The 144,179-nt window shown below is 32.5% G+C and overlaps 1 long non-coding RNA gene and 1 pseudogene across 1 annotated transcript; both read right to left on the bottom strand.

The window, feature by feature from the left end:
• Positions 1–61,553: 61,553 nt before the first annotated feature.
• Positions 61,554–63,962, bottom strand: LOC143062522 (uncharacterized; annotated as a pseudogene).
• Positions 63,963–70,003: 6,041 nt separating this feature from the next.
• On the bottom strand, positions 70,004–109,533 carry LOC143064109 (uncharacterized). Its single transcript, XR_012975185.1, has 3 exons — positions 109,310–109,533; positions 78,807–79,086; positions 70,004–71,442 (listed from the first exon to the last, which is right to left on the bottom strand). It is a non-coding gene; the product is annotated as an uncharacterized LOC143064109 (long non-coding RNA).
• Positions 109,534–144,179: the final 34,646 nt, after the last annotated feature.

The raw sequence follows: 144,179 nt of genomic DNA, 5'->3' as shown, positions 1-144,179 counted from the left end.
ACAATTATAAGAAACTATTAGTAAATTAATCATATACACCTGGAAAAAAGTATTGCACCACTTAGATATAGGAAGATGTGGTGTGAGTGCCAATGAGACAACTCTCCATCCAAATAACAATTTATAAAAGTAAACCAGTTTAGGTCAATGTACGGCCTTCAACACGGAGCCTTGGCTCACACCGAACAACAAGCTATAAAGGGCCCCTAGTGTAAAACCATTCAAACGGGAAAACCAACGGTCTAATCTATATAAAAAAACGAGAAACGAGAAACACGTATAAATTACATAAACAAACGACAACTAGTGCACATCAGATTCCTGACTTAGGACAGGTGCAAACATTTGCAGCGGGATTAAACGTTTTAATGGATCCAAACCTTCACCCTTTTTCTGAAACAATAGCATAACATCACAACATAGAAAAACACACGATAAAATATCAATTGGCAGGCCTAACTCAATCAAAACACGTAAATTAATACACTATGAACGAATAAATTTGATTGGCGATATCTGAATGCAAATGCACAGTTAATAAAATATTAGGGACAAACAAACAAGTCCAATCAAAGCCATGGCAAGACACCACTGCGAAATATTTAACCCTTCCATTGAAAACAATGTAGAGTGACAGGATTGTAGAATGTGTATAATTTGGATTTTATCAAATACTTTTAATCCGTTTATGTTTTAAAATTAAATGCATGGTATTAACTTAATTTTTATCAAATATTAATTCTACATGAATAGGACATAACAGCTGCACGGAAATAGTTTTTCGCGCTTTTCACAAACGAGAGGCTCGTAAGAGCCTGTGTCGCTCACCTTGGTCTATATGCATATTCAACAAAAGACACAGATGGATTAATGACAAAATTGTGTTTTGGTGATGGTGATGTGTTTGTAGATCTTACTTTACTGAAAATTCTTGCTACTTACAAATATCTTCATCTTTAACGAACTTGGCCCATTAGTTACAGAGGAAAATATTTTAAGACAGACAGCTAGATAACATAAACATACTATGTATACACATGCCAGAGTCTGAGCTTGATTTGCTATATGATATAAAAACTAAACTGACGAAAAAAGGTCATTTATTCAAAATCATAAAATGCAAAAAATACATTTTGCAAATAAAACATTTGACATAAAAGTTCATATTTAATATGAAATAATAATACATAATTAATACGAAATTACATCAACTAATATCATGTCAATTGAATAAATGACAAAGAATAGCAAAGGTGGGGAGAAAAATCTGCCACAAATCCACTCTTAGGCTGAAAGAGTGGATCTGAAATCCACTCTAAGGCTGAAAGAGCGGATCCCCCACACGAGGACTCTGGCGACGTGAATACAACTATGAATGACTTGAAAAAAATACATGCACATACATGTACACCAAACACATATCACTTTATTATGTAAAACGTTTCCACATTTAGCAGAAATATTAAAAGTTCATATTATCATATACCAAGATATTACTGGTAAAAATGATTAAAGGTGTTAATCTTATTCCGGATAGTGAAAATTCTAACAAAACTAAAGTACATTTTTACGAAGCCCTGGATCCTTCCTAAATACGAAGTTTTATATCTGACTATTTCTGTAAGGGATCATGAGCAAAGGATTCTCATACTACACTTGACATTTTTCAATCGAAAATGAATAAATATAAAAAAGAAGATGGTATGATTGTCAATGAGACAGTTCACCACAAGAGACCAAAATGACACGGAAATTAACGATTATAAGTCATCGCACGGCCTTCAACAATGAGCAAAGCCCATATTGCATAGTCAGCTATAAAAGGCCCCAAAATGACCATGTAAAACAATTCAAACGAGAAAACTAACAGCCTTATTTATAAAAAAAAACACAAAAAAACAAAACAAATATGAACTAAAAACTTAAATGTAACACATAAACAAACGACAACCACTGAACTACAGGCTCCTAACTTGGGACAGGCACATACATGCATAATGTGGCGGGGTGAATTCCATAGAGTAAAAGTTTTTAAATTGAAATTAGTAAATAAGTATTTAGTGTTAACCCTTTTTTAACTCTCAGTTAATTTTGTTGTGATCCGAATTGATATGAGACTATAGAAATATTTTTCGTAACTCATGATACGGTAAAAAGAAAAGTTTTAGTCACAATTTTTAATATACAGCTTTTTAGAAATTTAATGACTGGTGAAAATCACCATTCAATTTTAATAGTAATAATTTATATCGATAACATTACTATAAAAAAGGGGGAATACACCAAACTTACTTAAAACTTACATAAAATAAATTCATTTCTTCCTGGCATGCTACAGAACTTATTTTAACAAACTGTTATTCCAATGCAATACATTTAAAAGGTTTATATTGTATGGTAGTAAATAAAGTTGTTAAATGAAAAATATAATATTCCAGCTTTAAGTGATGTTTCATATATTTGTTTTTTTTTTTTGTTGTTGTTTTTTTGTACCTTACTTGCGATAAAAGTTAAAAGATGTAAGTTTTAAGCGAGTAAATATTTATAGCTTTTGACACATACTATAAACATTTAACCAAAAGAAAAATCCAATTTAGTTAATAACCAGTTTAGTTAAATATAAAAACTTTGGTTTGTGATCAATCTAATTAAAAACCGATCTCTCATCGCTCCTGTTTCTGATATGTCGCGTGGGAGATCTAACGAAACCGGCTTTGAGGTCACATGTGAGTGAACTAAAAGTTATGAATTTATAAAGATATGCAAATAAGTTGACGACCTATTAATAAGCCAATCAAAAAAGTTTATGAATTATTTTGACTGACGATTTCGTCGTAAATAAAATGAGTTACATCCCTTTGCCTTACGTTAAACTTCCAAGATCGTGGAAGACTCAATTTCATTGGTCGAAAAAGACACACCTACGAGGTCACTCACATGTGACCTCAAAGCGGGTTTCGTTAGATCTCCCACGCGACATATCAGAAACAGGAGCGATGAGAGATCGGTTTTTAATTAGATTGGTTTGTGATGGATTTACCTCTAAAGACCATAGCATTTAGACAACATTGGAATAAACCATCAAGTCTTTTTTTATATATAATTTGAATAATTAATATGAATTAGATAGACAACATTAAAAAACCATAACATGATTTAGGAACTATTCATGTATACATACAGGAAGTTAAACCGAGCCATGAAATTAAAAAAATAATTTAAAGGTAACCTATCGAATGATCCCATTGACACCCCAACAATGTGTAAAGACAGCATCGGCAGGAGGGCGGCAATAAAGACACAAATCGTATGAAATAAAGATCATAAACGTTTTAGCAGCCTATACTGACCCAAAACTAGATACGGTTGAAATTATGTGAAATAAAGATAAAAAACAAACGTTTTGGCAGCCAATACTGACCCAAAACAAGACAGTTGTAATTATATGAAATAAAAATCATAAAATGTTTTGGCAGGCAATGCTGACCCAAAACAAGACAGTTGTAATTATATGAAATAAAATCATAAAACGTTTTGACAGGCAATGCTGACCCAAAACAAGACAGTTGTAATTATATGAAATAAAAATCATAAAATGTTTTGGCAGGCAATGCTGACCCAAAACAAGACAGTTGTAATTATATGAAATAAAATCATAAAACGTTTTGGCAGTCAATGCTGACCCAAAACAAGACAGTTGTAATTATAAGAAATAAAATCATAAAATGTTTTGGCAGGCAATGCTGACCCAAAACAAGACAGTTGTAATTATATGAAATAAAATCATAAAACGTTTTGACAGGCAATGCTGACCCAAAACAAGACAGTTGTAATTATATGAAATAAAAATCATAAAATGTTTTGGCAGGCAATGCTGACCCAAAACAAGACAGTTGTAATTATATGAAATAAAATCATAAAACGTTTTGGCAGTCAATGCTGACCCAAAACAAGACAGTTGTAATTATAAGAAATAAAATCATAAAATGTTTTGGCAGGCAATGCTGACCCAAAACAAGACAGTTGTAATTATATGAAATAAAAATCATAAAATGTTTTGGCAGGCAATGCTGACCCAAAACAAGACAGTTGTAATTATATGAAATAAAATCATAAAACGTTTTGGCAGGCAATGCTGACCCAAAACAAGACAGTTGTAATTATAAGAAATAAAATCATAAAATGTTTTGGCAGGCAATGCTGACCCAAAACAAGACAGTTGTAATTATAAGAAATAAAGATAATAAAACGTTTTGGCAGGCAGTGCTGGCCCAAAACAAGACAGTTGTAATTATAAGAAATAAAAATCATAAAATGTTTTGGCAAGCAATGCTGACCCAAAACAAGACAGTTGTAATTATATGAAATAAAGATCATAAAACGTTTTGGCAGGCAATGCTGACCCAAAACAAGACAGTTGTAATTATATGAAATAAAGATCATAATGTTTTGTCAGGTAATACTGATCCGCAACAGCTGAAGTGTAAAGTTCTGTTACTAAATTTATTCTTTTTTGCTGTAAAATTCCATTAACGTATTTGACTTCAATCCTTGAATCACGGATACTAATAGGACCATTCCATCCGTGAACTGCGGCAGAAGTCTTTGTTTGTTTTATTTTTCTTCCTCTAAAACTAAGTGCTGTAATTAAGTAACGAGAGTCCTGGACAATTAACGACATAGTCAACTTTAAAGAGATGGTGGAATAACAATAGGTGCTTTGAGCTTTCATTGTAACTAGGGTCCAGTTGTGTATGAAAATGCTGATCGAAGTCGTATTTTGTAAATTTGTATTTATAAAACAGTAAAATTAGGCTTTGGTTAGTCAATGTTGATACGACTCGCACTTCTGGATCAAAATTCTAATCTAAATTAGGTATGTGTCATTAATGTCAGTGAAACAGCAACCCATCAATGTTCGTATGTTTGTATTATCGGACTAATGGCATACCGCTGACAAATGAAAGTATATGAAAGTTGTTGATATCACGCTTTATTGCACATGTCCTTCAATGGGGAAAGTTCTTTCGTAGGTGAATACCATTCTTAGCGCTCTTCGTCCATAGTTAAGGCATGAAATGAACAAAAAAAGAATATAAAATAATGGATGAAATTAAATTCCCATTAAAAAACAAACTTGGTCTTACTCAAGGACCTTTACATAACCGGAATGTTCAGGAATAATATTCTCTTCTTTAATAATCAACCATTAAACAGAAAAGATGTTTTTATCATGACCAGGCTCAAGCTAGCAGCCACTCGCTAGCAGCCACTTTGCTAGCAGCCAGTTTTCAGATATGTCTAAAAACCCAAAAGTTGCATAAGATTCAAACGTACTAAAAATGTTTTTATTAATATATAATCACAAAATAATCTGTTTTAATATATGATTGAGCAGCCAAAGACACTATTCAATGTTTTTTTTTTCAATTTACATGTTATTTCCTGTTCATTAATTCAGAGACAATAGTATTCACTTTCCGTATACCAAACAGCGTGCTACACGCATTAAATTTTTAACAGTGCTCGTAGAATCGTAAATAGCTATGAAATTATTTAAATGCATGCAAAATTGTTGCATATGGTATCGAATTTTCCCTAAGAAATTGATTTGTGATATTGTAAGAAATAGCTTTCCATAGTCTCGGCATTCTGTCAAGTAGTTCCTAAAAAGTATCAATAGTTTTGCATTACAAGAATAGAAAATTGCACTCGTGCTTTGCTATCTTTTAGTCAGACAAATTTGTTTTGACAAAAGATTCTACTTCTGAACAAGCGGAATTCGCTCACATTTGATTATACGAAAGGTTTATTTGTTGTACTTAATGTATGGTGTGCACGGAAAATATAAATTAGGAATTTATAAAAGAAACCTACCTTTGGACCTATGGTGAAGTTGTCCCACCTGGGCCATTTGGCCCATTGGATCTTAGACCATTACCTATCATTTGCACCTAGTGGGTAAAAAAGTATTGCCGTAGGGAATTTTTGACAGACCTTTGGAAATTTGGGGTAAGCATGTTAGACCCTTTAGACCTAAGTTCGGACCTATGATGAAGACAAACTATGAGTTGTCCCACCTGGACCTTTTTGGCGCATTGGACCCTTGCCCATTACCTACCATTTCCACCTAGTGGCTAAAAAAGTATTGCCATAGGGAATTTTTTACACTCTTTTAAAAATTGGGGTAAGGCATTTTTTTAAAATCTAACTTTGGACCCATGGTGAAGACAAACCATGAGTTGTTCCACCTAAGCCATTTGGCCCATTGGACCTTAGACCATTACTTATCATTTGCATCTAGTGGGTAAAAAAGTATTGCCGTAGGTAATTTTTCACAGACTTTTGAAAATTTGGGGTAGGCATGTTAGACCCTTTAGACCTAAGTTCGGACCTATGGTGAAGACCAACTATGAGTTGTTCCACCTGGACCTTTTGGCCCATTAAACCCTAGCCCATTACCTACCATTTCCACCTAGTCGCTAAAAAAATATTGCCGTAGGGAATTTTTTACACTCTTTTAAAAATTGGGGTAAGGCATTTTTTTTAAATCTAACTTTGGACCCATGGTGAAGACAAACCATGAGTTGTCCCACCTAAACCATTTGGCCCATTGGACCTTAGACCATTACCTATTATTTGCACCTAGTGGGTAAAAAAGTATTGCCGTAGGGAATTTTTGACAGACTTTTGAAAATTTGGGGTAGGCATGTTAGACCCTTTAGACCTAAGTTCGGACCTATGGTGAAGACAAACTATGAGTTGTCCCACCTAAACCATTTGGCCCATTGGACCTTAGACCATTACCTATCATTTGCACCTAGTGGGTAAAAAAGTATTGCCGTAGGGAATTTTTGACAGACTTTTGAAAATTTGGGGTAGGCATGTTAGACCCTTTAGACCTAAGTTCGGACCTATGGTGAAGACAAACTATGAGTTGTTCCTACTGGACCTTTTGGCCCATTGGACCCTTGCCCATTACCTACCATTTCCACCTAGTCGCTAAAAAAGTATTGCCGTAGGGAATTTTTTACACTCTTTTAAAAATTGGGGTAAGGCATTTTTTTTAAATCTAACTCTGGACCCATGGTGAAGACAAACCATGAGTTGTCCCACCTAAGCCATTTGGCCCATTGGACCTTCGACCATTACCTATCATCTGCACCTAGTGGGTAAAAAAGTATTGCCGTAGGGAATTTTTGACAGACTTTTGAAATTTGGGGTAGGCATGTTAGACCCTTTAGACCTAAGTTCGGACCTATGGTGAAGACCAACTATGAGTTGTTCCACCTGGACCTTTTGGCCCATTGAACCCTAGCCCATTACCTACCATTTCCACCTAGTCGCTAAAAAAGTATTGCCGTAGGGAATTTTTTACACTCTTTTAAAAATTGGGGTAAGGCATTTTTTTAAAATCTAACTTTGGACCCATGGTGAAGACAAACCATGAGTTGTTCCACCTAAGCCATTTGGCCCATTGGACCTTAGACCATTACCTATTATTTGCACCTAGTGGGTAAAAAAGTATTGCCGTAGGGAATTTTTCACAGACTTTTGAAAATTTGGGGTAGGCATGTTAGACCCTTTAGACCTAAGTTCGGACCTATGGTGAAGACAAACTATGAGTTGTCCCACCTGGACCTTTTTGGTGCATTGGACCCTAGCCCATTACCTACCATTTCCATCTAGTGGCTAAACAGTATTGCCATAGGGAATTTTTTACACTCTTTTAAAAATTGGGGTAAGGCATTTTTTTTAAATCTAACTTTGGACCCATGGTGAAGACAAACCATGAGTTGTCCCACCTAAACCATTTGGCCCATTGGACCTTAGACCATTACCTATCATTTGCACCTAGTGGGTAAAAAAGTATTGCCGTAGGGAATTTTTGACAGACTTTTGAAAATTTGGGGTAGGCATGTTAGACCCTTTAGACCTAAGTTCGGACCTATGGTGAAGACAAACTATGAGTTGTTCCACCTGGACCTTTTCGCCCATTGGACCCTTGCCCATTACCTACCATTTCCATCTAGTCGCTAAAAAAGTATTGCCGTAGGGAATTTTTTACACTCTTTTAAAAATTGGGGTAAGGCATTTTTTTAAATCTAACTTTGGACTCATGGTGAAGACAAACCATGAGTTGTCCCACCTAAGCCATTTGGCCCATTGGACCTTCGACCATTACCTATCATCTGCACCTAGTGGGTAAAAAAGTATTGCCGTAGGGAATTTTTGACAGACTTTTGAAATTTGGGGTAGGCATGTTAGACCCTTTAGACCTAAGTTCGGACCTATGGTGAAGACAATCTATGAGTTGTTCCACCTGGACCTTTTGGCCCATTGAACCCTAGCCCATTACCTACCATTTCCACCTAGTCGCTAAAAAAGTATTGCCGTAGGGAATTTTTTACACTCTTTTAAAAATTGGGGTAAGGCATTTTTTTTTAAATCTAACTTTGGACCCATGGTGAAGACAAACCATGAGTTGTCCCACCTAAGCCATTTGGCCCATTGGACCTTAGACCATTGCATATTATTTGCACGTAGTGGGTAAAAAAGTATTGCCGTAGGGAATTTTTCACAGACTTTTGAAAATTTGGGGTAGGCATGTTAGACCCTTTAGACCTAAGTTCGGACCTATGGTGAAGACCAACTATGAGTTGTTCCACCTGGACCTTTTGGCCCATTGGACCCTAGCCCATTACCTACCATTTCCACCTAGTCGCTAAAAAAGTATTGCCGTAGGGAATTTTTTACACTCTTTTAAAAATTGGGGTAAGGCATTTTTTTTAAATCTAACTTTGGACCCATGGTGAAGACAAACCATGAGTTGTCCCACCTAAGCCATTTGGCCCATTGGACCTTAGACTATTATCTATTATTTGCACCTAGTGGGTAAAAAAGTATTGCCGTAGGGAATTTTTGACAGACTTTTGAAAATTTGGGGTAGGCATGTTAGACCCTTTAGACCTAAGTTCGGACCTATGGTGAAGACAAACTATGAGTTGTTCCACCTGGACCTTTTGGCCCATTGGACCCTTGCCCATTACCTACCATTTCCACCTAGTCGCTAAAAAAGTATTGCCGTAGGGAATTTTTTACACTCTTTTAAAAATTGGCGTAAGGCATTTTTTTTTAAATCTAACTTTGGACCAATTGTGAAGACAAACCATGAGTTGTCCCACCTAAGCCATTTGGCCCATTGGACCTTAGACCATTGCATATTATTTGCACCTAGTGGGTAAAAAAGTATTGCCGTAGGGAATTTTTGACAGACTTTTGAAAATTTGGGGTAGGCATGTTAGACCCTTTAGACCTAAGTTCGGACCTATGGTGAAGACAAACTATGAGTTGTCCCACCTGGACCTTTTTGGCGCATTGGACCCTTGCCCATTACCTACCATTTTCATCTAGTGGCTAAAAAGTATTGCCATAGGGAATTTTTTACACTCTTTTAAAAATTGGGGTAAGGCATTTTTTTTAAATCTAACTTTGGACCCATGGTGAAGACAAACCATGAGTTGTCCCACCTAAGCCATTTGGCCCATTAGACCTTAGACCATTACCTATCATTTGCATCTAGTGGGTAAAAAAGTATTGCCGTAGGGAATTTTTGACAGACTTTTGAAAATTTGGGGTAGGCATATTAGACCCTTTAAACCTAAGTTCGGACCTATGGTGAAGACAAACTATGAGTTGTTCCACCTGGACCTTTTGGCCCATTGGACCCTTGTCCATTACCTACCATTTCCACCTAGTCGCTAAAAAAGTATTGCCGTAGGGAATTTTTTACACTCTTTTAAAAATTGGGGTAAGGCATTTTTTTAAATCTAACTTTGGACCCATGGTGAAGACAAACCATGAGTTGTCCCACCTAAGCCATTTGGCCCATTGGACCTTCGACCATTACCTATCATCTGCACCTTGTGGGTTAAAAAGTATTGCCGTAGGGAATTTTTGACAGACTTGAAAATTTGGGGTAGGCATGTTAGACCCTTTAGACCTAAGTTCGGACCTATGGTGAAGACCAACTATGAGTTGTTCCACCTGGACCTTTTGGCCCATTGAACCCTAGCCCATTACCTACCATTTCCACCTAGTCGCTAAAAAAGTATTGCCGTAGGGAATTTTTAACACTCTTTTAAAAATTGGGATAAGGCATTTTTTTTAAATCTAACTTTGGACCCATGGTGAAGACAAACCATGAGTTGTCCCACCTAAGCCATTTGGCCCATTGGACCTTAGACCATTGCCTATTATTTGCACCTAGTGGGTAAAAAAGTATTGCCGTAGGGAATTTTTCACAGACTTTTGAAAATTTGGGGTAGGCATGTTAGACCCTTTAGACCTAAGTTCGGACCTATGATGAAGACAAACTATGAGTTGTCCCACCTGGACCTTTTTGGCGCATTGGACCCTTGCCCATTACCTACCATTTTCATCTAGTGGCTAAAAAGTATTGCCATAGGGAATTTTTTACACTCTTTTAAAAATTGTGGTAAGGCATTTTTTTTAAATCTAACTTTGGACCCATGGTGAAGACAAACCATGAGTTGTGTCACCTAAACCATTTGGCCCATTGGACCTTAGACCATTACCTATCATTTGCACCTAGTGGGTAAAAAAGTATTGCCGTAGGGAATTTTTGACAGACTTTTGAAAATTTGGGGTAGGCATGTTAGACCCTTTAGACCTAAGTTCGGACCAATGGTGAAGACAAACTATGAGTTGTTCCACCTGGACCTTTTGGCCCATTGGACCCTTGCCCATTACCTACCATTTCCACCTAGTCGCTAAAAAAGTATTGCCGTAGGGAATTTTTTACACTCTTTTAAAAATTGGCGTAAGGCATTTTTTTTTAAATCTAACTTTGGACCAATTGTGAAGACAAACCATGAGTTGTCCCACCTAAGCCATTTGGCCCATTGGACCTTAGACCATTGCATATTATTTGCACCTAGTGGGTAAAAAAGTATTGCCGTAGGGAATTTTTGACAGACTTTTGAAAATTTGGGGTAGGCATGTTAGACCCTTTAGACCTAAGTTCGGACCTATGGTGAAGACAAACTATGAGTTGTCCCACCTGGACCTTTTTGGCGCATTGGACCCTTGCCCATTACCTACCATTTTCATCTAGTGGCTAAAAAGTATTGCCATAGGGAATTTTTTACACTCTTTTAAAAATTGGGGTAAGGCATTTTTTTTAAATCTAACTTTGGACCCATGGTGAAGACAAACCATGAGTTGTCCCACCTAAGCCATTTGGCCCATTAGACCTTAGACCATTACCTATCATTTGCATCTAGTGGGTAAAAAAGTATTGCCGTAGGGAATTTTTGACAGACTTTTGAAAATTTGGGGTAGGCATATTAGACCCTTTAAACCTAAGTTCGGACCTATGGTGAAGACAAACTATGAGTTGTTCCACCTGGACCTTTTGGCCCATTGGACCCTTGTCCATTACCTACCATTTCCACCTAGTCGCTAAAAAAGTATTGCCGTAGGGAATTTTTTACACTCTTTTAAAAATTGGGGTAAGGCATTTTTTTAAATCTAACTTTGGACCCATGGTGAAGACAAACCATGAGTTGTCCCACCTAAGCCATTTGGCCCATTGGACCTTCGACCATTACCTATCATCTGCACCTTGTGGGTTAAAAAGTATTGCCGTAGGGAATTTTTGACAGACTTGAAAATTTGGGGTAGGCATGTTAGACCCTTTAGACCTAAGTTCGGACCTATGGTGAAGACCAACTATGAGTTGTTCCACCTGGACCTTTTGGCCCATTGAACCCTAGCCCATTACCTACCATTTCCACCTAGTCGCTAAAAAAGTATTGCCGTAGGGAATTTTTAACACTCTTTTAAAAATTGGGATAAGGCATTTTTTTTAAATCTAACTTTGGACCCATGGTGAAGACAAACCATGAGTTGTCCCACCTAAGCCATTTGGCCCATTGGACCTTAGACCATTGCCTATTATTTGCACCTAGTGGGTAAAAAAGTATTGCCGTAGGGAATTTTTCACAGACTTTTGAAAATTTGGGGTAGGCATGTTAGACCCTTTAGACCTAAGTTCGGACCTATGATGAAGACAAACTATGAGTTGTCCCACCTGGACCTTTTTGGCGCATTGGACCCTTGCCCATTACCTACCATTTTCATCTAGTGGCTAAAAAGTATTGCCATAGGGAATTTTTTACACTCTTTTAAAAATTGTGGTAAGGCATTTTTTTTAAATCTAACTTTGGACCCATGGTGAAGACAAACCATGAGTTGTGTCACCTAAACCATTTGGCCCATTGGACCTTAGACCATTACCTATCATTTGCACCTAGTGGGTAAAAAAGTATTGCCGTAGGGAATTTTTGACAGACTTTTGAAAATTTGGGGTAGGCATGTTAGACCCTTTAGACCTAAGTTCGGACCAATGGTGAAGACAAACTATGAGTTGTTCCACCTGGACCTTTTGGCCCATTGGACCCTTGCCCATTACCTACCATTTCCACCTAGTTGCTAAAAAATTATTGCCGTAGGGAATTTTTTACACTCTTTTAAAAATTGGGGTAAGGCATTTTTTTAAATCTAACTTTGGACCCATGGTGAAGACAAACCATGAGTTGTCCCACCTAAACCATTTGGCCCATTGGACCTTAGACTATTACCTATCATCTGTACCTAGTGGGTAAAAAAGTATTGCCGTAGGGAATTTTTCACAGACTTTTGAAAATTTGGGGTAGGCATGTTAGACCCTTTAGACCTAAGTTCGGACTTATGATGAAGACAAACTATGAGTTGTCCCACCTGGACCTTTTTGGTGCATTGGACCCTTGCCCATTACCTACCATTTCCATCTAGTGGCTAAAAAGTATTGCCATAGGGAATTTTTTACACTCTTTTAAAAATTGTGGTAAGGCATTTTTTTTAAATCTAACTTTGGACCCATGGTGAAGACAAACCATGAGTTGTCCCACCTAAACCATTTGGCCCATTGGACCTTAGACCATTACCTATCATTTGCATCTAGTGGGTAAAAAAGTATTGCCGTAGGGAATTTTTGACAGACTTTTGAAAATTTGGGGTAGGCATGTTAGACCCTTTAGACCTAAGTTCGGACCTATGGTGAAGACAATCTATGAGTTGTTCCACCTGGACATTTTGGCCCATTGGACCCTTGCCCATTACCTACCATTTCCACCTAGTTGCTAAAAAATTATTGCCGTAGGGAATTTTTTACACTCTTTTAAAAATTGGGGTAAGGCATTTTTTTAAATCTAACTTTGGACCCATGGTGAAGACAAACCATGAGTTGTCCCACCTAAACCATTTGGCCCATTGGACCTTAGACTATTACCTATCATCTGCACCTAGTGGGTAAAAAAGTATTGCCGTAGGGAATTTTTGACAGACTTTTGAAAATTTGGGGTAGGCATGATAGACCCTTTAGACCTAAGTTCGGACCTATGGTGAAGACAAACTATGAGTTGTCCCACCTGGACCTTTTGGCCCATTGGACCCCAGCCCATTACCTACCATTTCCACCTAGTGGCTAAAAAAGTGTTGCCGTAGGGAATTTTTTACACTCTTTTAAAAATTGGGGTAAAGCATTTTTTTTTAATCTAACTTTGGACCCATGGTGAAGACAAACCATGAGTTGTCCCACCTAAGCCATTTGGCCCATTGGACCTTAGACCATTACCTATTATTTGCACCTAGTGGGTAAAAAAGTATTGCCGTAGGGAATTTTTGACAGACTTTTGAAAATTTGGGGTAGGCATGTTAGACCCTTTAGACCTAAGTTCGGACCTATGGTGAAGACCAACTATGAGTTGTTCCACCTGGACCTTTTGGCCCATTGAACCCTAGCCCATTACCTACCATTTCCACCTAGTCGCTAAAAAAGTATTGCCGTAGGGAATTTTTTACACTCTTTTAAAAATTGGGGTAAGGCATTTTTTTAAAATCTATTTTTGGACCCATGGTGAAGACAAACCATGAGTTGTCCCACCTAAGCCATTTGACCCATTGGACCTTAGACCATTACCTATCATTTGCACCTAGTGGGTAAAAAAGTATTGCCGTAGGGAATTTTTGACAGACTTTTGAAAATTTGGGGTAGGCATGTTAGACCCTTTAGACCTAAATTCGGACCTATGGTAAGACAAACTATGAGTTGTCCCACCTGGACCTTTTGGCCATTGAACCCTAGCCCATTAACTACCATTTCCACCTAGTCGCTAAAAAAGTATTGCCGTAGGGAATTTTTTACACTCTTTTAAAAATTGGGGTAAGACATTTTTTTTTAAATCTAACTTTGGACCCATGGTGAAGACACACCATGAGGTGTCCAACCTGAGCCTATTGGCTTATTGTACCTTAGATCATTACCTATCATTTGATTCTCGTGGGTAAAAAAGTATTGCCGTAGGGAATTTTTGACAGCTTTTAAAACATTAAGGGTAGGCATTTTAGTCCACCGTCTTTGAAAAGAGACCAATGGAACTGTGCAAATTGAAAGCTATGGTATGAAAAAATCCAGGCGCACTGGGTATGATTACCACGACTTTCACGGACGGTAGGATTGCAAGTGTTAGGATATGATTTTTTAGGACCGAAAAAATTGTGTCTAAAAAAACATTGAATTGGGGATGGTGGTTGGGGTGACCTAAATTGATATTTTTTATTGTTAGGATGAAGACATGGATCCAACAGCGGACATGGAGTTAGTTGTTGAAAATGTCAAAGCCCTGAGAGGTATTGCCAAAATGAACCACCTTTGAGGGTACTCCCGGTTTGGGAAAGATCAGTTGGTTGAGTTGATTGAAACAGAAGAAACCAACCTTAAATGTCAGCGTCGTCCGAAACCCCAGACAAGGAAGGCGATTATCACCCAGGCAAAACAACTTGGGTTGAAAGGTGTTAGCAGGCTGTCCAACTATCCGCCAACGAACGCCTTGAAAGAGGTATTTACTACCTGGAAGATGACCCCCATTATTGATATGGATGTGCAGACCTTCCTTGACGTCTCTCAGATGTCACTGGAGGAACTTTAAAAAAATTGACATTGAAAGGAGCAAAAATCAATGTGGTGCTACACTGTACCTTTGTGAAGATTCATCCAACAGGTAATGCAGATGATGAGAACGAGGGATACTTTCACTCGGGAAACCAGATTTTTACCGAGGCCACGATCTTTGCTGAAACCCTTGATTAGATGGACGAAAAGATCGGAGTAAAGATTGCCCAGTGGACCTTTGAAAATGAGGCAGGACATTGAAGGCAATTGTAAAGCTTCAAATCAATATCAACAAACACCGGCCGCTGGGAGGGTCACAGTACATTGATTTGCCGGCGTGGACCAAAGCCAAGAAGGCTGTAAACAATATAAAAAAAAAGACGATGAGGATTGTTTTAAGTGGGCCATGCTTTCGGCCTTGCACCATGACGAGGTAGTCCCAAAACATACAGACATGGTAACACAGTACCACCGTGGCAGGAAGAGCTCAATCTGGAAAAAGATGTAGTTCCCGCTCAGCCTTAAGGGTATTGGTTAGTTTGAGAAGGTCAATTCCACCCTGACAGTCAATGTATTTGGTATTAACGACAATGAAGTATACCCGATGCGCATATCAGACGTTAGCGAACAGCGGGAGAGAGTTCACAGCAAGGAAGTCATGGAGACCCACAGGGAGTGTTGCGTCAACCACAAGGCGGTTAAGATCGAGCTAATTAAGGAAGGGACCTACCAGACAGTTGACAACACCCATTCGATGAGAGTCTCTTTCGTGGTGTACGCGGACTTTTAGTGTTTAACCGAGAGGGTTGAAACCAGAAATGATAAACCACATACGGAAGCCTACCAAAAGCACATGCCTCCGTGATTCTGCTACCACATCAAGTGCTTTGACGAAAGCGTGTATACCAAGGCACCGGTTCTGTATTTCATGCAAAAGCCGGGAGAAGATACGGCACAGGTCTTTGTTGAAAGCCTTGAGAAAGAAATCAAGGCCGTTTACACCGAAAACATTCTTATGAAGCATATGGTCTTGACGGACAAGAAAACCACCAGGAGGCCACGCAGTGCTGGTTGTGTGATTGTTTGCTTTGTGAGGACAAGGTTAGGGATTACTGCCACTTTACCGGAAAATACAGGGGCGCAGCACATAACCAGTGTAACCTGAAGAACAAAGTGCCAAAGAATATACCTGTGTTTTTTCACAATCTGGCCGGGTATGATAGTCATCTGTTCACTAAGAACCTGGGATCGACACCGGGGCAGCTCACATGCATTCCCAATTCGGAGGAAAAGTACATCTCGTTTAGCAAGACATTCCAGGTGAGCGAGTACAAGATCAAAGACGGGGAAATGAAAACCCCTCCACCAGAGTTTGAGGTTTGGACAGTCTCAAATTTATAAGTGCGAGCCTGAATAGCTTGGTGAACTCAAGTCCAACAACAGCCTTCAAGAATACTCGAAAGGTATTTGGTAGAGGAGCGTTGGATCCCGAAATGTACCGGGTGATACCCGCAGAGTCCGAAAACGGTCGGAAAATCACACTGCGCGAGGTCATAGACAGGCGTAAGCTAGAATACATTGTGTCACACCCGGAAGATTTTGAGCTGGGAAGCAGGTTTATCAAAGGGGAGAAGCTGGACAAGAACGCACAGCTGGCACTCATACATGGCTACCTTGACCAGGTTAAGAGACGAGGAGTGCCCAACCTACATAGCTATCCTGGTACTGTCACGACAATGGTATCAACTGAGCCGGGCTCGACGGCTACATTGCGAAGAGTACCTGGCAGATAAGATTGTATACACGGGAAATGTCCGGGACGAAGCCAAGGCACATCTTTTGGCCATCATTAATGGGAGGCAAGCCAAGCTTACACTGAAGGATATGAAATGGTATCAGTAGTTTTACAACAGATTGAGACATATCACAGACTCCATTGTTTAACTGCAACCGGACCTTTATTAGCAGGCGAAAAATTCAAAGGAACGTAGGGGCACCGACTACAACATCGATGGAAGTACGGTGAAATATGTAATTTGCATTTTGAAGAACAAGGCACTTATGGTGGCGTTTGATTACTTGACAGAACAGGACATTGCAGTTGGATCACTTGTAATTGACGGTATTGTGATTTACAAGGACAACGTGCCACCAGAACGACTTTCCTGGAAACTCGCCGTTTGTTCACAGAGAGTCAAGGAGGTCAAGTGATGTGAAATCACCTTAACCAGACATGGATGAAGGCTTTGATATACCAGTTGAAGTGCCGGATATGGACGAAAGTTTACTCTTGCGACAGAGTGTGTACCCTGTTGATTATATGGATGGGTTCAAGCAACTTGAGGCAACCGAGCAACAAGAAGAAGCATTGATGACTGCGTTCGATTACCCGACAAGACAAGGTATTGAATTTGGATCGCTGGAGTTCAATGGCCGCACGATCAACAAGGACAATGAACTCGCCGGGTGCTCACAGAGAGTCGAGGAAGTCATGGATGAAGGTAATGATAAACCTGTTGACAAGCCGTGGAGTCTCTTGATGAGTGTTTACTCTTGCGAAAGGGTGTGTATCCTTATGACTATGTGGATGGGTTTGAAAAACTTCAGGAGACCGAGTTGCCACCCAGGGAAGCATTCTACAATATCCTCACCGATGAGGGAGTAAGCCATGCAGCAGACTATGAATACGTGCAGCAAGTGTGGAAAAAGATGGATATCACCAGCATGAGAGAGTATCATGACTTGTATCTGAAAACGGATGTACGGATTAACACCGAAGAAATGCCAACCTTGGAGACCCTTGTAGTGAAAACGACCAAGGAATTGTATTGGAGGTAGACTTCGAATGTCTCAAGGAACTTCATGACTACCACAATGACTACCCGCTGGCCCCGGAAACTGTACAGCTGAACAAAAAAGAGAAACTGGTGACAAACCTCGGAGACAAACTGAGGTATGTAGTACACTACGTCAACCTAAAACAGTACATTGCGCTCAGACTCAAGCTCAGAAAACCACACGGTTATAAGTTTTAACCAGAGCCTATGGCTGAAGATTTATATTGATCTAATCACCGCGCTCAAAGCCGCTGCCACCACTGACTTTGAAAAAGAGTTTTTCAAGCTCATGAACAATGCGGTGTCGGAAAGACAATAGAAAATATCCGCAAGAGGGTTGACGTGCGACTGGTTACCAACGAGAAAAAAGTGATGAAGCTCGTAACGAAACACAACTTTGATCGCCAGGTTAATATCTTCAGTGAGTATCTTGCAGCCATGCACATGTGTAAGACCAAATAGAATTTGACAAGCCAATTTACCTACACATATCTAAGACCTTAATGACGGACTATGTTTACAAGTACCTAAAGCCAACCTACCGTGACAAGGCAACCATCTGTTACACGGACACCGACATTATCGTTTACAATGTCGAAACTCCAGATGTCTACAAAGACATTAACGAACACGGGCGGCAGAAGTTCGGCACATCCAACTATCCGAGTGACCACACTTCCGGTATCGAAGCTGGTCTGAACAGGAAAATTCTTGGAATGTTCAAGGATGAATGAGCCGGAGTCCCCATGACTGAGTCTTGGATTGCGATCAACGATATACGCGTTCAATGTTGGCATGCGCGAAGCGAAGAGGACTAAAGGAGTGAAGAAGTGCATCGTCAAAAATGAAATGACCTTTGACGACTACAAGAGATGTCTTGATAAGTACACAGTGAGCTACCGGACTATGAATACACAATCAAAAGTCATAGGCATCAGATATATACACTTGAGTGTCGCAAGAAAGCCCTATCAGCTAACGATGACAAGCGTCATATCATGCATGATGGAATTAGCACCCTTGCTCTTGGCCACTATAAAATCGTCAATCATAAATAAATGAGCGGCATATGGGTGAATAATTTATTTCTCCCCTACAAACCCCTTTCAAACACTCAGCTCGATCAGGCTGTAACCACCACGAAGATTCAACACAGTCGGGGTGCGGTCATGCCTGATACACTACTACCCAAGGTGTGACACACTGAATGTGGAACCTTAACCACGACAGCTGGAAGGATCGTGCAACGCGCTAGCGTGTTGGTAAAAGCGCAGACCGACAAAGTATTACTTTGACTCTTATGGATTGCCACCGCCCGACGAGATGGTAGACTATTTGTAGCCTGAGATCCGTTTCAACACTGATGAACTTCAGACGCGAGGGGATGTGGTGTGTGGTCACTTTTGTCTGTACGTGTTGAAGATGCTGACAATGGGAAAATCGTGGAAAATGCAATCTTTTCGCTCTATAAATAAATGGATAAGTTTGGATCCCATGCAAGACAGCGTATATCCGTCTGGCGGATCGTGCAGCATTTCGATATGAACGACAATCGCATTACTAGCCTATGATATACCAAGGACAGCTCGGATGCTGTGACAAAACGGTGGATGACCAAGCAGTTGAAAGATGGTATAAAAGACAACAATGAGCTAGAGGCTGCGCTAAAAGTGATTTTGAAATAGCTCTAGAGGCGATGAAAAACACCTTGTCGGTATCAAAAAAAAGTGTCAAAGTGTTTACCTTGCGGCACAGGAACTAGTGACCAAAGGATGGTATATGCAAAGAACTATGTGGATCTAAGCATGGCGGTTCTAGAGATAATCAATACCATCGAATTGATTGTGAAGTCTTATCACACGACGGACATGTACAGAAGCCGGCGCGAATCGAATCCCATATCTGAGGAGGAACTGCGCAACTATAAGATAACACAGAAGTTTTTCCAGTCCTTTGAACTAGTCTATTGCAGATTATCGGCTTTGTCCCAAGAGTTGAATTCCTTTTGTTTCTGATTTGGTAATTTTCCTACATTAAGATACATGCGAATGCAAAATAATTAGTTTTGTCTATTCAGTTCAATTACTTAATAGATCTTGCTTTATTTGTGTTTTTTTTTTAAATAAGAACTATGCATGCAAACTTCAATGAATAAAACCGTATTGAACTAGGTTTCATTGTCCCGATCAAAACGTGTTGGGTGAGATATATTCGCAAGTTCAATATATTATATGAAAGCAAACACTTTAATTTAGTCGTCCGTTATTTCCTTTTCGTGTCTAAATGAAGCAAAAACACCTGAAAAAACTTTTATCTTTGTTAGTTTTATCCTTGCCTGACAAAAAAAAACCATATGTCATAAATCGTATTTAAACATTAGATAAGAACAATAGTAAAAAAAATATCTAAAACTTTTGAATATAAAGCAGTCATTCATGTGATAAACTGAAGAGACCCCCCCCCCAAAAAAAAAAACAAAAACAAAAACAAAACAAAACAAAACAAAACAACATAAAAATTTAAATGAAAATTGTAAATTATAGCATTTTACAAGATCTTGTCTTTGTGTGCCAAGTACTAGTACTGTAACAGAGATATTAATCAAATTGATTGATTGTTGTTTGCTTTAAGTCCAATAGCAAATATTTCATGCCTATTAATGACTATAAAACATAAATTTTAAATACAATAGGTAGGTCGTACAATAGGTGCAAGAGTTTTTAATTTGATTCATAAAATCTACCCTGAAGTCGATCATCCATGTTTACGTGTAGTTTACAATATCATTTTACGCATCCAATTTAGGTTAGACACTTTTAGCTCGCTTTAGTAACTGTGAGAATTCTGTGAAACTGTATTGTGTATTGTACTTTAGTTTTTGGTATGATATTCTGTACTACCGATCACTATACCGCTCTCCTGGTCGATCTCGTGTGGGGGCGTTCGGGTCAAACAAAGACGTTAATTAAATTGGTATTCTATTTTAACGCTTAACACGTGGCATAATAAAGTAAGAGCACAGACTGGCCGTCTCAGCGTCGGAAATGTGTCCTGGTCGGGTGACTTTTCTTCCTGCGAACTAATATCTTGTGAACTTACACGATAAAAAAAGACTCAGCTTTTCAGTCTAGTAAAAAAACGGGGTTAATGCTCTTATTATATTTCACGTAATCGTTCTGAATATTAATTTTATTCGCCGCTGGTCGTCGTCCATTATCATTATTTATTTTACCGTTTTATTATACAGTGAAGTGTTTTTCTTTTGCTAGTATATATTAAAACTTCTTAAATTTTCACCAATCAAAATTAAAAAATGGCAGGTGAATTTTTAAAACACTTGTGATTGTTGGGATTATTATCTTTCACGGTAAATATTATAATAGTAAATCAAATGTGCCTTTTCGGATATATAATATTTGACGGAAAATATTGAATTAACTCCGTATAACTATTATTTAGTCATGTGTCAGTTTTGAGCTTATTATTCTGTATACGGAATGTTCTATAAAAAAAGACCGAATGTTGAATATTTTTATTTATCTGTGTCTTTGGGTTGATGTCGCATTAATGTATACCTTTATCTCCTTTTCTTCAAAACCAAGATTTGCTTGGTTATAGAAATATTTACATCTCTAGACCTCTCCAGTTCCACAGTATACCCTTGCTAAATGGGTGCGTTCGTTTGGCTTATTGGTTATATAAATACGCAGCTTTGTCCGATCAAAATATAATAGGAATGTATATCAGATGCCTGGTGCAGTGCAGTGAGAATTCCACGCTATCTTTACCTTAAAAAAACATTAGAGGGAAAGACGATCTACAAACGAGTTGAATGATTGAAATATGTAAACAACAAGAAAAGTCAACTTAATCTTTTTAAATAATCATAAGTCGCATGGCTGATTTTAACAACATTTTTGTGACTTTTGCTAGAACAATAGTTACTGTAGATGAAAAAAATATAACAAAACCGATCAGCAAGACAATATAATAAAAAAAATGAAACGCTCAAAATAAGTTGAATCTTTTTTATAAATTGTTGTCAACCTTTTTTTTTTTTTTTTTATCATTTTCCCCTTTTATGACAACTACTATACCAGTCTGAGATATAAATAAACTTCAAACAGCAAATGTTGTCACCTAGACGAGGGATCCGTCATTGTATGCTTCAATATATGAGTTATTGCCACTCAATGAAGATTGTTTTTCTGATGTAGTCCCTCTCCTGTTAGTTTTGCTGGAAATTATATACAATATAACCCCTGATGTGTACTACGACAACGTTTTTTTAATATTAAAAAAAAAAAAAAGATTAAATGCAAAGAGAAAAATGATGGAAGAAATGCTAAGATTTACGCATAAAAATTCAAATGTAAATAAAAATGAAATATATAAAAATTGGAAAACTGTTTGACACTATAATCAACTGAGGACAAATTATTATAAATCACTAAATGAAGCTGATAATTTATTGCTCCTTTGTGTCCAGTGGCAAATATGTCATGCATATTCACGACTGGATTCAAAGTGGATCAATTTGAAGCAAATGTTTACAAATTTAGAGTTGCACTTTTTACAATAAGGCAGAGCGTTCGCTAGAGGTAAAACGTATGCCGTAATAGAATACATTTGAACCACAATGATCGATCTCGTAAAGTTATAAAGCCCTCCTCCCTTTTTTTCTCCACGATAGACGAATGTCATATACAAAACGTCATGAATTTACAAACAATAACGGCCATTATAAGTAAATGAGATATGGACTTTTTTTTATAAATTAATTCCCTATTGCAGCCAACATCTCCCGGTTCGGGACAGGTTATTTATTTCCACAAAATACCACCTGATAATTGATCGAAGATATTTAAGCAACCAAAAGCACTTTCAATCAAACAAATTCTTGAAATGGTAAATTAAGGTATTTTGCTGGGTGTTTTTCCCAATCCTATTTCGGACCCCCTGATTTTAAGAGGGCGTATCTAATTAGTCATGCCCGATTAACTTTTATTGAATTGAACCTCAACTTAAAGACCTACATCGGGTAAATAAGTTCGAGGTACAATAAGTAGACAATAGAAATCTTTTGTGAAATAAGATCGTCCCAGGTATCTTAGAAAATAAATTTGCGTTGAATAACAATGAAAAATGCACGAGCAGGTTTGTAATGCATGTTAATGCAGCAGAATAACGTAACGAATAAGTACCATTAATTGTTTAAATCCATTTATTTTCCGACCATCAGAAACGAGTATTTTTACTTTCTGATTTGAACAATTATAAGAAACTATTAGTAAACTAATTTTTACACCTGGAAAAAAGTATTGCAACACTTCCATTGAAAACAATGTAAAATGACAGGATTGTAGAATGTGTATAATTTGGATTTAATCAAATACTTTTAATCCGTTTAAGTTTTCAAATTAATGCAAGGTATTAACTTACTTTTTATCAAATATTAGTTCTCCATGGATAGGACATAACAGCTGCACGGAAATAGTTTTTCGCGCTTTTCACAAAAAAATGCACATTTTGCAGACCTTATTTTCCAAAACATTAGTTCTGCAATAAATACAGATATTGTTATGCATTAACTCATTCAAAACTGTTTAACATGACTAGATGAACACATATTTTCTGTGTCAAATGTTCAGTTAGCTGTAAAATGTCTTTTATAAAATGTCGGTATAGAAGACTAGACAAAGCTTGAATAACTTTTTTCAGTACAGCTCTAATGATGTGTTTCTCTGGCCTCAGTTTTGTCTGAAATGTAGATTAATAAAACAAATAAAATTTTAAATCATATACGGATTAAAAGTATTTGGTAAAACCCAAATTATAACCATTTTACAATCATGTGAATGTACAGTGTTTTCAATGGAAGTGTTGCAATACTTTTTTCCAGGTGTATAGATGTAAATTTAATACTGTGGATTAATTTATTTTCGTGGATTGTGGAAAAATGTGCATTTTTGCGGATATTTGATTTCGTGGTGTTGCCAATCCGTGCATAGAAAGGTCCTAGAAAATTTGTATTTCGTTGAACATTTAAATTCGTTGTTCATTTGTAACCACGAAACCAACGAAAATTAGTATACAACAAATTGTAATGAATCCACAGTATTATATGAGCTAGGATAGACATGGTATTGTTTCTTGAAAATTACTAGATTGTGTCAGAAGTACACGGGCCTATATAAAGTCTCAGAATGTGATTGTATTTCAAGATCCTCGAAGCTCCGATCTATGATAAACCCCTTAGATCAAGTTTGAATAAACAAAGAAGCAACTCTACCAAGACAGTCATAGATATAAAAGATTTTAAAATTCACATATGGAGCAGTGTCTGCTTACCGTTTTGGAGCACCTGAGATCACGGTTTTTGTTGTGGTTTGTTTTGCTCCTTCTTTGGTTGTCGAGGTTGTGTTTTTGTATACTAGTGTTTCTGTCTTAAATGTTTCTGTTTTCTTGTGACATTATCAGTGTTTTCGACTTGAGTTTGAATGATTCTTTTGGTGCTGTCCTTGAATTAGTAATTTTAAGGAAATTTTGTAATTTCCGTTCCATTCCTTGGTACTTTGTGTCGCGGAACGGAACGAAATAACTAATTTAAACAGTTAAAATCAGAATCAATGTTTCTTAGATATCACAATGACTTTGTTCTCTGACCTGCCAATGCGTCAAATTCATGATATTAATTTATCAGGAAGGAATGTACATCTCCAGGATATTTCCCGACGTCATGTTTTATAGTCTATATGAGGAAATTGTATGCGACCGTCATACAAATGAGAGGTTTAGCTAGCAATAAAACCAGGTGTATCCACCATTTACTACATACAAAAAGGCCTATAACAATCCGGAATATGACAGTTGTTATACATTCGTTTGATGCTTTTTTAAAGCTTTTAATTTTGCCTTTTAATTACAGACTTTCTGTTTTGAATTTTCCTCGGAGTTCGGTATTTTTGTAATTTACTTTCTTCACGTTTTACGTGTGAAAATGGGATTTAGCACACGATTGTGTTAACTATAGATTGAAAACCCTAAACGGAGAAATTAAGAGCAGATTTTTCAAAATTCTGCATCACCCCTATCAATACCTTACATTCCGTTCCGTTCCGTTAAGTACCAATAGCCTTTATTTATATCTTTCGTGTATTCTGTACAGAAAGTAAACTAATTATAGATGTAAATTGATTATAATATGAGCTAGCATAGACATGTAGACCAGTCGATTTTTGAAACAATTGTTCAAATTGTGGTAAAAGCATCAAATTTTGCAGAGTGTTAGTCAAGATCATAACTAACATTTCTAGCTATAGATCCAATTCAGAAAATGAGAGTGTTCCTTTAAAAAGACTAGAGTGTGTCAGATAAACGGGCCTGCATAGAGTCGTAGAATGTGATTGTAGTTCAAGATCCTCAAAGCTGCGATCTATGATAAACCCTTTAGATCAAATTTGAGTGAACAATGAAGCAACTATACTTAGTCAGCCATAGATTTAAAGTTTTTTAAAATTCGCATATGGAGCAGTGTCTGCTTACCGTTTCGGAGCACCTGAGATCAAGGTGTTTTTGGTGGTTTGTGTTGCTCCTTCTTTGGTTGCCGATGTTGTGTTTTTGTAAACTAGTGTTTCTGTTTTGAATGTTTTTCGTTTTCTTGTGACATTGTCAGTATTTTCAACTTCAGTTTGAATTACTCTCTTGGTGCTGTTTTTGAATTAGTAATTTTAATGAAATTTTGTAATTTCCGTTCCATTTCGTTAATTACCAATTCCTTGGTACTTTGTGGAGCGGAACAGAACAAAATAACTAATTTAAAATGTTAAAATCAGAATCAATGTTTTTTAGATATCACAATGAATGAAAGGAGTAAGACTTTGTTCTCTGACCTGCCAATGCGTCAAATTCATGATATTAATTTATCAGGACATCAATGTACATCTACAAGATATTTCCCGACGTTATATATATTATTGTTTTCATGAGAGAATTGTATGCGACTGTCATAAATGAGAGGTTTAGCTAGCTATAAAAACCAGTTGTATCCACCATTTACTAAATAAGAAAATGCATGTACAACTCAGGAATATGAAAGTTGTTATTAATTTGTTTGATATTTTTGAGCTTTTGATTTTGCCTTTTGATTACGGACTTTCTATTTTGAATTTTATTAGTTAGGAATTTTATTTAAAGTTCTTGACCTTTTTTTGTAATATACACAGAAAAAAACATTTTACCTCTTTTTACATTTTGTCCTAGACTAGTATTTGAAATGGAGTAGGCATATACTAACTAAGAAGAAAAGATATCAAAACATTAAATAAGTTATTCTTATCGACTATATTCGTCAATTCTCCATGATTAAGCATTTCTGTAATGGGAAGTACCCAAATTGCATCAATGCATAAATTCACACCCGTAAAAATCGGATACCAGATGCTTTGTTTTATTTTTTGAAATACTTGGAACAATTTGACATGCTAACCATTCCCTTTTTAAGAAATGAATGCGTGTAACATTTTTTTTCTCATTTTTAAAAGATGACTCTTTGTGAGCCGTTTACGTCGCATAGCGACATTTCCGTAGATTTTACTTTAACGATTTGTTCATATCTAAATATATTTACTTATGCTGTTAACCACAGTGTAGATACTATTCTGTACGCTATCCGGAAGTCGCGATTTTCGAAGCGATGATTTCCAACTGGCTAACAGGACGGTTTTGCCTACGGTAACTTTTCTCATCATTTGTTTACTCCTATATCTACAAAGTACTTTGAACATCTTCTAGGTATATATAGCATCATAAATATGAGTAACTATAACAAAAACATGCATTAGAATATAAAATATACGTGTGCATCACATCAACTTGGTAGAAAAAAGTGAAATTGATGGACAATTTTGTTCTCGTAGTACAAAGCAAATAATCTTTTATTGCAAATATTTATATCAGTTCACAGTTAAATATATACTGTTTCAATATTCTTTTCGTATTAAAGTAGAATATTTGTATTTCCCATAAAAAATATGTTTTCCTTGAGGATCCCAAAATAAATTACTGTACGATCAGTCTAGAACCGACTGTATTCTAGAAGCGATTTCAGATTTTTTCACTGTATGACCAGTCGTGATTTTGAAGAAAAAACAACAGCAATTTGAAGGTATATACGTGTATATGTGATATTATGAACTATTCAGGGAACTATAACAAGTAATTACTTTCATCAGACAATACAAATATATTTCTGATGAATTTTTTAGACGGCAAAATAATTGTATTTTTGTTCCATCAGTCTAATTTAAAATCAAATGCCTAAAAAGTAATGCATGATTCGCTTGTGGACTTTGTTATAGTGTATTGTTACAGTTAACTGTTTAGCTATTACATTTTTAAAGATTATTTACACCGTCCGCCGTTGACCAATTGATGATAACATAAATCAAGCTTGTCTCTTTTAAAATAACAAAAAATGGATAAAGACAGCTTTGCGCAGGGGGATAATTCATGTGATATAATTTTGGTAAGTTTACAGAAATAGAAGGTCCATAATGCATTAGTCGAGTAAAAATGGAGCAATTTCAGAAAACTTTAATGATTGGTTTAGGAGGTGTTGGAAATACCTGATGGGTGCCCCCATATAATGCAATGTTCAAGTCCGTATCTTATATAAAGTAACCCCATAAAAGGTTTTTGCTAAAATTTGAAATAGACGGTGCACAATACAGTCATTATCATTTATGATAAGGAAACCGAATAAGATTAATTTATAGTTATATCAGTGACGGATTCAAAAAAGGTGATCCGGCAGTTTGAAAGCCTTTTTTTAGCTATCAATGCATTTGTATGGGAACATATATTTGGAATCCCCTTTTCTCCTGGATTGGACCCCTTCTCCATTTAAAAATGGCCGGAACCCCCATTGTATATTAACTGGTTTATGAGAAGATGCGCTTACAAAACCGGCGAAACATATTGTACCGGTCCAACGGACGAATGGAAAGACGGACTTCTTTATCACTATAACCCCTCGCTTGACAAAGTGGTGTACAATTGAGTGTCAAAGAGACAGCTCTACATCTTAAACAAAGTGAAGGAACTGTGATATATCCAGTACGGCCTCGAATGTGTGTAAAACATGCATTTTTATATATAACAACTAAATCTGTGTTTTTGTACAATTTTAAGAATAACGGAGGACATTTCTGAAACTTATATACTAGTATACATCAAACCTTCCTCTTATGTTAGCAACATTTAAACATCCTTATACTTAATGTAGTAAGTCGAGTACACCCTATCAAGCTAAAACATGTTTCATAAGTTTTCAGGATGTGAATGTATTGAAATATATTTGTGTTATTTAGAAAAATGCCACCTTCTAATGTATCGTAAATAACTCTGAAATCACCACTAGAATACAGTGACATAAAGACTGATCATACAGTTTTAAAATATACAAGCGAGACTGATCGTACAGTGAGAAATTCAAACAAGTGTAATTTTCTTATATCTGGCTTTAAAGATCTTGTTGAAACTTTTACCACCACTTGAAATATACTTCATTTAGTGAATTAAGTCAGGTTTTTACGTTAATTTGTACACTAAGAGGGTGAAAAGATTGTTTTTAGGTTCGCCGACTGATTTTTCTTAGAGATGCATTTGAAAATCTCTTGATTAAGGCAAAGATACGAATAATGAATGTGCGGAATTTAATTCTAAACCATTTGGGAATATCGATGTCGGCTGAATTAATCATTAAGCAATGTACAGATGATCAACTTACCGTTTAATTCAGTATACCCATCAAATTTAAAATGTGATCCAAAAAGTTCTCGCTTCGAAAATCCCGACTTCCGGATAGCGTACAGAATAGTACCTACACTGTGTTAACGATTTGTTCATATCTAAATATATACTTATGCAAATACAAATACAAATTGTTTAGTCTCAAATAAAACTTGCAAGATTTCCGCAGCTTTTTTTTTCAATGTTCTTCAATATCGTGCTTTTATTATTTTTAAATATTCGAGCGTCACCTGTGAGTCTTGAGTGGTAGACAAAACGCGCGTCTGGCACCTTGTATTTATGATGAGTTTATTTATAGCATTATCTAATTATGTACACAATTTTGCACAACGAGGAAGTTAATAATAGATCATAATAATAAGCTTGCGAAAATATTCTTATTACAACAATTCACACTTGCGTTATTTTGCAGTTATATGATACTTGTATTCTTACTATTATATCAATTTGAAAGGATTGTTTGTTGAACCTCACGTTTTAAATGAACAAATAAGTTTAACTGTATTTCACAATCAATATCAATAAGGTACTTATATATATGTAGTAGGTTAAATGCTATGGCTGGCTTAGTCACGTGGATACTTCGTTGAAAAACCTTTTCGTCACATGAGAATCTAGCGGTTCAAGCCGCAGTCTTCCACCGACGCAAACCAGTCTTTTTTATTTCATTTTTGCAAGTGTTAATCAATATAATATTTATAGATGATTATATTTAGCTTATTTCCAAATGAAAATGTAAGAAACTAATAATTTCACAAGATAAAAAAATTCAGAGAAATCACATGGGTCATTGTGAATTATACATCACATTGAGAATGGAAATTGTGAAATGTGTCATAGAGACAACAACCCTACTAAAGAACAGAAAATGCATAACTGTTGATTGAAAGCTTTTTAAAGAATTTCCCACTTGGCATATTCATATTAATTTATAATGTACACTTTGGTTATTAATTTCGTCAATTTGTACAGAATTGTAAATGATATACAAATATTCGAATTCTTATATCGTGGAATTCTTGTGAAATTAGTAGCTATATTAAACTAATTATAAATATTTGAGTTTGAATGTTTCTGGTCAATTCGAATCGCATCAGAAGCACAACATTTATAAAGTGTTATTTTCAATTTTAATACTGGGTCAATCATATTGAGAAAAAGAAAAAAAAGATAAAATCTGATAAAAGATGTGTTTACTTATGCTGAACAACGTGTAAGTAAAGATTATAGGTACTGACGTTGTGTAACATCTTACTGAAATGTTATAGAGTTGTTTTATTTCTTTTTATAAGTTTATGACGTTTACATTTTAGTCCATATTTGGTAATATTCCTTTGACATGGTTCGTTATTTCTATATCCCAGTATTGTGTTATTGTGCTATGGTCATTTCTTGTATTTTTCTCATTCATTTTTTGGCGTATGCGCTTTGTCTAAATGCCATTTCATTTTTTATAATTATAATACAATGTTGACTGCTGTGCCTCATTTTGACATGTTTACCAATTGTTGTACTATGTCTATTTGTTTTAATCATGCTTTGTTGTCAATATAATAGAATTTATTTAACCGTCATACAAGTGAGAGGTTTAGCTAGCCATAAAACCAGGTATAACTTACCATTTACTACATAAGAAATTGTCTGTATCAAGTCAGGAATATGTTTTATCTTTTGCTTTTTGATAAGGGATTTGCCGTTTTGAATTAAAAAGATGCAAAGAAAAACATAAATAGTAATGACATGACTTGATATACATGTAACGACTGAAATATTCAGGTTACAATTGCATATGTTTTATCGTTATACATTTTGTAGCTGCTTTGCATGTTTAAAACCATACATATATTGTAACTTTTTTATGGTTTATGTTTACTTAGAACTATAACAACTCTATATAATTGATGTATTGCGTTTTACTTGAAGGGACTTTCCTTTCTATAATTTAAAAACAAATTGTTTGACATTCATGGTTTTATTAGCTGTATGCGGTATAAAGTATAAAAAATATATAAAAAGGGAGTCGGACAGCGTCAGTGGAAACAGCAGGCTCGAAACTCTAGTTTTCAGGGGTTGTGAAAGTTTTTCATTTAAGGAAGTATCTACATTACTACGTCAACCATTCATTGCAGAGATATAATTAGGTAAATAAACTTGTACAGGACTTAAAATATAACATGAGGGAAGGGGTTCAACCTAGGGAGCTTCATTAAAATTGTCTGTTTTTTTTCGAGGTTGTGTTCAATGCTGTTTGTAATCTATGCGAATTTCTAAGATAATGCCCGAAGAAAAAATATATAAATCACAGGTGAAGTATGTTTAAAGATAAAATCTACAATTATATTGATATGCCAAAATTTCATGACTTTTTTTTTATTGATGAGAAACCTCGTGAGAAAATCTTGATCAGTCATCCTGTGTTTTCTAAATGTATTAGACACCACGCATGTACATGTACGAATGGACCGCTTCTGAATAACTGATGTTTATTTTTTATACTTCAACTAAAAGTATGCATTGGGAGTTAGAAAATTGAAAGATGCTTTACTACTGTAACTTAGTCTAAATGATTCTACCATCAACTAAATCTGTGTACTATATAGTGTTTTGTCTATGAAGGCCTCTAACCAAACAGGAAGTAAAATATTTAGCTATATATATAAAGGTATATATACTTAAAAATATCAAATAGGTAAGTGGCTGGCTTAGTCATGTGGATACTTCGAAACTTTAACATTTTCAGAGACTCATAAAGTTAACAGCTTTAACAGACCTCGGAAATTTAAGCGGTGAATTCCGCAGTTTCCATCGACGCAGTCCAGTCTTTTTGTCATCTTTTTAAGACTTTTTGGATTTTTCCTAGACAGGTTATGAGGTTGAATCTCGTTTGAATATCACTATAATATCTTTCGCCTCTCTTTAAATTTGTCTCATACTAGATAATTAAATGATTATAGAAATAGTGTAAGCGTTTGTCATACTATAATTCTTATTTTTTCCATGTTTCCAGAATAACGTAACGTATAAGTACCATTATTGTTTTAAATCCATTTATTTTCCGACCATCAGAAACGAGTATTTTTACTTTCTGATTTGAACAATTATAAGAAACTATTGTCTCAATTTGCTGATGATACTGCTATTATTTTAGATGGATCTGAAGAATCTCTAATAGAAAGCATAAAAGACCTTAATTATTTTTGGGAAATCTCAGGTTTAAAAATTAACTACAGTAAAACCCAGGTTGTATGGATTGGCAGTATGACATACAGTCAGAATGAACTTTGTACTAGCTTAAACTTATCATGGGGTAAACATAATTTTTCGTACCTTGGAATAGACTTTGATGTAGATTTATCAAAGGACGACGTTATTCGGAGGACGTGTTTTTCAACAGACTGTCGGCATCCCAATGGGAACAAACTGTGCCCCTTTACTTGCCGACTTGTTTCTTTATAATTATGAGGCTGACTTCATGCAGGAACTTCTTAGGAAGAGAGATAAGAAGTTAGCAATATCCTTTAACTCTACTTTCCGCTATATAGATGACTTTCTTTCACTAAACAATTCAAAATTTGGTGACTATGTGGAACGCATCTATTCCATCGAATTGGAGATAAAGGATACTACAGATATAGTTAAGTCGACTTCATATCTTGACTTACATCTAGAAATTGACAATGAGGGTCGGTTGAAAACAAAACTTTACGACAAAAGAGATGATTTCAGCTTTCCTATTGTGAACTTTCCATTTCTAAGTAGCAACATTCCAGCAGCACCTGCATACGGGGTACATATCTCCCAATTGATACGATATTCCCGTGCTTGCATTTCCTTTCATGATTTTCTTGATAGAGCGTTACTGCTCACAAGAAAGCTATTAAACCAAGAGTTCCAAATGGTGAAGTTGAAATCATCCCTTCGTAAATTTTACAGACGCCATCACGAGTTGGTTGACTGTTATGGAATAACCGTTTCACAAATGATATCGGATGTGTTCCTTACGTCGTAACTACAATGCCCTTCCCTTTAATGAATGTGACCTACCGAATTAGACTATTTACCGGATTTGTAATCACATAAGCAACACGACGGGTGCCACATGTGTAGCAGGATCTGCTTACCCTTCCGGAGCACCTGAGATCACCCCTAGTTTTTGGTGGGGTTCGTGTTGTTTATTCTTTAGTTTTCTATGTTGTGTCATGTGTACTATTGTTTTTCTGTTTGTCTTTTTCATTTTTAGCCATGGCGTTGTCAGTTTGTTTTAGATTTATGAGTTTGACTGTCCCTTTGGTATCTTTCGTCCCTCTTTTATCAAAGATGATACGATTAAATATGATAAAAAAATATTGGAGATTGAATCTCTTTTAAAGCAATGGAGCAAGAGAAACTTAACTCATATTGGGCGTATTACAGTGGTTAAAACATTGGCATTACCAAAGCTTATCCATCTGTTTTCATCATTGCCAAATCCAGACTCCAGATTTATTCAAACACTTGATACCTTGTTTTATAGTTTTGTTTGGCAAAAACCAGTTGGTAAAGTAAAGAGAGAAACATTAGTGAAAGATTATTTTGAAGGGGTTCTAAAAATTATTTGTTTGAAACCTTCCATAAAATCACAGAAATGTACATGGGTTAGAAGGTTGATCAATAATAAAAAATTACAGGAAACTCTTGCTTTCTATGGGATTGATTTTGACTTATTAGAAAATACAGGTGTCAAAAACATAGAAAATAGTATGAATGTATGCACAAATCCATTTTGGAAAGATGTTTTGAGTGCCTGGAAAGAAATTGTTGCATTAAATATTGAATATACATGGGAATATTTTTTGAAATGCCTTTATGGTTTAATGAGAAAATTAAAATAGAAAATGATGTTGTTTTCTACAAAGACTGGTATGACAAAGGTGTACACATTGTAAATGATTTATTAGATGAAGCCGGAGATTTTTTTTCTCTTACTGAATTCCAGAAGGTGTATCAAATAGATACAGATTTTCTGAAATATTATGGCTTAATAAATTGTGTTAAACAGTATTCACAACATTTTGTTAAAAATGCTACATCTCCAATTAAGAATTGTTACCCAAACATTCCTAATAATATCAAGATTTTTTTTAAACATAAAAAAGGTTCTAAAGATATGTACCTCATATTGAGAAAAAATCTTACGGAACCAACAAATAAAATGAAAATTATGGAAAAGTTTGGTGTCACTAATGATATACACTTCCATTTAAAACTACTACAAATAGTAGAGCACAGTGGTTCCAATACAGGATAAACCACTTAGTTTTGACTACTAATTATTTCCTGGAAAAGATAAAACTTGTACAAAGCCCACTTTGTACTTTTTGTAATATACAACCAGAAACCATTATACACTTATTGTGGGAATGTGAAGAAGTACAAATTTTGTTAGAAAATTTTGATACATGGACTTCATCTACAGCACATGTAACACTTAACTATAACTGTAAGACATTTGTATTCGGTATTTTTGATGTTAGGAACTGTATTGTACAAAATAAGATATTGCTCTGTATTAAATATTATATTTATTCAAGTCGATGTTTGAAAAAAGTTCTATTACTTCAGGCACTCAAACATAAGTTAAATGATCTGTACTGTACTGAAAAAAACTGTAGCTATTTACAAACAAAAACAAGAACAGTTTGAGAGAGAATGGAATAGCTGGCACTTTCTGTGTTTATACTGAGAACAATCACACAAATACATGATACTTTTGTTTTTAAATTTGCTAATGAAACCTATAAATCTGGCTCTTTAATCTCCATCTTTCTTGAATCAGAAACCATATAATGGCAGTAATATATAGAGCAAACTACAGATGACCAATTCTTCTTTTTTTTTTCCTAAAAATTTCAAACTTGTATTTGTTTTTTTGTTAGATTTTTTTTGTTATTCTTTTGACAAAATTTTGATTTTTTTTCTTTTATTTTTCTCTATCAATTTTTTTTTCTTCTTCAAAATTTTACTATAGAAATAAAACAAAACATAGACAAATAAGTTTGCAGCAGAAAACTCAAACTGTTCTTAAGAATAAGTAATTATAAGAAGTATTACAATTAACTTAATTATGATTATCTGTAATTGTATTACCTGCATTGTAAAGAATAATTTATATACCTATGTATATTATCATGATTATGTATTGTGTTTTGATAAAATAAAATAAATATAAAAAAAAATTATAAGAAGCTATAAATAAACTAATTTTTACACCTGGAAAAAAGTATTGCAACACTTCCATTGAAAACAATGTAAAATGACAGGATTGTAGAATGTGTATAATTTGGATTTTATCAAATACTTTTAATCCGTTTAAGTTTTCAAATTAAATGCATGGTATTAACTTACTTTTTATCAAATATTAATTCTACATGGATAGGACATAACAGCTGCACGGAAACAGTTTTTCGCGCTTTTCACAAAAAAATGCACATTTTGCAGACCTTATTTTCCAAAACATTAGTTCTGCAATAAATACAGATATTGTTATGCATTAACTCGACATTCAAAACTGTTTAACATGACTAGATGAACACATATTTTCTGTGTCAGATGTTCAGTTAGCTGTAAAATGTCTTTTATAAAATGTCGGTATAGAAGACTAGACAAAGCTTGAATAACTTTTTTCAGTACAGCTCTAATGATGCGTTTCTCTGGCCTCAGTTTTGTCTGAAATGTAGATTAATAAAACAAATAAAATTTTAAACCATATACGGATTAAAAGTATTTGGTAAAACCCAAATTAAAACCATTTTACAATCATGTGAATGTACAGTGTTTTCAATGGAAGTGTTGCAATACTTTTTTCCAGGTGTATAGATGTAAATTTAATACTGTGGATTAATTTATTTTCGTGGATTGTGGAAAAATGTGCATTTTTGCGGATATTTGATTTCGTGGTGTTGCCAATCCGTGCATAGAAAGGTCCTAGAAAATTTGTATTTCGTTGAACATTTAAATTCGTTGTTCATTTGTAACCACGAAACCAACGAAAATTAGTATACAACAAATTGTAATGAATCCACAGTATTATATGAGCTAGGATAGACATGGTATTGTTTCTTGAAAATTACTAGATTGTGTCAGAAGTACACGGGCCTATATAAAGTCTCAGAATGTGATTGTATTTCAAGATCCTCAAAGCTCCGATCTATGATAAACCCCTTAGATCAAGTTTGAATAAAGAAAGAAGCAACTCTACCAAGACAGTCATAGATATAAAAGATTTTAAAATTCACATATGGAGCAGTGTCTGCTTACCGTTTTGGAGCACCTGAGATCACGGTTTTTGTTGTGGTTTGTTTTGCTCCTTCTTTGGTTGTCGAGGTTGTGTTTTTGTATACTAGTGTTTCTGTCTTAAATGTTTTTGTTTTCTTGTGACATTATCAGTGTTTTCGACTTGAGTTTGAATGATTCTTTTGGTGCTGTCCTTGAATTAGTAATTTTAAGGAAATTTTGTAATTTCCGTTCCATTCCTTGGTACTTTGTGTCGCGGAACGGAACGAAATAACTAATTTAAACAGTTAAAATCAGAATCAATGTTTCTTAGATATCACAATGACTTTGTTCTCTGACCTGCCAATGCGTCAAATTCATGATATTAATTTATCAGGAAGGAATGTACATCTCCAGGATATTTCCCGACGTCATGTTTTATAGTCTATATGAGGAAATTGTATGCGACCGTCATACAAATGAGAGGTTTAGCTAGCTATAAAACCAGGTGTATCCACCATTTACTACATACAAAAAGGCCTGTAACAATCCGGAATATGACAGTTGTTATACATTCGTTTGATGCTTTTTTAAAGCTTTTAATTTTGCCTTTTAATTACGGACTTTCTGTTTTGAATTTTCCTCGGAGTTCGGTATTTTTGTAATTTACTTTCTTCACGTTTTACGTGTGAAAATGGGATTTAGCACACGATTGTGTTAACTATAGATTGAAAACCCTAAACGGAGAAATTAAGAGCAGATTTTTCAAAATTCTGCATCACCCCTATCAATACCTTACATTCCGTTCCGTTCCGTTAAGTACCAATAGCCTTTATTTATATCTTTCGTGTATCCTGTACAGAAAGTAAACTAATTATAGATGTAAATTGATTATAATATGAGCTAGCATAGACATGTAGACCAGTCGATTTTTGAAACAATTGTTCAAATTGTGGTAAAAGCATCAAATTTTGCAGAGTATTAGTCAAGATCATAACTAACATTTCTAGCTATAGATCCAATTCAGAAAATGAGAGTGTTTCTTTAAAAAGACTAGAGTGTGTCAGATAAACGGGCCTGCATAGAGTCGTAGAATGTGATTGTAGTTCAAGATCCTCAAAGCTGCGATCTATGATAAACCCTTTAGATCAAATTTGAGTGAACAATGAAGCAACTATACTTAGTCAGCCATAGATTTAAAGTTTTTTAAAATTCGCATATGGAGCAGTGTCTGCTTACCGTTTCGGAGCACCTGAGATCAAGGTGTTTTTGGTGGTTTGTGTTGCTCCTTCTTTGGTTGCAGATGTTGTGTTTTTGTAAACTAGTGTTTCTGTTTTGAATGTTTTTCGTTTTCTTGTGACATTGTCAGTGTTTTCAACTTCAGTTTGAATTACTCTCTTGGTGCTGTTCTTGAATTAGTAATTTTAATGAAATTTTGTAATTTCCGTTCCATTTCGTTAATTACCAATTCCTTGGTACTTTGTGGAGCGGAACAGAACGAAATAACTAATTTAAAATGTTAAAATCAGAATCAATGTTTTTTAGATATCACAATGAATGAAAGGAGTAAGACTTTGTTCTCTGACCTGCCAATGCGTCAAATTCATGATATTAATTTATCAGGACATCAATGTACATCTACAAGATATTTCCCGACGTTATATATATTATTGTTTTCATGAGAGAATTGTATGCGACTGTCATAAATGAGAGGTTTAGCTAGCTATAAAAACCAGTTGTATCCACCATTTACTAAATAAGAAAATGCATGTACAACTCAGGAATATGAAAGTTGTTATTAATTTGTTTGATGTTTTTGAGCTTTTGATTTTGCCTTTTGATTACGGACTTTCTATTTTGAATTTTATTAGTTAGGAATTTTATTTAAAGTTCTTGACCTTTTTTTGTAATATACACAGAAAAAAACATTTTACCTCTTTTTACATTTTGTCCTAGACTAGTATTTGAAATGGAGTAGGCATATACTAACTAAGAAGAAAAGATATCAAAACATTAAATAAGTTATTCTTATCGACTATATTCGTCAATTCTCCATGATTAAGCATTTCTGTAATGGGGAGTACCCAAATTGCATCAATGCTTAAATTCACACCCGTAAAAATCGGATACCAGATGTTTTGTTCTATTTTTTGAAATACTTGGAACAATTTGACATGCTAACCATTCCCTTTTTAAGAAATGAATGCGTGTAACATTTTTTTTCTCATTTTTAAAAGATGACTCTTTGTGAGCCGTTTACGTCGCAAAGCGACGTTTCCGTAGATTTTACTTTAACGATTTGTTCATATCTAAATATATTTACTTATGCTGTTAACCACAGTGTAGATACTATTCTGTACGCTATCCGGAAGTCGCGATTTTCGAAGCGATGATTTCCAACTGGCTAACAGGACGGTTTTGCCTACGGTAACTTTTCTCATCATTTGTTTACTCCAATATCTACAAAGTACTTTGAACATCTTCTAGGTATATATAGCATCATAAATATGAGTAACTATAACAAAAACATGCATTAGAATATAAAATATACGTGTGCATCACATCAACTTGGTAGAAAAAAGTGAAATTGATGGACAATTTTGTTCTCGTAGTACAAAGCAAATAATCTTTTATTGCAAATATTTATATCAGTTTACAGTTAAATATATACTGTTTCAATATTCTTTTCGTATTAAAGTAGAATATTTGTATTTCCCATAAAAAATATGTTTTCCTTGAGGATCCCAAAATAAATTACTGTACGATCAGTCTAGAACCGACTGTATTCTAGAAGCGATTTCAGATTTTTTCACTGTATGACCAGTCGTGATTTTGAAGAAAAAACAACAGCAATTTGAAGGTATATACGTGTATATGTGATATTATGAACTATTCAGGGAACTGTAACATGTAATTACTTTCATCAGACAATACAAATATATTTCTGATGAATTTTTTAGACGGCAAAATAATTGTATTTTTGTTCCATCAGTCTAATTTAAAATCAAATGCCTAAAAAGTAATGCATGATTCGCTTGTGGACTTTGTTATAGTGTATTGTTACAGTTAACTGTTTAGCTATTACATTTTTAAAGATTATTTACACCGTCCGCCGTTGACCAATTGATGATAACATAAATCAAGCTTGTCTCTTTTAAAATAACAAAAAATGGATAAAGACAGCTTTGCGCAGGGGGATAATTCATGTGATATAATTTTGGTAAGTTTACAGAAATAGAAGGTCCATAATGCATTAGTCGAGGAAAAATGGAGCAATTTCAGAAAACTTTAATGATTGGTTTAGGAGGTGTTGGAAATACCTGATGGGTGCCCCCATATAATGCAATGTTCAAGTCCGTATCTTATATAAAGTAACCCCATAAAAGGTTTTTGCGAAAATTTGAAATAGACGGTGCACAATACAGTCATTATCATTTATGATAAGGAAACTGAATAAGATTAATTTATAGTTATATCAGTGACGGATTCAAAAAAGGGGATCCGGCAGTTTGAAAGCCTTTTTTAGCTATCAATGCATTTGTATGGGAACATATATTTGGAATCCCCTTTTCTCCTGGATTGGACCCCCTCTCCATTTAAAAATGGCCGGAACCCCCATTGTATATTAACTGGTTTATGAGAAGATGCGCTTACAAAACCGGCGAAACATATTGTACCGGTCCAACGGACGAATGGAAAGACGGACTTCTTTATCACTATAACCCCTCGCTTGACAAAGTGGTGTACAATTGAGTGTCAAAGAGACAGCTCTACATCTTAAACAAAGTGAAGGAACTGTGATATATCCAGTACGGCCTCGAATGTGTGTAAATACATGCATTTTTATATATAACAACTAAATCTGTGTTTTTGTACAATTTTAAGAATAACGGAGGACATTTCTGAAACTTATATACTAGTATAACTAAGTTTTCAGGATGTGAATGTATTGAAATATATTTGTGTTATTTAGAAAAATGCCACCTTCTAATGTATCGTAAATAACTCTGAAATCACCACTAGAATACAGTGACATAAAGACTGATCATACAGTTTTAAAATATACAAGCGAGACTGATCGTACAGTGAGAAATTCAAACAAGTGTAATTTTCTTATTTCTGGCTTCAAAGATCTGGTTGAAACTTTTACCACCACTTGAAATATACTTCATTTAGTGAATTAAGTCAGGTTTTTACGTTAATTTGTACACTAAGAGGGTAAAAAGATTGTTTTTAGGTTCGCCGACTGATTTTTCTTAGAGATGCATTTGAAAATCTCTTGATTAAGGCAAAGATACGAATAATGAATGTGCGGAATTTAATTCTAAACCATTTGGGAATATCGATGTCGGCTGAATTAATCATTAAGCAATGTACAGATGATCAACTTACCGTTTAATTCAGTATACCCATCAAATTTAAAATGTGATCCAAAAAGTTCTCGCTTCGAAAATCGCGACTTCCGGATAGCGTACAGAATAGTATCTACACTGTGTTAACGATTTGTTCATATCTAAATATATACTTATGCAATTACAAATACAAATTGTTTAGTCTCAAATAAAACTTGCAAGATTTCCGCAGCTTTTTTTTTCAATGTTCTTCAATATCGTGCTTTTATTATTTTTAAATATTCGAGCGTCACCTGTGAGTCTTGAGTGGTAGACAAAACGCGCGTCTGGCACCTTGTATTTATGATGAGTTTATTTATAGCATTATCTAATTATGTACACAATTTTGCACAACGAGGAAGTTAATAATAGATCATAATAATAAGCTTGCGAAAATAATCTTATTACAACAATTCACACTTGCGTTATTTTGCAGTTATATGATACTTGTATTCTTACTATTATATCAATTTGAAAGGATTGTTTGTTGAACCTCACGTTTTAAATGAACAAATAAGTTTAACTGTATTTCACAATCAATATCAATAAGGTACTTATATATATGTAGTAGGTTAAATGCTATGGCTGGCTTAGTCACGTGGATACTTCGTTGAAAAACCTTTTCGTCACATGAGAATCTAGCGGTTCAAGCCGCAGTCTTCCACCGACGCAAACCAGTCTTTTTTATTTCATTTTTGCAAGTGTTAATCAATATAATATTTATAGATGATTATATTTAGCTTATTTCCAAATGAAAATGTAAGAAACTAATAATTTCACAAGATAAAAAAATTCAGAGAAATCACATGGGTCATTGTGAATTATACATCACATTGAGAATGGAAATTGTGAAATGTGTCATAGAGACAACAAACCTACTAAAGAACAGAAAATGCATAACTGTTGATTGAAAGCTTTTTAAAGAATTTCCCACTTGGCATATTCATATTAATTTATAATGTACAGTTTGGTTATTAATTTCGTCAATTTGTACAGAATTGTAAATGATATACAAATATTCGAATTCTTATATCGGGGGATTCTTGTGAAATTAGTAGCTATATTAAACTAATTATAAATATTTGAGTTTGAATGTTTCTGGTCAACATGAATCGAGAAAAGCGCATCAGAAGCACAACAATTTTCAATTTTAATACTGGGTCAATCATATTGAGAAAAAGAAAAAAAAGTTAAAATCTGATAAAAGATATGTTTACTTATGCTGAACAATGTGTAAGTAAAGATTATAGGTACTGACGTTGTGTAACATCTTACTGAAATGTTATAGAGTTGTTTTATTTCTTTTTATAAGTTTATGACGTTTACATTTTAGTCCATAATTAGTAATATTTCTTTGACATGGCTCGGTATTTCTATATCCCGGTATTGTGTTATTGTGCTATGGTCATTTCTTGTAATCTTGTCATTCATATTTTTGCGTATGCGCTTTGTCTATACGCCATTTGATTTTTTTTTAGGATTATAATACAATGTTGACTGCTGTGCCTCATTTTGACATGTTTACCAATTACACGTACTATGTCTATTTGTTTTAATCATGCTTTGTTGTCAATATAATGAAATTTATTCAACCGCCATACAAGTGAGAGGTTTAGCTTGCCATAGAACCAGGTATAACTTACCATTTACTACATAACAAATTGTATGTATCAAGTCAGAGATATGTTTTATCTTTGGTATTTGATAAGGGATTTGCCGTTTTGAATTAAAAAGATGCAAAGAAAAACATAAATAGTAATGAAATGACTTGATATACATGTTACGACTGAAATATTCAGGTAACAATTGCATATGTTTTATCGTTATACATTTTGTAGCTGCTTTGCATGATTAAAACCATACATATATTGTCACTTTTTTTATGGTTTATGTTTACTTAGAACTATAACAACTCTATATAATTGATGTATTACGTTTTACTTGAAGGGACTTTCTTTTCTATAATTTAAAAACAAATTGTTTGACATTCATGGTTTTATTAGCTGTATGCGGTGTATTAAGTATAAAAAATATATAAAAAGGGAGTCGGACAGCGTCAGTGGAAACAGCAGGCTCGAAACCCTAGTTTTCAGGGGTTGTGAAAGGTTTTCATTTAAGAAAGTATCTACATTACTACGCCAACCATTCATTGCAGAGATATAATTAGGTATTTAAACTTGTACAGGACTTAAAATATAACAGGAGGGAAGGGGTTCAACCTAGGGAGCTTCATTAAAATTGTCTGTTTTTTTTCGAGGTTGTGTTCAATGCTGTTTGTAATCTATGCGAATTTCTAAGAAGATAATGCCCGAAGAAAAAATATATAAATCACAGGTGAAGTATGTTTAAAGATAAAATCTACAATTATATTGATATGCCAAAATTTCATGACCTTTTTTTTTTTATTTATGAGAAACTTCGTGAGAAAATCTTGATCAGTCATCCTGTGTTTTCTAAATGTATTAGAAACCACGCATGTACATGTACGAATGGACCGCTTCTGAATAACTGATGTTTATTTTTTATACTTCAACTAAAAGTATGGGAGTTAGAAAATTGAAAGATGCTTTACTACTGTAACTTAGTCTAAATGATTCTACCATCAACTAAATCTGTGTACTATATAGTGTTTTGTTTATGAAGGCCTCTAACCAAACAGGAAGTTAAATATTTAGCTATATATATAAAGGTATATATACTTAAAAATATCAAATAGGTAAGTGACTGGCTTAGTCATGTGGATACTTCGAAACTTTAACATTTTCAGATTCATAAAGTTAACAGCTTTAACAGACCTCGGAAATTTAAGCGGTGAATTCCGCAGTTTCCATCGACGCAGTCCAGTCCAGTCTTTTTAAGACTTTTTGGATTTTTTCTAGACAGTTTATGAGGTTGAATCTCGTTTGAATATCACTTTAATATCTTTTGCCTCTCTTTAAATTTGTCTCATAATAGAAAATTGAATGATTATAGAAATAGTGTAAGCGTTTGTCATACTATAATTCTTATTTTTTCCATGTTGTTATGAATGTTAATGCAGCAGAATAACGTAACGAATAAGTACCATTATTGTTTTAAATCCATTTATTTTCCGACCATCAGAAACGAGTATTTTTACTTTCTGATTTGAACAATTATAAGAAACTATTAGTAAACTAATTTTTACACCTGGAAAAAAGTATTGCAACACTTCCATTGAAAACAATGTAAAATGACAGGATTGTAGAATGTGTATAATTTGGATTTTATCAAATAGTTTTAATCCGTTTAAGTTTTCAAATTAATGCAAGGTATTAACTTACTTTTTATCAAATTTTAATTCTCCATGGATAGGACATAACAGCTGCACGGAAATAGTTTTTCGCGCTTTTCATAAAAAAAATGCAAATTTTGCAGACCTTATATTCCAATATATTAATTCTGTACAGATTTTGTTATGCATTAACTCATTCAAAACTATTTAAAATGATTAGTTTAACACATATTTTCTGTGTCAGATGTTTAGTTAGCTGTAAAATGTCTTTTATAAAATGTCGGCATAGAAGACTAGACAAAGCTTAGATGACTTTTTCAGTACAGCTCTAATGATGCGTTTCTCTGGCCTCAATTTTGTCTGAAATGTAAGTTCATCAAACAAATTAAATTTTAAACCATATACGGATTAAAAGTATTTGGTAAAACCCAAATTATAACCATTTTACAATCATGTGAATGTACACTGTTTTCAATGGAAGTGTTGCAATACTTTTATCCAGGTGTATAGATGTAAATTTAATACTGTGGATTAATTTATTTTCGTGGATTGTGGAAAATTTGCATTTTCGCGGATATTTGATTTCGTGGTTTTGCCAATCCGTGCACAGAAAGGTCCTAGAAAATTTGTATTTCGTTGAACATTTAAATTCGTTGTTCATTTGTAACCACGAAACCAACGAAAATTAGTATACAACAAATTGTAATGAATCCACAGTATAATATGAGCTAGGATAGACATGGTATTTTTTCTTGAAAATGATTAGATTGTGTCAGAAGTACACGAGCCTATATCAAGTCTCAGAATGTGATTGTATTTCAAGATCCTCAAAGCTCCGATCTATATTAAACCCCTTAGATCAAGTTTAAAAAAAAAACAAAGAAGCAACTTTACCAAGACAGTCATAGATATAAAGATTTTAAAATTCACATATTGAGCAGTGTCTGCTTACCGTTTCGGAGCACCTGAGATCACGGTTTTTGTTGTGGTTTGTTTTGCTCCTTCTTTGGTTGTCGATGTTGTGTTTTTGTGAACTAGTGTTTCTGTCTTAAATGTTTTTGTTTTCTTGTGACATTATCAGTGTTTTCGACTTGAGTTTGAATGATTCTTTTGGTGCTGTCCTTGAATTAGTAATTTTAAGGAAATTTTATAATTTCCGTTCCATTCCTTGGTACTTTGTGTCGCGGAACGGAACGAAATAACTTATTTAAAAAGTTAAAATCAGAATCAATGTTTATCAGATATCACAATGACTTTGTTCTCTGACCTGCCAATGCGTCAAATTCATGATATTAATTTATCAGGAAGGAATGTACATCTACAGGATATTTCCCGACGTCATATTTTATTGTCTATATGAGGAAATTGTATGCGACCGTCATACAAATGAGAGGTTTAGCTAGCTATAAAACCAGGTGTATCCACCATTTACTACATAAAAAAGGCCTGTAACAATCCGGAATATGACAGTTGTTATCCATTCGTTTGATGCTTTTTTAAAACTTTTAATTTTGCCTTTTGATTACGGACTTTCTGTTTTGAATTTTTCTCGAAGTTCGGTATTTTTGTAATTTACTTTCTTCGCGTTTTACGTGTGAAAATGGGATTTAGTACATGATTGTGTTAACTGTATATTGAAAACCCTAAACGGAGAAATTAAGAGCTAATTGTTTTAAAGATTTCTCAAAATTCTGCATCACCCCTATCAAAAACTTACATTCCGTTCCGTTCCGTTAAGTACCAATAGCCTTTATTTATATCTTTCGTGTATCCTGTACAGATACTAGTACACTGAATGTTTTTGTGAAATAACTTAAAACGTTACCGTGTTGAGCTTTGATTTCATAAAACACGCTCATGTCGACTGAATAAAATTAGATCAAAATTATGTTTAAAGTTCTTGACGTTTTGTTTTAATTTGATTATACACAGAAAACAACATTTTACCTCTTTTTATTTTTTTTGATAGTATTTGAAACGGAGTAAGCATATACTAACTAAAAAGAAAATATATCAGAACATTGAATAGTTTTTTTAGACTATATTCGTCAATTTTCCATGATTCTGTAATAAAGAGTACCCAAATTACATCCATGCTTAAATTCTTATCCTTGAAAATTTGATATCAGATGTTTTGTTCTATTTCTTGAAATATTTAGAACAATTTGACATGCTAACCATTCTTTTTTTAAGAAATGGATGCTTGTAACATTTTTTTCTCATTTTCAAAAGATGACTCTTCGTGAACCGTTTACGTCGCATAGCGACGTTTCCGTAGATTTTATGTTTACATTAAATAATTTATCTGTTGAGATGTATACTGTAAACGATTTGTTCATATTGAAATATATTTACTTATGCAAATTGTTTAGTCTCAAATAAAATTTGGAAGATTTCGGCAGCTTTTTTTGTTCAGTAGGTGCAATTTGGGTCCCGTGACATTAGATTTTGAGAATTGTTTAGAGATATCTCTTAACCTTTTATCATTATATAAATGTACGTGTAATATGCTATAATATACATATTTAGATATTACGTCTCGAGACTGCATGCCCATTGGTTAAAATTATTGATTTTTTTGTTGAGTAACCATGTAACTGCGGCAACGTTTTAGAAATTGATATTTTTGTTTGCATGTGAACTTTCCTAGATGTTTTTGAGTTTGTATTTGATATACAAAAGCTCATTTCAAATCCTTTTATTTTGTAAATTCATCACAATTGTACGTATTTATGTCAATTATAGGCTAAAACAATATATGTAAATATTCCTTTGTTCAATAAAACTTTATACGCTCAACCAAGCATATGCAAAGTGGACATGGCATGTTTGTTCTTTTTAGCGTTCTTCAATATAGTGCTTTATTCATCCTTTTTTATAATTGATTCGAGCGTCACCAGTGAGTGTAGGTAAAACGTGCGTCTGGCGTACATATTTTTAAGCCTAGTATCTATGATGAATTTATTTATAGTATATTTAATAATAATTATGTACAAAACATTGCACAACGAGGAAGTTAATAATATAAAGCTTGCGAAAATAACCTTAATACAAAAAATGAATATTCATACATATGTCACTGACACATATTACTTGTATTCTATTAGAATATCAATTTGAAAGGATTGTGTGTTAAACCAACAATAACGTTTAACTGTATTTCACAATTAATATCGATCAGGTACTTATATATAAATAGTGATCAGAAATACATGGCTGGCTTGGTCACGTGGATACTTCGTTGAAAAAACCTTTTCGTCACATGAGAAATTTAGCGGTTCAAGCCGCAGTCTTCCACCGACGCTATCCAGTCTTTTTTTTAATTTCATTTTTGCAAGTGTTAATCAACATAATAGCCTATAGTTGATTATATTTAGCATGTCTCCAAATGAAAATGTAACAAACTAATATTTTCACAGGATAAAACAAATCATGGAAATCGCATGGGTCATTGTGAATTAAACATCACATTGAGTATGGGAATTGTGAAATTTGTAAAAGACACAACAACCCTACTAAAGAACAGAAAATGCATAACTTTCGTTGGTTAAAAACTTTTCAAAGAATTTTCCCCTTGACATATTCATATTAATTCCAAACAAAATAGATATGATACCATTCTTTTACTGAATAATGTACAGTTTGGTTATTTATTTCGTCAAGTTGTACAGAATTGTTTATGATATACGAATATTCAAATTCTTATGTCGTGGAATTCTTGTGAAATTAGTAGCTATATTTAACTTATCATAAATATTGTTTTATACAAACTTCGTCGGTTTGATGCTTTGATGTTTTAACTAGAAAGTATAAACTCATATTATTTTCCTTGCTGTAAGATCGATGTTTATCAACATTCAATAAAGTTACACGATCAACATAATTTGGGAGAAATATAACGTGTAATTCATCCACCCTATGCTGTAGTAAAACTATATATAGGGATGAAATGCTAAATTTATATAATGCCATAACCAAGGCAAAATTATTTATTGTTAAGTAAAGGTCCCAGCGCACTCTAACAAAGTTAACATGACACTAGGTGGATTTATATCCTGTTTGGCCATATGGCTCTTCAAGTCAAACATAATTTATCCTTACTTTTTTAAGTTATGAGTGTGAGTGTTTCTGGTGAATCGAAAAAAGCGCATCAGAAGCAAAACATTTATAATTAGTTATCAAAAGTACCAGGCTTATAATTTTATACGCCAGACGCGCGTTTCGTCTACATAAGACTCATCAGTGACGCTCAGATCAAAATAGTTAAAAAGCCAAATCAATACAAAGTTGAAGAGCATTGAGGATCCAAATTTCAAAAAGTTGTGCCAAATACGGCTAAGGTAATCTACTCCTGGGGTAAGAAAATCCTTAGTTTTTCGAAAAATTCAAGGTTTTGTAAACAGAAAATTTATAAAAATGACCATATAATTGATATTCATGTCAACATCGAAGTGCTGACTACTGGGCTAGTGATACCCTCGGGGACGAAACGTCCACCAGCAGTGGCATCGACCCAGTGGTGTAAATAGTTATCAAAAGTACCAGGATTATAATTTTATACGCCAGACGCGCGTTTCGTCTACATAAGACTCATCAGTGACGCTCAGATCAAAATAGTTAAAAAGCCAAATCAATACAAAGTTGAAGAGCATTGAGGATCCAAAATTCCAAAAAGTTGTGCCAAATACGGCTAAGGTAATCTACTCCTGGGGTAAGAAAATCCTTAGTTTTTCGAAAAATTCAAGGTTTTGTAAACAGAAAATTTATAAAAATGACCATATAATTGATATTATAAAGTGTTATGTTCAATTTTAGTACTGGGTCGATTGTAACAGCTGCTGATGGACAGATTACATGTTCCCGATAATATCTCCAGCACACAGTACAGTGCTTCGGTACTGAAATAATTTAAAACACACTTTTCCTTTGATAAAATTATGAGATTGTTAAAAAAAGGGTTACCAATGAGTATTCGACTTAAGAAAATTTAAAAGTAGGTCCAATGGGTCCAGTTGGAGTGTAAATTTACTGGCCCTATATTCAAAAAAAGTGTGCTTTAATAAAACAAAATGTCTCCCTAATAAAACTATCTAAGTGAAAACATAGTAAAATGTACTGACCAATGGGACTAGAAGTCCACTCTTTATGTTCAACTGGCCCTTTCGAAATTATCAGTACTGCAGCATGTGCGTTTACGATATCAATTTGAAAACACCTGGAAATATTTTCTTGAAAATTCTTCAAGAATGCTTTCAAATTTACAAAACTTTGATGTATGATGACTTTGCAGACTATTACACAAGCTCCGTTTGAATAGAGTCATGCCATCCTTATTTCTAAATCAAAATAATTAAGATCTACTACGCATGACAGCTGTTTATCCTGGTTTTTAACTATTAATAGTGACCATAATTTTGAAAAATGATGGTATTGTCGCCTATATGCATATACGTTTATAAAGGGGGATACTATCACTTTCTCCTAGATTATATGCACATATACACACGTAGTCATGTTGAAAGAATGGCTTTAAATCCGATACTCTCTGTATATTTTTCATTTCACGAATTCATTTGAGCGCTTATATCTTCTTTTTATCCTTTTCTATATATACAATGTATGCGCTATATCTGCTATACTTTCACATGTAAAAGGGGATATAAAGTACAGCAAGTTAGAAGACTGATACGAAAGATGGTGATGGCTTATTGATTTTCACTGTACGATCTATCATAATGTCTGTAATTCAAAAGATGTTAAAATGGGGGACATTTTTTTTAAATATTTTCAATCAATTTAAAAAAAACCCAATCCTTGTAGTAATAATATGCAAAAGACGAATTTGACGCTGTCATTAAAAAAGGAAGGGTCGAAACCCCGCAAAATTTTCCCAGTGATTGAACAGAAGTTCGTTTTCATAGTGATAAAGATACTAACACAATGTTAACTGTTGTACCTATATTTTTGACATTTTTACCTATAATGCCTGTTTATTGTGTGTCAATATAATGGAATTTGATGCGACTGTCATACAAGTGAGAGGTTTAGCTAATTATAAAACCAGGTACAATGCACCATTTTTTACATAAGAAAATACCTGTACCAAATCAGGAATATGACAGTTGTTATCCATTCGTATGATGTGTTTGAGCCTTTAATTTTGCCATTTGATATAGCCTAAGGGACTTTCCATTTTGAATTTTCCACGGATTTCAGTATTTTTGTGATTTTACACTTTAAATATATGAAGTCTCTACTCGACTGACAATCTCTATGATACTAAAGAACTTTTTTTCAGCAATATTATTTCAAATATTAATAAAACGAATTTATTTCTTTAAAAAAGGTTGGACAGCGTCAGTGGTACAATATATTAAGTGGTGGTGGTATTTCAAGATCGCCATAGCTCCCACCTATCCTACACCCTCTTATTTATTAACGAAGTATCCACTAGACTACGCCAGCCATCGATTTGATGTTCAAAATCTACTACAAATACTACACTGAACGTTATTGTGAAATACCTTTACATATTAATATATTTAAAGAACTCCGATTAATCGTATGCATGTATTTAGGAAATAGTAGTAGATTTGATAGAAACCTATGTTTTGTCGAGATCAATCATGTATATATTTTTGTTTGTGTTGTATTAAGAAAATGAAAGGAAATAGAAAAAAAATGATTAAATATAAATAAAATATGAAAATTGAGACTAGAACAGCCGTTCAGTACTTCGTTATACAAATGTAAGTAGACACTGTTATATCAGTCTAGTCCACGCCTTGTACTATGGATTACGCCCGTGGTATAACAGGTTAATGACCTAATCATATTTTTCTTTTTTTTATTTTCTATTCGCTTGATTTTTATCATGATTTTCTACTGTTTTTAACGATTTAATCCAACAATTATAGCCAGTCAATCATTTATCCTGTAATTATATATAGAACTTTCATGAAAATCACTCCCGAATCTGATATTGCAACCGAGTTCGAAGTATTTGCTTTGTTTGGAAGAATGTTGGAGAAAATACTGGTTCGGTACACAGAAAAAAATAATAATAATGAAAATAATAACTACACAATGAAAGTTATACATTTGATTCTATAAAATCGTCAAAAGATCATACATTGATCACGTAGTGTCTACAGTATTAAAATAATGGTGAAAACATGCTTATGTTGTAGTATGTTTGTCAATTTGCCGAATTTGATATTTTAAAAAGCCTGGACTGCGTCAGTGGTACAATTGGAGGTATTCTACACCCTCTTTGTTAATAACGAAGTACCCACTTGACTACGCCAGCCATCGAATGAATGTTTAAAATCTACTATATATACTTCACTGAACGGTATTATGAAATACCTTGACAAATTGATATATTTAAAGGTCTTCGATCGACCACTGCATATACTTAGTAAATAATATTAGATTTAAACAAAACCTGCACGTTTTGTCGAGACAGGAAACGTTTTAAATCATGTATATGTTACAGTAAATAGGTGAAATTAGGAATTACAAGTAATTACTAAACATTTCAGTAAATACCTGTAATTACTAGCCAATTTAGTAATTACATGTATTTACTAGTTGATTCGGTGATTACTGGTATTCACTGATTTTTTTGGTAATTTTTACAGCTATTTACTGACTTGACTTTTTGTTTTAAAATTAAAGACATATTTCAAGATACTAAAATAGAAAGTAAAGGGGTAGGGATTTTTAGGGTTTACTTAAGGATTAAGGAATATAAGGTACATCAAAAGTGCATACCTTTTGAATCGAAACTGGAAAATGGTGGTTTTATAAGTTTTAAAACTCCCTAAAAATCAGCATGCAAGACATTGATATCAATCAAAAATTGAGACATACATTTGTGGGAAGTTCATAGGCAACTCGCCAGCTCTCTTTGATGATAGACATTCCATTATGCCAAATTTGGTTAAATGATCTTGATAATTTATTTATTCTCATAATTTTATTAAATTAAAATCTCCATCAGGCATAAGTTCTTATGTTGTATTGTTATACCACTGTCCCAGCTTAAGGGGAGCGTTGGGGTCCTGCTAAAATGTTTAACCCCACAATATTCTTTATGTATGTGCCTGTACAAAGTTAGGAGCCTGTAATTCAGTGGATGTTGTATTTTTATGTGTTACATGTTTGTTTTTCGTTCATTTTTATACGACTTCAAAATTTTTATCGCAAAACCGCGAGACACGGCGAACCAAATTACATTCTGTCATCAGCGGCGTCCGCACATATTCACTTTGTGGTTAAATTTTGTTGAATTTTAATAACTTTCTTAAATTATCCTGGATTTCTACCATTGTAACCAAACTTGAAAAGAAGCTTGTTTATGATCATAAGACACATTTCAAGAAGTAAATAAATTATGTAAAAATAAATTCCTTTTTTTCCGTATTTTATTTTTAAATGGACTTATATATATTTTTTATGCCATTTAAAATTAAATTCACACTATGACTGGATTTCTACCAAACTTGGACAGAATCTTGTTAATGATCATAACCATACCTGCCAACTGTCACTATTTGCGAGGGATTTCCACACATTACCAAATTGTAATTTTGAAAGAGCAATTTTGTCCACAATTTAAACAAAACAATTAATTTTACAATGACTTTGTGCTGACAAAAGTATGAAGAAACCAAAAACAATATTAAAATGTATTGTCAGGCACCCTTGAAGTTTTTTTAGGACTATCACTGCCATCTTGCACGCAAAACCCCCATGGGCATTTTGAAAAGTTGGCAGGTATGCATAATATAATATCTTGAAGTAAAATTTGTAAAATAATTCTTTTATCGTATATTACTTATAGCTGAACTTAGTTTTTTCCATGTTAACATTAATAAATTTACACTCAAAGAGGTCCAATTATTAACTTGCAAGTGCACAACACATTCCCCATTTCCATTATCAATTTTATTTCTAAGCTTATTTAACAGAATAGAATCAGTGAGATTTCCTGCTAAAAGTTAATTCTAATTTCACTCTATCATTTTCATTAATCAACACAAAAATCATATCGAATTTGCTTTATATCTCGTAACTAATGCACCAATAACAAAAATGAACATTTAGGTTTATCACTTTCTAAGAGTATTCACTGATCTTCTAGTAGGTACATTTGTTGTATTGCCATAACTTTTGATCAGCCGACCATGTTACAACATTGTTTTACCAGTTAGTAAAAAGGTGTAAAAATTCATTTTTAAAATTAGTAATTACTGGTAATAACTGGGCTGTTTGAGGAATTACTTGTATTTACTAAGTGCATCGGGAATTACCTGTAATTCCTAAATTTTAGTAATTACATGTAATTCCTAATTTCACCTATTTACTGTAACATATATATTTGTTGTTGTATTATTAAAATCAACGGAAATAAATTATATGTAAATAAGAAATGAAAATATTCACAGATTATTTATGAACATTGAGACTTATGGAAGCGTATTTAAATTGTCGACTTTAATCTTAGATTTATCAATTCTAAAATTGGAATTTCAAACTTTAATCTTAGAATTTTTAACTTCAATCTAGAAATTATCAGTATTGATCTTGGAATTATCAATTTTAATCTTGGAATTATCAACATTTGTCTTTTAATTAACAAGTTCAATCTTTGAATTATCAACATTAATTTTGGAATTATAAAGATTTATCTTAAAATAATCAAGTTTAATCTTGGATGTATTAACATTAATCTTGAAATTTCCAACTTTAATCTAAGAGTTTCCAACTTTAATCTCAACATTTATCTTGGAATAATCAACATTAAACTTGGAACTTCCAACTTCAATCTTCCGACCTTCTTTACTTCGACACTGATTTTTCGACTTTCATTAACCTAGTGATTTTCTGAACTAAGAACATCGTGACTTTTGTCTCAGGGGACTCTCGCCACTGCAAAACAGTGCTCTTCAGTTGTACTTACTTTACTTTTTGTTGTTGATTGCTATTATCACTAATATTTGGTACCTAAGTTTACATGTAGATATATAAAAAAAGGAAATGTCCTTAACTTGTCAACATTAAATGATAGATTCAGGGACTTTATATTTATGTTAGTATAAAGTCCTTGATTGATTCAAATACCACAATTGGCCATTTATATACGATTTCCTATAACTTATTTGTGTAACATATTAGTGGAAGATATTAGCAAGCAAAATCGAGGGAATTGTGCAAATGATGATACAAGCATGAAAATTACCACAAAGCATCATTATTATATACTTTGTAAGAAATAACTGCTGGCCATTAAAAAAAAATTTTTTTTCAAGATGGCAACGGCCATTTTCTAAAATGGCTGTTTTCTTTAGTTTGAAAATACTGATTTTTCTGGAAAACTTTTCTTTGAACTTCTTTTAGTAAAAACCAATTACCAGATTTGGTGGCTACCTTCCTTACATCACATTTTTTTATTAAAAATGAATATTTGACATATCCAGTATTTGCACATGCGCAAAAATGTAACAAAATTCTTTCAAAAACATTTGAACTATTTACTATATATTTAGTATTTTTGGATTTCGAATGATATTATGAATTGGTTTAATAACATTTTCAAGGTTATGATACACATGTGTTTCACACTTTTGCGCATGTGCAAACTATTCATAGACATCAAGAGCGATTTGTATACACTACCAGGCAATTCTCAGGTATTCGATGGTTAAGGCGAAAATGTAGTTAATTTGGAGAAACATCAAATGTAACTGCAGATCAGCCACTTTTAGAAATGCCTAAGCAAATTCAGTGGGGATGGGCTGATTTGTAAGGAAAATATAAGTGTATCGTCATGTTTGGTGGATTGCACATTGCAATGACTTGTTATAAAGCTCTGGGTGATATATTGGATGATAGGGGATAGACATGTTGTCTTACTGAAGCCAATATTGCAACACCAAGAACGGCAGATTCTTTTTATGTATGTTCAAATGTACTTAGGACTAGACAGGCGCATCAGACAACTGAAAGTATTTTGCTTAAAACTTGTTAATTTCAGATTATGAAAGCTAAACTCAGAATATATAATTATGTCATGACTCTGTGACGTTCAATGATTTAAAAGACTGGTGTAAGGAAATAGAGTCATCTCGTCCATAGTTTACTTCCTGTCGTTCAATTATAAATTAAGAACTTCTTCTGATTTTGGTATTATGCTCATTTCATGAGTGAGATTTCATACTGTTCAAACAGTTCATATAAAGCATGATACCGTATTATTTTAGGTCTTGATCGTGTAAATTATGCTCGATCGTTACCGACTCATCTCCGAGATATGACTTCCCTTACCGAACATCACCCACGGGTGGCAATGGAATTTGAAAATGATAATTTCACTGTACGTAAGACCAGTAAATTTCTTTCTTGTAACACAATTGATCAGGCACAAAAACAGAATAATGCAATTGTGAAGGGCGATATTGGTGCCAAAGGATTAACCGAAGATCCCATTTAGACAAATGAATGGTAGCTAGACCAGGAGTCAATATACTAGAACATTAATTTGAAAGATCTAGTGGTTTGGGTCATTCCAGACGAACGACATAATGAAGACTCTACGAAAACACAAAAAGATTTCTTTAAACAGCTTTAAAGGCTTTGTAAAGTGAAAAACGAGTTTGGAAATTCATTTCTAGAAGAGTCGTCAGATTTATAAAAAAAACACTCCATTTAGGAAATTGTTGATTCAGAAACAGGTAAGATATGTTGATAAACTCGAATTGGTCCAAACAATACGAAGATCTTTTGAAGCAAACGAAAAACAAAGGAGAACCTGCTTTTTATAACCAAATAAAAAAGAACAACTTCCTGCCGCAAAATGAAACTGGAAACGTCTTTGTCAAAAACAAAGCTAGAGAACCTTAACAGTGATTGCGATATCTTTCCTAGACTTTTCATTTCACAGTAGACATATTTACTTGGAAGGGTTTTCTTGTCCAAGGAATAGATTACCTTAGCCGTATTTGGCACAACTTTTTGGAATTTTGGATCATCTATGCTCTTCAACTTTGTATTGTTTGGCTTTATAACTATTTTGATATGAGCGTCACTGATGAGTCTTATGTAGATGAAACGCGCGTCTGGCGTACTAAATCATAATCCTGGTACTTTTGATAACTATTGGAATATTTCTTTATCCATAGAAACAAAACTGTTCTTCCGTCTTTATCTCAGGATGTCACTTGAAATAGTGGTATTAAATCGCTACAAATGGGTTTACTTGAAACATTCTGCGATTTGCTGATCCAAATTCGGACGCATTTATCGTTGGTGGGGCAGCAATGGTTATTCCAGGTCACAAGGTTGGGCAAAAATATTTGATGATTATGCTAATGATGTCATACTGCCTTATATAAAATCTTGCATCGATAAGTTTTCAAAAGTAGACATTGTATTTGATGTTTTCTAAATGAATAATTTAAAGGCTGTGACAAGACAAAGGCAAGGTTCTTGTGCCAGATGGTGTTGGTTCTGGTAGAACACCAATGGTATGGAGTAGTTTTCTCTGTGAAGATGACAACAAAACGACGTTGTTCAAGTTTCTTGCTGACAAAATTGTTCCTTAAGAGACTAATAAAAATGTGTATGTTTCTCATGGTGAAAATATTCTTTGCAATTTCAATAAAGATATTTGCTATCTATGCCCTTGTTATCATGAAGAAGGAGATACACGAATGTTTGTCCATGTTCGGCATGATTATGAAAAGTGTTGTAAAATGTAATTTTAGGTAGTACTGACACAGATGTAATAGTATCAAGAATTGCAGCAATCGCAAAATTAGGTAGAACAAATTGCGGATAGGTTATGGAAGGAATAACGACTTTTGATGGCTTCCTGCACGTGACATATCAAATGCGTTTGGTCCTTGTGTAGCTGCTCTTCCTTTCCTCCATGCATTTAGTGGATGTGGCACTTTGTCGAATTGTCATGAGAAAGACAAAAGATCAGCTTGGCTAACAATGGAAGGTTTTCCAAATGTAAAGGATGTTTTTTTTAGGCTTAAGTATGAAGCGAGGCACGATGTGAATTGTTTGCCAGGAAGCAGCGGCATTGTGATGCAATTCCGCCTACAAGAGGTTCTTTTCCAGAGCACATCAAAAGAGAAGTATATCAAGGAGGATTGGGCTCAGCCTGATTCATGTATTCGACAGGTACGTGTTCCAAGTCATGAAGACTGGGGTTGGATGAAAGAAAGAATCAATGACAATTGGAAACCAAAATGGACTTCTTTGACTGCCGTTGCATTCTCGTGTCAGAAAATTTTGAAATGCGGAGGCGAAAATCGAGCTGTGTTGGTAACTGTAGATGCTACCGTTCTGGCCTTCCTTGTACGGGTTGTTGTATAGGCAACTATCAGATAATTATAAAATAAGCAACCTGTCTTTCTAACCAAAACTAGGAATTTAAACTTAACAAAGAGTGTTAGCACTTGTTAAGTTCATGGAAATTATAAAAATATTTTCTACGTATTTGCCGCCATTTTGGAACCGGAAGTCACTATTTTTCTTCATTTATGTGTTGTTTTGTCGTACTTAGGACCTTTTTTTAACGTTTTATCATAGCTTACATTGGATTATACATCCCCTTGTGAAGTTGCTTGAAAGTATAAAAATTAAAATTTTTGACTTTGTTGCCGGCATTTTGAAACCGGAAGTCACCTTTAGTTTCATTAATGTATTGTATAGTCGTAATTTAGGAACTGTCATTTACTTTTTATCAAATCTAACATTGGATTTTACATATAACACACCTTTTAAAGGATTAACGAATAATTGTCAATTTGTAATGACGCCATTTCCGAAATGTGTGGTGGCCATCTTGAAAAAATGATTTTTTTTCTGGCCAGCAGCGGATTTTTTTTTAGTATCATTTAGTCAACCTTTATACCAAATTTCATGCTTGTATCACGATTTGCACAATTATGTCCATAATATCTCCCACTATATGTAGAACATACCCCAAATCTATATAAAATTATGTAAGAAAAATGGATATAAATATAGAATGTCATTAACAAATTGAAAAGTATTGTCATATATGTATGAAATCGCGCAAAATTATGACCCATATTTTTCAATATCCATATATACCCATAAATCGGCAGTTACACCCCTCATGAATATTAGGCTACGTGAAGCTATATACAAGCTTTACATAGAAATATATAAGAAGATGCGGTATGCGTGCCAATGAGACAACTCTTCATCCAAGAAAAACTCAAGAAAACTTTATAAGAAACAATCATGGGGAAATCATTTTAGATTTTACCAACAGTGCCATGGATTTATGAAAATTTAACTGTACCTCCAAAAATTTCAAATTTTATGATGAAGTTTCAGTTAAGATTAAGTTGTTGTTCATAGTCTGAATGATAGAATAGCTGCTGAATAATTTGGTATCACCACCAAACATTGGAAATATGCTTACTAATCTTAAATACCTATTTTAGCAGCATTGCTTCTATTCCTGACTCATTTAAATCTTGAATCATACACCAAGAACACTTGTATCAAAGCTTTGTAAAGATGTTTTTCTATTTGAAAGATTAAGAGGAATAACTATTTCATGAACTGTCAAATTGATTCAGTGGTGACTACTATGGAAACGGATCATTTGTTGAAATAAAGATTCAGAACAACCAACACAAGTAATAATAGTAAATGCAAGGGTCTTGTGAGGAAAAAAACTACTTCCAAAATGTCCAAACCGGTTTTAAAACATAGAAATCAACACAAGGACATTCTGTTTGAGCTTGCTTTGTAGCAGAAAAAATTTGAGATGAGTATAAACAACACATGTACAGACATCTTCTTCGAAGGAAAGCGTCGAAGGCGAGATAACTGTAACAGTTATATGTGTTGTTTAACCATTTTAGGACTTATTCATTTTTGGTTTTCTGAAGTTGTATTGACAATATTCAACATTTTAGGTAAAAAATTGGACTTCCATTCAAAATTACTTCTTTTTCCACTGAATATGATGTGGCTTTTTAATGTACTTATAAGATTTAAAACATATAGATTTATTGTTTATAAACGAATAGAAAGTTAAACATGAAATATTGCTTTTTAGGTATTCTGGTGGTTAATGATCGTTAATAATTCTTGACCTCCTATTTTTTTGTTTTTTTTTTTTTGGGGGGGGGGGTACTTTTTCTGGTGCAGTCTTCAGTTTATAAAGTGTTGAAAACTGATCAAATATTTCAAATTATATGCGGAAAAATGCGTTAACCATTTGACAATTTTGCGAAGCTAAACGTTTTATCATCAGTAAACGGTGATTCGGTTCTGACATGATTTATATAACTTTTATTTCTATTTCTTCGTTTTCGTTTTTTTGCCATGGTGTTGTCCTTTTGTTTTCTACCATTTTCAGCCTCTTTTTTTGAGTTTTTATCAAATTATAGATTTCATAAAGGATTTAGACGTTCTGATAAATTTGAACTAGTATACGAAGAATCATCAAACTATAAAACATATACATTGCACTTTTAAGCCATCATTGGACATTTATACTTTCAACCTCTTAGTTACATAAATGTGTGATACATAAGAAATATCTTCTTTCGAATTAAATGTAAATATCCTGGTTTCTTTATGTTTTATTATTCGAACTGTTATTATGCTAGACTATGTCATTATATCAAATAAGTGTAATTCTGTCTAAAAAATGAATGGAGAAATGTTGTATCACGCTGTAGACATAAACTAACCCATTATTACAGTCTCAAAACAGAAAAAAAATCGTTGTAAAGTCATAGTGATGAATTCAAACTTCAATTTAAATGAGCGTATATTCATTAAATTGCTTACTTGTCCTATTCGTGAAAGATGTTATTAAGATATTTCCTTTCAAGCTCTGAAATGTTTGCTCATTATCGAGATTTCCTAGAAAACTTTTTAGTAACAAAGAGTATAAATCGCTGTTGTATACAGCATTTTCCTTAATAATCTTCAAATTTTATGAAACTAATGTCTTTTTATAGAAATAACGATGACATGATATAGGATGACGTTCAAAATTTATTACCTTCATTTCACTTCCCTGAACTTAAACTGAACAAAATCGAATTATTAACTAACCGAATTTATTGTAAACTGTGGCTCTTTTTAGCAGTTTCGACAACAATCTTCACCGAAAGTACCCAGTTCTTTTGGACAGTTTAGAATTTATAATCAAATAAATATAAGTTAAGTTGAACTGTACTTTTAACAGTGAAACAATGTGTCTTACTGATATTTGGCCACTCTCCCAGGTTTAACAGGAATAGTGAACATGCCAGATTTAGATAAACATGTCAAAAAACTGTACAATGACGAAGAGATACAATGAAAAGTGTTGCAAGAGAGCATGAGTATTGTGCAAGAGATGTCTTTTTTAATAAACAAATGATGTAACTCTGTTTTCTCTTACTTCACTTGACCCTATTGTACGTATGTTAAAAAAACTACAAATATCACAAACATCAAGTAAGTAAGGACAAATAGTAGGTTCAAACTATGAAAAAACATGTAAGTATTTAATATGAATGTACAACACCAATTTAATTGCACTCTCGGCTTATTTAATGAATATCCATGATCAGATGCGCCTGAAACCAAACATTTGGGTAAAAAGTTCATTATACTCATGTATAAAAGCTTATTATCCAAACATTACATGGTCTAAGATATCGGTCTCATAGTTTTGTACTTCACACGTGTGTTTTAGCATGGTAACAATGATTCTATGGCCCTCACATTAAAAAAAGATGAAATGTCAAATTAAAAAACTAAGTTAAAGAACATTGAACATCAAAAGTTCCATAAAGTACCAAAAATTGAATACCAAAAATACCGAACTCCGAGGAAAATTCAAAACGGAAAGTCCAAATGAAATTGCAAAGTTAACACACCAACGAATGGATAACAACTGTCATATTCCTGAATTCATACAGGCGTTTTTTTTTTAAATGTAGAACATGGTGAACTTAACCTGGTTTTATAGCTATCTTAAACTCTCACTTGTATGACAGTTTCATACAATTCCATTATATTGACAACGATGTGAGAACAAAACAAACATTATAAGTAAAATGTCAAAAATAGGCAATTACGTTTATGAGTTATTGAACTCAATAAAGCTTGTTTGAAAAACGTAAAATCACAAAAATACTGAACTCCACAAGAGCCATCTAAATTGAAAGCCAGTTTTTTCTTAACCTAACATCGATTTACAAAATTTAAAGAATACCCCTAAAGATAATGGTTTTATCCAAAACAAGTATTCTGACATTATGGTTCTTCAACAGTAATACTTATAAAATGTTCGTCATGTACATGCGTAGTAAAACAAAGTTGCCGAATTAAATAATCCAATATTTGCATGCTCCTTTGCTAAATTTGTCATTGTTTTGTTATTGTAAGTATTGCTCATGAGTGTTTCAAAGTAACAAATATCAAATATTCTGTTTCAACCAGCCCCAAATGAAACCGAAACGTCTTCTGTAAATAAAGACAACAGTAGCATATCAGTATTCAAAAGTCAAAAATAGATGGAAAGAAAACTGAATCCGTTTTGAAAACTCAAACCGAGCTTAACACATCACCTATATCAGTACAACAAAGGAACAACAGATACACCGAAGTGCAACAAAAACAAACGCCAACATTGAAACGAACAATTTGATAACAACTTCCATATTCCTGACTTGGTACATGACACTTTAAGAAAAAAATGGTAGGTTGAACCTGTTTTTTATGGCCAGTCAAAACTCCCGCTTATATGACAATTAGAACACCGGAATACTGCTGTTGCCTTGATTTACCAACATAAGTTACGAGCAAAATAGTTTGGAATGCAAAATATTAATTCCAGTCTTTGGAGGGTCACCTTTTTTCAGATCGAGGTGCAATCGTGGTTTTAGGGATATAAACTTATTAATAACATGACAATTACAAAGGGTTTGACATTATAAAAACCAAATTTGGCAACACTGAATGACATTTTCATTTATACAAATCAAATAACAAAAGTGCAAAACATCAACTTGGAAGAAGTCATTCTAAAAAATTTACATGAGTCGGAGTAAAGTTCCTGCAAAAATTGTGTAATTTGGATAAACATATTCCAGCCTATTCCTATTGTGCCAAACCCATACTTTATCCCCTATGTTTAATTGAATTGTTTCTGCAATAATTGCCGATGCGTCCGCCGCCCATGCGATACTAGTTATTTCGCCATTCTGTACCAGTGCAATATGCATATAATTACCAGGTGTTGTCGTTACTCGTGTAGTCATAACATACAATCCTTTGTAGGGAGCAGTGAATTTACCAGTTTGGCCATTGTAGCCGCCACCTATATTTTTTTCAACGCTATCAAATACGATGACTGCTTTATTTCCTAGGTGTATAGCTGATGTTCTGACTGCATGGAACATGACATTTATCTGCGAGTTTGCTGAAATTATTGAAAAGAACGTAAAAACATGTTTACGCATGATATAGTGCATGCAATGGTAAATTAATGATTTCAACATTTAAAACCTAAATAAATATATACACGAAAAAGGCACCACAAAAAGACAATAGCACTAGTTAAGAACGCACTTTAGGCCAGGTTATAACTCGTTATAAACGAAGGGAAATGGACGGTTTTAAATGAAGTATACTTAATTGTTTAAATATAAACTGATTTGAAAGATTTGTATCATCAATATAACTGATTCTATGAACCGTAATTTTTTTTAGATTCTTAAAAAAAATGAAATAAAAAATGGTCGTTTGATTTCAAAAATTGTTTCATGACTCAGTGAAAAAGTGAAAAGATGCTGTTACATTCTAATGTAGTTTTGTCTTACTTTATTAACATCCTGTGCTTTGTCGGTTTCTGAAACATACAATCTACTATGTTGGAAAATTTGAACCAATTAAAACATTTATTATCAAAAGCTTTCAATGGTAATTTGAAAATATCCATTTGGTTGATATCCTAAAGCTGATAAGTTTAGAATGACGTTCATTTTCTCTGAACCGGTATACATTTTTGTTTAAGGGCCAGGTGAAGTTCGCCTCCGTGTGTGGAATTTTCTTGCAGAGTTGAAGACCCATTTGGTAGCCTTCGGCTGTAGTTTTTACTTTTGGACGTGTTGTTGTCTCTTGGACGTGTTTTTGTCTCTTGGACACATTTCCCAGTTTCATTCTCAATTTATTCATTATAGGTTTGTGATTGATATTTTACTAAGACATATAGATTTTGTTTTGAGAAAAAAACATATACGATCCTTACCTTGAATGTTTTGCATGACATCTGATGTTATAGCCTGTACTGCCCCTTGACAACTGGCATTGACTGTATTTGCTACTAGAGTTTGGTTTCAACCACATTTTCTATATAAGTCTGAATATTTGCACCTATAGCGTCTAAAGTAATGAACGCAGCAACAAGAGCATTGACGGAACCCAGGTGCAGATTGTCTCTAACTACATTGCTATACATTCCAAAATAAAAGAAGAACACGCTAGCTTTACAAGAAAGTATTTTTTCTGGTAGATTTTAAATTTGAAATGGTAAAGTAGATAGAGTCAATTCAAAAATATGTTTATATACCAATACAGATACACAATATACTGAATACGCGTATTTTGTTCGTGCGTAGTTAAATCGGATTTGACCGTTAGGTCTATAGGATCTACAGGAAGCCACAACTTAAGGTCAAGGAACATGAGGAAACTTGTAACATAAATTATATGAAATATAAATTTTTTAGATGACATGAATAAGAATATAAGTCATCAATGTTTAAAATTTTATCGTAGACTATACATCAGTACTTGTAAAACAAATCTCATTCTGCATTTATCATATAAGAAAAATTATACTTATGATATGTCCTGAATTTTCATATTGTTGCTCTCTGGATTGCATTTGTTAAGAAAATCTCAGTGTGCTAATGTTCTGTCAATTTGGACGGTTCTTAGTTCTTTCGATTTGTGTCAAAAACACATGTATAGACATAAAATTGTGGGGGTAATTATAAAACTTGATGAATCAACAATTCTATTACTTACTGTAATCTAATCAAATAGGGTCATTGGTCTTTTGGTCACATATAATGTTACGATTAATTCTAGGTCTGTTTTGTATGACATATTGCCCTAATTTTAACGACAATCTTTGATATATCTTATCAAAGCTCAAGCTAAGTGTTTTTAAGCATTATATCTAGTAAAATGTGGTTAGTACAATTCATCTGAATTTGATTTCATGAAAATTTTAGATAAATCTTTGGGTTAACACAACCAGGAAGAAAGGTTTTCTAACTTTTACCTTTAACATCAAGATAGTTTTAATAATACTTACCTTTCACCAAACACATATTATCATTTTCTTAAACGGGCACTAGCTGTCAAATTCGTGGTCACCGATTTGACTCAAATTCTCATATTTGATTTATAATAATGTAAAAAATTTATCCAAACTACCAAAAGTCTAAAAAAAACAGTTTACAGAACATGGGGTAGATAATATGTAGATTCGTTTCGTGTGTATATTAGTCCAGATGCCATCTAATTAAGTATCGATTTGACCTCAGATGACCATATAAGCGATGTAAACATGAATAAAGATATGAATAAATTAACCCAACACGTGCAATTGGATTTTTTTTTATGTCTGTTTGCGTTTATTTTATAGATTAAAAATATGTTTCTCATTGTTTTTTATCGTGTAAGAATGATTTTGTATGGATCGAATCAGTAATCAAATGATTTCCCGTAGTTTCACTTTCATTGTTGACATTCTTTTTCTTTAAATAAACAGTACACGTACAATGCATGCGTTGTCAATCTCTAACAAGGGGTTAAATTGAAGTTCAGATGAATAAAAACTCGACTTATTTACTTGCAAGTGAATGAGTTATTATCAATGTTTCGTCTCTTAATTTGACAAAATTGAACCATTTTGGCTGCTAAAAGCGAATTATTATTTCAATATTTCACTTTCATTATTGATTGAACAAAAAAAAAATCTTACTTTAGTTTTTTTATATATCTTGTAGCTAGTGCCCCTTATACATGTTTAAAGTGAAAAATGTGAACAAGTAAAAACGTATTTTATAAGATACATGTCATTTTAACTGTGTAAAATGGCTGATAGAAAGACTAAGACTTTAGTATTTGATAAAAATAGATTTTCTTCTGATGTACCTCCAGGTTTTACTTTACTTATTTAAGATTAAAAGTAATACATATATTTCATTATCCTATCTAATCTATTTCATCAAGTGCTACTAGTGGTCATTAATCTGGGAAAGATGTGTAACATGGTTTACAAAATAAGTTACTCATACTTTGATGTTTGATAAAAAAATTAGAACTTTCAAATATTGTCCTGATTTCTAAAACTGAATACCAAACGCCAACTAAAAGAATTGCAATAACATAGACACAAAAATCACTGAATGGGGAAGCATATACATCTTCAAGATACCATTTAACATTACGCAGTTTAAAAGATAACGATGAATTAGTAAAACAGATGTGGATAAACCTAATTTAGAAAATTCTAAAAGAGATAATGAAAATCTGGTTTTTGAATTGAAATGTTAAAAGAAAGAAAAAACAATTACATAAAGAAAACAACAAACTTTTATATACTTAATATAATGTCTTTGGAATTAAAACGAAGGCATTAACTATAAGGAATGATTAACATTTTTAAACTTTTGTATACAAGGTATGATTGTCTTGCGGAGTTGTGCCCACCTTGAATGAGTGAGGTCGCGGGTTAAATCCCCGTTAGGGAAAATTAAGGATACAAAATGAGTATTTTCTTCATGCGGAACTTTTCAAAATCACGTTGAAAATCGGACTCAGCTTGTTGGTATAACATGAAATAGAATAAAAATTCATATTGCATAAACTTGTTCTCGTTCTTAATGTGTCACTGGACTTAAACAGACATCCATCATCATCACTAAAAAGGTTTAATAAATCAGGACAAGTGATTCAGTTTTCTTTTGAATTATGGAAGATTGATATTTGTTACAATTCATGTAATCCAAATAATTTTGAATTATTCTACACAGTAAGGGAAACATTTTTGTCGATATAGTGTTTTTGTTTTGTTTAATTCCAAAGTGCAGCGAAAGGAAACCTAGATATTTGTAAAAACATCACTACCTTTTCAGACATCCTACAGGAAAGTGGAAGGACATCACGATTATCTGATGTGGTGCAGTATGATTAGACAGAAACAATTGCAGTTTTTCACTTTTATATCTTCATTGCTTTTCTTGGCATGAAATTTAATCATAATATGACATTACTAAAATGTAAAATACAAAAATACTACCGAACTCCAAGGAAAATTCAAATCGAAAAGTCCCATATCAAATGTCATCAAATGCCTAAACACATCAAACGAATGGAAAAACATACAACTGTCATATTCCTGACTTGGTACGGGCATTAATTTTCCTGGTGTAGAAAATGGTGTATTCCACCTTGTTTTATTGCTAGGTTAACCTTTCAATTATCCTAATACAATGTATGTACAGGAACACTGTGTACATAATCATTCAAACCATTACTACGGTTTACTACCATAAGACGTAAATGGTCTTCGTCATATTTGGAATGACTGTTTGTAATGTTAAATTTTTTGTCATTGATTTAACTTTCCAACTCTTTCCAAACGAGCGACACTGATGAGTCATATATAGACAAATTTGCGTTTTGCTTTCACAATTATAAGCCTGATATCTTATATGAGTCTTTACAACAAAGAGGTTCACTGGTTGTGAACGCTTCGTATCGAGTGTATCACTAACCATGTTATCAGTGTCACTGTGCTGACATGACATCTTTGATATGGTTAATTTTTACAATCTGTAAATAAAATTTTCTGAATCATATAGTTCTGACCACTAATGTTTTTCTCCCCCGGATCGGCATAGAAGGTCGTAGCATGAGTTGTCCTACATTTTGGATTTATTTTGTTTCAATGCTCGTAAATGCATTATTTAATATGTCTTCAATTTTTTTTTATTAGAACGCCACTAATAATTTGTATGTGACGAAACGTGTGTCTGGTGTTTATTTTCAGCCTAGTATCTTTTGATGATTTTTGAACGTAACTGACTAGGGCTGTCAATAATCAGACTGCAACCTTGAGACGAGATTTTGTTCCTTTTTCTATGCACTTTTTGTTATTTCACTTGTCTATATAAAAGGGGAATGAGTATAGAAAACAATCACCTTTGAAGATGTCAATCTGTCTGATCCAAGACCGGAGATTCTTCAATGCTATCTCAGTTTGTTTTATCCTTAACATAATTTGGTATTGATTGCAGATCTCAGATATGTTTGCCATCTCATGTCTTTACTTATAGTCGTTATTTAAATCTTGTCATAGGTTATAGGCACTTGTCTGTTGTTCGAGACCATATGTTGACCTATTCATTATTAGGATAAAAATAAATGTCTGCTAAATGTTTGATATCCTCAATAAAAGTTGTATCTGTACTTGAGTATTTTGATTAAAATTGGAGTTACAAAATGAAAACACGTCGTGATTTTATTTTCTGCATTGATGAATTGTTTTGCGTATGAATGCTCATGTATGAAATCTAATCGGAAAGTCCATAATCACATGACAAAATCAAATGACAAAACACATCAAAAACGTATGGACAAGAACTGTCATATTCCTGACTTGATACAGGCAATTTCAAATGTAGAAAATGGTGGATTAAACCTAGTTTTATAGCGTTAAACCTCTCACTTTGTTGACAGTCTCATCAAATTCTGTTATATTTACAATGATGCGTGAACTAAACAGACATAATAAATAAAAAAGTCAAAATATGGGTACAGCAGTCACCATAGTGTAATAATTTTATAAGGAACAATTTAACAGAACACAAAAAAATCTATCTACAAACACATTCATTGATTCGCGTGTCTGACGTCAGAAAATTTTATACGTCACATATTTTTGTCTTTCAATGTTCATACAAAAAAATTTTAAATTTCACATGGGCAATGTTAGTCAATGAAGTCTGCTTCATGAGAATGAATGAACAACTCGACAAGAAGGAGGCTACATTTGGTTCATGTATGGATGAAGATGAAAAACATGTACCTCAAATGTAAGAAATATTTTTCAATAATACAAAATCTAGCATATTGATGATATCCGTTCTCGGATTTATGTTTGTATCAGAGTTTTTTTACGGATGGTTATCCCTTTCTGAATCTGTGTTGACCAATCTATTCTAATGAAACATAGTTGAACTTAGTATAGTTTTTTAATTTGTGTTTATAGTTTTGTACCTAAGAATATGTCTGACGATGGTAGAGAGATCAAAAATGTATATACACTACACGGGAAGGGGAGCTTTTAAGTATCCACATCCAATCCACATCGTCACTGGAGTAGCTAGTTTCACAGTATAACACTAAAACCTGATTTTGATCGCTGATAGAATAGATGTTGAAATTTGAAAAGTTGTTTTGTGGAGCATTGGACAGACCCAATAATATAATGTTGTTTGTAAAGAAAAATATGTAATTTTTATCCAAAAGGAGTGAAGGAAGAGCATGTTGTTCATGTCTGGTGGACATTCCAAATGAACTTACATTTTGCCTATTGTATGGCATTTAATTTTTTTTAAGGAGTTTAATTCGCTCGATTTTCGAACAGCATCATTTAAGGAACACCTAGACAAATTGATAAGGAACTTTTAGTTTTGAATTTTCCTTGGAGTTCGGTATCTTTGTTATCTGACTTTTTTAAAACTAAACTTCTAAAATTGATGCGACTGTCATACAAGTGAGATGTTAAGCTAGCAACAAAACGAGGTTCCACCCTCTATTTTCTACATAAGAAAATAAGAGTACCAAGTCAGGAATATGACCGATGTTATTCATTCGTTGGATGTGTTTGGGCTTTTGATTTTGCCATTTGATTTGTATACTTACGACCAATCTTAGTCGTAAATGTTTTTGTGAAATCGGCTGTAGTTTTTTTGTGATTGTACTTTCTACTTAGGTTACTTTGATGGTCTCATGGACCATTATACATCTGTGATTCGTAATATTTTTGTAAATACGTGTACAGGGGAGTAGTTTATGTATGCGTTGGTTCAAAAATTTCCTTGTCATTATTATAATCATCAGACTCTCGACCGATTCACATAAAAAATATCTTTACATTTTAAACCACATTATTTTGAGAGTTGCCCTATACTCTTACATAAACCAAACTTCGTAGTTTTTCAGAATTTAAAAGACTTGAATTATCTGAACATACTGACATTCAACTGCTGAATGCAGGATCTGATTACCCTTCCTGTATAAAACCCAAAGATTTTATGAATAATGATATAAACGGTTTGATGGAATTTATAACATATAGAATTTCGCATGGACATATTTTCTTGCAAGATTCAGATTAATTAAGCATCAATCATCAAAGACAATTAAAAAGTTGACTCATTCGTTTTATCTATTAGATATCTGTTAAAGTTTAAGAGGAAAATTTAGAATTTCATGATTGTTAAAACACATTTTAAATTTATACTGAAATTAACCAAATAGGACCTATTTCTGATTATGAAGATCCCTAACTTCGGAACAACAGTTCAAGATGTATAGAAGCCGTTCAATAATTTCAATGAAAAAGAAACAATCTACAATAATTTCTGTGGAGAGATCCCATTTACGATGTTGGTGTTGAGAGGCAGCAGTTTGTACGATATATATTTTTTTTCTACTTTCAGTTGTCTTGTTAATTTTTTATTCGGTGTTGTCTAATGAATATCCATACCCTCCCTTTTGATGTTGTATTTACGTGTATAGTCATACCGATTATCTTGAAGGCGTTTGCTGATATGTGTACTCATCCTATTCATTCATGTTCTACCGAAAATTAAAAAAATAATAACTAGCTATTAGTATGTATTTTTATACAATTATAAGCCATTGTGATGCTACATCAGGGCGTTATAGTCATTATATGTTGGAATTACATAAGGTCATACTTTTCTCGACTGTTTACTACAATCCCCTTCCCTTTCATAAATGTGAACTACCGAATTAGACTATTTACCGGATTTGTTATTACATAAGCAACACGACGGTTGCCACATGTGGAGCAGGATCTGATTACCCTTCCGGAGAACCTGAGATCACCCCTAGTTTTTGGTGGGGTTCGTGTTGTTTATTCTTAAGTTTTTTATGTTGTGTCGTGTGTACTATTGTTTGTCTGTTTGTCTTTTTCCTTTTTAGTCATGGCGTTGTCAGCTTTTTTATTCGATTTGTGAGTTTGACTGTCCCTCTGGTATCTTTCGTCCCTCTTTTATGAAGTCATAACACTAAACCTGCTGGATGCACATATATAAGAATAACGAGAAGACACAGATAAATAGTTTTATTGAAAACAGAAACCTGACAATAAAGAAAACTTAAATATTCTTTGTCAAATATTTCAAAGACAACCCATATGATATGTAAAGCATGTCCATCTGAATGAATAATGTAAACAATGATTAAAGATGACAATTTTGTGCGCAATACGATGGACGAAAAGAACATTTAAGTTGACTTAATTTTGAAGATTAAATCCCTATTATTTAAATATGAGATTTGAATAAATTAAGTTGAAACGATACATCAGTGTATGATATATTTCCTATAAGCATTTGACTATTTTCCAGAAAAAAAAGTATTATTTCAAAGTTGTAGGCCAAACTAGTCGTAATTGAAAGACGAGTAATTATAATTCATCATTCTCGACTTTAAATTCTGTTTCAGGAGCGGTAAGCATAAAAGTATTTTCCACTTATTCATCCAATATGCATTGATTCAATTAACTGTTAATGCATTCCATTTCCAAACAAAAGCAATTTCTTTACTTGTTGTGATGTGAAATTTAAGTTAAATAATGATAAGTTTGAATCTCAAAACCTCAAATGAATGCTTCAGAGAAAAGGTAACTTCTCTTTACAAGTAAGTCTAAATTTGCTTTACATTGTATGTGCTTCAGAGACTTATATTTTCTATTTTTACTGAATGCATACAGACAATCATTTACCCCCCCTTTTTTTCCCGTTTAAACAGCAAGAAAACCGTGATTTAGTTAAATGTTGTAGTGAAAAAGTTGTTAAAAAGTATAGGTTTGCTGTGGAGTGGTAAATTCGGCTTTTGTTGCTGTTGATTTTTAAATTATTATCTATCATATATTATTTGACGAATAACATCTTCATTGTACTATTCACCTTCATGTTTAATTCAAATAAAACCTACAGTGTACATGCAATACATAATGCACTGACAATCGTGACAAATAGCTTAACAACTGAACAGAAAACATCTTCTTTTTGATATCTCTTACAAATTAAGCATAATCCAATGTATCTCTATGAGAGATAACTTAACCGAACACAAATATAATTCACAATATCAGTTTCTGGTCTGTTTATTTTATCAATGAGGGATAAATCATGCAAATGTGTTGTTTGTGTAAGAAGAAGGTCCAGCTTTACAAGAATAATTTATATCCTTAAACATGTATAGGACGGAAAAATAAATCAGAGGGTATACAATCAAATAAAACACGAGAATAAGTCAATAGTAAAACGTAATTAAAAGATCGAAATATTCTAGCGCACTGAACTAACTTCTATTAAAATTATATGTTTCAGGCACTTAATGTTCGTTTTAAACGATTTTAAATTTAAATCGTGTCACAAATTGGCTTCACAACCACGTGACTAGAGGTCAGCAGAAGTGACCAATCAGTAGTCTCCGTATGCTTCTTTTGACAGGAATGGATTGGAATCATAAGACTTTACCCTGAAAGAAAAAGAAAATATACTTCCATCAAATGCATTAAAACACAATAAATAATACAAAGACAACTAGCGTCAGCATCTGGTCTTCAACAATGGATACGTGTATCTATACAATATACTGAGCTCTAAATATCCTCAAGTCGAGACGAGTAACAAAATGTATGATATCATGTAACAGATTCTACCAACTAGTGTCTTAGATTCACGTATTACAAGAAATTATTACACTTAACAAATATATAAACTTTACCTGTCACTTCCCGTGTTAAATATATATCTTCTCGCAGTAGTATGCGTAAATTAATTAGAAGATACCAAAAGGACAACAACAAAAAAGACAAAACCTTGAACAAAGAGAACCACGAGAAAAAGATTAAAGACAATCTACAAACCATTTTAACTCGAATTAACAGAAATATGGAGTACCCAACTGTTTCGTGTACATTCTATATATTTTCAAATTGATACAGATGTTAATTTCAATTAATTTGTGAATTTCGTGACAAACACGTTTATGTCATGCTTCATGCCGACTCATCGATAAAAACAACTTTTGTTTACAACTTTACGAAATGATTAATATGATAACTAGTCTAATTATATATCGTAAATTACACTGAATTTTACAAATTTCAGATAGTATCATCCTGGATCAAAGTCGTATCAATCACAGACTCTTATAAACACACCAATCAAAAGAAAAGCATACTTTTATAAACGAGGAAATGGAAACCTGATGTTCAGGAAGCTGTACTTAACTCGTTTGCCTTTAGAACCTAGATTCCATCTGTTCAAATAATCAGAATGAATTAAAAAATATAATGGATTAATTCACCATTGGAATATCAATTACTCTCGAGAGTTTCCCAATGTACAGGTTTGGAGATTGTCATTTCGAATTAAAACTGGACAAATCATGAACAATTTATACCAATTTCAGACCTTGAGTTCCCGAGAGTTTACTTAAATACGGGTGAAGGTTTTGAGATTATTATAGGAATATATCATTCCAAACTCAAACTGGACAAATCATAAACCAATTTCAGTCCTAAAGCTCCCGAGAGTTTACTTAGGTGAAGGTTTAGATATTACTATAGGGATATATCATTTCAAACGTTAATTCACAAATAAAGAACAATTTATACCAATTTCATTCCTGAAGTTCCGGAGAGTTTACATATAGGGTGAAGGTTTATTTAGAGATTAGTATAGGGATATATCATTTCAAACGTTTACTTCACAATTCAAGAACGATTAATACTAATTTCAGTGCTGACGTCATTGAAGATTCAGATTCGATATTTTATTATAGTCTTATTACTTGCATTACATAAATATACACCACTCGCCAGGTACACTCAATAAATAAACCACTTATATAGAAACAACCGAACAAACAAATTTGTCATGCTTTGCCCGAGTCTTTTGCTACTTATTTCAGTACAATTTCACTTTGATAGTTGTATATAAACAAAGATCTGTTTAGTTTCTTTGAATGTATAGTTTAAGATTCATAATAAGTTGAATCTTTAGTATTGAAAATTATCAAGATCTTTCTTTTTTATCCAAAAAAAAAAAAAGTTTCTTGTTCCTGCAGAAGTGTGCGACTTGATACATGTAATATGTTATACAGTGATATTCTAGCTTTTTTTTCTTCACCACTCATATTTTTGCATCATCTTTCCAAATGTTAACATTTGCTTTTCGCTACGCTCCTCCGTGACCTATTCATTTTGCAAGTTTAACACAGAGATGGATACCTTGTTTTCTGACAGCCCTCTCACAATATGTCTTTATTAGCTTTTCTAATTAGTAAAGTACTGATTGTGCCATTAAACGCCCATTTGATTTGATATATTTATTTCCACACGTGAACAATTATTTGAAATGAAGACAATTACCGTTTGGTGCAAACAAGCAATAATTGACAATAAATATATTTTACTATCCACATTTTTCCTTCTGATTGTAATTTCGAATTGTCATTAAATATAAAATACAAAAGTTGTCTAGATAGCGGGTTCTAAATTGATTTTAAGGACTTTGCTATAACCATTCAGTGCTCACTAAGCGGACAAAAATAAAGTGAAAAAAACTAATATAAATCTCTATGAAGATACTTTTACCGACTATAAAACCTACTCTATAACATGAAAGTACAACATTTAGATATAAACTTTTGCGTTTTTCAACAATAAAAGAAAACTTTGACCTTATATTTAACTCAGTTCAAAACAATTACATATGGATATGGTATTTCGAGATTTTAAAAAGGTTAAACAATTAATAACCGAGTAAATATGTAAACAAAGCTTTGATAAAATGCTGACGTACAAAGTGTAATTAATGGTTATAGACCGAATCACTCGAGCAATATATTTGCATGTAATATTCAATTGCTATATTGCTATTTTAAGAAGACTTATTAAAAACAATTTACAGGCTTTTAATAACATCTTGAATCCAATTAACTGATAAAAAAGAAGAATCACGGACTTATCGTTCTTTTCATTTAAGTAAACATCGATTTTACACCGTGTGCTAATCATATATCTATATTACTAAATTTAGAAAATTTAGAGACTTTTTTCATGAGCTGCAACTGGTTTAAAACTAAAAAATATCATTACGTATTGTGGTATTCCATATGTTTGTTTCGTTAAATTGTACATAAAAATATCAATTCGCTATTTTATAGATTCGTAACTTTTAAAAAAAATCTAGAGTAAAATACATGTTTACCTTTTTTCATTCTGAAATTCAAGTGAGAGATTTTAGCACTATAATACCTGGTTCAATCAACCATTTTCTACATTTTAAAATGCCTGTAACAAGTCAGAAATAGGAAAATTGTTGGCCATTCGTTTGATGTGTTCTATCGTTTGATTTTGCCATTTGATTAGGGACTTTCCGTTTTGAATTTTCCTCGGAGTTCAGTATTTTTGTGATTTTTCTTTTGTTCGCTTTATTTCGTCCTTTCATAATCCGTTTTAAAGTTAAACAAAGACCTACACATTTAAGCACCTCAGCGTATCTAAATGAAACGATTGAAGCAACAACAAAAATAAATATTGAGTGACATACAGTGATCCTTTGTATATCAGTTTAAAAAGGACAAAATGAAGATTCAATTTAAAGTGTTGATACATTGTATGTCTTTTTGTATCGTCTAGTTAACTGTCTCATTTGTTTTCGAATACGCTACATTTCTTTTATTCATTAGGCTACATCTTAGTATCCTTGGCTTACTTTTGTGTGTAAGCTTAGTCCTTGATATTGTTTAACATTGTCTTCAAGTGGGAGGTTTGACTAGCATTTAAACCATTTTTTCTAAAAATGTCCTGTACCAATTAAGGATTATGACGGTTGTTAAGATATATAGTTCGTATTTTGGATTAGTTAGCGTATTTTTTGTTTCATTTCTGTGTTCCCGTTGTTCGATTTTATCCTCTAATAGTTCTGTGTTTCCCGCTGTTTTACTTGCAACCTGAATTTGTTTTCTCTGAATTGATTTATGACCAGTGACCACTGGTATACTACTGTTGCCTTTATTGACCCATATTCGTGTGATTTAACACACACACTTATTTTATCTTATCGGTCAAACCGTTAAAGAGTTTTTGAATTTCACAAAACAAATTACAGTTACCGCATACATTTTATAAGTATGCCTGTAAATCCTTTTCTGTTCATATGGAACTGACATTACTCCGATGTTGAAAATAATTCAAGCAGACCAATTGGCAACACTTTCACCTTACTAAAAAGAAACGGGTGTTGTTTTATTCATAGAAGTGTATATGGTCGTTATCGAAACATGCCCCGCCTTTAGGCTGAATTAAAACATGGTTACATTTTTTAAAAAAATCGACCGATCGCAGTTAAAACCATGACAAAGTGTGGTGTCCGCTTAGTTTTGAGGGATATACTGTTAGCAGCAATGGGAACGTTAACTATAATACTTATTGTAGAAAGTTTCCACGCCAACTACACGTTAAAATTCTTTGCAAGAACTCTCAGTTAAGGGGTTCGTATGTGGCCTTGTTGTAGACAAAATATATGTCCCCATCCAATAGACTCTCATTTTGCAGTGGCATTTTCATTTCCACCGACCGTCATATCGGTCGACATATAGTAATAGGAGGACATACTTATTGTTTTTATATCTAATTCGTGCAAGTTCTAAATATGCGGGAAATATTTGCCACTCGAAGTTAAGCAACCAACAATCAATCAATAGAACCATGTTTGTCATATAAAGATATGCGGCAATTGAGACAGGTATCCACCTTATACCTTTCAATTATATATATATACGAATGTCATTTAAACGACAATAAGGGTTGGCACTGAAGAAACGACTTAAACTCGATGAATAGTACATTTACTAAACTCACACAAGTCAGAAAAAACGTAATAAGCTGTATATCTTAATGTATGTGTCCTTTAAATAATTTAGTAGTGATGAAAGATCTGTCCTTGGTAGTTGATGTTAAATGATTCGAACAGTTTTTTGGGGACAATTAGGAGTTTAATGTATGGCACAGACAACTAACTGTTCTTGATTAGTCTTTGCCTGTTGTCTTTTTGTCGTTTGTCTTTTGTCTTTTGTGTTTTGAATTTTCCTTTGACGCAATCAGTAATTTTCCTATAAGTCATATGTATTTTTTTTAGAGTGAAGAAAAACCATCTTATGGTATATTTGATGATAGATATATTATCACTCATTTACTAAGTGATTTAAAGGATATGATAAATGTCAAATATTGACAGAAATATCAATAATTTAAAAGCAAAATTTGTTAATGGCGGGTATCCCATTCTACAATTAATATCCGGAATATCACTTAAACACGTGATACAACGGAAACAATAGATAATATGACATCAAAATGACCTACTATGATGCCTCAATGATGATAATCTATCAACAGAATTATTGTTTTACCGGAAGTTAAGGGGTCGCCCATTATTTACGATAATGTAACTTGTATTTTGCATCAAAGTTATTACCACTAGCAAATAAAACATCGTAAACATGACTTTTGTGGTATCAAAAAGGTTGTTTTCTTCATCATGAAGTTAGACGAAACTGTCACCAATCAGTAAAAACATTTAACGTAATATTTAAAATTATAGGGCAAGATGACATACACACATATTAATATATTTTAATTGACATGTGTGGAGCATGATCTGCTTAGCTATTCAGACACATGAGACCGCCTTTTTTGGTTGAGATCGTGTTGTCGACCTTTAGTTTTCTATGTTGTTTATTGTATACTGTAGTTTGACTTCTTGGTGTTTTCTTTTATGTTTTTTTTTTGCCATCACGTTGTCCTAAACTTACAAATGCGTAAGAGTTTGAATATCCCTGTACTATGCAGTGTCTTCAGCATCTCTTATTTTACGTATATGATTAAATGAAAACATAGAGATTGTAATTCGTTCAATTTATATATATTATAATACTTTAAGTCAGGAAAATGGCCATACAAATATGTTATATCGTGGTTCGTTTCTGTGTTTGTTACATTTCAATGTTATGTTACTGTTGTGTCGTATCTCTGCTCTTATATTTGATATGTTTCCCTCAGTTTTAGTTTGTAACCCGGATTTGTTTTTTTCTCAATCGATTTATGAATTTCGAACACGGTATGCTACTGTTGCCTTTATTGACATTAAAATGCCAAATATTAATTAGTAGCATTAAATACGAGGGGAACATTTTACTCAATCCAATGACTCTCCGGGAGACATTTTTGCAATGTCAGCCGAACACTGGACATTTTTAATTTGCAAAACACTCATTTGCAAATCCGCAAACGGCTGTCCTTAGAGCTACACTGCCGAATTAAATGGGATTCAATAAATCTATAGCTTTTTTGCTATTATTGTTGAATATGTTTTGAAATTTGAATAAGACAAACATGGGATTTACATAATCCCATGGAACAGAGCAAAATTAGTTAAATCCCATGGGAATTTTGTTTGGTTCCATGGGATAATTGTAGTTCACTCTTGCAGGCCAATCAAAATCGACATCGACAATTTAAAAGTTCTACATTTCGCCCTCGTACCCTTTTCACACACCATCAACACAAAAACATACATCTTGCTCCACGTATTTATGTTTGTTGTAATGACTTGTACGTTTGTGTATACATAAAGTCATATTTTAATACTTTCAATTCACATTCAGTTTGATGAATTAGATAACATATTAAATAGAGAATGGAATATCTGAGTATTACCTTGCAACAAATAACCATGTCAACCGTTTATGTATTTGTGCTAACGCGTGGTGAAACTCCAGCGTGTAAAGTATATTACTAATTGAATTAAAACTGGCACGTATCATGCTTTGTGTTTATATTTCATCTTTATGTCTTTCGTTATTATTTTCAATGTATGCTGCTAATGTATCAGTTATTGATGAAGTCGAATGTTCGGGCGCCATTAATTTCGATTAGAAAAAAGTATCTGAAGGGACTCATATGGTATCAAACACCTTGACAAAAATTAGTTTGGTTCGTTAAGTTTTTATAATATTTTAGCAAAACATTAACTTTGACCATTTGACAAAAATATGAAAAATTCTACAACCTTTGAACCACACACTATGTAGAAAATATTTCAATGAATATATAGCAGTTTGACAAGCACTCATTTTTGATGATATGCCCTGTAATGAGATATCCAGACTGAAATATCAACGTCATGGTAATTAAAAAAAAAAGAAAAAATGACAAAAGACAAGCATCGTTCTATAAACAAAGATTCGAAAACTATAGGATAACAACTGGTGGCAATTACGTGTGCTCCTGAATTTAAGTAGATCGTACCCTTAAATGTGATACCCTTCGCAAAGCAGTCATGATAGTAATGTCCAATTCGGTGATAAGTTTCATTCAGTGATTACGCATTTATTTAAAAAAAAAGACTGGATTAAGGTTGATACGACAATTGTAGAACATCCGTCGTCATCTGTGAAACAGATATTTCATAAATTTCAACCTACTACGTGATACCGTATCCGTATTTTGAAATGATGACACTTGGAAATATTGGTTAAGCAACGTCCTGATAAACAACAATTATATATCAAAGATATCGCGATAGGAAGCCCAAGCTCTGGAATATTGTATCAAAAATATTATCTAAAAGCAGTCGCTACTGGATAGTTGTTGTATAGAAATTGAAAGTTCACAGTAATTTGTTTTTTAATGGTTTTTTTTTTTACTCGGTCTAAACATATATTTTCCAAGAATATAAAATGAAACAATATCCCGTAGATAAAAGTGCGACCTGCAAGCATGATAAGTCTATATCATAATATGGTATTATTACAAACTATGAACATACCCGTATCCGTTTCTGAAATATTGCTGTAATCCTGAAGGATATCCCATAAAACTTCGTTTACCATATCTGAATGGAAGTTTAACTGTGCGTTTAACGAATTGGAATGGGCTAGAATTAAAACAGTCACAGTCCATGTTATATTTCAATGGATTTATCCCTTCAGCACATAATTCTAGACAGTCTAGCTGTATATTTCTGCCTTGACTTATATGAACTAATAATGCTAAGAAGACTGTTACAATTCCAACGTTCTTTACTGTATTCATTGTTTAAAGAGTATCTGAAAAAAAAGAATAAAACATCAAATTTAACTTTTATACCCTTTTTCTTTTCGTTCCATTTAATAATCAAAGAAATCTGAAGACGCAAGACAGATGTTGTCTTTATTAAAATGAATTAATAATTATTTTATTAAATTTTTATTACTGATAAATATATAATTTTTACCTTGCTCACTCAACCAAATCATCTTTAAAAGAAAGAAACAACAGAAATGTATGAATTATCAATATGGTAGTGATATCTGAAAATTTTCATATATTACAAGGATTTTTGTGACTTAATTTACATCTCTTGCATCTGTTTTTTTCGCTGTTTATATGATTTAGCAATTTGGATAAAAAAAAAATCTCTAAAAATGGCAAAACAAAATTTATACCTTAATAAGTATTTTCTGGAAACTCTTAAAACACGAATATAATTCGACCCAAAGTGATTTACATTAGATGAAAATTTTGTTTTCTAATCTTTTATATTAATTGTTTAACATGGGTATGTTGTACATGATAAACTAAACATCAATAAACAGAAAATTATAAACTTATTTTATTGTATTGAATGCTTTTCATCTTTAGTTTTTCATGTACCACTGTTCTACGTTCTATATATAAAGAATCTATTTTGTAAACTGTAATAGGAGTTTATCTCTAAATTAGGAAAAGTAAAATTACAAATATACTGAACTCCGAGGGAAATTCAAAACGGAAAGCACCTTTTCAAATGACAAAATCAAATGATCAAACAAACCAAACGAATGGACAGCAACTGTCATATTCCTGACTTGGGACAGGCATTTTCAAATGTAGAAAATGGTGGACTGAACCTGGTTTTAAAGCGCCAAACCTCTCACTTGTATGACAGTGTATCAAATTCCATTATATTTACAACGATGCGTGGACAAAAAACATTATATGTAAAATTGTCAAAATAGGGGTAAAGCATTTATCATCGTGTCACAATCTCAATCTGAACAAAAAACAATAAATTTAAAAAAGAATCACAAAAAGCATAAATCAAATTTAATTACCAACTCCATTCATTGCGTACTTATTTTTGTATTCTAAATACCCATAAATGATGAAATATTTGCAGTCCTGCGACTGAATGGCTAGGTTCACATTAACTCTGGTGTAAAATCGCGTGTTTGACGTCAGAATGTAAATGCTACACAGGTAGATATATAAAATAGTTTTGTCGTTCAAAGTATTTTCAAAATTATAATAGAGCAATAAATTTTCATAAATTTTTCTAAGTTTCAAATTTTAGCAAAACAAGAATTTCGTGCAATATTAGATAAAACCAAACATTTCAACTCAATGCATATTTTTGATCTAAATGCAGAACTGTACAACAAAATATACAGTTCCGACCGTGCACTCTCTGAAGTTGATAAGATACTTACATATCACATACTGTAATATGTGACATTTTGTCCAAAACAAATGACGGAAATCTATATCCTGTCCACCTGCTTACCTTTAATATATATACAATTGATTGGCACAACAAAAGGGCTTTACTTTTAGATTGCAATGGAAGCTCAACAGCCAAACCATATAAAATCTTTATATAGACGACGGACTGACATAGATAATTACTGCACCTGTCGCCTTTTTGTCGCGGGATCATGAAATCCAAAATAATAAATCTTATATGTCAACGGCTACTATAATAAAAAAATTTCTGCTATTGGTTCACAATCTTTAAAACGACAAATGAAGTCTAAATTATAGTTTCCGTAAAATATGTTCGTTATTAACCACAGACGAAAACATTCAAATAGCTTCATACTTAAAATATTTAATTCTAACGCATTTGCGTTCGGGGAATACCATATCACATAAACACGTAAAACTTATACATTTAAAAGTTTATTTTAATGAAAATCTGACTATATATTTAGATATGTGACTAAGGTTCCATTTAAACATTTCATTTAGCATTATAGATATTTCCCGTGATAAAATAGAGGAATTAAGGTTGGAACTAGTAACATGAGGAATTTAGATCTATAAATCCAGGCTATTGATTTTCGAAAACAGATTATTTGTTTGAATTTATTTACAATAAACTCCTCATAGATATCAGGATTAAAAATTTGAACGGCAGACGGTCGTTACCATGTGCTTGAAAATAGATTGATAAATAATTTAGTTCATGAGACGTAATTACATTTACTTCCGGAACCTCAAAATAAAACACTCCATTAAAGTACAAAACAATATCCTTATCATTTTTTTCATATTAGTTGAACTTTATCCTGATGTTCTGTAGCTAAGTGGTTTTCCTTGGTCCATGTCCGTCATTTAGGATTTTCGTAAATTGCTTTGTTATAAATTAGGCCGTTAGTAAATTCCCTATTAAATTGTTTGATATTTTCATGTAGGGGCCTTTTAAAGCCGACTATGCGGTATGGGTTTTTTCTCATTGCTGAAGGCCCTATGGTTGCCTATTATTACTAAAATCCACTCCATTTGAAATTTGGTGGATCATTGTCTTATTGTTAATCATACTACATCTCCTTATTTTTATATTCTTAGATATTAAACACATAAATCAATGTAAAGCCTTGGTCACACCATACCGGATAGCACGAACGGACGCCTAACGGATGAAAATAAAAGTTGTCCGTTGAAAAAAGTGTTATCCGTTGGGAGTCCGTTGATGTACTGACCGAATAAAACGGACGTGTAACAGATGCATAACGGACACACACCGGATACGCAACGTACGAGAAACGGACACGTACCGGACAGAACGGATGTCGAACGTACATCCAACGGACGAGTACCGCATAAAACGGACATCTAACGGAAGCGTACCGGATAAAACGGATGAACAAGATATACGGAAAAATCAAATGCGACAATAATAAAACATGTAAATCGCATAAATATCCAAACTGTTTCTGTGTTACTGGTTTTGGTTTGTTCTTCAAAATTCCGCCAAAGGGCAGTGTCTGCCCTGAATCAGAACTGTTTGATTGTTATGACGTGCCTATACTCTAAGATCGATTATGAATAATAAGAATTCATGAACCTTAAGAAATCTGACATACCAATAATTGGCATTTCTGACGCAAAATTTTCAATTGGCATTTATCCGTTTCAGATCCGTTCATCATCCGTTTTATCCGTTATACGTCCGGTAGAAGTCCGTTTCTCATCCGTTCAACATCCGTTTTATCCGTTAAACGTCCGGTAGAAGTCCATTGGTGAATTTATCTTCCAGACCTCCAACGGATGTATAACGGACACGTAACGGATACAAAACGGAAACGAAACGGACGAGTATCGTACAAAACGGACGCCTAACGGACGTTCAACGGACATTTTATCCGTTGGACGTCCGTTCAAAGTTTTGAACATGCTCAAAATTTTCCACCGGACAGAACGGACGTCGACGGATAAAACGTACGCTTAACGGACATGCAACGGATATGGACGGACTTCTAACGAATAAGAACGGACGTCTAACGGACATGAACGGATTGAAAAAAAGTTATCCGTTAGGCGTCCGTTCGAGCTATCCGGTAAGGTGTGACCGAGGCTTAACATTTGCTATAGAGAGAAAACTATTGCATGTTGACAAATAATCCAATTATTTAATATCTGTTATATGATAACTTAAACGCAGCGTCTGTTTCAAAATGATTAGTAAAACTTACAGATTTATGACAATGGAGTGTCAATTATATAATAATATTCGCTAGCATTACATTCAATTGTGCTAATAAACAAGATGCATCATTAAGAATCTATCTTTCCGTTATATTTATAGATGAACATTAAAGACAGGATTTCACTATTTTGTAATTGATTGTCTTTTGCTAAAAGAGCTACATGATAGATCATTTTCAATATTCAGATTCAGTTCAATGAGTTCTAAATGTTTTAAACCATCTCGGTGGTCCCGTGGTCGCCCAGCTGAGGTAGGTCATTGTGGTCGATCCAACGACTTATTTCGCCGCCAACTACTCAACATTCAGGAGTAAGAAAAAAAGACTTGGCTCCTTATAGTCGGAATATATGTCCGAGTAGGGTGTCTACGGGCTGTTATCTTCAGAAATAGCACGTTATAAATTATACTCAGCGGGATGGTCTAATACAGAGCAGGGTTCAAATTACAATTGTATTTAAAACATGTTCTCGTCCTACATATGCATTTAAATTTACAAGTAGCCATCCATCATCATCTAAATAGATGAAGGAAATACAAAGCCGTGTTGGAAAATTCTTAATTAATAAAACAAATTTAAACCAAATTTAAAAATGTCACATAATGTTTTCCTGTTGTATTAATGTTACGATTAAAGTTGTATAACTTCCTCTATGCTTTTGCAGGTTCTTGATTCGAGGGTTCATTTATTAAAGTCATTTGAAACGAATTTCTTTCAGTGATTGTTGATCGCAAGCTAATTAATTTTCGAGTTTATCGGATCGTAAAATTGTTAAACAATCTAAAAAAGCACCTGGCGAACATAAGAAATTTAATAGTGATCTGATAGAGTCGTGCTACTTCCCTCCCCCTTCACCCACCCTTACTGTCACATTTATTGATTAAACTTTTTATTGACAGTTGTTACGGAATTTTTTGTGTTAAATTTGTCTTTACGATTCAGTTTTACTATTCATCATTTGGTTCATGTTTGTTAACCGTCTTTCATCCCGGCTTTTCCTCGCACTTGTAATGTGTTGTGGTCGAAGTTCTAATTAGAAGTCTCGTAGTAAAGGTCACTGCGTATGAGAAATTATCGGCGAATTTGTGTACGAAAAAACAATCATTCAATTGCAGTTTATTTAGGTAGAGTTTGATAAAATAAAGAATTTTCGATTCTAGAAAGTTCACGAACACTTGTTTCATAAACTAAGCCGAGAAGTATATAATATATTTTTTTCTCAATTTGAAATTTCATATGACTTATGTAAAATCATAAAACGCTACTACAGAATACTAATAGTAACTATTTTTTAAAGCTTTTTTTTATCCGGAAGCGGCCTTTGAAATTCCTGTTTTTATTAGTGCTACTTATAAAACTTATATGTGTTGAAATATTAATAAAATGGGGTTGAAGTGAACTTAAGCACACTGATATATTACTTATCATACTCCTTTCTGTATTATCAAAGTTCAGTCGTAACATTGAAGGGCATTGCCATTTGTGAAAATGTTACAGGTAAAACGTATACAATTTTAAAATTCCCATAAACCTTTTATAATTCCCATTACTCTAGGTCTTTTAGAGCACTTAATAGGTTAGGTTACAACTTCTACGAACAATTGAAGAAGCAAAAGAAGTATCAAATGCCATTAGTCGAAGAAATAACAGACTATTGTAGCCTTAAAAGGAATAAATTGTTTTGGCAGCAGCATTTAACGAAATTCTATGAAGACAACCTAGAGGTTGAGAAACTAAACACCATCATCAATAAAAACCAAACGATTTAAAAGAGGGACGAAAGATACCAGAGGGACAGTCAAACTCATAAATCGAAAATAAACTGACAACGACTAGAAAAAATGAAAAAAAAACCAGACAAACAATAGAACACATGACACAACATAGAAAACTAAAGAAAAACAAAACGAACCCCACCAAAAACTAGGGGTGATCTCAGGTGCTCCAGAAGGGTAAGCAGATCCTGCTCAACATGTGGCACCCGTCGTGTTGCTTATGTTATAACAAATCCGGTAATCAGTCTAATTCGGTAGGTAACATTCATGAAAGGGAAGGGGATTGTAATTACGACGTAAGGAACATATTCGATATCATTTGTGAAACGGTTATTTCATAACGGTCAACCAACGCGTGATGGCGTCCGTTAAATTTTCGAAGGGGTGATTTTAACTTCACCATTTGGAACTATTGGTTTAATAGCTTCCTTGTGAGCAGCAAAAAACATTAAAGTGTGCTCCAAGTATTTAATGTTTCCTAAATGGGAACCATCGAGATACTCATTTGATGCGACTGTCATACAAGTGAGAGGTTTAGCTAGCTATAAAACCAGGTTCAATCCACCGTTTTCTACATTTGAAAATGCCTGTACCAAGTCAGGAATATGACAGTTCTTGTCCATTCGTTTTTGATGCGTTTTGTTATTTAATTTTGCCATGTGATTAAGGACTTTCCGAATTGATTTTCCTCTGAGTTCAGTATTTTTGTGATTTTACTTTTTTTGGTATATAAATATTCAGTAATCAGTCCATTTACCTCGTTATTTTTAATAAACTGTATTAATTGTCTACAACATAGCATGTACAAAATAAAACTTCTTATTTAGATGTAACACTAAATTGACCAAGACAACATATTGTGCTCTCATTTAGACAATTCTATCTGTAGCAAATAAAACATTGAATATGCTTTCTTTTTGTTGAATTTGATTGTGTAAACGGATTTAAAGCAATTTCATCAATGTTTCTTCCAACAAACAATTGAAGGGATAAGTATTTACAAAAAAATTAATGTAACATGCTTATGTAACTTTGTTGTTTTCACTTATTATATAACATAGTATTTATCATTAAATCAGTCGTTTTTACCCCTCTTAAATGTCTTAATATAACTGTATATGCATACACAAGAGAATGAAAGGTAATTGCATATATTACACATTATCGTTCGATTGATTGATAGTTTAAAAGTTAGTAAGATTTTCTTCTCATCCGTATGTGATATTGGTTGCATTTAAAAAAAAACATTTTTAATTTGCTTCTAATCAGGTCGACCATGTAGGTGATTGTTACAACCCCACTGAGATTCCTCTGTTTAAACCAGCGTAAAATCATCTAGAACTATTCACAAGCTTAAGTATACTTATTCTGTGTATGCGTTTCAACCTTTATATCTGACTGTAATAAGAATGTACTAAACATATATGTTGCATTAACATATTCTTATTTGAATCAATATGAACATTTATGGCACAAAACGTTACATTTATTTAAAGATCGCGGAATCATATGCCAATGAATTTATAGACGCATAGAAATTCTTGAAGTAAAATACTTAAACAATTACCCGCATAGCTAAATTGACAAGAAATGTTTGTATGCAACAAAAATTAAATCAGACAGAAATTATGCAATAGGAAAATAATACAACCAATCGACAAAGTTTAATATTGTACGCAAAAATGTGTTACAATTTAAGGTCTTTTCATTAATAATGGAATCACAGTACTGTACCATTCCTAACTATCTACACACGATACTAAATTTCTCAATTATTCCCTTTTTAATCCTTCATTTATTTGCGACAATAGCCACGTGCGTTTCAGATTTAGGCAACAGTACTTTACCACGGTTCATGTTTCATAAATTGATTAGGATGACATAAATCAAGGTAATAAATATGCAATCTCATAAACCCTTAAAAGAAGCGAGAGCGAGTTTAGTCTTAATATATTTTATTTGCTTAAATATTTAAAAGGGATAAGACACAAGTTAATCAAATTTTAACTAGTCTTTTCCCAGCGTGACTTGGTTCAGGTACGTCGACTAAGGATAAACATCTCCTAATAGGAGAAACGTCATAGGGGTTTGGATTTGAAATGACACCAAACCACGAAAAGTTTTGGGTTAACGACAACTGGAAATTATGATTTATTCCTGCTACATTCTTGCAAAAAAGCGTAAGTATCTATGAGAAATAGCGACTGCAGTGACAATCTCAACTCAATAATCATAACGGTTAGCACCCTGCTGTGTCCTTAAAGTGAAATAAGTGTTTGGGCAAAGTCAAACTAAAATATTACCGTGTATACCAAATCAAACAGTTGTTATGTATATAGTGAAAATAACTGCACGAAAGAAAACTATTGAGAAAAAAAATGCCTTCTTCTACAAAGTTGAATAGCAATTATATTGGTGGTTACAGCTAAAGAAAAGAACCGACAGAACATGAAATATAATACTTCACGAATGAAAGATATTTAAATGGAGCACATGAGATTGCGGTATTAGGTCGGTTCGTGTTGCTCAGTTTTTAGTTTTCTATGTTATTGTACAGTTATTTGTGTTTTAGTCTTTCTTCTTTTGCCATCACACATGACATTGTCAGTTAATTTTCGACTTATGAGTTTGAATGTCCCTTTTTTAATTATCGCATCTCTTTGATGATATGAAGGGGTCACCAATACATAAATTTTAAAAATCATTTAAAAATGACGATCGATGTTCAAAAAATGTATCATTCTTAAAAAATGCATGTACCTTTGAGTAGTCAGTCTTTGTCAACATGTATTATCATTGATATTGTCTGAATTGTAAATTAACTGTTTATAAAACTCTAAAAATAAATTCTTATATTTTTTACTTCAGGAATAGTTAAAAACAATGTTGGTCCTTAATGCTCTTCAACTTGGTAATTTATTTAGACATTAAACATTTTTTTGATTCGAGTGTAACTGATGAGTCTTCTGTAGACGAAACGCGCGTCTGATGCAAATATAAAATTTAATTCCTGGTATCTATGATACGTTTGTTTACCTTGTTTTAGTTTTTCTGTTTGGTTTTCCAATATATATTGGAATTGCTGATTTTGAAATATATAAGAGATTTATCAAAACATAATCGACTAAATCATTACACTAAGATTAAAAAAAACCATTTGTATTAACAAGATATTAAAAAATATAAGGGTCAAATTTCATCTTAAAAACAACGACAGATTGAATCTATTAGATTAGTCAGACAACAATGTATGAGTGTCCATAAAACTAGTTATAATATGTGTATGGGTGCTTATATTTGTAGAGATTATCGCCCACAATTCAGTTATTGGTTATAAATGGATTCAAAAGTATACTTGACAGTAGAATGATAGCCTATTGACATTATTAATTTTATAAAACGCATGATACGAAAGGTCATTGTATTTTGTGAAGACATACAACAAACGTATGTATATACTGTCCTTTAATCGATTTAAAGAAACATTTGTCAAATAAGACACGTGATTATTATTAAACAGAACAAGATTGTTTTAGTACTATACTGCACATCTCTGAATGGCATGTTGTGTCCACATGGACAATTAGGAAAATGCTAGCTTTTTTGCACACAATTTGTGAAATTTCAATTTTCTGCTTTTCAGTTCATATGTGATGATTTTTTTAATTTCTTGCTGTAGAATACTATAAAGTAAAACAAACATACCAAAGACATCAGGATTAACATTTAGTTTCGTCTTCAAAAAATCACCAAATATATCTACCAAACTACATAATTCCAATGTTTATAAGTAATAAGTTTGTCTGACGGGTAGTTAAATTTTTGAAGGTTTTTACACGTTGGCATACGATGTCAAGGCTCAGACTTCCTTACATAAGTAAACAATGGACAAAAATTGTCAAGTAGGAAAAGTCTTCCCAACAAGACATTTTTTTATTTACCTTTAACATTGTCATAGACACTATGCTGATAATATGACAGATATAACATACGGTCGTTTTGCCTACAAATTGATAAACATCGGCACTAGAATAAAAAAAGACACTTGATAACCAAATCAAATACGCAGTTGAAGAACATTGAAAACCAAAAGGTACCAAAATATTGTGCCAAATACGGAAAAGATTCGAATAATATCATACAGAAGTGCAAAATATAAGGCTGGTGATACCCACACTAACAAATTGCTAACAACAGTGGCATCGATCCAGTAGCTGTTTGTAAAATCTCACCAAAGATACTCAAATTACAATTTGATACACCACACGCACGTTTCGTTAACATATACTCACAAGTGGCTATCAAACAAAGACAACTTGAAACCTAAGTAAAAAGCATCGAAAACCTAAAGTATAAAAATATAGTACAAAATGTGGTCATCTAGGTTATAATAATTCAAAATTCTGTTAATCTCGGTTTACGGGACGCTAACCCTATCTCCTGAACTATGGTGTAACTGTTGCCAACGAGCCATTGTTGTGTTTTTCAATACAATAATTCAGCAAACGCCTTTATGACCGAATTTATTGTAGCACATGTAGACCTACAACGAACAGGTTGTAAAAATGTAGTAGATATATCAAGGTCCATTAAAATTAGATGTTCCACAGCGGCTCTGCTTGGAAAAACCTTTATTGACTTTCAACGACATCCCTGGTGGTGCACCATCTAACTAACAGACTGTTCTTGGGTGGCAGTGTCGACCCATAAGTCTAATGACAACATATCGTACTTCGAACAAAACTTATATAATGGTGAGAATGTAAAATGGAGTTTTAATTAATTTAAAATATTGTGCCACATTCTGTTTACAAAATAAACTAAGACGAGACTGTACCAGAACACTTAATAAAGGCAACAGTAGTATATCAGTGTTCAAAAGTCATACATCGATCGAAAAAAAATCCGGGCTACAAAATAAAACCGAGGAAAACACATCAACCATAAAAGGAAAACAAGATGAGCCACTACCTATGGTTATATTGAAGAAAAAAGTTGAATTAAAGAAAACAAATTATATTGAGAAAAAAACCAGTCGTAATAATAAGATAAAATACATAATTTACTTTCTTTAAATGGACAGTCTTACAAAATTGCATTTTCTCTGAAAAAATTTGCTAAATTCATGAAAAAGTCTAAGCCGATTATTTTCTAGTATTTTTCAAACCAAAATTGCGAAAACCCCTGATCTACCTTAAATGTAATCAACGACCTTACACCTTCGTAGTAAAATAAAAGTAGTAGTATATACCGTAAACATAAAAGATGCTTATTGGGCCATTCCAGTTAATATCTGCTAAAGGGGGATGGATGGTCCTTTCTGAGGGGTGTAAAATTTATACATCTTAGGGGTGACATTTTGGGTGTTTTCATCTGACACGTACACTTATACGCAAAAATTTCTGAGGGTCTTGCAGCAGTAAATAATTAAAAATAATTACATCTTAGGGGTAACAAAAAATACCTATTTCAGATCTTAGGGGTGCTTTGGAATGAAGACAGTTTCGTATCATGCATTATATGGTATTGTATTTAAAATTCTGATGGGTACAATCCTTTCAGTAAAAATTCTGAAAAAAGGTCAGTTTTTCCCATGAAAGCCCATCCACCCAATATGAACAGAAACTCTACATCTGATAGGTCTTAATTTATAGATCTGATAGGTAGTTTTTCATGATATTTTTTTCTGATAGGTATGAAAAAAAATCTCCCCATCCATCCTCACCTGTCAGAAATTAACTGGAATGACCCATTACAATTATAGTAAATCATTCGTCAGAATCTAACAGTACTATTTATGAGAAAAATAAATCAAAACTATAAGATATGAAAGTGAAAATAGAACAAAAAGATAAAGACTTGAAGTATCGACACTATAGTGATCCAATCGTCTGTTCTGGTCATTTATTTTTTACAAGATTGTTAAAGATTTTCCCGATGATGCAGACCTTTATGATGGAATGATTTGGCTGGAGGAAGTTTTTTAGTAAACAAACTGATTGTTTTGCAATCTTTAAGGACTACAATTAAAATACATCGATTAGGTTATTTACTCGATGCACGCCAAAGGCAAACCGTTTTTAGAATCAAAGACAAAATTTTTGTCCTTTCGAACATGAAAAGCTCTGAACAGAACAACAACCTTGCAGTCTGTAAACTTTCACGTATAGGATATTAATAAAACTGTAAACATGATGATGACGATACTGTCCGTAAACATATTAATATATAGCGCCAAAATGTTATTTGCCAGGATTATGGATCAAAGACCTGTCGAAACTCTTTACTTTTAGAATACGTAAAAACTTATTCTCTACTTGAAAAAAAACACTGCTAAATTGGTATCAGGTAGTTCTCAGCTAAGAATGCGGTGTTCAGGAGTAGGAACACCGATGGGATGGCTCGGAGTCAGAATAATGTGATGAGTTGACATGTCTGCTTTCGGATTGTTATCCTATGAACTTTCCCGTAAAACGATCCGGCTCAGTGTGTTGCTCTAGTAAGATATAAAATTAATGACAATATCGCGCTCGTCCTGGATATGCATTCAATTTGCCATTGGACAGATATCTAACCATCTAAGAATATACTACAGTGTTAAAAAAACAGCAACGGGTATTCATAAAAAAATATCATAATGAATTATGGTTAAGTTTCATTTATCTGTCGCATTTGTTACGACTTCTGTTTCAAAAAGACAGATATATATGTTTTTAAATGTAGAATCCGAAGTATTCATCATGTAATTTAACATGACATATTACTTTTACATTCATTAAAGACTGACATGCTGAAAGTAGTTGCTGTTATTTTAATCACACATGTAATGGATCTTTTCAACATTTTATAAAAAAGATGACAGTTTAAATATTTTTCCATATCACAGAACTTATTAACGGATTCTCGAATTTCTTTCAGCTTCGCTGATGCCCATTATAATGAAGAAACTGATGAGAATTTATAACATACACAAATCGTTAAGATATGATGACTAATGAGTTTGATAAACGATGCTCTAGTTTGACACTCATCGTAGTAATACTTCATACGGCATGCTCTAACAAAAGTTGAATGCGTACGACGTCATCTCGTTTGATATTCGTGTGATTTAAATAGTTCGCTGTTCAAACTCGGATATACAATTCTTAATTAACATATATATTCTTTTATATTTAATAATGATAACACGTCTACTATAGGCTTGCAATTTCCAAACATTTCTATTGCAAAACATACTGTTCAAACAATTTGCTTGGACTTTTATAGATCTGTTAATTCACTTCGAGTGTGTTAAATTCCTTGACCTAGCCAAACATAAATGATCTTGGGAGCAGTTGCCTTATCATACCGATGGAAAATTATCGGGTTTTATAAAGGTAGTTTATTCTCACAACATCTTTTATTGTCAAATACCCCATCTAGACATGATATAACTACTTCGTTGTAACGAATATCAATAGAGATGATTATGTTAATTATTCTGAATACTCATATCCCTTCCAAATGAAGTTTACTCGATTGATAATTGATAATATTAGGATATTATATTTTATTAAAATTATTTCAAAAATAGCTAACACCCTTTAAGTAGAAACTTGAGGATGAACGCAGTTAACTGATATTTTGTTATAAGAATGACGTATTTTTGCAAAATAACTGATAATAAAATGTTCTACTCCGTGACGCAAAGTAAAGAAGTGTCCGTTATTCTATTAACATTATCTAAATTTAAAAACTAATGCACGGATATCTTGAATGTTTTCTTCTCAAAATGGTATGTTTCCGTGAATATATGATTAAGTAAAATATACGTAGGAAAGAAAATCTAATTCTGGGATGTCGTTCAAAATTCCTATTTGAACGAAGCATTAAAACCAATTAAACGACTTTTTGCAATAACATTAACGGTCCAAATTGCATTGCCCCAGAAACTCGACTATATTAGACCCTTCAAAACGATAAATTGTCGAGTATTATAGAAAAAAGTCATGGAATACACCAAACTCATAATTTTGTGAAAATATAAATAACACCAATTTTCTTTTTGAGTCGCTTGTCAGTTGTGTGCAGCGAATGAGCTAAAACAAAAGGGTTAGTTGTATGTCAAGCATTTAATGTACAATAGTTATATAACTCAAATTCATTTGCATTTGCCTGATGTGTCTTTGAAGGAGATTATGACCGAGCAAACACCAAACTCCAAATAAAATGAATTTTCCACAAAATTCAGTCATTCGTTGTTAGACAAAACTTTATATTCATAACAACTGCAATACCAACTGCAATACCAACGGCATCGGCATGTCCTGTTTGTGGATATTTGACAACGAAATGCCAAGGCAAGAAATTGATTGATTTCATGGTACGTATACAAGAAGACAGTATAGATAAATTAAAGTTTAAATAACCAAAAAAAAATTTCACTGCATAAATAACTTGGTAAAACTCCCATTTGGTGAAGTAGAAAACTCATGAGATATTAATTCATAATCAAATACGACATAAATGAAAAATAAATTAGACCACTCAAACGATCTTATTCTATTTTCGTTATTTCCTCGACGATATTTTGTGTAATACACCAGTATCAGTCGTAACTTGTGCTAAAAAGAATAATAACTAAAATATCGAACTCCAAGCAGAATTCATAACGGAAAGACTTTAAACAAATGGCAAATCAGTAGCTCAAACATATCAAACGTCAAACGAATGTAAAACAACTGCATTATACCTGACTTGGCACAGGCATTTTAAAAAAGACATTTCTTGCATTTACATGAGTACTCGAAGTAACGCAGTAGTTATTTAGTATATATTGTAGGTGTTAGTTAATTTGCGCAGCTGCTTAAACAAATATAATATAAGTTAAGAAAACCTGTTCAACGCCTCGGTAAACATAAAAGTTGAAGACATATCTAACGATAAACGAGATCAAGGACGTTGTTTTTACTATTAACGTTATTTTGTTTTTTTTTTTTTTTGTTTTGCTGTTTGTGTTTTTAAAAGTCAACACCTTGATTAGAATTAATTTGGCTCGTTTAATTTTCATAAAATGTTGACAAAATATTTACTTTGACCCTTTGACAAATATATCAAAATTTCAAAAAACTTAAACCAAACACTCTCTCGGATATTTTTCTTGGATATGTAGCAGTTTGACAAACACTAATTTTGATGATTAAGAGCTTAATATTTAACTATACAACGTGATTAAAACGGTCATCTGATTTAACAGAGTTATCTCCCTGTAGTGTTAGGTATCACCTTTTTATGATAAAAAAACCACTTTGTATATCAGTTGACTGTCACGTTTTCAATTGCACATCATACTTTAATACATTCAGATACAGTACAGTACTAATACAATGTACGATAATACTGTTGATCATTTGGCTCTTTATTTTACACATAGTAAAACAGTTGTTGTCATACGTTTTATGTGTTTTAGCTTTTGATTTTTTCATTTAATTAGGGAATTTTCTATATGAATTTTCCTCGGATTTAAATATTTTTGTGATTTTACTTTTTATAACTACTTAGTGTTACTTCCAAGAGTGATGTTGTTTGAACAAAAAAAAAAACGTATTAATCATGATTCAGAAAATTATACTGATATTTACATAACTGTGATAATATAAAATATTGGTAAATAAGTTCATATTTATAATCATATGTCGTGTTAAGTAATCTTCAATATAACAAAAGATACCAACAGAGATCTTTTACTGCATCATTCATATTATACAGCAGTGAATTCTTAGACTGTTAGTGCATACATTTATTATTGTCAAGAAAATGTTTCAGATCATTGCTGACCAGATTTCCTAACATAATGGAATCTGTATTTACAAAAACAAGATATTTTTTTAAAGAAAAGAAATTTTGGTCATATTAAAGTACTTTCGATTTGACATTTAGAATTATTTTTAAGGAAATTGATATTCTGCACGAAAGATTTAAAAAAGATATTATTGTGTTCCATTATACATTTTAATGCTTTGCGAAAAGCTGTCATGTTTAAGATGTTTATAAGTGTGTAACTTTCATTTTGTTTAGACGAGCAAGGTCTGATGATAACCCGGTTTACCAGATGGATAATGCATTCGGACAATCAAGCATATATATTAATGTGTTTGATCACCTTTGTTAATGCATTTATATTGTTCAATAATATTCTGGTAATTCCTAGATAGGTATTTGAAGTAGTTTATCTTTTAGAACTTAAATGGTTTACAAATCTTACTTTTTTAAATATTTTCACATATGTATACTTTATAGCAGTAGACACTAAGGAACTAGTATTATATTAAGTGATCACATAACCTTTGACAACTGTCCCCTGATTTATTACAGTGTTTTTATTTGATTGCCAAAAAAGTTAAACCAATTCAAGGTCTGTTTGCTTCTGGTTGCTTTTATATATAATTTGAATGTTTCGCAAAACATAATAAAATCCAAGGGCTGATAATCGGAATTTATAATGCTCTTCAACTTTTGACTTGTTTGGCTTTCCAACTATTTTGATCTGAGCGAAACGCGCGTCTGGCGTATTAAATCATTATCCTGGTATCTTTGATAACTATTTATAATGAGGCATTAAAAATAATATAACAATGCAAAGCCATCTTTGCCTTAGTGGCTTGGAATCTTAGCTTTTAAAATATTTCTTAATTTGTTAAAAGAGATTTAATTGCAAATTATTTAAAATCCGTTATAAATCATGCCAGTCAGATTCTCTCTTTTAGCCGATTACAACACAAATCCATGCTTAGTAGGTTAAACATCAAAGTATTGTCAAATAAGAAATAACCACAGGATGGATCTGAAAATCGCTTATATAGTACAACTCAGAATACAATTCTAGACCAATTATCAAATAATTAAAAAAGAAAAAAAATCCAATGCTCAATTGTATTCAAAGAAAAAGTGAAGTGGCTGGCTATTAGATTTGAATATCACTTACACATTACAAAATATGATAAAGTATCATACATTTGTACCAAAAAGCAAATCATTATTCCTTAATACATCATCTGACAAAAATGTGAAAAAAAAAATTAATGCCTTATAAGTATAATGAAAAATTAAAAAGTCAATTACAAGGTCTTTTCTTTTTTTCTTTTATTGATAGCCTTCTTAGTTAAAAAATATATGGTTGCTAAGGATTTTTATGTTCATAACAAATGGCTGTTATGGACAAAAATCATTCCTAAGGATAAAAATATTACTTCCAGTATTAAAAATGTCATATGTACTATTCATAGTCTTTCAAGTTAAAAAAAATAACTGATTGCTATGGACTTATATGTCGTTGTTAGGGACAAAAATGTCATTTCCAGTATTAAAAATTTCCTATTTATATTATTCATAGCCTTCTAAGTTCAAAAATATATGGTTGCTAAGGTGTTTTATGTCATTGCTAGGGACCTTGATCTCTGATCTTGACCTAATTTTATAGATTGTATCATGCTGAACATTTTTGCATTTCAAAGTTGTTTTCTATCTCTAACCTCTTTTGAGTTATAAGCGAAAAATCATCATTTCGGACCATAAAAACAGTTTTCGTGCCCTAGGTCCATAATAGTTGGTCAAATAATTTTGAACCCACATAACAAATGTAGATCTGGACAAGACACACATGTTCTTCGTTATATTTCATCAGCCATCTTTTACGGTTATTGAGTAAATCCGATAACAAGCTAAGGTCAAAATCTAAGTCATGAACTTCACCCTTAGGTCAGTTTTCTTAGTGACGTAAATTGATGATAATTGGTGAAGATTTTAGGTGGCTACAACTTACGGTTTCTGAGTTTTAGTGGCCAACCGACATCGGTTAATTTTTGAAGGGGCATAATCCAACCAATGAGTCGTTGAATCTTTTCGATCTATATATATATAACGAAGGACCAGGGTCTGTTCTTGAACAAATTCCACCCTTTGTTTTTTTTTCTACCTATAATGGTTACGGAGTTAGAATGATAACAAGGTTTTTGGTATTAGGGGAGATAACCCCTATAAAGGAAATGTTACGGGGTCGTGCCCTCACCACAAGATAGCTTTTGGTCAACCGATACTAGATACCTAATATCATTTTAACATGTCGCGTACTTTTTTGGGAAATATCGTTAAACTTTGGCGGAAAGAATAAAAATAATCAGAAGAAATACAGTAAGGTCTTTCCTTATAAAAAAGGAAAGACCTTAATTAAAAATTTCATCAAACGTAAAGTGACTGTATGGTAGATCTGAAAAATGAAATGGGTCAGCATATCATTGACGTTCCAGCCAAATATCAGATCAATCAAGGAAATAGACGCGATGTACTGCAGTGAAGGTTTATGACAGACGGATAGACACATATAAAAAAAGTAAACCCCTCACTCGTTACGTTAGTAGAATTATATTTAAAAAATGCAGTAAATACATTTTGTATGATACAAACGTTTAATTGAACACATTAAAATGCATATGCCAAATTCAATTAACATTATTTTACAATAAGAGCTGATTTATGTTCGGATGTTTTACTTTGAAATGTATTACCAATTGTCCAAGGGATGTACATAATTACAAAATACATTGTGCTACTAATAATCTCAAACGCAAGAAATGGCCATAATTTTGTGGAATTAAACCATTGCATATGAATAGTTTTAAATATACCATTGGGAGCTGTTTTGCATATTGCCACAATGCAGTTATTAAAGTGTGACAAATTTAATTTGATCTCTTTTTTCTTCTAAAACAGTACAAATTGAATTCAATTGAATAAATGATGTTTTTTTTTCAAGGAACATACCGGAAGTGTAATTAGATTTATCAGACAATCATTGACTAGGTAATATTTGTATCATTGTCATGGTAATATTAGTATTATTGTCATGGAAATCAGATGGTGAACTTTTATTTCTATTCATTTGTAAAAGAAGTGTCTACACGAAATATTTGAATGATATCGTAGTATGAATTGAAAGAAAAATTATGAGAAATGCTGTTCTCTTTAATAAGGCGTATATTCATGGTAGTATTGACAGAAGAATTATAAAAATGCTGTTCTCTTTAGTGTCAGACATATATTCACGGTTCACGGTAGTATTGAAAGAAAATTCAAGCCACCAACAAAGAGAGAAGACGAAACAAATTAAGACATAGCGATTGCGACAACCAATGTATTCATACCATGTTAAACAGTTCGAGAGACAAATACATAAACGAAAACAATACTAGCCATTCTGCTAAAAGAAATGACAATTAGTCTACTTTATTCTTTATAAGGCCGATGCTCTGTTCGATTGCTATATTCAAATTGGTTTAATTGTGTATTTTCATGAGAAACATAGAAACAAAGTGGACGCATGGGGATCTTTTATGGTTGAACGAGACGATTAATGTTTAAAAACTGTTCGATACCTCTTCTTTTGGGCGCTGTAATTCCAATTCAGTAGGTCTGTCGTCTTACATGAAGATAAAGGTAGTATTTGATTATAATTTGCGTTTGGGATGTACGTCTGCTAGGATATCACTATCCAAGTAAATCAATCTTACCGTATGATTTGATAAGAGTTTGCTTTGATAAAACTTTGAAATTCATTATTCGTGCTTTCCGTTAATGTTAGTTTTTCAAAATTTGCATTAGATTTCAGATTTTTTAATTCTTACGACATCAGGCATCATTGAAGAGAACATAATTGTCAAAATGCTTATTTTGGTAAAAAAAACCAAATAACAAAAAAACCAAATTTCGAGTTAAATTTTAAACGGAGGTCCCTATCCAAAATGGCAAAATCATAAGCTTTAACACATCAGAGAAACAAAAAAAAAAAAAAAAAAAAAAAAACTGTGCTATTGATGACTTGGTACAGACATTTCTTTATGTAGAAAATGGAAAATTAAGCCTGTTTTTATGGCTAACTTAACCTCTAACTTGTAAAATTGCATTATATGTAACTTGTAACTAAATTTTATATTGACCAACAAACTATTGTCGCTTAACATTTGATCGATTCGTTTGCATGAATTCTGATGACTACATCTTCATAAAAATTAAAACTCTTTTGCCTAAAACATAATGTCGTAGTAGAACCTTAAGAATTGACTGATATGGTATTTCTTTCTAAAAGAGGGGCGAAAGATACCAGAGAAACAGTCAAAACTCATAGATTGAAAATAAACTGACAACGCCAGCTGCGATCTGTTGAAAATTTGTTATTTTGAAGAAAACAAATAAAATCTCGAATTTTCTATTAATACCATGATTATTAAACGACAAGCTTTCTGTGTGACATTTTAACAGTACGAAGAATTTTCTAAATTTTGTTTTTATTTCCCATTACAAAGTTGATCGTCATAGAAATATTGAAACTTAGCTTATTGTTTAAAGCAAATCAGAAAGGACGGCACTTTTGGTGTTTGCAGTATCATAAGCATAGGTCTAAGTCCAACCAACATATCCATCTTCTACAAATATTAAACAGGTTTTTACTGATCAATATAGTGTCCTTATTCGAACATCACAAGTTCAACCATGTGATTTACAAAAAAGAACTGGATATTTAGGTCTATTAAATGACGACTTGAGGCAAAAAATTGTACACGTCGACAAATTGAAATTATTGAAAATTTCAAAATAATATAGTCTATCCTTCTACTGGTCATAATAATAGTTTCAGTTCTTCGTTGCTGAACAACTTCATTCCACCCTTTTGAACATTACCTACATGGCAACCTTTTCAGTTTCAATAATGAAATTTCTTTTCATAAAACTAGAAAGAGCAAATGCCAAAGATAGTAATTATTTTATTATTTTCTAAAATAAAATTATGTGTGATATTACGAGCGCTCAAAGTACAGATTAGTGTTTAAGTAAGCATACAACTCAAATGTCAAATGAATGGAAGACATTTAGAGCTTTTCGTCTTAATGAGAAAGAAAAAGTATAATTACAAATATTTTTTTCAAATCTTCGTAAATTTTCTCAACATTGGATTAAGATGCCAGAACATCATATTGAAATTTAACAATAACTTTATCTATAAGAGTTGACATAGGAAGGGGATTTTGAATGCGATCATTTTATGAAAGACATTATATGTGTAAAATTGATCATGATTATTGTTAATGAAATGACATCGAACTGACCTGAACCAGGAAGAAAAGCATTAGAATGATAGTTTAAGAGCGGGTTCCGTTTCTCTTTGACTGTTTGTTCAAGCGATTCTTTGCGTGCATGCTACCAATACGTTTTACTATATTTGTGAAATGAGTTGGTGTGACATTAATGTTACGAAAAAACATTTTATTGATCACATTTTGATTAAAGATAAAATGCATGATGCTTTGAAATATACTATACCGAAGTAAGTATACGAGTACTAGAGTTAATCACAAGAGTAGTGTCTTCATACAATAATTCCACTAGGCGATAATCTCGTTACTCATTTTTTAGAGGCGACGGCGTACGTAACAACGTCATTGTATATACCATGTGTTTGTCCATGGTGGATTGTAAGTATGCGAATGCATACGTTGAAATACTACGAAAAGGCCTGCAGTACTAACTTTTTTTTTCAAAAATTGTATGTTTGTATTTTGTATTTTTTTATCTACTTTATCATTTTTCGGACAAAACAAAGACAGGTGTAACATTTGAACAGCGGTATACTACTGTGGCCTTTATTTGATATTTTTTTAATATGTATATGTGAATACATATAACAATGCTTTCAAATGGGGTAACAAATCAAAAGCTCCTTCAACATGTATAAATATGAAATTTAGAATTTGACATGATTTCTTTAGAAAATTATATCTAACAAAAATTATTGTTTTTTAAATGTCATTTCATATCGTTTTCTAGTGCTCAAAGTGATAATTGGGTGTTATAGACAAAATTGGAAGCAAATGTAGTATTCCAAGAGGATTATTAACCTTCAAAGCTGAAATTTGAATGTGAAATTCAATTATTCTGAACTGAAATTCAATCAGTTTTCGCATTGACTCTCAAAGGACATGTGGAATTTTCTATTTTAGAGCAGTTTGAAGACTACAACATACGCTTAGTTTAACACATTAGTTGTACAGTATCAATACCTTATACCACAAAGTGTTCATGTCTGAGTTGGTGTTATAATGTGTGTAAAGTAAGAATCGGGAACACAACTGAACCAAACTCAAATGAAGTATACTTATACAAAACAGGAAAAAGTAAGGGGTTTTTATATTTAATATAAGGGAAATGTCTTTACGAAATCATGAATATGACAGTTGTTTTTTTTTTTTTTTTTGTGTGTTCGAACTTTTAATTTAGCCACGTGATAAGGGATTTTTCTTGGAATTCGGTAATTTTTTTGTCCCATTTAAAATACTGAATAACGATAAATGCACCAGATGCACATTTCGACATACAATATCTCTAGGCCAATTATTTTGAAATCTAAAACTTAATTCAAACGATTAAGAGCTGAAAAAAAAACAAGAGGGATAAAAAAGATAAAATCTGTCAAGAAATCAGAGCTGAGAAAAACGAAGATTTTATCCATCATTTAAATGAATTTCATAATTTCATAAAAGCACATTTTAATAAAACAATAATCATATGTGCATGTCAGTACCGCAATACTGACTGTTGGTAGCCGCGCGCTATCCATTCGTTTGGTATGTTTGATATTTTGATTTGCCATTTAAGTACGGACTTTACGTTTTGAACTTTCCTCGAAGTTCGGTTTTTTTTGTTACTCTCCTTTAACAGTTCATACGAATGCCTTAAGCCTCGGTTGCCTTAAGCCTCGGTCACACCTTACCGGATTGCTCAAACGGAAGCCTAACGGATAACTTTTTTTCAATCAGTTCATGTCCGTTAGACGTCCGTTCTTATCCGTTAGACGTCCGTCCATATCCGTTAAGCGTACGTTTTATCCGTCGACGTCCGTTCTGTCCGGTGGAAAATTTTGAGCATGTTCAAAACTTTGAACGGACGTCCAACGGATAAAATGTCCGTTGAACGTCCGTTAGGCGTCCGTTTTGTACGGTACTCGTCCGTTTCGTTTCCGTTTTGTATCCGTTACGTATCCGTTATACATCCGTTGGAGGTCTGGAAGATAAATTCACCAACGGACTTCTACCGGACGTTTAACGGATAAAACGGATTTTGAACGGATGAGAAACGGACTTCTACCGGACGTATAACGGATAAAATGGATGAGGAACGGATCTGAAACGGATAAATGCCAATTGAAAATTTCGCGTCATAAATGCTAATTATTGGTATGTCAGATTTCTTAAGGTTCATGAATTCTTATTATTCATAATCGATCTTAGAGTATAGGCACGTCTTCACAATCAAGCAGTTCTTATTCAGGCCAGACACTGCTCTTTGGCGGAATTTTGAAAAACAAACAAAAACCTACACAGAAACATTTTGAATATTTATGCGATACACATGTATTATTATTGTCGCCTTTGATTTTTCAGTACATCTTGTTCACCCGTTTTATCCGGTACGCTTCCGTTGGGTGTCCGTTTTATGCGTTACTCGTCCGTTGGATGTACGTTCGACATCCGTTCTGTCCGGTACGTGTCCGTTTCTCGTACATTGCATATCCGGTGTGTGTCCGTTATGCATCCGTTACACGTCCGTTTTATTCGGTCAGTACATCAACGGACTCCCTACGGATAACAATTTTGTCAACAGACAACTTTTATTTTCATCCGTTAGTCGTCCGTTCGTGCTATCCGGTAAGGTGTGACCGAGGCTTTATTGTTTGTCTGTTCCCATCGTTGAGGAGGGCAATAGGGGTCCGTTAACATGTTAACAACACCTTGATTTTGGCAAAAACAGTTAACAACAAATGCAAAAATGCTAATAACAGTTAACACAGTGGGTTGAAAACAGTTAACAGTTTAAATTTATCTCAGATAACAGTTAACAACACCTTGAAAAAGGCAAAAACGGGTTAACATAAAAAGGTATCCCCCCCCCCCTCAGCGTTGGTAGCTTCTTATTGGATGTTCGAGGTTTGAACATCGGTAAACTACTGTTACCTTAATATATAACACAATTCAATGAAAAAAACTTTAAATTGTGTGTCGCCTTGATGTTTCAAAACTATGGTAAGAAGATCTTAACAGGTATTATTCTTCTAACTACCTTGGTGTATGACGGTAAGAAAAAACGGATTGAATAGAAAGCGTACATCAAAATAAATTCATTGAAAACGTTCATCTAAATCAACACGGAAAGCAAACTATCAAGGGTCGTACAAACAAATTCATGCACATCATCCAGTTGAATACAATATGTATTCAATCCAATTTTAAGCTTTTTTAATTTTTTTTTTTTAATATTTATGGAGAACGGATGAATATTGTAATCAGAGAGTTTAAGTGGTAAATTCTGAGATATGCTGCAGATTTAACTTAATCCTTATTATCCATTAGACCTAGTTCGATGGGTGAAATAAGTTCAAGATATAATGCTACTATGACAAGAATCATATTTTCATTATCCATTACATAACACATGGAAAAAACATGTATCTCATATAGAAAACTAATATTCGAGATTAGTAAGTTGTTTAGGGTTATCGCTGATTGTTTGGAGATATTCGAGAGTAGAGAATAAATGCAAGATAAAAGTACTTGTCAGTTGACTATCCCATTAAACCATTCTTTTACTCCTTAATTCAAATTAATTTTGGCGATTTTCTTAAATAAATAAGTCGCTCCATCCTACCTGATTTAGTTTGATTTTCATTTAAAGTTCTAAAATGATAGCCTGGAACTCGACGTTGTCGCTACTGTGATTTTTTTGTAATGGAATTACCAAGAACCCTTCGCAAAATCAAGTACTGTAGAATGTAATAAAACATGCACTATTATGCCATTACACGGATGGTGTTATGCTTAATATCAAAGATGTTTACATATCTACAATAAATGTCAAATTTTTTTAATTTGCGAAATGTCATTCATTCATTTTTTAATGAAGGGAATTATAAAGCTAGCCTTCGCGATTAAATATATATATATAGGGGTTTATTGAACTGTGTGTGTTGGGTTTACAACAAACCATGTAGTAGTTAGCTCATCAATTCTAAATGATGGATTCATCGGAATCATTCAAATTTCACAACAAACAGTCTTGTTATTTAGATCTTACATGTGTAGAATGAAAAATACATATGCCGTTTTTCTCTAGCAATATATTCATAAAAAGTGTTACATTAAGTCATGTCGTTTAATACCCTTAGTCCTTGGTATTAATGAATGAGCTATACTATAAACATTGCGATTGGATTTCATTATTAATTGTTCGAAATCTCTAAATTTTATTGGAGAACTAAGTAGTTTGTTTTGGCACGATCTGTTCAGATATCTGAGCGAATGTATGAAGAATTTCATTCCATGCGCATTACTATATATCCTAATAGATTTATTCTCTGTTTTCACAAATCGTAGTTCATTAATAGTTTTTATCTTTTATTTTTTTACTCACACCTTGCTGTCAATATAATGAAATTTCATTCAAATGTCATACAATTGAGAGGTTAAGTTAGCTTTCAACCCTAGTTTAATCCATTTTTTTTTTTACCTAGGGAATTGCTGTACAATGACAGGAATATGACAGTTGTTTTTTCGTTCGTTTTAGATGTTGGTTTTGCCATTTGTTAAAAGATTTCAATGTGAAAAGGAGATGTGGCAACTGATACAACTTATACCCAACATTGGACTATATAACAACTTATTTTATTGACAGGTTTCACAAATTGTGGATGTTACGCCATTTTCAGATAATAAAATCTAAGCATAAGCTTATATTAAACTGGGGTTGTTAGCATTAAAATGTACATTCATATAAAGTTATATTGAATGTATCTCGAGATAAATCATTAAAATATCTTAATAAATAAGCTTTTAGTATTAGTAATAAATTAGACGTAACAGGTAACAGGAAGTAATGATTCCATGTAGTCTGAATATGACCAATTAAACTGATTTGATGACAATTTTATCACAAACAATCATGATGCTGCGCAATAAATATTCAATATATGCCTTTTGATGTTTATCTTCATATTATATCTTTGACAATTCGTTTAAAACTTTAAAACAAAGCTAATTTCATTTAAGCCTGAGACTTTTACTACATTGTAATAAGTACTATTTGGGACGTGATAAAAATTTCTACTTAGAATTACTGGTAAACTATTTTAAAACTTTTCTTACTCTTTGTTTTGTTTTCCCAACTTTTGCGACACGTTTTGACCAAATCTCTCCTTTAGACCATTGATTTCATTGAAATAGAGGCTACATTGATATAGAAGAATTTATTTTGTATGTCAATTTGGCTGAGTAGGATGTATAATTAATATGCAGTCACTTCCGGTCGGAATGGGGACATTAAATCCTATGCTTCTTGTAGGAAGAGAGTATTATTATATCGAACAGAAAGGTTGACAAATGAGGTGTTTCCTTCAGAAACTGAAGAATTCACCATTAACCTTACAACAACCCCTTTTTTTCTTCCGTCATCTGATTTTCGGAAGTCATCCACATCTAATTGTAAATTAATTGTCTCTCAAAATGTTGTTGTTGCTTTTATATGTTTAATATTGCGAAAATGAAGCAGTTATAGCATTTTTTTCTTAAATTCTGCTTCATTTTTTTGTTGTTGTTAATTTGGGAAGTCGTATATACAATTATAAAAATCATTGTAATAAATTACTTTGCTCTTCATGGGCCATATAATTGGAATAAAAATATCTTATCTTATCTTATCTTCAAGTACTCTCTTTGATAAGTTTGTGGTCGATTGACATCACGAAAATACTTTTTTAGAAAGTTGTTTTCTCTTGATCTTAAGCCATGAAATATGGACCAAAAAATTGGAAAATTCTAGATTTTTTTTTAAAAAGTCCTATCCATTCTACGTTATAATTTCAATTTTGCCTTTAAAAGACGTGCTATTCTAACACCTGGTTTGCAGGGAAATAAATACCGAGTACCGGTATACTTATTATATAGGACTTGTGTTGAGCAGAGCTTAGTCTTGATGGGTCGTCAACGTATTTTTAAACACTATTTGATTTTTTAATAAAATGCATTGATATCAACTACTTCACGAACCCTTCAACACGTCTTATTAATGTCCTCAATTGTCTTATTGATAGACAAAATTACTATTCAAATTGATGCTACATTTTACCTACTATTCATTAAGTCACTAATTTTTCAGAAACTATTTGATTTATTAGAATAGGTCATTCTCATTCAGAATTAGCATAAAATGCTTGCCACATGGAAGTAGTTAATCACGAATTTTAGCAAATAATGATATTTAGTTAATCACTAATTTTAGCAAATAATGATATTTGATCACGTTAACCAATTAATTTTGACTCAATAAAGTGTGCCTTTCCCAGGCAAATATTCAGGCTTTCAGTTGTTGTCGTTGTTGTGTTCGGTAATAGATAGCTTACCCGCACCTTGTGAATAGAACTTTAACAAAAGCTTTATAACTTTTATTAATATGATCATGATGAACTTTGCCTCCACAATGTCAACGTGGTTTTATATCTTCACCAATCAACTTTTTATGACCTATGTCATTAAAGTGTTTAGAACAAACTCGGTGAATAATCAGCCCTTCACATAATTTAATAATTAAACACTTTTATTGTCTTGTTTTATCAATATTCTATTAGGACCTCTAATGACAGTGTACATATCAAAGTAATCGGAAAATATAAGTGCTTAATTTCATCTACAGTAGGCCATATTTTATAAGTTGTTTTAATAAAATCGCAGACAGTGTCAGTTATAATTTTCCAGAACACCTGCATTGCTCAGGATTGTCAAAACCATAATTGTTATTCTGTCATAAATGAAACAAAGCAATTCCAGCTGTATTGTATCAATGTTCTTCTGACCATTAACAAAGCAAATCATATTCCTTTGTTTTATGCAAGTGATGACTTTTTTCTTCTAAATACAGAACTATAATAAATCAATGATTTATATATTAAAAAAAAGTATGCTATCATCATGATCATAAGAGATGATTTGAACATTTATATCACTTTGATCCAGATTTTCACATTGTATGTCGTAACACGTGGCATATTGACTATATTTGAATTGTGGATGATGTTCTATGATCTCAATTTAGACATCATGGAGAACAAAAACAACGTACTTATTTGTCATAAGTGTTCTACCTGTATTGCATCATAGATACATAATTATGTCGTCAATATCTTCAAAATACTCAGACTATCAAAACCACGCACATTTGATTGCAGATTGCAAGAGCATGTCACATATGTATGGAAAACTCGTCAAAGATGACACACTCTTAATTTTACACATGTTCCATACATTTATGTAGAGACAAGAGATGGGAACAGAAAGAACACAATGCGATGTACAGGAACTTGATCTTATAAAGAATCAATTTGCAACATATCATTTTTACGCGAATTTTAAGAAACCGCAATTTTAAGAGTCGCATTTTGAATTAGTTTGAACATGCCTAAGACTTACTTGTATATCTACATTTTATTAAGTAAAATACATTTTTCATTCAGATAAACATAATCTGTTAAAGAAAGCTAGAGCTATAATACTATAAAGGTAAACTTTAAAAAAAGAAATCGGATTCTTTAAAACAGTCTTCTAAAAAGGTTAATGCCAGTTCCTTAGAAGAAAATTTCATTCAAAGTTTTACGTTTAAAATCAAGATACTCTAGTAAAACAGCATCGTTCTAATCTAAAAATGTTCCTCTTAAAAAATCGATCAAAAGATATCTTCGATTTTAATTCATTTTATTTAATAAAAGTTATCGCCACTGACAGATTCACTCCTCAAAGTTTGATCGTAAAAGACATTGAAATCAATTTAACAAAATTAAAAATTTGAAAAATATGTATCTTCAGCGTTACTATTTTACTAAACACGATCATAATATGTATCATGACATGATTTTGTGTACGTCGATATCAATTATACTTAATAGAAAAAAATATAAAAAATATTAAATAATTATCATTGCATGTACCATGACATGAAATTGTGAACGTTGACATCAATTATACTTAATAGAAAAAAATATCAGAATGTGTTGTATGTAACCTTAAGGCTTTGCTTTCTTTTCAATTCTTCGGCTACTACAAGAGCATTCACTTATATGGCAACCTTACAATACTGAAAGATAAGCTGCATATTGAATATAAAAAAGAAGATGTGGTGTGATTGCCAGTGAGACAACTCTTCACAAGAGAACAAATTACACAGCTATAGGTCACCATACGAACAAAACAAATGACCAAAGCCCATACCGCATAGTCAGCGAGGTTTTTTCTCTACGTTGCTTAATTTTTTTTAAATAAATAAATGAAAGCCAAATTGTAACCATTAGGTTTTAATTTCAAATGGATTGCGTTTATTGTTGAGTTCTAGTCTCAGAAAGTCCAAAACATATTTAAATTATCAGTCTCAAACAGAACAGACGATACAAGCTAGTTGTATAACATTTAGAAAATTTACGCCAAACAACTGAAAACTAATGTACGTAAAGATGGCATTTTATAAATGTACAGAAAAATTACTTGACGTCATTATTTCATACAATATGCTTATTTTAAAAAAAATAATTATAATAAATACAATGAGCAAACAAAACAATATGAAGACAATGGCAGTTCTTTACTTCCTACGACATGAATAAATGCCACATAAAAGCTAAAGATACTCTTTTGTTTCTATTTCTACTTCAGTAAAAGTACTTTTAATTTAATACCAATCATTATTATCAAAACTTGAATACAATAGGATGAAATAGTTAAGCTTATTTGTAGATTTTTTGTTTCATATTTTGCTTTTTATAATTATTGACATGACGATCTTTTCTGCTACATTACTTCGTACCGGATAGTAATACGTTTCATTTTGCGAGTAATATTACTATCTATTATTGTTGACAGGAAATTAAAACGTTTGTTCCTTTTGGCCAGAGAAATATCAATTTCTTACTCTTTCTGAAACCGTCTAAGTGTACCAAACGTCCTTACAGCATGTAATACTTTTACATATTTCAACAAACAATCAAAGGCTTATGGTCATTTTTTAAGTGCCAATCAATATACAAAAAAAGTTAATTTTAAACGATCCCATTTTTAAAGGAAATCATATGTTTGTACTCCAAAGATCTTTTTGTACTTTCTTTATGTAACAAATATGTAACGTTTTTTTTACATATGATAAAATACTATTCACAAAGAATTTGAAAAATAAAACTCCATCTGTTCCATGATGCAATAGTTTATCTAAACGCACAAACATGACATAATGGCTGGTCGTGTAATTATTCTTAAACATTTCAAAAATTTTATTAAGTTTCAATTTACTATCTTCGTAAATTGAATGCAATCTTAAATATCCTCGTCTGCCTAATGGCTAAATGCCCAATCAAACGTTTTAACATGCTATTTATCAACGGTATTATTGAAAAAAGTTAAGAATTTGAAATGTTTTTTTAAACATGACAAATGCTAGTTGGAATAATTTTTTAAACGTGTTTATTGTTTTAAAACCTCTTTTACAAAATTTTCATAAGCTTAAATCTTTAAAAGTGAATACTTTCATGCATCTAGAAATATGTATTCTATATACAGAAAAGCAAGGTTAAGTAAAATGGAACAGGTAACAATTTTGACATATTTTCTTGTTAATGATTCAAAATTATAAAAGAAAAAAATATAAAATGTGTTGCTTACCTTAAAAAGTTTTGAAGTTTTTTTTTTTATATTCTGTATAGAAAAGTCCCGTTTGAAGCTAAACCGAAGACGTATCTGTCCTTATAAGTGATAAAGCTATGCCGTCATAGAACCCACTCCTACATATATATCGAACTTTTATATTGTTGATGATCTTGTTCTTAGTGACAATGCGTATCTTTGAAGTCAAAAGTCATCAGCATTTGTAAAATCAGAATCATCCATATCACTTAAACGTTTGTTGTAAAATATGTCACGTGATTAATTTACGATCGATTAAAACCTTGATATCAAATGATAAGGAAACATAATTATTTACATTAAAGTGTAAAGTTCCAATAAAAATCTAGAAATTGTTCTTATGGTCGTTTTTAATACCTAATGACATTAAGTCAATACATTTACAACATATATAGTATTTCTTATAGATGTCACAAGGTAATTGCAACCTAGTTGACCGGGTGAAACACTAAAGTGCATTCGGATAAAACAATGCCTCTGTTTTTACTAAATAAGATGATTGAGTACGAATTTTTAAACCTAAGATTAATTTTCTATTGTCTTAGTTCCAACAACTGCGTTGTTTACACAAAACTGAATCTTACAATTCCATCACGTGTTCGTTCAAAAAGCAAACAACACTGACATGAAATTAAGTAATAGAACTTGATTGAGTTATACATACGATTTTATTTCCGGGTTGGAAGAAAACAAAAATTCCCGAGATTTTTAAGCTTTGTCTAGTATCTGCCTATATCCAGTCTATACAGGGATTTGTACAATAATACCGACATGTAATGGAAAATCTGTAAAGGTTTAGGGATGACGTGCCTGCTAAAACATTATAAAGATAACAATTCCCTGCGTATTAAACAGATCAGCATTGTCAATGTATCAATCAATTACAGTCATTGTACTTACATGTACTTATAATACTCTTAAACTTAGTCAAGGGTCTATTTAAAGATTTTATATTCCTAAAGAAAATTAGTACATAATATGAAACTATACTGTGCGTCAATGGCCTTGAAATCATTTAAATGGAAGAGAAAGAAAATATGTATATTACAAAAGGTGTCAATCACGAACTATAAAAGAAAGAAAAGCAAACAATACCAAGGCCGTAACTACCCTTGAGGCAAGTGAGGCAATTGCCTCACTAAAATTTCCACACTGATTATTTTTTTTATACATGATCAATATAATAGTCATTTGTTGTTCTGTCTCAACCTTAATTTCTATATAACTTGTCATCATTCCTTTTAAACTATTCTTCCTGGATATAACTCAGCATCTCAACGGGTGATGTTTCTCGATAACATTAACCTAGTGACGATAGTCATCATGGATCTCCAGTTAAACACAGGTTCTTGCAGAAAAGGAAAAGCGACACCGAAGGTAAAGAAGGAATAATTCTAGTAAACTAGTTTTTTTGTGAACAGAGTCTGAGTATTGCATATAACTTCATTAGAACAATCCAAAAACGATAAGTAGACTGACAAATCAAGTACTGGTCTTCGGAAGGGGACAGTCCTGTCTGCGTATTCATTTCTCCGTTTAACCAACTTTTGACAAATCAAGTCATCGCAATGGGGCAGTCCTGTCTGCGTATTCATTTCACGAACTTTAATCTTTCTCTTTACAGATAAATAAAATATAAATAATATGAAACATGCATGGATTAGTTTCTATCCATGTTTCTTTAACCTTAAAAATTGATAAAATATCCCATATTCCAATTTGATATTATTGAGGAATGGTAGAACCTTTAACACAGGATTTTGTCTTTACTTACTCAGGACTACGGAATCTCGTTTATTTATATTCGGGGTTTCGGAATCGGACACCCCATACCCCTAACCCCTAAATTTATAGATTCTGGAACAAAAATACCACCAACTATTTCCAGAAATAATTTGAAATTATGGACCTACATGTAAACGTCAAAAACTCCATTCCAATTCCCCTGTACCCATATCATAGATGATCACTCTATAGATAGAATCATATACTACATTTATCTTATCTCATTCTATCCCTAGTTTGTCTACTCTTTGTCAGCATAAAAGCGAGTTTAATATTTTGTAACTGCAACTGTATGATGGTGCTTACAAGAAAGCTTAATTCCCTTTTGCAAACAAAAATGTTACTACCGATAGTGCTACCGAATTGCTGATGGAAGGAATTGGAAGAAGACATTGATCATTGTGTTGATGATAATGTGCTACCTTTAAAAACACAGACTGCCCTGAAACGACTGAAAACTTGGAAAAAGAGCATGTATGAGTGGCGAGAGATTGTGCGGGCTTGCCATGTTCATCGCGATAAGGATATCAGCAGACCAAGTTGTGATTCTGAAACAATTTGACTGAACCGGCCATAGAAAAAATTGGCAAACTCTACTGAATCGATGTTTGTTCTATGTTCTGGCAGCAGACTCAAATCAGTGATATTTTAATGATTATCTTACATATAAATTTAAATGAAGTTTTAAAAATTTGGTGTTAGTAAAAGTCTTAGAATATGAAAAATTTATATAAAAAGTGTCCAAATTCAAAACATTATCAAACTCTCTAAAAATGCCTAGAATGCAGAATTTTGCACCATTCATTTCATACCCTCCAAAAAAAAATTTTCAATTATTTTGCCTCACTAAAATAAGATGCCTAGTTACGGCCTTGAATACCATAAAATGGTCAATTGGAAAACGAACAAACATCGTCCTAATATTTAGCAACACGATCCCACCTGAAAACGGGGGTGAACTCCAAAAGACTGAGCAGTTCTTGCTCCAATATCCACACAAGTCGTAATGCTACCAGCTTATTACATCCCAGCTCCTTTGTTCTAACAGGGGTGATCTGAGCCGGATCACCCCTTCCAGATCACCCTAGTTTGAGTTTCTTTGTTATGCATGCTTTCCTTTGTTCTGTAACATTTTGGCGGGAATGTCAAATCCACTATAAAACTTATAATTAATTTTACGGAAAAGACTATCTATCAAAATTCACGTAAAAAAAATCCAGTAGATATGCTGGGATTCGAACTCAAGACCTTTAGCATATCAAGCCACGACACATACCACTACACCAGGACGACTTGATACGAAATAATAGTAATTTGACATACTTAAAGGAAGCAAGATATTTTTATTAGTGGGGCGAGTTGTCAAACCTTTATTCAGTGGGGTTTTAACCTTTTACGTTAATTTGTGAGTTTTCAGACTGATTGTTCAATTTGATTTTACACTTTTTCAAAGTGGGGCAAGTTGGTAAACAAGATTGGGAGGATATTTTTATAAAGTGGCGATATAGCGTGGGCCGATTGGCAAGTGGGGCGAGTTGACATTGTTTGATATCTACTCATCGTGTTTGGGGGTCAAAAAGGGTATACATCATATAGTAATATATAAAGTATATTGTTATGGTTGTGTGGCGTTCTAAACTAGATTTTATGAATTGTAAATGGTTTTTCGTCTAATCTAAAACAGCTGGGATGTAAAATAGTTATCCCAGTCGGACTTGGTGTGTCAGTGTTAGATCACCCTCTGGCCTCCGGCCATCGGGGTGATCTTACACTGACACACCGCGTCCTTATGGGATAACTATTAAAGAAAATACATCCGTTGGTGACTCGCATTTTGTGATGTGAAAATCGACAGCGACAGTTTGGCGGGTATATTCGACTTAAGACATACTCTTTTCGATTCGGTTACTTTACGCCGCATAAAACTTTTAAAGGTATCAATAATCTTATTTTGACAAGAATGCCTTTTCCTTCCAATTACTTTCGTTTTCGGGTTCCTTCTATTGAATAATTGCTACTTTGTTCTTCTCTAGTTTTTATATATCCGTATGTATTGCTATCGCCTAAATTTCCATTATGCAAATAAGTTTTGGGTTTTCAACCGATCTATAACAATTATAGATCCGCGGATATTATCTAGTGCAAAGTAACATTACTTATCGCTTGTTTTAAATTCATTTTTTTAAAAAAGATACTCCTAAAAAAAATAATTTTAAACACAAATTAATAATATGAAAATGTTTTGTTGTTAGATATATATATAAAAAAAGTAAAAAATCATTGATAAAATCTAGGCACACGTACCGAGAAACTGTGTTAAAGCTTGCAAAAGAATATCTCAAGCCGTTTATGGTAACGTTTTGCGGCAAGGACCGGTAACTCTGTAATTGTTTTTGCGGGAACATATGAATGGCATCTCATATCCAATCTTTTAGAAAACTCGATTTTTTTTTTACAGAAGAGTGTCCACCATGCACCTGCACTGCACTATTATTAGAATAGAAAAATAGAATGATATAGAAATTGATGAAAATTATATATACATGCAACTGTTACTATCAATATGATATATAACAACAAACCAGTATATACTCTGGGACTATTAATATATTAGTATAATAATTCCAGGTATATTGTTTTGAATCACTACAATGTACTATTTATTACGGTGCGGTTGAATTTCCTGTCATTTATTCATCATCCACGCACGATCTTGTCTCAGAAAAAAATATATCTCTGTACATTAACCTCAGTTTCAGGTATAAATGTGTGATCTTTTTCTGTGACATGTACTTTTGACTATCCACAAGAACTTGCAGTTATCTGATGTTCAGTACTTCAGTACTTTGATTCTGTCTTGTAAACGTCAAAATAATCGATTAAAGTTGTTAACATCGAGCAACAAGTTTACAGTTCACGACATGGCTGTAAATTTTGAGATTCTTATGAAATGGCTAGGCATTCAACATTATTGAATCTTTTTTTTTTTTAATTTTTTTTAAAAGATATGCAATACCGTAGAAGATGATGTATTGTGGAAGCATTCATTTCGATTCTGAAATTAGAAAAAACATATTAAAATATCTAACCTTTCAAAATTGTGTCAAAAAGTAATAGGATGGTATAATCTAGACATGTTAAATCTAATTTGTGTAAAGTTTTCAAAATTTACGTTTATGTGCAATATTAAGATGTTTGAAGCCATAGTGCAAATATATAATATTGAATTAAAAATATGAAAATTAAGATCTTTCAGACTAATGGACATCTAAGGGCTGTTATTAAATAAATTGGAAATAGTTTTTGATCTTTCGAATTCCAGGGGACTTACATGTATTACATTTTATCTACTTTTCTTTCAACATATATATAGAAATGTAGACATGGCTTACTAGTACTATGAAAATTTGTAGAATATCTATATAGAAATTCAATACAGACAAATGTGTGTACAAAAATCTGACTCTATAATAGAAAATACGTATTTATGACCACTTAAAAACTATGAAATCAAACCATTTGATATAACTTCAGGGGTGTGAAAATATTTGTTGTGAGCACTTGTCCCTGGGCAAGTAAAACAGTAAATTTCACTTGTCCGGAAAAACAGTTACTTGCCCTGATGATCCCAATAAATATTGAAGTATTTCGTCGTTAGCTAATATCATGAATATATGATTCTAAGCACTTTTTTGGCATCACAAACAAATGAAATCCATTTGTTTATATTGTGTAAACCTTTAGGAAAGTAGGAAATGGGTTAGCATCAATAGAACAGAAACCTAACAGCAAACCAACCAATGAGATAACATGCAGAGGACGATTTTACAGCAGTTTTTGTATAAAAATTGTAGCCAGTAGGTACAAATACTAAATTAAGAGGACAGTTAGTGAACATGGTGAAGTTTTGGTGTTTCTAGATCTCTCAACTGACACCCGTTTTGTTCCTTTCGTAATTGTCTTGAGGGGCAATTCAATCATTTCTTCTATTTACCACTTTGACAATAAATGATGCTGACACCTGTCTTCTATAGATAAGACAACAAATTATGTATTTTACGAATTTCCATCCAAGATAGCCAGGGCAATCTAATATACACGATGTCTAAAATTCTCGCTTCCGAATCTTTTTTTTAAAATACGTGTTCTTCTCCATCTGCGTTTTGGGTTTTCTAATCGACTCATAACTCTTTTTGTCTTGCTTGACCGGTGTCAATAATATTTATCAATCTGACTGTCGATACAAAAACTAAAGAAATGATATTTCCGGTCAATAATGGATAAAACCTAATCGACGATCCCGGGTCAATGGACAAAATCAATGCAATGTTACGCGACTCGCCGGGTTCGCATACCTATTTTTTTCATCAATTTCGTTATCGATCTATTTCGGTATTATGTAATATTTATCGTCATGGACATTGATGTTTTTACTCGCTGACTATTGGTTTCGTTACATAAATGAAACATCTTTATACGTTTTGGAATTAATTCTATATTTTTCTTGGATTTGAACTTTGTTTTGTATATTTTTTTGTACTTGTCCACGGGCAACCGAGACAAAAATAATTACTTGTCCGGTTGTTCAAATGTACGAGTCGAGCGAGTCGGGCATAGCATTTCCACACCCCTGAACTTTTTCTTATTACATCAGTGAAAGTGACCCCCTTGTTTTGTCTTAAACCTTAATAAGAGAATTAGCATGGTTATTTTAATTGTAAAATGCTTGAACCAGGGTTCACGTATACATATCCCAAATCTAATACAATATAATAAGCTTTCTTTAAATTTACACTTCCATGTGTTACGTCTTACGCAGTGACCATACAGTTTGATATCTCAGACGTCCTGAATATGCATGAAACATTTTCTAATTGATGTTAAGCAATATAAACATCAATCAATTAAAATATCATTTGGCTCCATATAAAAAAGAAGATGCGGTGGGATTACTAATGAGACAACTCTCAGCAAGAGACCAAATGACACAGAAATTAACAACTATAGATCAGCGTACAGCCGCCAACAATGAGCAAAGCCCATCTTTTAGATTTTTTAAAACTATGAATCTTTTTTCCTAACTAAAACTTTGACAACGGGGATATAGAAATACATTTAATTTTACTGAATTTAATGTAGATTTGCTGGAAAAGATAATTTTTACTATTGGAGTGAAATCATTTACTTGCATTAGGGGGATTATTAAGGATTACTGGCTCCAAAGAAGGATAAAACTTGTCATTTTTTATTTTCTGTATCGAAATTGTGAACACAAATTTCCGGTTAATTGTTCTTTAATATCACAAAAGACAGTGGTTTCTTGTCTCTATATAATATTTGCTCAAAGGTACATCCGTTGACATTAAGGTGTAATGTGGTATTATTTCTTTCTATATTGTCAGATTAAATCATTTATTTATTTAAAGTTTACATTCTTCATGTTTGTTGTATTATTTGGTGTTTTTTTTTCTTTTCTTGTATTTGTTTGTCGTCTTAAAATCTTGTTTAAATTTTGGTTGCCGTTTGTCATATTTGTTTTTTGTTTATTGCAATTCAGATCGTAGTTTTTATCGTCTAAATTGCTTCACTTTTTGTCGTGTCAGAGGCTTTTATCGATGACTATGTGGGTTTTGCTAAACAAATCAAATGCATCTTTTTTGTATTTCAATTCGCTGCAATGTAAAAGCTTTGACCGAAGTACATTTTGTATGAAGTTCGCAAGGTAGATGCTTTTCCTATTGATGCCAATCTCGAATACATGTTATACAATCCGTAACGTGTCACGTATGATTGTGATAGAACAAAAAAAAAAAAGAAAGAAAAACCGGAATTTAGCTTCCAAATGCCACAAGTCTCCCTTTTGTATCTTTAACCGATAGACCTTCTCTAATGGGAAGATTCATATTTATATTATTTTATCAACTTTGCCTAAAGTATTGTATAATATGGTATGATTCTATAATTACTAGTATGAGCTACATTAGTACTTATAACAAATAGATTACAATTATACTGAAACTTTTACAAAAATTGCAATTAACAAATAAAATAAATTATAAAAGTTGTAGAATCGAATCATATACGGCAAAGCAATTCAAAAATAGATATCATATATTACATTTTTTCCAACTATGATACACAATTTAGTTCTCAGATACATTTATTTTAGCCCCTTTAACTACATCAGTACATGTAATTATAACAATAAGAGTAAACAGGTAATGTGAAGAGAGTACTTTACTAGTATTAATAACTATTTATCATTGATTGACAGCAAGCAGTGATGCAACTGAAAACTTTTAAGAAGCTTACGTGAACAAATTCATCAAACGACAGCATCAGAAAAACACTTTCAGCTGCAGTGTTGTTTTTTCACAGAAGAACGACGAAGATATCCATCCGTAATGATATTTATATGTCTGTAGCCCATCTTAATCCGTCTTATTTCCTTTCCTTTGTCTAGTTAATTAATAGGAATCTTACACTAGCGTATATATAAGATCATAGTCTATTTGGTACGAGTTTAATTAGAACATATGAAAACCCTACTTAATTTTAAATGCTTGTTCGAATGTTTTTGTGTTAAACATTGAAGGTTCAAGATCAAGATTATGATTATATATTAATAGAAATTATTCCATGAAAAAAAACCTACATCGTCAAATAAGATGAATAGGAAGCGGTGAAATCAGAAAAGTTTAATGCACACAAAGAACATACACCTGAAAATGTTTTAAAATGAAAGAATAAATGTTTAACTTATATTTTAAACATAACATAAGAATTTCTTCTCATTTAAATGATAATTCACACTATATCATGGTGTTACATTTATTAAAACTAGGTGGAGTTCTGTAAGTGGCCATGATTTCACAAAGTAAATTTGATATGTCAGCTATTGAAAATCCTAGATTAACATCTCCATTCATTTTTCATGCTTGTCTTTATCTATTAAGTACGTTGAATTTCATAACGTTAAAAAAATTCTATGAAGCTGAATATAAATATTGAAAGGCAACAATAAAAATTGCTAAGCTTTCGGATAAGATTAATTCAACTTCAGAAGGAATTCAATTATATTTTTCTGAATAAAAATAATCCTGAACCAGAAAAACCAACTCAGTCTTAATGAGAAACTGATGGGGAAAAGGTTTTAGTTTTACTTCTCAAGACGATTAGCTGACTTATCATTAAATCTTCTCTCATTTGAATAATAGTAAAGGATAATTATAGAATTTAAAAATGTGGAGCCTACAACACTATTTGTGCAGGATTTCCTTCTTTTGAATATTTGATGAAAAAAAACATGAGATATTAAAACATAAAATTTTATAATTATATTTTAATTATGTTAATTATAGTGAAATAAACAGGGTCAAATGAGAACAAATTATAATGTTAAATCGGATTCGCAGATTTAAATAAAATAGAAATCGGTTTTCCCTAATTGTGAAATCGATTTAAAATATTTTGGTATGATATGATTGGTGTTTGCTGAAAGTCCAGTGGCGAATATTTCATTCACTTTTCAGTACAAATAAGACAGATTCTGCAATATTGAACGAATGGTATAAGATCGAAAACTTCAGACTTGTACTTTAAAAAGGGGGTTTGATGTAAGGTGGCAGGTATTTTTTCGTACACCTGCATCTTGTGGACGCATCACGAATATGTTTGATATAATTTAAAGTGTATTTCTATAAATGGTGAACGAAACAATTTAGAAGTCGAGTAGATCATATATCTTTACTCCGTCAATCCTAAAAGTAAATAAATAATTGAAGGAACATTGAAGCTCGCAATGTTCTTGTTAAGCTCAAATGTGTGTTTCCGCGACATTCATCGACAGGGCATGTCGTTACCAAAGGAAAAAAAAAGAACATTGAAAATATCAAATTTGATAATCCACACTTTTTTGGATTTTTTCGTAAACAAGCCGTAATATGAAACAAAGAAACTATGTTTCTCATAGCAACGTGCACGTGTGATGCTGGCATTTTATTTTCACTGAAATTCAAACATTGTGAAAAACATATAACACATAGTCGGCTATTAAAGACTCCGACATAAAAAAAGCAATGAAACAATTATATATATATAATAGACAATTCAATCAATAATGTTGATTTTAGATACTAGTAAAAAGATTCAAAATGCTATATTAACAAATTATAATACATTGAATAAGATATAGCTAAGTGAGCAAACGAGCATATTGTTACTCAGATAATACACCATCAACCGACGCCAAGCACATTTGTATCCCGAGAAAACACCATCAACCAATCCGAAGCAGTTTGATACCCCGAAAAATACACCGTCAACCTCGAGATCAACAAGAATGTTTCCCTAAGGAACATTGTCAATCGAGGGCAGGCCGACTGTTACTCCGAGTAAAATTTGTCAACCGAGACCAAATAGAGTGTTATCCCGAGAACACCTGGTCAACCGAGGCCAAGCTGAGTGCTTCCACTAGAAAACAATGTGAGCCGAGCACAAGAAAAGTGTAAGCTGGAAAACACATTGCCAACTGGATAAAGCAGGGGTTTAACCCAAGAAAACATTATCAACCGAGACAAAGCAGAATGTACCACAGAAAAAAATATCAGCCGAGGCCAAAAAGAGTGAAATCCGAGAAAACGTTGTCAACCGAAGTCTTGGTTTCGCCTGGTTTGAAAAATCATTTGTCGGGATAACAATCTACCATGCCACCCTCCCAATTATATGTTGTGTATATATTTACAATTTACGTTGCAGTTTGTTAAATTGGATATAATGGTATGATATGATATACAAAATGTAAGCGTCTGAACAGATTGATACGATTGAAAACAATAAAAGTATGAAAATATATATGCAGACAATGATATTAAGCTATATTGTGGGAGGAATATAAATTGTTTTCTTTAAGATGTCTTACTGACATTGCTTGTCCTTTAAATCTTGGGTTTTTTTTAATCAAAAGTAAAAAGTGTTTTAGCAGTAATCTTCAAAGTTTGTTGGAATTAGCTGCATCAATGTTATCAGAAACATGAAAGCCAAAGATTTATTTATTCAATGCAATGTCGCAATGACATGAAAAGAGTCGCGCAAAAAGACATCAGGGAGATTGTCAAGTTAAGTTGTTAAAATATCAGATAAGAATCTATCAAAATTGAATTATTAATAACAGCTGCTCTAGTTCCAAACCATGGACAGTAAGTTATATAGATACAATGAATAAGTTTTGATTCTTTAAAAAGAAATCATGAGCCCGGACGGCGAATGATTTGTGTTTCATAGGTCAACGGTTATCCATTGTATCTCTAACTAAGCTAACATGTTTGACCACGTCTCATTCTCTTAAAGTATATACCTGTCCAAAGTCAGGAACTTGTAATTAAGTGATTATGACTTGTTGCATTTTATCATATTTGTTTCTCTTTTATTGTTTTGTACAGACGGCAAGTTTTCTCATTTTATTAGCTTCTAATGTGGTATTGATATTTATCATTGGGAAGGACCGTACAGTGACATATGGTTGCTAACTTCGAAGTCATTTGGTCTCTGATGCAGAGCTGTCTTATTGACAATCATACCACATCTTTTTATATTTCTATAAATTTGCACAATAATGGAACATTTATAATACAATTTGTTTCTTATATCTCCGAACCAAACCACCATATTTTTACAGCGGTTAATTTTATAAAGGTAAAAATTTTGAAACACGATGACTATATTTCTAGTTTATAATTATTTCATAAGGTTTCAAATAATTTGTATTTACTTATCGGTGTCTCGTTGTATACTTTTAAAACAATTTAATACAGTATTCACCAATATCAAGCAGCTTGCACGTACAGTTTATTGATTTCAAGTTTCAGAAGAATAATTGAAAATATATTTCTACTGCATGTGTAAGTGCATAATTCGACATCCATTAGTTTCAAATCAGGAAGTAATAGTCAGGGAATTTAGAAATTTATCAACTTTAAATTTGAAAAGTGATAGATTTACAGTATTTAACTCCGAAATTATTGTTTTATAGTTATAAAAGGTTTTGTTGCAACACATTTGTGCATCTTAGTGGATATTATGCTTATGTAGCCAAATCATAATGAATTAGAGTACTTTAAAACAAATGTATTATAATTATCCGATTATGATTGTAATGTTCAAAATAATAAACATGTATTGTAATCGGTTGTCTGTGCTTTTTGTTTTTAGATATCTTAGTGTAAGGTTTATTTTCTTGATGGCATAATACATATATAAAAGTTACATATAAAACTGTTGTATCAATTGAAAACAATTTTTATCACGTTATCTTAGTGTTGATTTTTATTTGTAAATAATCAATTTGCTTTAGTTTTTAGTTTCAGTTTATTGAAGGACCTTTTGTCTGATTTTTTAAAAAAATACTTTAAATTGTAAAGGTACAGCCCGTAACAGAGTAGTGGTCGAATTCGCGTTTCTTTACCGTCAGAATAAGTTACGTTATCGACAAACTTATTTCAGAAGTGACATAATTTAATTTTCTTCATCGACAAAATATCTCATGTCCAACGTTTAAGTTTTCATTGTTTAAGTCGAAGATTTTTTTAACACAGTAAAACATTTTTTATAATCAACCTCTGTCATTGGCATTTTCATTAAAATTATTTCAGTGTTTATTTAAAGTTTAATTTATTTTCCAATCTCTTCTGTTTAAAATTGTCGAAACTTCCGTTTAAGATTTCTGTGGTAAACTATCTATTCTATAGTTACGACCATTTTATAATAAATACCCTTTTGTACAAGAATACTTTCTTTATAGAAGTATAGATCTGCAGCTGGTTATAGATTTTTTTTTATAACTTACATTATTGTGACGACGCGCTATGAAATTCAGATTAATTTATAAATGAAGTTGTATATATCTATTTTTGGTCATAAACACAACTCTTTTAAACAGTTTGACGAGTGCGTCAATGTTACAGTAGTCTGTTTACTGTAAGTTACTAAGCTTGGCCCGATTCATCTGTCATTTATGGAAACTATTTCACCACTTTCTGTAACATTTGTAACTAAAGGAAAACTCTCAAATTAAAGAAATTTGACATGATATACTGAAACTTTCTTATAATCAATTAAACGACTGCTTTTCTTAGATATGTGATTTTTCATGGTCAAACATTTTCATTGTTAACGGATATTTTGAGATTTTTTATTGTAAAAAAATAGTGTTTTTTTTTAAAGAAATCAACATTCAAAATTTAGAATTTCGTGAACATGTACAGGAAGCTGAATTATTGCACATCTATGTACTACTTAAAATTGTACTTCGATCTGTTGCGTCCTTAAAATGTTCTGACCGTCCTAAGATTTAATGTTCGGAAATGTTTCAGTAAATTGAGTGAAATCCGAATTGAATGTTTATGACACACAAAAAGAGAGACCAGAATCTCTTGATGACCAAACGTATGTACACGTTAGAGCTTTTCAGAAGGCGTGAGATTCCACCCTTGTTGAAAGCCTTGTGGATACCTCTAGATTTTTAAATTCCGTCCGTTTTTCTCATGGATGGAGTTTGGTCTCTCTGTGAATTACCCCATATCTTTTCATTTTCCTATTTACCGAAGGTTCCATGTGAAAATTTCCATTGGATCATATCTCTTAAACTAAATGTACAAAACAGGCTCAAGAAAAGGCGAAATTTCTTTTTCAAACCCGAACTATTTTTTTCTAATAGTGCACCTTACATTATCGTCAATGAGTTCAGGCATGTGAAAAATTATATAATCATACACAAGAAAGAAACCCTGAACAGGCTTTCAGCAATAATTTTTACCTATTTAATATTAAGTAAATATTAACATGTACATGTATTTGATAAAGTACAGATATAACAAAGAAACTGCCCGGTATCCGAGGTAAGAGTACACTTTTTACTGCACGCGTAGTCGGGTGCGTTCACTACGAGGACACTTGTACCCAACTACGCGTGAAGTATGAGTACAGAATCGTCCCATACAGGACATTTTCTATGTAATCCTAGTATATTATCCGACAGTTAAGAATAGAATCTGGTCAAATTTTGAAGTTGAACATGTGGGAATTTTTTATTTTTGCCACGGACAATTTAATTTTCATGGAGGAAGGGGCCTGGTAGTTTTTAGAAAACAATATTCTGACCCTGATTTTGACTTAAAAAATCTGCTGTCTCAATATTTTGTCATATGAAAAAAAAAATGTCAACAACAAACTACTTTTCGCCCAATCGAAATGGTGCATGGACAGAATAGTTAAGAATAGAATCTGGTCAAATTTTGAAGTTGAACATGTGGGAATTTTTTATTTTTGCCACGGACAATTTAATTTTCATGGAGGAAGGGGCCTGGTAGTTTTTAGAAAACAATATTCTGACCCTGATTTTGACTTAAAAAATCTGCTGTCTCAATATTTTGTCATATGAAAAAAAAAATGTCAACAACAAACTACTTTTCGCCCAATCGAAATGGTGCATGGACATATTTTGATTCATATTATTAGAATTATTTTCAATATTAACGGTATGAAAATTGATTATCGACACATGAAAGTTTGTCAGCATTGTCAATCTTTTTAACGTTAAAGTACCAATAGTTCGGTCACTACTCAATTAAGTTTGTCGATAACATAGCTAATTTTGACGGTAAAGAAACATCAATTCGATCACTTCTCTGTTACGGGCTGTATTCAAATTAACTCTGGCTGCAATATAGCCTTTATGTGGTAATGCGGTGTTAAGCAAACAACAATCAATCAATCAATATATAAGTAGGACTTTTTTTGGAAAGACGACATTTTGTTGAGAGGTATGTTGACCCGTAGATCACGATGTTTTTATGAGCTATTCAGTCATGAAATGTTCCGAAATCACATAATGTGAAACAATTTAAAAGAAAAAAAACCCAAATAATATGATTTATGACGAAACAAGAAACGTGAAAAGGACAGACGCAATCATCGATAATCATTGAATTACAGGCACCTGACTTGGGTCATGCATGAAACAAATACGGAAGTTTTAAATCTAGTTGTGACAGCTCAGCCTTATCTCGGCAATACTCAGCGTTCTTTCATATGCTCCCAATAAGGGCAACAGTATACCGCTTTTCAATAGTCATAATCGATTAAACGAAAATAAAACCGGGTTACAAACCAAAACCGAAGAAAACACAAAACTATTAGAAGAAAACAAATAAAAACTGGCCGTTTGAATCTGGTTTTATGGCTAGCAAGACAACATAACACGACAGAAATACAGTACAGAAACGCAAGAACAAACAAGACAGACAAGCACAAAATTGAATCATATAATTATAATCCATTACAACAGAATAACAAATAACAAATGTGGCATTACTTGCCAAAGTTGTATATCATTTTTTTAACACTATAAAATTGAGAATGGTAATGAGGAATGTTTTAGAGACACAACCAAAGTGCAAAAACACAGCCGAAGGCCACCAATGGGTCTTCAACACAGCGCGAAAATCCCTCAACCGGAAGCGTTCTTCAGCTGGCCCCTTACTAGTTTAGTGATAATGGACGTCATACTAACCTCCGAATTATAAATGAACTCAACGTTAAAAAAAATGAATTTTTCTTTTAAACATTCATTTGGATGTTTTGCAATTTATTATTTCAATTATATACATAAACATAGTTCAAGAAATTTGTCTCATAAAATAAAAAAAAATACACTAACAAATGTTTCGAAGCCTTTACTTCTGATGTATGTTCAAATATAGGAAATTAATAACAAAGCTTGAATGATTTCAACTACTGTGTTTATTCTAAAGCGTTTGACCTTTCACATGTATAACAGCTAAACTCATAGCTATAGGGAAAGGTTGTTATTATGAAGTATAGTTTTATAAAAAAAAAACTACATACAATCCTACCATATTTCAATTTCTTTATTTCTCGTATTTATTTTGTCTCCCTGCCTAACAAAAATGAAATGGGATTAAGCAAAAATGCTGAAAATTAAGGCAACAGTGATTAAGACAACTGGAAGTTAAATTATTGGCATTACATAACACTACCGTTAAAACAGAGCGTGGCAGGACTAGTGGACAGAAAATCAAATAAATAATTAAAAGGTGATATTATTCAAACCGATCACAAATTGTTTAAGACCGATGGATTAATCTAAATATGTGAAGATCACATTTTCAGGTTACACGAAAAATAAATAATGCAAATTCGCTCTAATTTTTAAAAGAACTTGAGGACTATATTAACCAAATCTGCATGAACTATTGCACATACAATTAAAATATCACATATTTCGTTACAAAAAGGGAAGGGATATGTTATTTTGTGATTTTACTTTTTTTTAAATCAATTGATAACAGGTACATTTTGATAATCAAACTGTTTGATTTACGTATACAATCAGTAAACTATCACAATGTAGTGTATTTTGTGTATAGTTTGATCTTATTTGGAATATATCTGTTTTTTGCCTCCTCAATTAAAAACTTTGTGTCAAGCATTTGTACATCCATGTTTCATAAATTGATACAGGGATGCTTCTGTTATAACACTGAGTGTTTTTGTCATTTCTTCCAAATGGTAATTGCATTGTTATACAACTATGCTGCTTGTTCTTGACTAAGTCAATTAGTGTCAATGCCCTTTGGCAATTTCAAATACAAGCTCAGTAGCAGAAACTAAAATTTTCAATTGAAAAACAATTTTAGCTGAAGGTTGCTAACCATGAGAAGTAAAAATGATCAAATACAGTTTAATTTATAAAGAATTCATTCAAAATCAGAACATCTTACTATAAATAAACTTGAAGACTATGTTTAATTGACATGTATTCATAGCAGTTAGCGGTTGCATTTGCCATTATACTATTACCAATTGGACAAAAGTTGTTGAAACTAGTTTGAACCCGAAAAAAATCATTTCAATCAAGCAACTTGAATGAATATCAATATGTTAGTTATTGAAAACAAAACAAAAACAAAAAACAGCATATTTTTCGAAAACATTAATCTTCTGTGTAGTCTTATATTATCAGGTCTTAACCCTTTAAACATTGTCAACCAGTAAAACACTAGATTGAAACTGAAACTTCATAAGATTTGGAAGTTCTTTTTTTCAAATTTTAAGTAAAATAAAGACAACAATAGTATAGCGCTATTCAAAAGTCATATATCGATTGAGGGAAAACAAATCCAGGTGACAAACTTAAACTTAGGGAAACACACCAACGTATAAGAGGAAAACAACGAAAAAACAGAACAACAAAAATAAACAACAATGAAACATAGATAGAATGAACTATTAGATAACAACTGTGAAATTCCTGATTTGATACAGGACATTTAAGAAAACATGGTTGGTTGAAAATTCGCGTTTAATGACAATGTTAAATATACCGCTAAAATGTCAACATTACAGGGCGGGAATACAGTAAAGATAAATACAAGAACACCAAAGACTAAGAAATACATAAATAGATGACATAATAGTACATTTCGACTTGTTAACCACAGAATAATAACGAATAACTAAAACAATTTAGGACAGTACACACAAAACACAGCTTTTAATAAAATTGTGTGTGTCTGAAGCTTAAAAATACTTAGGGCATTCAGGCATTTAGTCCCCCCTTTTTCATATACATAAATGTCACGTTACTATAAACTAAAGGTATGATAATTAAGTGTTTCCAGTACCGTGTATTTAAAAAAAACAATAAATACTTGATTTTAAAATAATTGATAGACGTTTAAAGATTAATTGATAAAACTCTTTGATTCAGTTATTTATGTTAGTGGTTAATTGGTTTTGGTAGTTTGATCTTAGTTCAATTGAATTAAATAATTTGTAAAATGAATTTTGTGTGATGTATGAACGTTTGCTTTTGTTAAAGAATGATATTTGAATGTTAAAGTTAACATTGTTGCTTAATCAAAGACTTAAGTTATCAGTTATGATTGTTTTTTTTTTTTTTTTATTCTGATTAAAATATTAAAAATCATTGTACATTGTATATTACAAATAATAAATGACGTCTACGAGAAGAAAGAAAAAACGTAGTTAAAGATTTTAATTCTTAAACCTCAACACACATTGCCGGTTAATGCATCAATATCTTTGTTTATATATTACATCAAAGTATTGGGGTTAATGTTTTTAGTTATCTAGAACAACAATATGCTATTTTTGTTTTATGATTTAAATTACTAATTCATTAACCCTTCAATGAGTGAAAATAAAAACGCCACTAGTACGTCATGTCTTTTTTCTTTATATCCACTCCTTGTTTAATTTTAAACAGATGATCTATAGTCATTTGTTCATTTGTTTTATTGTGGATCGTAAATTCTTGGCATTACTAATTTAAACAACAAACTGTTTAAGGAGTAAAAATAGTATGATAGAATTCGAATTTCCATCTGATATTTATATCGGATAAAATAGTTCCAAACATCTAGCGTAATTCAACGAGAAACAATTTCAATTTAAACAACAAACTGTTTAAGAAGTAAAAATAGTATGATAGAATTCGAATTTCAATCTGATATTTATAGCGGATTAAATAGCAATAAAATGCCATCTATTATTGAACTTGGTAAGACATTTTGTTTATTGGTTGTGTCCATTACATTATAATTTTAGACTGGTGTCTTTCGGTTCTTTTTGTAGTAAACCTATTTTACAATCCACTCCCAGAGAAATCGTTAAAAGAACCCACAAAAATAGAAGTATAAACATATTAAACAAAATTGGTTAATCCTTAGTCTCAAATTGTTAGTGAAATTTTGAAAGTAGTAAATATGAAATAAAATAAACAGATTAACCGAAAAAAAAAACAGTAAACAAATCGAAAGATACCGAGCAGTAACATTTACACGTCCAACATTTTTTAAGTATTAGATATATCGAACAATAACTATGATCAATACATTTTTTCACGTGCTACTTCCGATTCTTGTCAGTGCATTTAAACTTAATTACTTACTGCATGTTCAATTTAAAAATTCAATGCACGTGGTTGTTCAATTTTTTTATGCTTCTTTGTAACATTTTTGTTTGTTTTTGTTGTGATTGAGATTGAGACACAGTGATGACTACTGTACCCCTATTTTGACAATTTTACCTACAATGTATCTTTTGTTCACGCATTGTTGACAACATAATGGAATTTGATGCGACTATCATACAAGTTGGAGGTTTAGCGCTATGAAACCAGGTTCAATCGACCATTTTGTAATAAGTAAATGTTTGTACATTTTGTACCAAGTCAGGAATATGACAGTTGTTGTCCATTTGTTTGATGTTTTTTATCTTTTGATTTTGCCATTTGATTAGGAACTTCCCCTTTTGAATTTTCTTCGAAGTTCAGTATATTTGTGATTTTACTTTTTACTTTGTTTTTATTCAAGAAATGAAAAGACAAGGTTGAAGTCTTGCTTAAAATGACGATTCAGCATCTCGAATTGCTGTGGGTTTTTTTCTACACCAGTGTTGACTGCATTTGTCTTAAAAACATATATATATTATATTGAATCTAAACACAATATTTTTAAACATTGTCTTAGAAACATACAGAAACCTCAACGTTTTTCTTATAATATATTTTAAAGCTATAATGAATTTGTACAAATGAACACATCTATTACAAGGCTACACAGTAAGGTCTTGCTTTATATTATACTTTAGTCCTATTCTTAGTTCATGTTTTCAAACTACCACATATATATTCACACTGATATGTAAATTGCTTGCTTCGTAATTTGTATCGAATTGTTGATCCTTTATTGTCGAGGTTATGTAGGACCCCTCCACTTATAAGGAAAAAACCCTGTTCACATGTACTGGAGTCTTATATAAATATTTATCTTGCCTCCTATTCATTTTTAAAAATATGATTAGTTTGAAGCACCCGTGTGGTGAACGTTTATATTTCATATCGGGTTTCATGTAGCCGTCGGGGCTTATTTCAAACACGATAGGTAGTGGTGTTACGTCCCTTTCTAAAAAAAAAACACCATTGAGAAAGATTCGAAAGGTTTCAACAGACATAGAAATAGATGATGAACGATCGAAATAAATCTATAAAACACATTTCAAGCTATTAAGTTGTTATTGTTTGGATTTGTTTTTGTATAGTCTAATTGGAATTGGTTCTTAAAACTAAGTATATATAGAAGACTTGACCACTTTGGAAGGATGAATTCGTCGTACAGTATACTATTGCCATAACACGACATATATATGGAGTCTACTCTATGTCACTTATAATATTGTCGTACAGTATACTATTGTCATAACACGATATATATGGAGTCTACTCTATGTCACTTATAATATTGTCGTACAGTATACTATCGTCATAACACGATATATATGGAGTCTACTCTATGTCAATTATAATATTGTCGTACAGTATACTATTGTCATAACACGATATCTATGGAGTCTACTCTATGTCACTTATAATATTGTCGTACAGTATACTATTGCCATAACACGATATATATGGAGTCTACTCTATGTCACTTATAATATTGCCATAACACGATATATATATATGGAGTCTACTCTATGTCACTCATAATATTGCCATAACACGATATATATATGGAGTCTACTCTATGTCACTTATAATATTGCCATAACACGATATATATGGAGTCTACTCTATGTCACTTATAATATTGCCATAACACGATATATATGAAGTCTACTCTATATCACTTATAATATTGCCATAACACGATATATATGGAGTCTACTCTATGTCACTTATACTATTGCCATAACACGATATATATGGAGTCTACTCTATGTCACTTATAATATTGCATAATAACCGGATTGTTTTCAATGCAATGTCTACCAAAAATGTGTATTGGACTTATACTACATATTTGTTTATTGTTAATATGTAACATTTTGTTTTCATTTTTGTGAAATATCATTGTCATAGAACCTGCACAATAAACTATGTGCACTCTACTATCTTGTTAAGGCAGGTGAACACTTTATCATATACAACAGTTGTCTCCTTTTGAATACATTTTTTGTGGAAAGTCGGTTTATCGAAAATGATTTTTGATGGAAATTCCAACTTTGTCATTACATTGTTATTTGTATTAACTAATATTCTACAAAGGAACTGAACAAAGTGTTCCGAGGAAGGCACGGGATGTATGTTCCTACACAGTATACAATGCTTGAATGCTTAATAACGTCATTTAGGGTCAACTGTTTTCTATGTTGTGTCATGTGTACTATTGTTGGTCTGTTTGTCCTTTTCATTTTTAGCCATGGCGTTGTCAGTTTATTTTCGATTTATGAGTTTGACTGTCCCTCTAGTATCTTTCGTCCCTCTTTGAGAATATAAAAAGAAAACTAGAATAATTAACATACAAAATAATTTTCTCAAAATTTGGAAAAGAAATACGAGGAAGAATTGATTGATCACCTTATCTTATTGTTGGGAAAAGTAATCAAAGCTAATTGTGCACATACAATATGAACCAAACACTCTGATAGATTCTTTTAAACAAAATCACAGAAAGAATTAGTATGTGATACCCCTTTTGTAATACAAATTGTTTTGTGTGCAATTTTTGTATACTAGTATATAAAGAAATATGTAGAAGTTTTAACAAAATTCTGATAACGAAATCCCTAATTTCAACACGTTGTTATCAATAATGAATTACGATTATCGAAATTTTGAATTTGATTAAAGACACGGACATTGCAGTTGCCAAACAATTATCACAAGATAAGAAAAGATCAAAGGGAACATCCCCGTCATAAACGGGAAATAAACAAAACGGAACTAAAATTTACCTCTTTGTCGTAAACTTTTGTCTAGAGTTTCATGTGTCAAAATGAATTCGAATTTAGAAAAATCGCTATATTTGATAGCGGTGTTTATTGGATGTATTTAGATAAGGCACCCTTGAGTATATGTTGGGCAGTGTTTAAAAGAAATTTCTTAAAATTTAAGGCAGCTATATCATCACATTACAAGGAAGTGCTACCAAACTTATCAGTTAAATGGAATTTAGAGGGAATTTAGAGTGATTTTTTGCCGTAAACTGTGATACATAACAGGATTAGGATTATAATTATACGTGTCATGGCCACTGATAATCTCCATAGAGTTATACTTGTATATTTCATTCGTAGCCATAAAATAACTGCTTAAAGGAAAAAAGATTGCAGATTAGTTTTGTGTTAAGTATTAACTGAGATATATAACCACTAAAAGAGGGACGAAAGATACCAAAGGGACAGTCAAACTCATAAATCTTAAACAAACTGACAACGCCATGGCTAAAAATAAAAAAGACAAACAGACAAATAATAGTACACATGACACACCATAGAAAACTAAAGAATAAACAACACGAACCCCACCAAAAAAACTAGGGATGATCTCAGGTGCTCCGGAAGGGTAAGCAGATCCTGCTCCACATGTGGCACCCGTCGTGTTGCTTATATGATAACAAATCCGGTAAATAGTCTAATTTGGTAGTTCACATTCATACATGGGAAGGGGATTGTAGTTACGACGTAAGGAACATATCCGATATCATTTGTGAAACGGTTATTCCATAAAGGTCAACCAACTCTGCTGTCTTTCAGAATATCAAGTAGAACGAGTATTTATTTTCTCTGTTAATTAACGTTGAGTCCGATCATACCATCTTAATACAACTCTACATGATGAAAAACCTTCAGGATGGTATAATACTAAACCCCTAACAGGAAGGATTGTGCCTGACGTCTGGAGCTGGCATGCTAGTAGTCTGTTTTTATTATGTATTATTGTCATTTTGTTTATTTACTTTTTTTTCCTTTTCTGACATCGGTTTCGGACTTCTCTTAAACTGAGTTTTACTGTGCGTATTGTTGTGCGTTTGGTTTTCTACATTGGCTAGAGGTATAGGGGAGGGTTCAGATATCAAAAACCATGTTTAACCCTGCCACAATTTTGCGCCTGTACCAAGTCAGGAGCCTCTGGCCTTTGTTAGTCTTGTATGATTTTTAATTTTAGTTTCTTGTGTATAACTCGGAGTTTAGTATGACTTCCAGTATCACTGAACTAGTATAACGACACGGATATTGCAAACGTGTTGCCAAACAATAATCACAAAATAAGAACAGATAAAAGGGAACACCCCCGTCATAAACAGGTAATAAACAAAACGGACCGAAAATTCCCCTATTTGTCGTACTTTTATCTAGAGTTTCATGTGACAAACTGATATAGTCAAATTTAGAAAAATCGTTATATTTGATAGCGATGGCTATTATCTATAATACTAAAATAACGAGGTCCAATTTGTCAGCCGTCACGGGGTAAAAACGACAAATCAAACAATTCAACTTTTCATCTATTTAACATAGAACAATGATGTTTATTAAAAATTACACCACTCCAGACCCTTTTGTTTTCCACATAATTAATATTGCCAATAATTAACAAGTTCCGGGTCGAATCCGATACCGATATCAATAGTATATTCACATGTTATGTATACCTTATTTGTACGTTCCGCATCTGACAGGCGCACCACCAAACGATGTATTTAGGATTTGCTATATACACGGGTCATAATCACAGGGATAATATTACTAAATTCTGTCATTGTCACATTGTTTCCTATTGTAGTATTTTAATCAGTATGCCTTTAAAAGATGACAATACGAATACTAAACATCTAGACTTGAAATAAGGCGCATAAGTACAATTTCCAATTTTTTAGCCGGCATGACGCAAAACAGAGAAAGAAAGAATTCAACTTTATTTATAACTTATTTTGGACAATGCTGTTGATAAAAAATTACTCCATTCCAGGCCCTATTGTTTTTCAAATAAGTAATATTACCAGTAATTGTTCGAGGTCGACGGTATCAAACAGAAAGATTTTGAAAGTAGAGAAAACTGTGCATCTTATGATCAGCATGACTTTTTCAGATGACAATATCAATATTAAATATCAAGACTAAAACAAGGCTTACACATAGTTATATACTTTAATTCAGTCACGACCCAGCGATTTCACGGGTGTGTTCTAGTATTTATTTAAATGAAGCACCCTTAAGTATATAAGAGAGGGACGAAAGATACCAGAGGACAATCAAACTCATAAATCGAAAATAAACTGACAACGCCTTGCTGAAAATGAGAGACAAACAGAAAAACAATAGACACATGACACAACATAGAAAACTGAAGAATAAGAAACACGAACCCCACCAAAAACTAGGGGTGATCTCAGGAGCTCCGTAAGGGTAAGCAGATCCTGCTCCACATGTGGCACCCTTCGTGTTGCTTATGTTATAAGAAATCCGGTCAATAGTCTAATTCGGTAGTTCACATTCATACATGGGAAGGGGTTGTAGTTACGACGTAAGGAACATGTCTGATGTCATTTGTGAAACGGTTATTCTATAACGGCCAACCAACTCGTGATGGCGTCCGTAAAATTTACGAATGGATGTTTTCAACATCACCATTTGGAACTCTTTGTTTAATAGCTTCCATGTGAGCAGCAACCCTCTATCAAGAAAACTATGTTAGGAAATGCAAGCACGGGAATAGTGTATCAATTGGGAGATATTTACCCCGTATGCAGGTGTTGCTGGAATGTTGCTACTTAGAAATGGAAAGTTCACAATTGGAAAGCTGAAATCATCTCTTTTGTCGTAAAATTTTGTTTTCAACCGACCCTCATTGTCAAGTCAAGATATGAGGCCGACTTAACTGTATCTGTCGTATCCTTTATCTCTAGTTCGATGGGATAGATGCGTTCAACCTAGTTACCAAACTTTGAATTATATGTTGCACAGTGTTTAAAAGGAATTTTTAATTATTCAAGGCAGCAATATCATTAAGTTACAAACAAGTGTTATAAAACTTATCAGTTAAATGGACGTTAGAGGGATTTTTGCCGTAATCTGCGATACATAACAGGATTAGGATTATAGTAATACGAGTCATGGCCAGGGATAATCTCCACATGGTTATACTTGTATATTTCATTCGTTGCTATAAAATAACTGCATAATGGAATAAAGATAGCAAATTAGTTTTGTGTTAAGTATTAACTGAGATATATAACCACTGAAGTTATGTTTATAGACACGTGTATGCAAATGCCATACTTTGACATAAAACCTTATGATTAAGTTAAGATGATTTCATAACTAAAAAACATAACGTTTTAAGGTAAAATATACTCAGTAAAGTGGAGATGTAATGTTTGGTTACATGATATAGTCCAGTTTATATTTTCAACTGTCTCCCATTATCTCAAGTAGAGGAGGGACGAAAGATACCAAAGGGACAGTCAAACTCATAATTCGAAAATAAACTGACAATGTCATGGCTAAAAATGAAAAAGGCAAACAGACAAACAATAGTACACATGACACAACATAGAAAACTAAAGAATAAACAACACGAACCCCAAAAACATGTATTTATTTTCTCTGATAATTTATGTGGCTCTGGTTACACCATCTAAATACAATTCTACAGGATAAAGAACCTTCAGCATCCTAAAACCGATGAGTCCAACATAGCGGACAAATACTTATCTCATGACCTATATAAAGGTAACTTAATAATTTAACAAAGAATTTTGATTGTTATCGGGGGTATCATAAAATTTTGAATAAAAGTCAGTATTTGTGGAGGTAAACATATGTGGTGTCTTCTTGCCGTCGTAAATTTGATCCCTTCTAATGTGTATTTATGTTTGTAAAATTAAAAAAAAATATTTCCATCAAAATTATATCAAAAGTTATTCAATTTGAAAGCTAACTTTTGTCATTCACCTATAAGCAATGTACTGAAGATCTTCGATGTAAAAAACGTTACTTCGCTTAACATTTGCCATATAACAAATATATTTTTCACAGGAATCGTCTTTATTTGATACGGTATAGAAATAGGATCCAATTGGAATTCAGCCATCTCAAGTTGATGCATTTTTTTTTTGGTTTACTGTCTGTGATGTAAAACTACTCAGCCTTGTGCAATGCCTGTTGTTTGGAGTAGGTCACACTTCTCGTATGTTATTATAAGTTCATTTAACGGACACTTTAACAATACTTTCATTCAAAAATGAATTGATCATTAATTCATTGAAATTATTCTTTTATTAACATCCAGATTTTTCCTACTTTAATTCCATTGTGCTATATATCTAAGAAAAAAAACAAAATAGATACACTGTCTACCATCTCATTCTTAGAACAATATATACGTCAATAGATTTACTTCTATCAGTTTGTCTTCCTATTTTGTATTCATACAGAATATCCGTGATTTGTTTTATATTTCAACTGTCGTACAGACACTAGGCATATTAATTTTCAAATGTTTGAATTTGTTTGTTAGATTACGTTTTAGAAATTATTAGATCTGTATTATAAAACAACTATACAATGTTTTCATTTTATCAATACACCTACAAAGACTAAGTACGCTAATATCAATTGTCTTTAACAACAGTTATTATCAAGGTCGAATACCTACTTAGGAAAAAAAATTAATAAGAATAACAGCAATGATTATCTCCACACAGTTAAACTTGGATATTTCATTGGTTTGAATAATACCCTTCTCAAAGAAACAAAAATTACAGATTTATTACTAAAAATAAACGTCAATCAAAACTGTATTGTTATTTAAAGCTAACTCTTGTCATTCACATATAAAAAAAATACTGACATCCTTCGGTGCCAAAAAGTACTTTGTTTAAAAGAGGTCAAATTCATAGATCGAAAAGCAACTGACAACGCCATTGCGAAAAAATAAAAAATAAAAAAACAGATAAATAATAGTTCACAAGACACAACATAGAAATTTGAAGACTAAGCAACACGAACACCACAATAAAGTGTGGCATCTGAAGTTTACAACACTGTGTAAATACTATCTTTAACAGCAATTATTGTTTATAGTTAATGCAGTATATAAATATAATCTTATGATCCAACCGAAATCATTCCTCTTTAAAAATTATTGGCCCTTTTGCTGCCTGGGATGTAACAATGCGTAGCAATGTCCGATGTCTTGTGTATGGAGAAGGCCATTCTTCTTGTGTGTTATTGAAAGGTCATGTAAAGGACACTACAAAAATACTTTTATCCTAAATAAAAGAATCATTAATTTTATTCAAATTATTGACAATCCTTAGCATTTCCTGATTTAATTCCATTGTGGTAAATATATGAGAAAAAAATCAAAATAGATACACAGTCTTCCAACTCATTCTTAAAACAATGTTCACATCACTAACTTAAAGTCTATTTGTTATTCTTCCTACTTTATATTCATACAGAATATCCGTGATTTCTTTTATATTTCAACTGTCGTACAGATAGTAGGCATATTGGTTTTCAATTGTTTTATTTGTCTGTAATATTTCGTTTCAAAAGATGACAAGATGTGTACATTAAAACAACTATACAATGTTTTCAACTGATCAAAACATTAGATTAAAGATTAATTACTTTAACTAACATTGCCTTTTACAATAGATACCACCAAGGTCTTATACCTTCATTAGTAGGAAAAGGTTAATGAAGAATAACGGCAATAATAAGCGGGAGATTAAAAAAGAGAATGATAATTTCAATAGTTAATATATCATCGTATCATTAAAGAGCAAATATGATTAACATTTCGTCTTATAAAGAAGTACAACAAAGTATTGCGCCTTGAACGCAGAAATAAGAATAGTTTTTGAACACATTTAAGCCAAATCTGCAAAGTTCTGAATAGAAACAGCATATCAATTATGTAAATTTATTGCTAAATTATAATGCATACTGAGGATTAGCCATAGAGTTGTACCTTAATGAATCATATGACCTCATGGTGACCTAAAGTTTAAGCATTGTTCAAAAACACAAAAGTCTTTTCAACTTAGTAACGTCTTCTATAATACATATATTAATCTATTTCATTTAACTAAGGTCAATGACTTATATGCTCGAATGTATCGGGATCTCATTAGTCATTTACGAAAACAAAAGGTTAAAATCGCCACCACCGTCTCAGGTTTCAGGGAAAGGGTTTGATGTCAGCTAGCATGTTATCTCCCCGAACACTGTTTTTCTTGTTATCTCTAAGGCTTCGCAACCGTATAAGAAACTGACAAATTTATTTTTCCATATTGCTCGTTACATCTTCAGGATGTTCTGTTTTATTTTGACCGAAGCCGTATAGAGATTCCATATGAGAGTTATTTCCCCTTTTGTATTTAAAATTTTGAAATGTATTTTTTACTGCAAAACCATAAGTGATAGAGGCCTAGGGTCTGTTGATTTGAAGTCCTTGGTCCAAAAAAAATAAAATGGGTCAAGGTCAAAGGTCAAGGTCATGTTCAAAATTTAGGCTTGTTATCTCTCATTTTCATAATTCTTATAAGGTATCGACAAAATATTTTCACAGAATCGTTACACATGAATTTTAGTCGAAAGGGTACGTATGCATTTGATGCGAGTATTCCCCCCTTTTATATCTAATATCAGTCATATGGTAATATAACTCATTAACAATATAACGTAGAGACCTAGAGTCTTTTGATTTTATGTCCTTGGTTGATGACCTTGAAATTGAGCTCAAGGTCATATGTTAATTTAACGTTATAGATTTTCACCTTTGCTTTTACATCATATGTATTCATGTTAAAGCTAGAAGGCTTTTTGCATTAGGTTGCAAGCAATATGACGTTGAAAAAGCCAACCGGAAGTGACCTTTTGTACCGGAAGTAGCTTATTTTTGGTAATAAATTATTGTAAAAGTATGTAAAACCGTATATTTTTGGAATCAGCGTCAAGTAAACTATAAGACAGTACCAGAAGATACATATTTTGAACCGGAAGTAGAAAATAATCTCCCTTATTTATATCTTTTTGTGTAGAAACCTTATATTTTTAGAATCAGAGTACAATAAGTTTACATTTGACGCTAAAATTAATATTTTAAAACCAAATTTTAATATTTTCATATCAAAATAGATCATTACTGGTGGAAAGACCTTCAATTGTTCTCTGAACAATTGGTTTTTAATTATTATTATTATTCTTTCCGCCAAACTTTATCGACATTTCCCAAAAAAGTACGCAACATGTCAAAATGATATTAGGTATCTAATATCGGTTGACCAAAAACTATCTTGTGGTGAGGGCACGACCCTGTAACAATTCCTTAATAGGGGTTATCTCCCCTAACACCGAAAACCTTTTTATCATTCTAACTCCGTAACCATAATAGGTAGAGAAAAAACAAAGGGTGGAATTTGTTTAGGAGCAGACCCTGGTTTTTCGTTATATTTGGATTGAAAAGATTCAACGACTTATTGGTAGGGTTTTGCCCCTTCGAAAATTAACCGATGTTGGTTGGCCACTTAAACTCAGAAACCGTAAGATGTAGCCACCTAGGATCTTCATCAATGATCATCATTTTACGTGACTAAGAAAATTGACCTAAGGTCAAAGGTCAAGGTCATGACCTAGATTCTGACCTTAGCTTGTTATCGGATTTACTCAATAACCGTAAAAGATGGCTGATATACTGGAGAAAATATGTGTCTTCTCCAGATCTACATTTGTTATGTTGGGTTCAAAAATATTGGACCATTTATTATGGACCTAGGGTACGAAAACTGTTTTTCTGGTCCCAAATGATGATTTTCGCTTATAACTCAAAAGAGAATAGAGATAAAAAAAAACTATGAATTTCAAAAATGTTCAGCATAATAAGATCTATAAAATTAGGTCAAGGTCAGAGGTCAATGTACCTAGCAACGACATAAAACACCTTAGCAACCATATATCTTTGAACTTAGAAGGCTATGAATAATATAAATATGAAATTTTTAACCCTGGAAATGATATATTTGTCCCTAGCAACGACATATTAATCCTTAGCAATCACTTATTTTTTTAACTTGAAAGACTATGAATAGTACATATGACATTTTTAATACTGGAAGTAATAATTTTATCCTTAGGAATGATTTTTGTCCATAACAGCCATTTGTTATGAACATAAAAGTCCTTAGCAATCATATATTTTTGAACTAAGAAGGCTATCAATAAAAGAAAAAAAGGAAAGACTTTTCAATTGTTCATGAACATTTGACTTTTTAATTTTTGTATTCTTGTCTTTAATTTTTGCTAATATTTTTGGTGTATATGCCATTTTGTGCTTCTTTGTTACATATTTGTTTTGTTTTTTTAAAGTGATTAAGATTATTACACAATGTTGACTGCTGTACTCCAATTTGTCATGTTTACTTATTATGTCTGTTTGTTTTGTTTACACATCGTTGTCAATATAATTGAATTTGATTCGACTATTATACAAGTGAGAGGTTTAGCTAGCTTTGAAACCATTTTAAATCCACCATTTTCTACAAAAGAAAATGCCTGTACCAAGCCATATCCCAGTTGTTATTTATTCGTTTGACGTGTTTGAGCTTTTGAATTTGCCATTGAGTAAGGACTTTCCTTTTGAATTTTCCTCGGAGTTCAGTACATTTGAGATTCTACTTTCTGGTAGCACCAGAAATATGAGAAAACATGACATTAGTGTCATTTTTGTCCCTGAATGAGTTCTTTTTTGATCATGTTCATGCACATGCTGTAGTAAAGAGTAATTTCTAAGACTTGTCGGTTCTGAGTCAGAATTATGTCCACGTAAGTTGGCATTTTGTACTGTGTTTTGTAATATTGTAAGACAGTACGTTGAAATCCGCTTCAGCGTGTTGGTCTTGTACATCATGGCGGATTCATATTAAATCATTTTAAAACATTTCGTCCTGATATTCATTCACTAATTAACACTGGGTGGTGCACCAATTCAATGTATTTAAGTGTAGTTAAAAAGAACAAACTAGGCTTATATATAATTTGAAGACATTGTATATGCCTTAGTCGTCGAATTGTTTTAGCAATACTCTCAAATATAAATCCTCAGATTTAATGAATAGTCGGCTTTGGTATTGAAATTATACATTTTGATGTAATGATCAAAGTGCACTCTGCACTCCAATTGTCCTATTGTATTTTCTTTTCTGAACCGTTTTCGTGCATTTTGAATCTCAAAGATTTTTTCTTTTCCCGTCTTAATTGCGCATTTGATTTAACAGTGTCTATCGATGTGTTTCAATAAATATACTACTTCTGCTGTTTTCTGTTCTATGGTCGGGTTGTTGTCTCTTTGACACATTCCCCATTTCCATTCTCAATTTTTTGTAATGATTGATATAACCATAACATCCAACATTATACAAATATAATAGTTTGAAGGTGGAATAATTCCTTAATCATAACAAAAGCGGGGGAGTAAGTTAGTTATACTTAATGACATTAGGTAGGGCAGAAAGAAACAATTAAAGAAAATGTACACATTGTTTATTAGGCTGCAATTAGAAAATGATTCCACAAATAACAGGTGTTCTATTTACTCGTACTTGTTATCATGGTTATATCTATAAAATGTGTTCTTGAACGTTGTACTTCGGCCTTCTAGTTTTCCAAATAAACCGATTAATGACTTTTTTTATATGAAATAGTTGGTCAATTAATGAATCATTATTCGGTCTAGTTTTTGTCATTTCAGAGACATATTATAACACTTTGGTTTTATATTTCTTAGATTGAACACAATACAACACACGAAAACATTATAATCTTTCAAACAGAATTTAACAAAAGTTTTTTTAACGAATTTATTGTCAGTAAAGAATACTTTGAAGCTCAAACACCATAGAAACCATTTCATATTGTTCTTCTCATAATAACCGGAGAGGTGGAGTAATGATGTCCATGTTTGACATTGTATAATGAAAACATTATCAAAGGCAATCAAAAACAGCTTTAATACATCTATTATTTTTTATCAAGGAGACATTGTACTAGAATTTATATTGTGAACACCAGAGTCGCATACTAACTATAACAAACTCATCAGTGACGCTTGAATCAAAATAGGCCAAACAAAGTTCCATGTTAAAGACCATTGTGGACTCAACATTTCAGAAAATTTTGCAAAAGCAGTACATAATGTTTCAACATGATTATCCCTACTAGATTACATTCTAATTTCGGTTCTGTTTGGAAATTATAGTGGGATAGTAAGCGAAATCAATTACATGGAAATGAGATTATTTAAAAAAAAAACATTTTCATATTATTTGGCGAAAAACGGGTTTTCATTCTATAACAGCAGATATGATAGACCTTTGTTCTAATAACACATAAAATGCATGGTGATCACAACATGTCAAGAAATGCCGTGAATAAATATTTTGGCAAAGATTACTAACCACAAATAATTGGTGGAATTTGTTAAACTACGGCTAGGTGGAAAATGTCAGCCTCTATATAAGCAATTATGGCGAACAAGACACATATAATTGTTATGTAAACTTAGGTTTACATGTCGTTTAGATTATAGATTTTGGTACGTAGGACATGTTACTTCACATTTTATTGGAAGCTATTTTTGGTTACTCTGTACACTGTGGACTTGCACGTATGTTTCAATTTTTATATGTGTACTGTATAATTTCTCGTACAGATCCGACTGAAAATTAATCGTTGGCTGCACAAAATATTACTTGTATCAGTCATGTATGAATACGCAATTAGAAGGCTAATCGTATATAAAACATGACCTCCATTGTTATGTTTCCAGTAGGTGTAGATTTCTTTTTCCCACGCAAGAAAAAGGTTGCAGTAAGCATTATAGCTGTTACATTCTGCATGCCCTAAAGATATTTAATTTATTCCTATTTGGAAAATCATTTTTCCTCGTTTACTATTACAAATCTGTAAATCTCATTTTTAATAAACAGGATTAAATCAAATACAATTTTCCTAGAAAACTGCGACATCAGATTTTCCCGTTTTTTTAATAGCAAATTTGAAAAGGAAAGTAGCTTTTTTATGGTTATCCTTGTGAAATTTGCAAATAAACCCGTCATAGATACCAAGATTGAAATTTTGAGTTTACGCTAGACGCGTGTTTCGTTTACAAAAGACGCATAAACGACGATCGAATGAAAATAAGTTAAAAAGCAAAAAAAAGTTCAAAAAATTGAAGAGCAATGAGGACCAAAAATTCATAAATATTTTGAAAAATATAGCTAAGGTAATCTATTCCTTAGGTAGACAATTCACAGATGACAGGTAAAAGGTTAGCTTTACAAACAACATCACTTATTATTGTTTACGTGTTAAGGTGGTATGGGAGTCTAAAATAAAAATGATAGAATTTGTTCATACTTTGCCAAAACGTTGTATCTATTGATACATGTTGAAAAATATAATAAAAATGATAGGTCACCGCGCATTTTCTCAAGCTACAGGACGGGACAAAATGACACATTTTGTATGGATTATACAGGAAAAAACACCATTTTGCGATTAGAAACTAAACAAAATGACAGAATTGTTAAATACTTCAGGAAAAGATAGCTTTCAGACACTGCTTTGAGAATATCAAAAGAAAAGATAGGGTCACCGTACGTTTTTTCCGGCTAAAATACAAAATAGGAAAATTCCATACAGAATCCTTCAGAAAATGCACTTTTTTAGAGTTACCTCCCCTTAAAATGCCAATTTAAAAAAAAAATAAAAACAAACAAAAATAATTAACATTTGCAAAAATATCAATATTTAGAAGTTATATTCTTATAAATTGGTACTTTTAAATGAAAATGTACATTAAACATCTGCATTCCAGCATCAAATTTTGCTAACTTGATGGAAAATCTGGACCTTTGATTCTCTGTTTTTTACAATCCAAGATGGAGGAAGACACCGTACCACCTTAAGTCTTATTTGTGGGTAAAAAGTTATGTTGAAGAAAATTTAGCCTATCAGTTGTTTTTTAACCATGTGATGACAATGAATTCTTGATTAATCATTAAATTTATAAACTAAGACTTTTGGCCTAATTAGAAGGATAATGAACAATTATTTAGCATCAATATTTTATATTTCAGGACAATGAGCAATAAATAGGCCAATAAATGCTACTTTAAAAGTATTTCGATTTTGTAGAAACACAATCTTATTTAATAAAGGCATTCTGAAAGATTTTATTTAGTGCTTTATATTATATTTGAAAATATATCTTGTTAAGTACCTTGTTAATCCAAAACAACACGAAGGAGGTACTGTCAACCAGCTACTTTCGCGAAAGATTAAATTTCGCGAGTAGGCAAACAACGCAAATATAAATCACTGGGATCAATGCATGTTTTCCATTATCTGAATAGATACCTAAATTGAGAAAAATCGTTTAGATATGTCGCGCAAACACGACTGGTAAGGACCATACGTGAAATAAAGTATCAGCGATAGGTTGGTATATTGTTAAAGAACGCAAACGTTAACGACAGGACTTGAAGCCGAAATGCATTACAAAGCCGTTAATAGTAAATCATCGGTTAACTTTGCGCTTTTGAAGTTTAATGTTGACGCTTCAACTATAAATGATTTTTCAAGTAATGCGCTTTTGTTTTATTTCAAAAACTGAAAAAAGTAAAACAACATGATGACAGCTGATAAATTGTTACAAAGGAAACAGAGTATCGGACATACTATTTACGAGATTCACATTAATGAGTTCAACCAGCCTTTTAATGGAAATTATGAAAACTTTTTGCCTAAGTATAGTCTTATTTTAAATTCAAGACATAATGACATCACATGCATGTCTAGCACGAAACCACCGATGCGGTATATTGATTTCGAAGACAACTTAAGAAATGAAAATCTTAAATTAATTAGTATAATTTGTTTCATATAGATTTTTTTATTCTTTGACTCTTTTACTTGTAATGTAATTTTGGATTAACTGAACTGTAGTCACATTTAACTTTTATTTACAAGGATTCATTCTATCACTTAAATTCTGCATACTAGTATTATTTATATAATTAAATAATTCTTATGTAATAATTCTCAAATTTCCATTTCTTAATATACTAGTCTTAATCAAACAAAAAAACTATTGCAAGAAAAGTTTTTACCA

The sequence above is a fragment of the Mytilus galloprovincialis genome, chromosome 2 (genome assembly GCF_965363235.1).
Source record: "Mytilus galloprovincialis chromosome 2, xbMytGall1.hap1.1, whole genome shotgun sequence".
Taxonomy (NCBI): Eukaryota; Metazoa; Mollusca; class Bivalvia; order Mytilida; family Mytilidae; genus Mytilus; species Mytilus galloprovincialis.
Note: the sequence above shows the minus strand (reverse complement) of the source record. Positions and strands in the feature narration are given on the sequence as shown.